Consider the following 144,179-nt stretch of genomic DNA (forward strand, 5'->3'; position numbering starts at 1 on the left):
TACCCCAAATTCAGTTCTAAAATTACCCAGAGCACCCTCTTGGAAATGGGAGTCATAGGTGATTATCAATTAAAACAATGAGAATTATTAAAAAGTGTTAATTATAAGATATTATAATCAGTTTTCCACAGCAAAAATTAACAAGCAAATGTGAATATTGGGCTAAATGAACCCTCTTCCACAGATTTAATATGACCTACTTTCTGTGAATTTTGGCATCCTTATCTAATGAGTATATACAACTTTTTCCCTCTAAGACTCATGGAAAATACGTTTTTCCTTTCATAAATTGCTTACTGAAATATTAGAATCCACCACTTTCCCCACCTGCAATAGATGTAACCCAAGAATTTGCGTCAGTCAACTTCCCAATATGAAGCAAAGACTCCCTTTCCTCCCAGGGATGATTGAGTCATTTTTCTATTAGATAACAGAAGCTATTTAAACACTCCAGCAGAAGCTCATACACTTTTAGTTTGTTGAAGTCCTTGACTGCTACACTCTCTGATTCTTGGCATGAATTTGGAAATGACTTTTGATGACCTCAAAATGAAGCCTAGGAAGGATCAGCCTGACCAGAAGTTAAATGGAGAAAGAGCTAAAGGTACTAGGGGTGGGTAAAAGTGTACAGAGAAAGAATACCGGGGTTAGTTCAGAAATGTAAATTTATTGAAGAAAGGAGTTAAAATCCATTTAATGAAAATTATTACCATTTAAGGAAAACAAATAGTATATAATGATGGTGATGAAAACTTATACTGCATATTTACTACAAACTATTCCCTATGCTATTCATTTTAAATGTTTATTTTTTAGAATGTTCAAATAATACTTTGAGATCCATACTATTATTATCTCCCTTTTACTGAGGGCCTACTGGGATCAGGAGGATTAACAAAATCACCCACATTTATGGAGCTAGTAAGTAGTAAACTAGAATTATATCACAAACTCTCATTTATTAGAATCCAATCCATGAGATGGTTCAGAAAACAAATTCATCCCACTGTGTACAGTCATAATTTTTGTTTATTCTTGAGGCACTTCAAAAATCTGAAATGTTTTATGAATTATGCAAAACAAGTTAAATGATACACACTATGGATTAGAATAAATTATGTTCTATTGTATATAATTGTTTGAAAATTTATACTCTGTTTGACACACAACAGTAAATTAAACTGCTTAGGTATACATTAATTCATAAGTCCAACTCCACAGGCAACCTGGATAAATTGCCTTTTATTTTATATTCATTCTAAAGAAAAAGAAAAAAAGGAGAGGAAGACAGAGAAGTATTGTCAGAAATTTGGATAAAGAAATTCTAAATCGTGTTTCTATAAACAAGATAGAAATGTCTTTCAATGGGTAAAATAATGATGAGCATGGAATGATGTAACCCTTGAGTTGATGAACTAACTTGGTATGAAAACAGTGAAACATTTATTGGTAGACTTACAAGTTAACAATTGACATTTGTTTATTCATTCCTTCACTCAATCATTCATTCAGTATTCATGTAGTAAATATTGAGTACCTGTTTCTTGATATAATTATAAAATTAATTCTGCTTTCAAAATCCTGATTAGATAAGTTACCTACTGAGAAACATCTGATTACTTTCTGATGAGAAAGTCACTAGTAGGAATGGGGAATGAATTAATGGTCTCTGCAGAACAAAGCAGTCCTCTAGATAATAGAAGATGTGCTTTTCTGTTATCTATTATTTCTATTATCTGGTGTTCTATAATTTTTTTCCTTCTAAAAATTCAGAAGTTTCATCATTCAAGAGTGGTAGGCAAATCTGATGTCCTGTAATTTGAAATGAATACTGACCAGAGAGAAAGGTCAGTTGAGACTTACAGAGATACATGCTAGGATTAGGCAATAACTTGCAAGAAATGAAACTACTTTCTACTTCTTCATTGCCAGTTTGTCACACACTTGCAAAGAGCATCTGAATACTGAATCACTGAATGAGCTATCTTCTACCCTGTCAAAATTTTGATTTTTCTTTTGATACATGAGAATTTTGTGAATATTTGATCATCAATTGACTTGTATTGTTACACATTTACACTGGAAATTTTCAAATGTAATATTCCAAGCAGTCTGGCTATTGACAACTGGATTAAAGTCCTATGTTTGGGTTTTATCATCCGTTATATTTTTAAGGTAGTTATTAAACTTTTCTGTTTTCCTCTTAGAGAGGTGAACAATACTGGTGCTTTATTTATTTATTTATTTATTTTATTTCACAAGAAGAGGAAATCAAATTCCTTGTATGGGATTTTTTTTTTTTTTTTTTTTTTTTGCTGAACTGGTAACCTCTGTTTTTTGAGTGGTGGAACTCATAAATAGACCTTTATATGACTGTGAAATTCATGAATTATTTTCATAAAAATAAGAAATTTTTCTCTTGTAGGAACAGGCCTATAGTTGCTGTGACATGATAGACATAAATATATTTGCATAACAGTTGTAATTATAATTATAGGACATACTATTAATATAAGCTAAGTGCATATCAAGATTTCACTCCTATTTTTCTTTGGTCAATAACCCCAGATTCCAGATATAATTTTAGTGGAATAAAAATCAAACAGCATAAAATTATGCATGGGATTCCTTGAGGAAATCCCAGTTGACTCATTGACTAAAGTTTATTTGCTTGATGTCTGATATTTATTTATATTGTGTTACTTGTAAGATAGTGTGTGTGTGTGCGTGTGTGTGTGTACATGTGTACTCATATATGATCTATAATACAACTTCAGGCTCTCTGTGATGTGGATGAAATTGATCCAACCAAGATGGATTGAGAGAGTTCCTTAAAGAGTCATTGTATTGAGAAAGTCAGTTCCTAAGACAACATGATGAAGAGTTGGGCCTGATTTTTCTTTGAATATATGCAGGGTCTCTGGTCTAATGCCTAGGACCATTATCCACTTAGAGTTTTGTACAGGGTGACACATAGGGGTTCAATTTCTACTACATATGGATTTCCAGTTTTCCCAGCACCATGTGTTGAAGAGGCTATATTTTCTCCAATGTATATTTATGGTACCTTTGTCTAGGATGAGATAATTGTGTTTATGTGGGTATATCCCCACCCCCACGTCTGTTCTGTTCCATTGGTTTTCATGTCTATTTTGGTGCCAATCCATATACTAACAAAAGTACTATATACTAACAAAATATACCATATACTAACAAAAATCATGCCATTTTTGTGAGTATAGCTCTGGTAATTTAAGGTTTGATATTGTGATACCTACTGCATCACTTTTCTTGCAAAGGATTGCTTTGGTTATTCTGGGCCTCTTATTTTTCCAAATTAATTTTATGACTGCTTTTTCTATTTATATAAAGAACATCATTGGAATTTTAATAGGAATTGCATTAAATCTGTATAGTGCTTTTGGTAGTATGGTCATTTTGATAATATTAATTCTGCCTATCCAAGAGCAAGGTAGATCTTTCCATCTTCTAAGGTCTTCTTTGATTTCTTTCTTTAGGGTTCTGTAATTTTCATTATATAGATCCTTCATCTCTTTCTTAAGTTGATTCCCAAGTGTTTTTTTTTAGGCTATTGAAAATGGGGTAGTTTTCCTCATTTCCCTTTCTGAGGATTTGTCATTGATATACAAAAATGCCTTTGATTTATGGGTGTTGATTTTATATCCTGCTACTTTGCTGAATTCATTTACTAGTTCTAGAAGTTTTCTGGTGGAACTTTTAGGGACCTAGCTTCCTTAATAAGATTCCTGTGGTTCAAGAATTAAAATCAAGAATCAATAAATGGGATGGGCTCAAACTAAAAAGTTTCTTATCAGCAAAAGAAACAGTCTGTGAGGTGAATAGAGAGCCTGCATCTTGGGAGCAAATATTTACCCCTCACACATCAGATAGAGTGCTATCTCTAGGGTATATAATGAACACAAAAAGCTAAACACCAAAAAAAAAAAAACCCCACAAATAACCCAATCAATAAATGGGCCAAGGTTCTGAAGAGACACTTCCCAGAAGATGATGTACAATCAATCAACAAATGCATGAAAAAATGTTCATCATCACTAGCAATTAGAGAAATGCAAATCAAAACCACTCCAGGATTTCATCTCACTCCAGTCAGAATGGCAGCTATTATACATACACAAAACAATAAGTGTTGGTGAGGATGTGGGGAAAAAGGCACACTCATACACTGCTTGTAGGACTGCAAATTCGTGCAGCCAATATGGAAAGCAGTATGGAGATTTCTTAGAAAATTGGGAATGGAACCACCATATGACCCAGCTATCTCTCTCCTGGGTCTATACCCAAAGGACTTAAAAACAGCATACTACAGGGACACAGCCACATCAGTGTTTATAGCAGCACAATTCACAATAGCTAAACTGTGGAGCCAAAAACCTGGATGCTCTTCAGTGGATGAATGGGTAAAAAAAAATTGCCATATGTACACAATGGAATTTTACTCAGCAATAAACGAGAATAAAATCATGAATGTGCAGGTAAATGGATGGCATTGGAGAAGATAATAACACTAAAACAAACAAACAACAAACTAAGTGAAGTTAGCCAATCCCCAAAAAACAATGCGGAATGTTTTCTCTGATATAAGGAGGCTGACTCATAGTGGGGTAGGGAGGGGAAGCATGGGAGGAATAGATGAATTCCAGATAGGGCAGAGGAGTGGGAGGGAAAGAGAGGAGACAGGGGATTAGCAAGGATGGTGGAATGTGATGGACATCATTAGCCTAAGTACATTTATGAAGACACGAATTGGGTGTCAATATACTTTATATACAAACAGAGATATGAAAAATTGTGGTATATATGTGTAATAAGAATTGTAATGCATTCTGCTGTCATTTTTTCAACCAATAAAAAAAGATTCTAAATGGAATAAGTTACACTTCATGTATTTGTAATGTCAAAATTCACTATCATGTATATCTAAAAAGAACAGATAAAAAGAATATATTTATATCTATATACATATATATGTACTTTTATCCAATTAAAAAAAAAAGAGTCATTTTGCAGAGATTAGACGAAATATCAGCTTCAAAATCAGATAATCAGAGTCAGATATCGGGTTGAATCCCAGCTCTCAAAATTACCAGTTTTGTGACCATGAGTAAATTACTTAAATTCTTTAGTTGTCCATATTTTTCATCATAAGTGTGTGATCAATTATTTGCAGAGCCATTGGGAGTATGAGAGAGAAGAAATCAAGTACAGGCAAGATCCAAAGAATGGTTTGATGACTTGCTTCTATTGTTTCTGAATTTCTGATTCTCTCTTTCCACCTCTAGGTTTTCACTTTCTTACTTCTCGGTGGTGGTGCCCTGCTGCTGTAACTCTGGGGATCCTTTGCACGGGATTATTGGTGACCGTCATAATGCTGGGGATGCAGTGTAAGTACTGAAATAGGTGGGATGAGTCTACATTTATGAATTTATTTCCTAACAATTACAAAACAGCCTTGATTTAGATTTGTTTTAGGCAAAATGTTTTTAAAGTGAGTGGGAAGATGAATGGGTATATTGTGTTAATTCCTAAAATGGATAAAGACATGAAATAAAGAATACACATGGTAAAATATATTTTTTTCATTTTCATAACTTCATAGAGAAAGTCTATATAAATCCAAGAATGATGGAGAGTAAAATTACTTGACATAACTAATCCACAAACTCACTTGAACAAACCCAAGATAAATTTCATTAACTCTTGTTGAGATTTGATGAAGATGATTAAATGTCCTTAAAAATCAGAAATAGTCTAAGTAAAGCATTTTAAACTAAATGTACTTTAAATTTATAACATGGTCATTTAGGAAGAGAGTGTATTAATAGGAAAAGCAGAAGTGAAAATAAGGACAAGAATATCTAAGAAAATTATATCCATCCATCTAATTTGTCTGCATATTTAGATTGTAGATCTAAACTATTTCAAGTGGCTGGGATTCAATGTATTAAGGTTTTTGAAGTGCTATTTGCTTCTGAGTTGTTCAAATTCATAAGATATTCTTTTTTTTCTTTTGGTTCTACAAATTGAACCCAGGGGTGCTATATCACTGAACTATATCCCCAGACCTTTTTAATTTTTGAGACAGGGTGTTGCTAAGTAGCTGAGGCTGGCCTCAAACTTGCAACCCCTCTGCCTCAGCTTCCTTAGAAGCTGGGATTACTGGCCTGCATCACTTGCCCGGCTTTATTTTCAATCTATCAACACTAAAGGCCTTTTCCTAATGGTTGGGAGAAGTGTCTGGTTTCAAGTCAAGGGATCCCCTTGAGATTGCAGCATCAAGCTTCTAGAACTGAGATCTTTTACCCATAACATTCATTGCTGCTTGATTTCACAACCTTAGTTTCAACTCCACCCTTCCTAAAACGCACTATGGCAAAAATAAAAACAAAAAATGTTTTGAGAGTCTAGTGACACAGTAACTTAAAATAATTTTGTGGGTGGCTATTTCAAAATAGGGCTAGTGTTCTGGTTCTTAAATAAAATTAGGAAGTCTGGAAAGTGAGACAAAATGGGAGGGGACAGAGGAGATTTAGCGCAAGAATTAAGACACAAGTAGAATAAACCACTAATGACAATTCCTATTAATAGTCACTGAGTATGGTGAGTGTCTTAGATTGTCTGTATTTTATTTTTTTTTCACTGTGGTGTTACTTATTAATTTTAATTTGTGCACAACTCTAATAAAAATACTGGTAATTTTTTTTATCCTAAGTATCAGAAAAGTTCCTCATATTAAAAAGACACTGCATAATTTCTGATGAAATCTGGATCATCTTCCAGTAGACTTTGAAGTGCTATTTGCTTCTCAGTTATTCAAGTTCATGAAATGTTATTGTGGATACTTACCTGTTGTCAAAATTGATTATTTGGTTTTGTGAAAATTCAGTGGAACTATATTGGGGATTGGATATGGAACCCTGATTCATTTCTACTGTAGTATTTCAGGTGTCTGATCTCCTCAAACAATACCAAGCCAACCTTACACACCAGGAAATCTTATGGGAGGGACAGATTTTAGCTCAGCAGCAGGAAAAAAATGCTTCTCAGAAGTCACAGGAGGAACTCAAGGAAATGATAGAAATCCTTGCCTTGAAGCTGGATGAAAAATCCAGAAAGCAGATGGAGCTTCACCAGCAAAATTTGGATCTCCAAGAAGCTCTGAAGAGAGTGGAAAACTTTTCAGGTATTGTGGGAGGAAAGAGGGGGGGTAGCAGGTTTTGTGTTCAATCTTTATTTTTTATAAGTATTTCTAGGCACAGAATTGTCATACTGACGTATGTGTCATTCATTATTCATTCTTAATGGTCTGCATCTGGAAGTTCTCTATTTTTGTCATCTCCACCCTACCCCATGTCAAATCCTAGAGACATCTGATTTAATGAAGCCCACTATTTGGTGGATTTAAGATTTTCTTCCTTAAAAAAAAAGAGCTTCTTATTTCTTTAAAAATTCTTCTTTTTTAAAAATTTCTCTGGAAGAACCCCCTCTCATCCTCACTGCTTGCCGTAGGTACTTACCTCTTTGCATTCTACTGTATCTTAATCATCAGATTTCTTTTTCTAAGGCGTCTTCTTGTCCTTACAACTATTTGCCTGTACTTCTGCATTAGACTTTATTCTGTGACACTATGTGAATGTTCACTTCATCAATCTAAATAAAATCAATGGAGGTAGACTTGCATGCAAGTGTTAGGTAGTTACTTCAGGTTAGACAAAAATATGAGGGGTCCAAAAAGTCCCTTTATATAAAAAGAATTGAATTGATTTCAGCTTTCCAGGACTCACAATCTAGAAGAGAGAAATAGTAGCATTTACAAGATTATTTTTAACTTTGATATTATTACAAAAGCTATCTGCATTATTTAGTCTTTCTGTGGTGTGTAATCCAAACAAGTGTATGATTTTAGTCTTAGGGAATGTTTGAAAGTGTGACATGGAGTCACTTTCAGATATACATTGCTTTCTGTGAAGTACTTGAGTGCTTTGGTCTTAGGATTAGTAACTAAGTCCACTAATACACAGATTTCTCTCACTTTTTTTTCTTGTACAGCTTATATAAGTTCAAATATGTAACTTCTTAGAATAAATATGACATAATAATTGTTCACAGATATCTATTCCTTCATTTTATACAAAAATGAGACCAAGATAAAGTTAAATAATAAAAATGATAAGTGGTTTTGTGTAAAGTTTTGCAGTTTATAAATCTATTCCTTGTTTACAGAGTAATTTAAATTTCCAAAATAAGCAGAGATTTCTAGATAGGGTGATATTTAGCAAGTGTTATACATATATTTAATCTTTTTTAGGGAGGGAGCTTTCAAAGAAATAAATGAACACAGAGCTCAAAGAAAGCTTGGAGGAGGCTTATATATCAAGGGCAGGAATATTTACATAATCAGACATAGCTATATACCATGGTTGGTATATAGTTTATTTCATAGGCAAGGCTGTGAAACATTTCTGTTTTTATCAGTTGAAAATTGTATGGGATTAAATATATGTCAGGACCATTCAGAACCACCTTCCAGGGATGTCAAGCATGGACAACTAATTAAACTCAATAAATGGTATGTTTGGTGCGGGCAGATACACCAGGTAATGTGTTACACTTCTTGACAGTGTCAGATAAAGGCCAATTAGTAGATATACTAAATAAAGTTTTTCTTTCATCAATTAGCTTTGAGAAGATCATAAATAAATAAATATTAAAATACCACATGAAAAAATATGCAAGTTTTATCTGTCCTATAAACAAGGGTGTGGTCTCAATGCATATATGAAGAGGGAGAGTGATTACTTACCATGTGTTTGCTTACAGTCATTAAGCTAATGAGATGCAGGGGCTTCACAGTAATGGATTTTACACTTAGCACCAGCAATAGCAGTGGTTCTCAGACATTAGTATGCAAGGTACTTGTTAAAATGGAAGATTCCACTTTGACTCCAAGATGCTGCATCAGAAAGACTTGTGAAACTCACTGAGAAATGTGGTCAGAAAGAGTTCAAACTTAGAAATTTGAGAGGTAGTGTGTCACAGTGATTAAAAACATACACTCTAGAGTTGGACTGACTAGGTTCAAATTCCTCTTTTCTCTATTTGAGAAATGAAGAATATTAACGGAGCCTACCTCAATGAGTTGTTATGAGGAATAAATGAGTTCATATATGTGAAGTACTTCCAGTGGTTTCTTGCACATGGTAAATAAGATTTGTGTTTTTTTCAAGTTTATATCTCATAATATTATATGGTAATTATGTACATTTTATATAGTATTATAATGTTAAGTAATATTATATGTAGATTTCAGGCATACACAAGGAAAAAAAGTTGGTTTCAATTCCATATTTTAAGTGTGTTTTTCTTATTTTGTCAAAGTTTGTAAACTTGCCTAAGCTTTCCACCACAAAACTGATATTTTTGACACTTTGGTAACAGTCTAGATCAAAGGGCTCTGTCTTCCTTAAAATGTCATAAACTTAGGCAGAAGACAACACTGAGGATGAGAATGACACTGGTGATAAGATGGCCTGGGGGTGGTTGAAAACATTCATACACTCACTGACCTTGGCACATTTTGCATATTGCTAACTTCCTGAGTTGTGTTTGCTAGTATCTCTGGGAATTTTGCTGCTGAGAACCTTCTTAATATTTGAGATTTTACTGAGGTTGAGGTCTTTATTTTGAATCACCATATTATTCTCCCTAAAACAACTTTGTCCAAAAGAAATATAGTGTGTGACACTATGTAACATTAAACTTTCTAGCAATCATATGTATAAAAAGAAGATTAGTTTTAGTAGCATATTTAGGTTTATCCAAAATATCTGAAATATTTATTCAATATTAGTATAAAAGTTACTAATAGGATATTTTCCATTGTTTCATACAAAGTGTTCAAAATTAGATATGCATTTTATCCTTATAGCAATCTTAATGCACACTAGCAACATATGGTTATTGTTTCTAAAAGTAGAAGACACAGTATTTAGGCCTAATCCATTATTCAAGGATGTGTAGTTTTAAAATTCATAAGCCTAACTTCTTAATAACAGAGTGGCTATTAAATATCCATTTTCCAACTCTCACTTCCATTATTCCATACATAACTTTAAAAAGTAGATTGGGCTCTAAAATCACATTGCAGCTTATCCTATTTTTTAACAGAGCAAGTGAAAATGCTAAATGAGAAGTAAATTTAGTTTTTAAAATCAGAAATCTTTATTTATTTTTCTTCAAACAAATGGAGAAATAAAGACCCTAAGGTTATTTAGGTATTTGTAGAGTATAGATATATTTTAATGAAGAAGAAATGGTATGCATGTGAGGGGACTAAGGCTAAAATTAGTTACATAATTGCAGGAATACTTGTATTCAAACATAACTCACTGATTAAGTATACAACATTTCCCAGGTCCTTGTCCCCAAGATTGGATCTGGCATGAAGAAAGCTGTTACCTATTTCCCTCTGGACTATTTAATTGGGAAAAGAGTCAAGAGAACTGCTTGTCTTTGGGTGCCCAATTGCTGAAAATTAATAACACTGATGATCTGGTGAGTGTTTATGAATAATTATGGGGCTGGAGCATTGATAGCAACACAAATCTAGTTTGGGACCTGGGGGGAGAACCACTTGTTGGAGAGCCAAAATAGCTGTTTTGTAACATCAATTCAATCAAATCAGAAACATTACTCTCCACAGAATTTCATCCAGCAAGCAATCTCCCATTCCAGTTTCCCATTCTGGATGGGATTGTCACTGAGGAAACCCAACTACACATGGCTCTGGGAGGATGGTTCTCCTTTGATGCCCCACTTGTAAGTTTCCTATTCCTTTCGATACCCCTTTTAAATTTTCTGTTTCTTATTGTATCTACTTTTAAAATTATTGCCACATTCTACTATTGACCTCATTTGCCACACTGATCCTTGGGGAATTTGCTAAAGTCTCTTTCTTCACCTCTCTCACAAAGGGCTTTGCCCATTTACCCCTTCAGATCTCTCTTGAGCTTTTCTTCCCATATTTATTGATTTGAAGTTTTAAGACAAAGCTACGTTTCTGACACAAGGTGGCAGTAAATTTAATTATTTTTGTTTTTTTTTTTTTACCTTCTTCAACTGCAGGTTTAGACTCCAAGGTGCCGTTTCCCAGATGTATGCTTCAGGCACCTGTGCATATATACAACGGGGAGCTGTTTTTGCTGAAAACTGCATTTTAGTTGCATACAGTATATGTCAGAAGAAGGCAGTTCTACTGAAAGCACTGTGAATTTGAAGGATCTGGAAAAAAAAGGTCTTTTATCCTGGAAGTTAAGCTACTCTTCATCTTCACTGATGTACAGACCATGAGAGCCCTGAGAACTGCAGTGATGAGCTGGCTACAGAAACTGACTGGGGTTTTTCAGAAACTAAGACTAGGAATCCAGCTGCCTACTGCCTTTAGATCCAGAGTTGTAGATTCACTTTGTTTATCATCTATCTATCTATCTATCTATCTATCTATCTATCTATCTATCTATCTATCTATCATCATTGTCTGACATTTTTCAGCTAGTGTGTCCCAAGCCTCCTTGCTAATTTTCAAACCTTCTTCCATTTTCTATTTTAAAATTTGGCTCCTCTCCAACCTTGGGAACCATCTGCTCAATTTTCTCTGCCTTCCCCCACCTTTCTAATACTGCATAGAAGACAGAACATAGAGAACTTACCCAACTATAGACAGAAGGCAAAAAAAGGGGAAATGGACCTGGTAAACAGTGCCCATGAAGGAGAAGTAGAGAAAGGCCGCACCAAAATCAAGAAGCTCACATTCTCAACTTAAAAGCCATTGTCTTTTTAATTTTTATCTATTTCTAGACTCCACCATTTTTACATGTTCATATTCCCCCCAACCTCTACCACCACACACACACATTTTGGGACAACTGTGGTGCCCCAGGAAATAATTAGTAATTTCATGGTCTTTTCCACGTACTAATTCACAACCCATTATCAGTTTTTGAATCAGTTATTATTTCTTCATCTTTTCTTCCTCCAAAGGACAGTCTAATAGCTTTAACCCCTCAAAATAGCATTTGTTAGAATCTCAGGATATATGACCCAGAGGCAAAATAATAGAATTTACCCCCCCTAAATTACGTTCTTCTCTACAACTCTCTTATGAGATACTATGTTTCAGAAACATAAAGACCAAAAAATCAATACACTCAATTGTAGAACAAACTGAGCCAGATATGTAAATATTGCTGAATAGAAACACATGAAATTAGAAATATCTCTCCTATTTTCAGAGCTTTCCACCCCCTACACAGGCTATTTTCTTTAAAAGAACCTTTCCATTTGCTACATATAATCTATCATCATATATGTAAATATGTTATAATATATATCCAGCATCATTATACACATATATATGTGTGTGTGTGTGTGTGTGTGTGTGTGTGTGTGTGTGTCTGTGTGTCTGTGTGTGTGTGTGTGTGTGTGTGTGTTAGGGTCTGTAAACAAGTCAGGATGGTACCTGGCATTTTGCCAGAGGGAGTGGTTTGTAAGGTGGCGCCAGTGAGGCATTAAGTGTGGAGATTCCTTATTGGTTGACTGCTGTATCTAATTTATGTTAATTAAGATAAGCTGTGTGGAATGTATATATACCCCTCCTGTCCTACAATAAAGGGCTCCTACTCCTGCTGTATCAATCTACACAAGTTGCTCGTCACCCCCCAGTTATTTTGCTGCAGCCAGACTGCGGCATATATGTATGTATGTGTGTATATATATATATATATATATATATATATATATACACACACACACACATATACACACAAACATATATATTTCGTTGGAAAATGAGATGTTTTCTATTGTTAACAGCTTTGTTGCTGTATAATTGACATATAATGAATTGAACTTATTAAATTAGATAATTTGATGTTTTCCCACATCTAAACAATGCTACCTTGTGGTGAGGATGTCAATACAATCAAAATAGTAAACACATTCATCTCCCCCAAAAGATTCATCATGCCTCTCCCAAATGCTTCTACTCCAGACAGGCACCAATCTGTCTTCAGTATGCATTTTGTAGAGTTTGTATAATTCATTGGGGATTCATGCATTTCCATCTTGTTGTTTGTATCAGTTTCATTCTTTAAGGTTGAGTACCCCTGTGTATAAAAATACTACCATCTGTTTGTTATCTGTTTACTTGTTGATGACATTTAGATTTGTCTTCAGTTTTTTGATAATTACAAATTAAGCTGCTATGAACTTTTGTATACTTATGTTTGTGTGAACATCAGATTTCTTCTGTCCTGGGTAAATACCTAGAAGTGGAATGCCAGAATCATGCAGTAGGCATGTGTTTAGCTAGTTAAGAAACTGCTGTTTTCCAAAATATTTTCCTTTCACATTCCTACCAGCGGTGTAAGAGTAATTCAGTTTATGTCATCTGTGCTGGAATTTGGCCTTGTCAATCTTGTAATTTTGGCCATTCTAGTAGATATGTAATTGTATATCAGTGTAGTTTTAATTCACATTTCCCAAATGGTAAATGATATTGTACATTTTGACATGCTTATTTATCATCTGTGTGTTTTTTAAATAAAGAAACTACACAAGTATTTTGAGTGTTTTTAAATTGGGTTATCTATGTACTAATTTTTTAGTTTTGAGATCTGTGTATATTTGAGGCAAAAGCCCTTTATCTGATATGTGACTTGAGAATTTTGGTTGTCTGTCTCTGCCTTCTTTTTCTTCTCAAAACAGTGCACTCACAAACGAGAAGTTTTCAATCTTGATGAAGTGCACTTCCACCTTTCTGTTGTTTAAGAACTCATTGCTTAACTCAAGGCCACGACATTTTTCTCCTATTTTGTTTTTCTGAATTCATGGTTTTAGGATTTACACTGAAGTCTATGACTTATTTTAGAGTAATTTGTGAGTTATGTATTGAAGTTCACTTCTTTGCTTGCAGATATCCAATTGTTGTAGTAACATTTGTTGAGAGGCAATTCTTCTCTGCACTGCTTTTGCATGTTTGTCAGCACTACTGTTCATGCATATGTGAGTTTATTTAAAAACTCTCTACTCTTTTATGGATGTTTTTATTTTTATACCACTACCACCACACTATTTTGAATACTGAACTGTTATAGTAAAGCTTGAAATCACTTAGTGACAATCCTTCAATTTTGTTCTTGTTCAAAGAAGTTGTTTTGGCTGATTTATGTCATTGTATTTCCGTATTCATTTTTGAATTGACTCATCTATTTTTGTAAAAATCTTTTGGAATTTTGATTTTGATTGCATTGAATCTACAGATAAACTTCAGGAGAACTACATCTCGAAAATAATGATTCATCTGATTTCTAAGCAAAGTACATTATTTAGGCATTCTTTAATCTAAGTAAAATTTTACAGTTTTTTCTGTAAAGATATTTTACCCATTTTGTTAGATTATCATTATGTATTTCATAATTTTGAAGTTAAAGCAGATGACATTATCATTTGTAATTTTTCTATACAAATACAGGTTGCTAGTGTATAGAAACACAAGGGATTTTTTTGGTACTAACTCTATCCCAAAATACTGAAAAACTCAGTTCATTCTCCAAATAATATTACACATATAGAGCACAATTTTTCATATTTTTGTGTATAAAGTGTGTTCATGCCAATTCATGTCTTTATACATGTACTTTTTTTTGTTCTGTTGTATTTTCTATATAGGGAATCCTATCATTTGTACATAAATACACTTCTGTTTTTGTTTGTGTTTAGCTTAAAGATAAACCCAGCCCTTGTCACTCCATCCTGGCTTTAAGTAAAATCCAAGATAATTCTTTTGTTATTAGGTACTTTTAGCTTCCCATTGGGAGCTACTTTATCACTGAACAAGAATTTGTGGAGACAAAGCATCTCCCTAAAAAGAGTCTAGTCTAAAACTGGCAGATGAATTTCTCGACTGTTTTGTGTCTGGTAGTTTCTATTTCAAAGTTGACACAGCTATCTTCTTGAGCCATGATAACAGTGCCTGTGAATCCTTTGCATTCATGCTTACTACTCCTTGGTTCTCTAATCTAGGCAGGCACCAGCGCATTGATTCCTAAGTATTAGCTCTTCAGGCGCAAGTTCCCTGATCTCATCTATTCTGGGGACATCTCTTTCTGTATACTGCTTCCTATAGTGGCCAGCTATTTAAATGTTCCCATTCTTGACACAATTTAAATCAGGTCTCCAGCTATCACTCTTTTTTTAAAATTTAATTGATTTTATTTTTTTAAATACACAACAGCGGGATGCATTACAATTCTTATTACACATATAGAGCACATTTTTTCATATTTTTGTGTATAAAGTGTGTTCAGGCCAATTCATGTCTTTATACATGTACTTTTTTTGCATTACAATTCTTATTACTCATATATACCACAATTTTTCATATCTCTGTATATAAAGTATGTTGACACCCAATTCGTGTCTTCATACATGTACTTAGGATAATGATGTCCATCACATTCCACCATCATTATTAATAGCCCCCTGCCCCCTTCCTTACCATCCTATCCCTCTTTGCTATCTAGAATTCATCTATCTATTCCTCCCATTCTCCCCCTCCCTAACCTCACTATGAGTCAGCCTCCTTATATCAGAGAAAACATTCAACATTCGTTTTTGGGGGGATTGGATAACTTCACTTAGCATTATCTTTGCCAACGCCATCTATTTACCTGCAAATGCCATGATTTTCCAGCTATCACACTTGCTCTTCAGACTGTTTATGAATGCCCTGTGAGCTGACTTTTACATTCCTAAAGAGTTTTTAAAACTATAACCTCAATGATTGTTAAGCAACTTGAAAATTTGGAAATATCTGTTCTCTCATTCTTTTCATAAAACTTTCCTGATTGCTGATGTAAATAAGTAATGGATTATGCATGCATTTCCTTAATTAGAAATGAACAAGGGTTCTAAATTTGACCTCTCTGAATTCAAATTCTGGTCAGTTACTAAATTTCTTTCTTTCTTTTTTAAAAAATATCTTTTTTAATTTATTTTTATGTGGTGCTGAGGATGGAACCCAGTGCCTCACCAGTGCAAAGCAAACGCTCTACCACTGAACCACAGCCACAGCCCCCTAAATTTCTTTCTTATCTGAGCAAGTTTCCCTCTTGATGCTTTGATTTCCTAAAATAAAAATGAGATGAATGCTTGTAGCTATCTTTTACATATCTAAGGATTTAAAGGGATAATGTTTATAGAGCATATCATATAGAGCTTAGAATTTCATAACAGTTGAAGAAATCTTAGCTATTTATACTATTTATTATTATTTTTTTAATACCCTAAACATGTTTTGGTTTTTGTTAGTGTATTCTTAACCTACAGTTAAGCCTGAGTTAATAAGTGTTTAGATTTGGTTAAAGATAACCTAAAGACTTATTAACTCAGACTTAATGTATATGTAAAGATTGCTTAGAATTCTTTTTGTTGATTCGTTGAAAAGTGTGCTGTGGAATGTAGTCTGTACTGGTACTTGTTTCTCTAACCATAAAAAGTAGTGGTCCTGGAGAACATAATGCTAAGTGAAATATGCCAGACTCAGGGCAGTATCACATTTTCTCTCATGCAGAATCTGGGTAGGGTGGGAAGAGACGATGAGAGAGGAAGAAGGGAGTCAGAAGAAGGGAGTAGATGTGATCAAAGTATGATATATGAATCTATGACTATGCTACAAACCCCATTATTCTGTACAATTAATAGGCAGTAGTAGAAAAAGAAACGTTAAGGAGTAGTTTTAATCATTTCTTTATTTTTTTTCATTGTAGAGATTTTTCTGAGGTTTGTTTGGGCTTCATAGAACATTCATGTTAGCACAGGAATAGATGTACAAATGAATATAATTTTAAAGATTGGATTAATTAAATGTATTTTGTATAGCAACTTTAGCCTGTTCTGCTTTGGCAGCATGAGCCGAATATGTACATTTTCCTGAGTCTGCTAAATATTTTAAAACATAGCAAGAAAAATGAACAAATATGAAATATTCAGTCTTTCTACCTTAGTAATGTACCTCCTTTATGCCTGCATTTATTTCCTAAATCCTCTGAAACCCTACCCCTCCACAGTAGGCAAAACATTATCCCGTGGAAGAGACTATGAACCAGAGAATTGACAGACCACTGGTTTCCTGGGAGAAAATTTTAAAGAATGAGAGAACAGTGAGGAATTCTAAGCATGGCACAGTTGGGAAACTCAGAATTCTAAGTAGAAGTATTATTCATCACTTGCTCTTGGGCTTCAAGGCAACCTGAGGATTTTCACAATTATTAAATTTTCCCTTGGTTATAACATATCTAAACTTAATTATTCATGTATATTCTAGCCAACTGCCACATATCTCAGCTCTTCCTGAGTTGCCTAATCCATCAGGAGCATACCTGACTGATAATTTATAATTTGACTTTTAGAGAATAAACAAGTCAATACTAATATAAATAATTTAAGTTGAGTAAAACCATGAAACTGACAGCAAGAATTCACTTCAATATATCCATAAATGTAAAATCATCTCTTTACTAAGCTCTTTTCTAAGATAGCTTATGTAGCACTTTTATTACAGCAAATCCCAAACACTGAAAAAAGATCATGTTTTTGTAAATGTCATGCCTATTTTATTAAGCACGTATGTTATATTTTTGAAATGATGTAGACTGTCTAATATGTAATTTTTAAGAACCTGACTATATTTTTTGGTAAATTACATACAAATATTAAAGTCACAGATATTTTTGCTTTCTAAAAATTGTTCTAATTTATTTTGACAAAAGAATGTGGAGTTTCTTCCTTTTTAAGTTCATTTATTCCACTTGACAATTCTCTAGCGAGGATTAGTTCATGGGAAGGCTCTTTCTTTAGTGCTAACAGTGCAGACAGTAATGCACATACATAGACACTATTCTCATGGTATTTACAGTCTAGTATGGAGGAAGAAAATAAAGAAGTAAATTAAAAGAGATATATATATAGCTGGCTGTGGTGGTGCACACCTGTAATTCCAGCTACTTGGGAAGGTTAGGCAGGAGAATTGCAAGTTTTGGGTAAGCCTCAGCACTTTAAGGAAAACTTATCTCAAAAATAAAATAAATGTATGAATAAAAAGTGCTGGGGCTGTACCAGAGCTTAGCGGTAGAGTGCTTGCCCACAGGTACAATGTTCTGGTTTGCATTCCCAGCTGAAAAAACAAAACAAAACAAAAAGCTGAATATGTATAATTTTATTCATTTATTTAATACAGTATAAGAGTAGTCACTAGATTAATACTAAATAGGTCAAGTTACTTTACCTTTGATAACTTGTAATTTGGTAACAGAATTTAAAATTAAAAATAGAATAAGCACATATGATAATTATTGAATTCAGCAGGAGCTTACAACAAAAGCTTACTTATAACAATCATAATTCCTTAGGGAAAAAGAAACATAGATAACTTTAAGCAGAATGAAAGTAGCATTTTTATCATATTCAAATCTTTCCTGCTTAAATTCTTCTTTTCTAATTAATTAATTTATTTTTATTAGGTATATATGACAGCAGAATGCATTTTGATTCGTTGTACACACAATTGCAGCACAACTTTTCATTTCTCTGGTTGTACATGATGTAGATTTGCACCATATGTGCAGTCATACATGTACTTAGGGTAATGATGTCCATCTCATTCCACCATCTTTCCTGCCCCCATGTCCCCTTCCCTCCCTTCCATCCCTTTTGTCCAATCAAAGTACCCCTCCCCCCCATTATGGATCAACATCCACTTATAAGAGAGAACATTCAGCCTTTGTTTTTTGGGGGGATTGGCTTATTTCACCTAGTATGATACTCTCCAACTCCATCCATTTACCTGCAAATGCCATAATTTTATTCTTTTTTAATGCTGAGTAATATTCCATTATGTATATATACCATTGTTTCTTTATCCATTTATCTATTGAAGGGCATCTAGGTTGCTTCCACAGTTTAGCTATTGTGAATTCAGCTGCTATAAACATTGGTGTGGCTGTGTCACTATAGTATGCTGATTTTAAGTCCTTTGGGTATAGACAGAGGAGTGGGAGAGCTGGGTCAAATGGTGGTTCCATTCCAAGTTTGCTATGGAATCTCCATACTGCTTTCCAGAATGTTTGCACCAATTTGCAATCCCACCAGCAATGTATGAGTGTGCCTTTTCCCCCAACATCCTTGCCAACACTGTTTGTATTCTTGATAACTGGAAATCCATATGCAGCAAAATGAAAATAAACCTGTATCTCTCACCTTGCACAAAGCTCAACTCAATGTGGGTCAAGGACCTAGAAATTAGACCAGAGACCCTGTGCCTAATAGAGGAAAAAGTAGGCCCAAATCTTCATTATGTTGGATTTGGCCCTCCAAATTTCTTAACAAGAGTCCTATAGCGCAAGAAATAAAATCAAGAATCAATAAATGGGATAGACTCAAACTAAAAAGCTTCTTCTCAGCAAAAGAAACAATCAATGAGGTAAAGAGAGAGCCTACATTTTGGGAGCAAATTTTTGCCACACACATGTCAGATAGAGCACTAGTCTACAGGATATATAAAGAACTCAAAGAACTTAACAACAACAACAACAACAACAACAACAACAAAAAACCTGATCAACAAATGAGCAAAGAAGCTGAACAGACACTTCTCAGAAGAAGATACATTTTCGATCAACAAATATATGAAAAAAATCAACACTTCTAGTAATTAAAGAAATGCAAATAAAAACTACTCTAAGATTTCATCTCACACCTGCCCGCTTAAATTCTTCAACTTTATTGTCAAATGAAAATACATTAACTTCTTCTAATCTGCCTTGAAATTACCCAAACAGAACAGCAGATGGCACCAGCCCTTCATTCACTCCTGCCTGAGTCTGTTAAACCATTTTGATTAATTCATATTAACTTAGCTCAAATAGCACTCCAGAGGGCATGCATTTCCATTTATTAATTTTCCTGCACCTCTTTTATTCACGTATAAGGGTACCAATAGAGATTTAAAGCCCATCATCATTGAACTGGTGAGGAAGCAAACACAGTAACTAAAATGACACCTCTAAAGTCACTTGGTCACTCAGTGACAGGAGCAATGACAACACCACATGCTATGTTTATCAGGTAGAACATGAACTCTGAATTTAGACAGTGCGCTGGTGACTTAAATTGCAATTCAATTCACTTATCTTGGGCTGTTTTCTCTCTAAAAGTGAATGGGATATGCCTTGTGAGTGACTTCAAATTCTTTTTTCTTAGCCAAATTATTTTTCTTTAAGGAAAATTGTATATTCAATTCCAAAATGCAAAATAAACCACTACAAGGATGCTTTTGTTGAATCAGTAGTGGTAGAGCCAATGAGACTCTCCTATCTGAGTTTTCCTGTCTCACATTCTGCTACATTTTTTTTTAAATATTTATTTATTTTAAGTTATTGGCGGACACAACATCTTTGTTTGTATGTGGTGCTGAGGATCGAACCCGGGCCGCACGCATGCCAGGCGAGTGCGCTACCGCTTGAGCCACATCCCCAGCCCTCTGCTACATTTTTCTAATAAATATGATACAGGGGGAAAAAAAACAGAGTCAACATATTAAAGCCACAAAAAAATTCATAAGAAAAAAAAAAAAAAAGAGCCATTGAGAAGAACAAGGGACGGACGACATGGTGATCACTCAAGGCAAACAAAAAATATGCATACAAATATACATATAAAACCCATTCCACATTCTATACACATATTAAAATATGCATTGTACTCCATGAGTGTGATATAATTATTATTTGTTAATTGAAAAAAATATAGATTTTAAAATAATTAATTACTACTAATTAAAAAATATTTACAATTTTTTAAATTTAAAGACAACTCAGTGGTAATGTGGGACTATAAATTGAAATTACTTGAACAAAAAAAAATAAAATTTCCATCTTACTGAAGCTTATATTTTAATGGAGAGAAATAGAAAGCTGAAAAAAATATGAAAAATATGAGAAAAATTGTTTATGTTAAATTTTATGGAGAAAATAAGGCAGAAAGAGAAAAGAGTTTGTAGGGTGGAGAGATTTAAGACAGGATAATCACTGAACACTTACTGTGAAGATAAATAAACATGGGTAAATCTATCTTTGTTACCTTGGGCCATTCACTGGGTGATTTAGCAACATTGATTCCTCATAGTTTTGGAAGCTGAGATTTCAAGACCAAGGAGCCAACATATCTTTCTGGTGAATGCTCTCTTCCTGTTTGCAAACCACTGTCTTCTGGTTGTCTCCTTATATAGTAGAGAACATAGGGAGACAGGGGTCTTGTGTCTCTACCTCTTTTTTGTTTTTATTGGTATCTCAATACAATACAATGATCTTGACATATCATACATTTGATTCAAATGGGGTATGAATTCTTATTTTTCCACGTGTATGGATTGCAGGGAATATATAAAATAAAAAAAAAAGAAATTGAAATTACTGGTTAAGTGGGAAGACTTTTTTTTTTTTTCCAAATCACCCATTACTCTTCCGTGAGATAAAGGGGTTAATGTCACTTGTATGTAGTGAAGACTTTCAGAAATTATTCATGAAAAGAATGCCGTAGACAGATTACTTTCACATAGCCATCGACCTTGTGCTTCTGAGATGGGAAGGGCCCAAGAGAGACAAGTGAGGACCCTTGACCATCCTGAGCTCTTCTCTCCCTGCCTAGATCAGGGACTCCAGGAGGCTGACCTTCACTGAGTCTGGGAATATTGTCTAAATGCCAAGTCCATAGGGTGCAGAGCTACGGCCTGTTTTTCTGGCTGAAAGTGGTAGCTCAGGAGCCTCTGAATGTCTCTCAAGGCTCTGCAATAGAAGAGCTTAGTCAAATGGTGGCTCCTCTGTTATCAGCACCTTTAATCCTACACAGCATTGGTGAGCAGAGTACTGGGTGCTGGGTGCCACATACCCTCTTTACTGTGCAGATTAGCTTTTTATTTCTTTATTTTTTACTTATATATGACAGCAGAATGCATTACAATTTTTATTACATATATAGAGCACTATTTTTCATATCTCTGGTTGTACACACAGTATATTCACACCAATTTGTGTCTTCCTACATGTACTTTGGATAATAATGATCATCGCATTACACCATCATTAATAACCCCATGCTCTCTCCCTTCCCCTTCAACCCCTCTGCCCTATCTAGAGTTCATCTATTCCTCTCATGCTCCCTCTTCCTATCCCATTATGAATCAACCTCCTTATATAAAAGAAAACATTTGGCATTTGTTTTTTTGGGATTGGCTAACTTCACTTAGCATTATCTTCTCTAACTCCATCCATTTGCCTGCAAATGCCATGATTTTATTCTCTTTCATTGCTGAGTAAAATTCTATTTTGTATATATGCCACATTTTTTAATCCATCATCTATTGAAGGGTAGTGGGATGACTCTCATAAGAAGTAAAATTGCTTGTTTTCTTATCTATTTCTTCCAATAGACAGGAGATGATTAAGACATTGTACTAGACATTGTATTCAGAATATCTGTAAAGTCAGAATGCTTAGCCACCCCTCCTACCCCTTGTTCTAAGTCTTACGGATGAAACCCAGGGACTCATGCATGCCGGGCAAGAGTTCTACCACTGAGCTACATCCTAGCCATTTTTATTTTATTGAGACAGGATCTCACTCAATTGTCCAGTGGCCTCAAACTTGCAATCCTCCTGCCTCAGTCTCCCGAGTGCCTGGGATTAGGAATTATAGACCTATATCATCAGGCCCAGCTATGTGCTTATTATTTTGAAGTTTATAAACTGGAATTGGTTGTAATGAACAATAGATTCCAGGTTATAATATATAGAGACATATATTGCTTATATACTATTTTAATTTTTTTATACCAAATACAGATGATTAACTTTTAATCAGATAATTATCAGCATGAAGAATGATAATTTACTTTTAAAAAGTATTTCAGTAGACACTAGCATTGCTGTATGTATACACATGGACATATAACCAATGTGATCCTGCAACCTGTACACATGGAAAAATGAGAATTCATATCTCATTTGAATCAAACTTATGATATGTCAAGATCATTGTATTGTCATGAGCAACTAATAAAAAAGTATTTCTTTAATATCTATAAAAATGCATATAAATGTAAAAATGCAGTAATTTATACATTGACTCAACATATTATTGATAACCTATGATGAATCAGAAACAATCCTAGACTGTTAGCATGCATCAATGAATAACACAGGCAAGTCTTTTAACTCTCTGCTATCATTATTCTTCATGTTATACTGATTATATAAATTAGATAATTATTATTATTGTTTGGAATTTTGTTGTTCTTGTTCTTGGTTAGGTTGGTTTGTTTTTCATCTGTTGCTGCCGTTAGTGCCCCCCCCCCCCAGTGTTAGGATCCAACCCAGAGCCTCACTTATCTCATGCATGCCTAGAAAAGGTCTTCTACTAAGCCACATCCCCAGTCCCTCTTACATTAGTATTTAATGAAGGGTATTTTTCTCTGAATACATCTTCTCTCCCATACATTATCTTGAATTGCCAAGGTTTTTTTTTTTTTTAGTTTGTAAACCATTTTTACGATTACTCTTGGATTGTTTTATCTTAGACAAAAAAGACCAAAAAGTAAATAAGATAAAATAAAAAGAAGAAAAAGAAAAAATGAGGGAAAAAAGATAAGATGAAAGTTTATGTTCATAGAGTCATTGTGCAGAGAAAGTCTTTCCTTTGGGGGGTCTGAATTGATAGTAAGAAAAAGCTTCTTATTACTGCTTGAAAGGTGGTCTGTCATTACTGTTCTCTGGTTGTATTTAGTAAGCTGGTCCTTCTTCCTTGAGTCAATTTATCCATTGTCTTATTCCTAGTACTCATTGTAGGAGAGGAAAGGTCTTTTTTTTTCCCCCTCGCCCATGACTAAATTTATGGCTGAGGCACCTGTAACAAAAGACTGATTAATAAAGGAAAATCACATACTTCCATTTAATATAAGTTTTATGTGTCAAAAGAGACTTCATAAGAAAAAGAAGATCCAAAGAAGCAAGGAAATCCTTGTATTTTTATGTTTATATTTGTTAAAGAGTAGACAGTCATTGGGAAATACAATTGGTGTCAAGGTCATAACTAAATTATGGAACCCTGGCATACTGAATATTTTAAGCGAGAGGGAAATCAAGAAAACTACAGAAGCAGGCAGGTCTTGCCTGCCTCCCCTCTCCTGGGTTACATAGAAAGTAAAATTCTCCCTTTTTTTCCTACCTGATGCAGCCCATAGATTCTAGACTATCACTTTCTGAACTTCTCCTTCCCCTTCTCCCCTGAAGACCCACAGTTGACAGTGACCTTCCCTATACCCAGAAGTAGACAATGTCATAAAAAGACAGAAAAAAATCTGAACAAACAGGAATTTCTGACCTCTCCTCAGTCTATTACCATTAGCTGCTACCCTCTTGCCTTTCAATCAAACTTCTGCATCACTATCCATAAAAACACAGTTTGCCTGTGTCTGTGGGTCTTCATTTTGGAAGGCTCTCCTGTCATTTAAAACTAGTATGTGGGCTGGGGATGTGGCTCAAGTGGTAACGTGCTCACCTGGCATGTGTGCGGCCCGGGTTCGATCCTCAGCACCACATACAAAGATGTTGTGTCCGCTGAGAACTAAAAAATAAATATTAAAATTCTCTCACTCTTTTTTAAAAAAAAAAAAAACTAGCATGCTTTTCTCTCATTTATTTTGTTGTAAAATGAATTTTTTGATGAGTGAAGAAAAGGTAATATTTTTTTCTCCCCCCACATTGGACAAACGGAACATGATCTAATGATAAAAAACTGGGAGGAGTACTTAGCAAGGACTGTTTGTTTAGAATCTCTTGGTGTTTCTGTCTTCAGAAATAAGGATGTTCCTTTCCTTTGGATTTTGGAAGAGTACCTGTCAAATTTTATGGTCCATATCAAGGAGAAGATCAAAACCAAGTTGAGAGTGATTGTCCTGCTTCTGCTGTTTTCTCAAATGCCAACAAGCCACATTTTGGAGTAGGATGTCCTGAATCACTCTGTCAAAGACTAGGTTACCGACTTGGACAATTGGTGAATATTGACTTACACACTGCTACTTTGCAACAGGTCTGTAAGAAGTTGGCAAGACTTCTGTGGTAGATTGGGCAAGGAGGAGAAATTCATTTATTTATTCTCCAATGAGCTCTCTCAGATTTTGATTAGAGTTTGACAGTGAGAACTACAGAGTCCTGGGTATATCATCTTCCCCCAAACCTCTGCATCAAGAGATGTGAACAGCTTTAGCATGACTTCCAGCCTTGTTCACAAGATGACTCCTTTCAGCTTTCTTGAGGAAGCTCTCTTTATGCTAAGGAGAATTTACTTTTCCTTCTATTTAAAATTTGGTGATAGACAGATAGCCCCTGAATCTATTCTTATGACAGTTATTTTAGAAGACTTGCAATACTAAATTTGTTTTCTGCCCTTTCTGATGTAAATCTACCACACAGAACAGTATTTTCAAGCATCCGTTTCTTTGAAATGTATTCAGTATTCAGGAAGATAATTCTTACTCTCTCTCCCAGTCACTCTGGGAGAATAAGGGCCAATTTAGATGGTGGGCACATTGCTTCAACTTGCACCACTACCTCATATCATAAAGACAGAAGAGACTTTTTTTCTCCTCTGAATAAATGTTAATTAACAAACCCTAGTCACACTGAGTTTCACCCCAATGCCTTTTCCTTAGTACACTTAAGTCATTCAAAAGTCTTCAGATTTATTTTGGGGAAGTTCAGTTCAGTTCCCTCTTCCTTGATGAGATAGTATTACTGAAATCTGTCCTCATCACTCTAAAGTCTGGCTTTGTTGATCTGTAGTCAACTGTCTGTCCCCTACATTTTGCTCATTTCAGTCTGGTGCGTGGGTTGGGTGCTTAAGTTGGCAGCAATGATGAATGTGTTCATTTGATTGATTTTGAGAATTACGATGGAAATTTGGAAAGGGATAAAACATAGAAAATTATGATAATATTTCAATCCCAGAATGCTCCATAAGCAATTACTGGGCAATATTAATGTACTGAATGAGGAAAGAAGGTAGTGCAGGATAGCCAACAAGATCATGAGTTTTGCAGCAAAAGCATCTGGTTCAAGTCTTTGCTCAAATTTTTAAAATTAGCTTCTTAAGCCCCAGCAAAGGACTACATTTTCAATGTCTCATTTTCTTCCTTTGAAAATAGGAATGATAATACTACATAGGGTTTTTGGAATGCTAAGATTGAATAGGAAAGCATATGTGATATTCAGTACTTAGAACATAGTCAGTGCTCACTGAATATTTACTGCTTTGTATTTTTCATCTCTGATGAATCCCAAAGAGAACTCTCTCCTCTCTTGTTACAATAATGCACCTCCCCATGGCATCATTCTTATCCTTATCTATACGTTTTCTCCACTAGGCAATGAACTTCTTCACCATTTTTCCTTTGATCTCCAGCTCCTGCTGAATGGAACCTTGAACATTTAATAAGTGTTTGCTGGGTGAAAAAATACATGGATATGTGCACATATGTACATTTATAACAAAATGATAGTAAATCCAAGGTATCAAATTATTTAATAGTTTACATAGGCCAAGTCAATTAAGGGCATCAAATTCAGTTTTGAGAATCATGAAGGTGGCATAAGCCTTCATGCATTTGTCTTGTGCTTGATCTGAAACAAGGACATAGCTATTACGTGGCTTTTTAATTTCATTGAAGTTTTTAGACCCAGAAATAAAATTTAAAGGTAAAAACGGGAAATTACTACAGCAGAATTTTCATTTCCTGCTTTTGGGTATGTGGAGGAGTAAATCTCAACTTGTTAAACCTCAATAATGCTTACACCACATGATTTGACTTATAGATCCTCTTTTGCCCATGGACAGTCATTTGGAGAGGCAAAAGGAAATAACTATCTAATGCAGTGTCTTTTTAGAGAACATATAAAACAATGGAATTTCGCTCTGATTTAGAAAATTTGGATGAAGATGGGTATACTCAATTAGACTTCACCTCTAGAGGCATCACCAGAAGACCTGTGAAAGGTATTTTAGGTATTTTTTTTTCCTTTTGACTTTAGTACTCTCATTCTCATAGACTAAAATACTAAAAGTAGGGAAAATTTGAGACTCATTGATATGTTTTTAAAGATTTTTAAAAGTCACTGCAAATAACTTGAAAATTCATTAAGGTTCTTTCATGGTAGGTATTCAGGGATTAATTCTTATATCTAAATTAATTTGTTTGATGGAAGAAAATGAAATTTGTTTGTTCTAAACAAAAGACATTTCATCACTGGGGAGTTGAAAGTTAAGTGTGAAGCTATACAAAGCTGAAGGATTTCAATAGATTTACTTGTTCCTGGTTTGATAGAAAAGAATCAATTGTAGGAGGGAGGTCCAGGAATCCTAAAGAAATGCTTATGAACAACATCAGAAAATAGGAGACTAGAAAGAGAAGAATGGAAAGATAGGAGACACATGACAAAACTAAAACTCTTACAATTTTATGGTGAAGACCAGAGGGAAGTTGGAAGTTGTAGGGTTTGAAATTTCAAAACTGATTTTTTTTTTTCTGTGATAAGAGATCGAAGGGAGTTCTTGGAATATCAGGGAAGGAAAACATATATTAGATAAAAAGCTCCTATGGACATGAATCTAAACAAAAATGCAAATGAAAGGAAATATTGAGAAGGACATTAAAGGATCTGTCTTTTTACAAAATGAGTGGCTTTAGTTCCCTAATGAGTCTCCTGTTTGACAATTCTATGAATTGCTCTTACCAGTGAGAAGCAGAGAGATGTTTTTGGTGTGTTGATGTTGATACAAAATCAGTTCCCTGTTATCTTCAAGAAAGACAATTCATGGGTTTTGACATCAGATTTTGTTTTCTTCTGCTTTCTGGTATTCACACTGGTCAGCTATTTTCCTCTCATCGCCACTTATGAAATTCTTTTTTATGCAACTTGTGACAAAGAGCAGAAAATTTGGATGAGGGAAGAGATAGTTAGGCAATATGTTTATGCTTGTATGTGGACAAATAACAAGAGACCTGTATGTGCTTGCTAAAGGAAGTGCTTCTACATATTTTAGGTCATTTATTTCCCACAAGAATCCTGTGAGGTATTATTATCCCAATTTCAAAGATAAATGAAAAATAAAAGGGAAAATAATATGCCTAAGTCATTCATCAAATAAATGAGAAAGAAAGTTATCCTTGGTAATCAGGGCTAGGTTCCGTATATTAAGCTGTTTCCTCTAAGAATGAGTGGGATTTCAGGGACCTGAGCAGTATCAAGACCTATGGACAGTTTCAGTTCCAACAACTGAAGAAGTATCCTAAAGATGGGGACAAATGGAAACTCACTCTAAATGTCTAGATTATGTAGGCATCAGTTAATAAATGATTCTCTTACGAATTGGCCAGGAGTTTAATGAACTGTGGGATTAAAGCATTCTGTCCTCCATCATACTCTTCATTCAATTTCTGCTCCCTCTGGCTCCTTAGGTGATCAGAAGGCTTCTCCTCCTTGGCGGCTGATTGCTATGACAATCAGTGTTATCTGCTTGATAACACTGGTGATAGCTGTAGTCCTGGGTGTCCTGGGTGAGTACTAGGTCGTGAGGTTTGCAATAGTCACAGGCAGTATTTAATGTGTGCTAGGCATTCTTTTAATGACTTGGCTTATACGATCTAATTTAGTCTGCACATCGACCATATTGAGTTGTTGCTATTAATTCCCATTTCACTTATAAGGAAGTAAGAGAATGGGAGATTATTTTACTTTTACAGGATCGTAAGTTAGTTAGTTTGTGGGGTGTTGATTAGAAATTTAGAAGTTCTGTCTAAAAAAAAAATGCATAGTCTTAACTACATTGCTTTACTATCACCCTGGAATAGCTGGTTTGAAAACTGTGAAATTTGAAGGACAAATTTAATGGAAGGAAATCTGTGGAGCTGGAGAATAAAATACAATATGATTTTCTTTCTTTTTTTTTAATTGAATACATTTTTATTGAGCACCCACTATATATACCAGACACTGATCCAGTCACTGGTGATAACAGAAGACAAAACAGACAAAAACCCTGCCCTCATAGAGCTCCTAGACTTTACATTCCAGTGAAATCAAGATGGGAAAACTAATCCTGTCTGGGTGTAATGGAACACACCTGTAGTTCCAACACTTGGGAGGCTGAGAAGGAAGAATCCCTTGAGTCCAGGAGTTTAAGACCAATCTGGCCAACATTGAAAAAAAAAAGTTAATCTGTGGAGAAAATGACCAAGTTATTGGCCAAAGAACAATTATTCTAAAGAATAAATTCTTTTAAATTCAAACGGATTTCCTATTGTTCTTTCTAATGAAAAAAATTCACTAAAGGGATTATATGCTATTTTAATGAGTCTCATGATTGATGGGACTTGTTTTATATCTGATCATTAATATAAACTCCTTTGAATGTACCAGGAATTGCCTGAGGCACTTAATGCATTCTAAGTAGATACCTAGTGATGGATGAATAGATTTTCTTAGATTTTATATCTCAGGAATTCTGTTACCAATAAAGTATTATTATTCCTTCAGAGAGTCTTCATGGTGTTTCTTAATTAGTCAATTCTACTGAGAACATTTTATGTTATAGGTGCTGAGCACGTTCTCCAGGAGCTCTCATTTATCCGTAATAGAAAAAAAATAGAAGATTTACTACTGTTTCAAATCTCTCATGGTTTTAGTTGACACTATGTAATTTGCCTCTAGCTGATCTGTCATCTCTTTCCTCTGCATCTGTTTCATTTTTCTTTCTCACTTCTTCTTTATAGAAGTTATTTGTTTTTTTCCTATTTCATCTATCAATCAAATATATCACTTTACCATTCCACTAACAATAAAGCATCTATTTGTCATCAAAGATCTATCCCTTTATATTCCAATAAAATTTGAGTTTCAGAATTTTAATTTTCAAACATAGCAGAATAACTTGTTTTTTTTTTCTGTTACTATTATTGTTCTTGGAATATAAAGCATTTAGGAGATCCAATTCAGGCAGCGACCCATTGGAAAAAGAGAACTTTACATTAAGAAATAAAGAGAATCACAGTCAACCCACAAAATCATCTTTAGAAGAGAATGTGGCTCCTACCAAGACTCTCAAAACCACAGGCAAGGGCAGAGTTAAAGCTTTAATGAAATCCTTGATTCAAGATGGTTAATTTTTTGGTGCTAAGCCTGGGGTAGGTGGAAGATGAGATAGTACTGATCAGTACTATCTCAGTATAATGAATCACTGTCAGATCTATAATAAAGCAATGAAGTTATTTCATTAATACCCATTTGTATGAACACTTCCATGTTGAACTTTTTTTTTAAATCAGTAACTGATTTATCACTGGCTATATGTTTAGACCTTCAGAAGATTGTATAATTGATGTGAAAGAAAAAATATGTACGCTCCTCCTTAGGGAAATGATATATTTAAAGTGATACCATTAAAAGAGGAAATAGGATATCAGGACAGAAGAATGGCAAGGAAAAGTAAAAGAGCAAAAATGTTGGCAAGAAATAAGGCACTACGTTAAAAAATACAAAAGTATTAGCACTAATAATATATTCCTGAAAACTGATTAAATGTGTTTGCCTTTAACCATATGACTTCATTACAATTTTATACATAGATGCCCTTTATTTTTAATTGCATCATCATCGACGATGAATATATTTTCAGTTCAATTTCCAATCTCTGGACTCATACTTCCTGACTCTCTTATCAAACAGTTGATAATACACAATGTAGATACTCTGAAATGTAAATAATTGCCCTTATGCTTTTCCACTTTGGAAAGCAACAATTTAAAATGGGTTTCACATCATAAAATAACTTAAATCACATGAAATTACTATGAATCCTAGTGATTGACTTTGAGTGCATTTATTATAGGGGGGTTGAAATAGAGAAAGGGAGTTCTGGGCTAAATTTGAATTAAAAGAAGACAAAAGGAAAGGATGGTTAGCTCTCTAAAACAGTGTATATAGTTTTTCAGATAATTTCTAAATTTTAAATGAATGAGAGGATTTGAATGTATTCTATAAAATCATATCCTTATAGGTTTGAATTGAAAATGAAAGATATTAATGGCAATTCATTGATTAAGTATTCATGAGATAAATTGTGTTTGCATTAGAAAAAGGAGTTGGTGTATTATGAGCTTCATGGTACTTACTATCTCTTATTTTCAGGACTCTTTTCTAGCCCATGTCCCCCTGAGTGGATCATACATGAGAAGAGCTGTTATCTATTTAGAATGTCACTAGATTCCTGGCAAAGAAGTAAGATCCGATGCTCTCAGCTGGGCTCTCATCTCCTGAAGATAGACAGCTCAAGTGAATTGGTAAGTGTAGACTTCAGCTGTAATTATCAGTAGTCTTTATGAAACATGAAAACGAGAGAGAATCCAGGTAATAATTCTTTTTCTTATGTGAAACTTACTTTCAGAATTCTTCATAGTTGTAATATTAGCATTCATTAAGCATGTAAATTACATATCATATGCTTTTAAAAAATTAATTACTATAAAACAATCATGTTTCACTTTAAAATAAATCTTTTCAAATACATTCCATGTTTTAATTACTACAACAATCAGTCCTCTATTAATTTTTGTGGGTTTGTATTTCAATTTCTAAATTTAGTGGATGAAAACAGAAAAATTTCCCCATCATCATGATTTTCAAGGAAAATAGCAACAATGATAATATATATTTATAAATCATCTGCTCTTTGCAATATACTAGAAAAGGCAAAAGAGTTTAAAAAGTAATACATGTGTATTACTGAGCTTATTTAATTCATTAAGAAAAAAACAATAGTTGTTAAGAAATCAATATCTGATATCCATAATAAATAATATAGGAGTTTAGAGATATCTTTGTACACATAAGAGATTTTAAAGTAAAAGGGAGACAATCTGTCATGAATGAAAGGTAGAACTCAGATGAGTTATGAAAAGGAATTAATAGGAAACTTTCTACCTTATAAATCTAAAGTTATCCATAACCTCTACACCTATTTTCACTATTTTCCATTTTTTTTGTTTCTGTAATGCCAATCCCAATAGTTGCTAATGAAAGTAGGTACATGGTAAAGTAAGAGCATTGTACTATAAATCTCTGTGGGTATTAGCTCAATCTGTAATTGATGATAAATCATCTTGTATTTATCAGCAATTCATATATTTTCAGTGAACCACAGATTATTTATTCATAAAATCTGAAATGGCACTAAATTAATTTCAAGGCATTATCCAATTCCGAGAAGCATTTCTTTTTTCCCTTTTAAATTAATGTTTATGATTCTAATTGTTAACACATATTAATTATCAAAATTAATGTATTCACTGTGATACTTCCATTTATGGATATGTTGTGATTGATCATTTTCATCCATCATCCTCTTACCCTTGCCATTCTCAGTAATCCCTCTTGTGCTCACAGTCCTTCTTTTCTGTTGGTGTTTCTGTGCATGAGAGGGAATGGACAATATTTGTTTTTCTGTTTGATTTATCCTGCTTAGTATGATGTCTTTTATTTCCTTCCACATGTTGCAAATGACAGGATTTCATTCTTCTGTATAGTTGACTGATACTCCATTGTATATCTATACCATATGTTTTTATCCATTCATCTGTTGATGGGACCTAGGCTAATTCTATATCTTATATAATTGATTATAATTATACCTTATAATCATATATCTTATGAATAATTCTGCAATAAACATGGACATGTAGGTATTTCCTTTGTAAGCTGATTTCATTTCCTTCAGCTATACACCCAGGAGCGGAATAGCTGTTTAATACAGAAGTTTTATTTTTAGCTTTTTGAGGACTCTTCATACTGTTTTTCATAGAAGCTGTAGTAATTTGCATTCCTACCAATAGTGTATAAGGGTTCCTTTTTTCCTATCACTCATCATTACTTGTTATTTTTATTTTTCGATAATAGCCATTCTTACTGGGGTGAGATGTGTCCTTTATAGCCTTTGATTTGCATATCCTGGATGGCTAATGATATTAAGCCTTTTTTTCATATAGTTTGAAGTAATTTGTATTTCTTTTGAGAAGTTTTTGTTCAGATTATCTGTCCAATTTTAAAATAGATAACTTGATTTTTGTTAAGTTTTTGAGTTCTTTGTATATTCCAGATAACCCTCTGTCACATGAATCCATGACAAATATTTTCTCCCATTGTGTAGTCTGTCTCTTAACTATGGATAGTTTTTTGTTGTTGTTGTTGTTGATGTTGTTGTTTTGTTTGTTTTTTTAATTGGCTGTGCAGAAGACTTTTTAGTTGAATGTCATTTTATTTATCACTTTTTTTGCTTTTGTTTTCTGAGCTTTTGGAGTCCTATGTAGAATATCACTACCGCTACTGATATCTTGAAGTAGTTCCTCCATGTTTTCTTCTGGAAGTTTCAGGTCTTACAGTAAGGTCTTTGATCCATTCTGAGTTGATTTTTGTACAGGGTAGAGATAGGGGTTTAGTTTCAATCTTTCACATGTGGATATCCAGTTTTCCCAGTATTGTGTATTAAAGAGGCTGTACTTTCTCCATAGTGTTTCTGGCACTTTTGATGGGAATTAGTGTTTTAGTCAGCTTTCTGCTGTTTTGACTATAGAACCTGACCTGAACAATTTTAAAGGAGGAAAAGTTTATTTAGGTGCTCATGGTTTTAGAGGTCTTAGTCCATGGAGGGCCAGCTTCATTCCTTGAGACTCATGGCAGAAGAGTATGGCAGAGGAAAGCAGCTTACCATCAGAAGCAGATAGAGAGACTCTACTCTCCAGTTACAAAATATATACTCAAAATATATGCCATGCCCCCAGTGACCCATCTCCTCCAGCCATACCCTACCTGCCTTCAGTTACCACTCAATTTATCCCATCAGGGATTAGACCAATGCTATAATCCAATCAATTTTCTCCAAACCTTCTTGTGTTGTCTAACACACGAACTCTGGGGGACACTTCACATCCAAACTGTAACATTTGGCTGTAGGTATGTGGATTAATTTCTGGTGCCATAGCATGCTGCTGTTTTTACTGACTCTGTGGTCTGTCCTGCAATCAGATGTTATAATGCCTCTAGCTTCTCTCCTTATAATCAAGATTGCTTTGGATATGTGGGAGATTTTTTTTTTTTTGCTTCAATATAAATTTTGGAATTTTTTTCTCTAGTTCTGTGAAGAATGTCATTGATAGTTTGATGGATAGTGCACTGAATCTGTAGATTGCTTTCAGTGTTTGACCATTTTGACAATAATAATTCCTCCAATCTATGAACATGAAGTGTCTTTACATTTTTTAGTGTTTTCTTTGATTTCATTCTTAAGTATTTTTTAATTTTCATCATAGTCATCTTTCACTCCTTAGTTAAACTTATTTCTAGGTATTTAGTTTTTGTATGAGAACCATGAATGGAATTTCATGACAATTTTCATAGCAAATTCATTATTGGCATATAGAAAAGCTATTGATTTTTTGTAAGTTGATTTTGTATTCTGCTACCTTATTGAATTCATTTATCTGAGTCTTTTGGGGGAGTCTAGGTTTTTCTGTGTACAGAAATCATATCATCTGCAAACAGGGATTATTTGACTTTCTCCTTTCCTTTGTATGTATTTTCTCTTTTTCTTTTTTTTCTCATTGTTCTGGCTTCAATTTCTAGTACTATATTGAGTAAGAGTGGTCAAGGTGGACTATCCCCTCCTGTTCCTGATCTTAGAGGAAATGCTTTGAGGTTCTCCTCATTCAATATCGTATTGGCTATGTGTTTGTTATGTATAGACTTTATGCCACGGAGGTATGATCTTCCAGTATCTCATGTGTTTAGGTCTTTTATCCTTAAGAAATGTTGAATTTTATCAAATGCTTTTTCAAAATCCACAGTAGTAATCATGGTTTTTATTTTGAATTATTTTTATGTGATATATTACATTTATTTATTTGTATGTGGTGAACCATGCTTGCATCCCAGGAATGAAACTAACTTGATCATGGTGAATGATCTTTTTGATATTCAGTTGAATTCAATCCTGTAGTATTTTGTTGAGAATTTTTTCATGTGTGTTCATCAGCGATATTGGTCTAGATTTGTGTGTGTGTGTGTGTGTGTGTGTGTGTGTGTGTGTGTGACATTGTTAGATTTTAGCCTCTTTAGGGTGAGTTTGGAAGTGTTCTCTTCCTTTTAATTCTATGGAATAGTTTTAAAAGCATTAGTGTTATTCTTTAAAAGTGTGGTTACACTGGGCAAAGCAGAACATGCCTGTAATTCCAGTGACTCAGGAAACTGAGGCAGGAGGATTGCAAGTTTGAAGCCAACTTGGGTCACTTAGTAAGATCCTGCCTCAAAAAAAAAAAAAAAAAAAGACAGGTGATGTAGTTTAGTGGTAGAGTGCCCCTGGATTGAGTCCTCATTACTGTACTGCTAAATAAATATATTAAGTAAGTAAGTTTGGTCAAATTTAGCAGTAAAGACATCCAGTCCTGAGCTTTTATTTGTAGGTAGACTTCTTATTATGCTTATTATGTTGTCGATGGTCTATTCAGATTTTCTATGTTTTGGATTCAATTTTGGTAGGCCACCAATGTCCATAAATTTATTCTAGACTTTCCAATTTGTTAGCATGTAGCTTTTCAAAATAATCTCTAATGATTCTTTGAATTTCTGTAGTATCAGATGTAAAGTCTCCTTTGAAATCTCAAATTTTATTTTATTTATCTGGGTCTTCTGAGAAGCATTTCTTGACAAGATTAGTATCAATTTATGGAAATAATAGGGTCATATCTACCATGAAAATTGCCTACTAAACTTATCATTCTTGGATAAGCTTTGCCTAGTATATTGAATGGATGCAGTTTTCATTGACATTTTGAATCTATTATTTATTGAAATCATGAAGGATGAATGTATTTTTATGGGAAATTAAATGTTAAAGTGACTCTAGATAAACTAAACACTTTGAGATGTTCAATGAAATAAAAATATTGGAATTTCTCTCTAGGTCCTTGTCATCTTATGCATGCATTCTTCACCAAAGGGATTCAATCAGTTCTTTTTTTTCCCCCAAAATCATATTTTCTCTTTCTGTATATTTGCATTTCTGTTTCATTCCAGGATTTTATAGAAAGCCAAGTGTCTTCCCAACCTGCTCATGCATTTTGGATAGGGCTCTCTCGCCATCAGAATGAAGAACCATGGCACTGGGAGGATGGATCCACCTTCTCTTCTAATTTGTAAGTATCTGAAAAGAAAAGGCATCATCCACTTTCTCACAGAGATGAAAGTAAGTCATGCAGTTAACCTGATTTACCGGCCATGTTTTATAAAGAGAAAGGATCACAATGGTGGGGGGAGTGAAAAAGTGAGCCAGAAGAGACAGGAAGAAAAGAGGACTGCAGAATCAAAAAAATAGTTGTCTGGCGCTACCAACTCAGGTGTTTCCTTGGCTCCTCTAGGTAGAGGGTATTCCTTACATTTGTTTTAATTATGTCATTGTATTGTACTTTACCAGGTTTCAAATCAGAAGCACAGCTACCCAAGAAAATTTACTTCACAATTGTGGATGGATTCATGTGTCCACTGTTTATGACCAATACTGTTATGTGACGGCATTCAGTATCTGTGAGAAGAAGCTGTCGAAGTAAGGGGGAGGAGAAGTAATCAAAGGAGATAAGTATATGAGACTGTATGGATGGCAAAAACAGAAGAGTGATATTTGAGGTATAAATAGATGCTGAAAATGTTAAAAGTGCATGGCAAACTTAAATCTCAGCTGAGAAATAGGATATAGAGGCTGTGATTTCTGTACTTGTCAGCTCCATAGGGAGGCCAATCTTATGCTAGTGAACACAGTCCTACTCATGGAGTCAGGGCAGCTAAGCTTGAATTTTTGTTCTACCATTGCTAAGCCACAAGTCCTTGGTGATTTCAAAGAAATATTCATTTTTTGCTCTACCAGAATGTTATTATTATTATTTTTTTATCCTCAAAAAGTTCCAATGAGGGCTGGGGTTGTGGCTCAGTGGTAGAGCACTCAACTAGCACATGTGAGATGCTGGGTTGGATCTTCAGCACTATATAAAAATACATAAATTAAATAAAGGTATTGTGTCCAAATACAACTAAATATATATATATATATATATATATATGCATTTTAAAGTACCAAAGGAGTGTCATTGTGTTTCCTTAATTTGTTCCTCAACTTCTACCAGTATATCATGCTTGGGTAGAAGGTAAAATGTAGTTCTGAATTACTAAATAAAGAAATGGAAGAAATGACAAAATCATGGAATTTGCAGGGAAATGGATGACATTAGAGCAGATTATGCTAAGTGAAGCTAGCCAATCCCTAAAAAACAAATGCCAAATGTCTTCTTTGATATAATAAGAGCAACTAAGAACAGAGCAGGGAGGAAGAGCAGGAGGAAAAGATTAACATTAAATAGAGTCATGAGGTGGGAGGGAAAGGGAGAGAAAAGGTAAATTGCATGGAAATGGAAGGAGACCCTCATTGTTATACAAAATTACATATAAGAGGTTGTGAGGGGAATGGGAAAAAATAAGGAGAGAAATGAATTACAGTAGATGGGGTAGAGGGAGAAGATGGGAGGGTAGGGGAGGGGGATAGTAGAGGATAGGAAAGGTAGCAGAATACAACAGTTACTATTATGGCATTATGTAAAAATGTGGATGTGTAACCGATGTGATTCTGCAATCTTTGTAATGTTTTGAATAACCAATAAAAAAAAGAAAAAAATGGAAAAAAATCTTCACTATAATCAGAGGTATCTTGTTATTTTTCTTAATATGATCATAATTATGATCATCATCACTAAAAACCAGCAACTGCAACTAAATAACCCAGAGAGTATGCCATCCGTAGCTTTGACTAATAGCATCCTGTATAATGTGAAATTGGAGGGAAGATGGTCTTTAGGAAAACTTTCTCCTTTTAAAATATTATAAATAAAAAAATAAATAATATCTGATAACAAATACAAAAGTAACCAATCTTATTGGCAGAAATATTAATACGTTGGAGAAAAGGTACATTATATTATTTTTATAATATACTGTTTTGCAATTTGTACCAATTCTTTATCACTGTAAAATATTATTGGAATGTAATTATATTTCATCATGTGATGATTTATTTATTTTCTTTTAAATTGTCTCATTGATGTTATTTATATTTTCAATGGGGATTTCTGTATTATTGGGGATATACAAAATTATTTGTAGCTTTTTCATGTTGATTAATATGGGAAAAGAAACTGCCAAATTTACTGAATTGTTTATTATACAGTGATTAATTTTATGTAATGTAGATTTCATCTCAACTAAAAAAAATGCTTTGGCTTCTAAATTTTATGCCTCTGTGTAATAATCACTCTCACAAATTGCCTTCTCCTTAAAAGTGATGATAAATTTGATACTAGGCAAAGGGTACTTGTATTAGTATAATAGATACTTCTGTATTAAAGCCTAAGTTTAGATTCTTAAAGAATTAAAAATCTGGGCCTGGGGCTGTGGCTTAGTGGTAGCCCACTTGCCTGCCATGTGTAAGGCTCTGGGTTTGATTCTCAGCACTACGTATAAAGTATAAATACATAAATAAACAAATGTATATCAACAACTTAAAAAAACATTTAAAAAAGAATTAAAAAATCTAAAAGAAGACAGATTATTGTGAAGGTGACTATTGTATTTTACTACGCAAATTTGTATTATCACTATCTGGAAAAAAATAGTAGAGCTATCTAGAGATAATTTAGCCTGAGAGTATAAGAAACATCATTAACTGATTTAAACAGTTAATTAAAGCACAGAATAGATTTGAAGAGAGGTCACATATTTTAATTTCAGTTTTGGTTTGAGTGAATCTTCCTGAGTCCCCAGGATGGGATGGATGAGTTTAAGAAATCATTATAAGCAAGGGAAATGATTCCGGATGCTGAAAATCAAGCTGTACTTACTAGAACAGATAGGCTAGGCAATTACCATGACTTCAAATATGACAAAAGTGATGGCATAAAATAAGATTATTGTAGGTTGTCCAAGGTGCACTATTCCTGACCTGTTAATACACATTTTAAAGTGCAATTTACCTAGAAAAACACATCCAAATGAACAGGAAGCATCTACACTTTTCATGAGACACAGAAGGGGGAATAACTGCTACCTAGACCTAAGTCTGCAGGGTAAATTCAAGCTGAGCAGTGATTGGTTATTCTAGAGGAAACACCCTTTGAAAGGCCACCATCTGAGATTCAAGGTAGCGCAGTAGAGGAAGGCTGCATTTCCAGTTGCTCTGTGATTCAGGATTCATGGATGGAGATTACTACTTCTCAACAAGGTAGGTGAAAGAGGTATTTCACTAAAATTGAATACTGGACAGCCAGAGTATCTTAGAGACTCAAAAATTCAGGTACATTGATCAAAGAATAAGAAAGAATGTTGGGGCTAAGCAGTTGTGACAGCGTTAGTGGGAGCAGCGCAGCACTGGTTCCAGCAGAGAAGAGGGACAGAGAGAAATACAACAGAAATATTTGGACCAGAAAAACCTGTAGATTAGAAAATGAGCCTGAATTTAGGTGATCCAGCAGCTGCGAAGCAAACTGGTATTTGAAAAGGGCTCTGTATTTCTCAACTGGCAAATGGAGCGCTGAGGTAGGAGATGTCTTGAAGAGGCTGTGCTGTAGCTTGCTGCTGTGTGAGCCTGTGAGATCATAGCAAACGTTGCCATCCTGTCCCAGCAAGCACCCAACATGGCCTAGGGGTACCTAGTGGAACAAGAGTCAAACAGGTACAAATAAGATTGTACCCAGGGGGATTCAATTCAGAAAAATGAAGGGGAGTACAACTTGCTTTCCATTTGAGTCAGACCGCTCATGTCATCAGCTTAAGTGGTTTGGAAATCTGAACAAGCGGGTGTGAATAAACTCAGGTACTAAACCTGGGAAAGTTGTGTTCATGGGTAGCAGAGTGTGTAGAGGATTGTCTCCCCTGTCCCAGGAGGAGAATTCTTGCAAGGCTCCTGAGATCCAGGCTCTCAGCTGAGATGGGAATCTGAGTCCTAGGGGTATTTTGATCTAATCTCTCCAGAGCAGACATCACTCAACAAAGCCCCTGAGCCAGTTTAGATTAAGCCCTACTGGGGAACTCTCATAGAACTCTGTAGCAGCCCCACCCCGGGAGTGCATTGACCTGGTCTGTCTGGAAAAAACACTAATCTATAGGACTTCCCGTTACATTCTACCTTAAACGGGTGAGAAGGGAAGCTAAGATCCCTCTTAACCAGCTTCAGTCTTAAACCACTCCACTGGCATCTCAAAAAGAGCAACACAAAAAGAGGAAAAGATTAACAACCCTCAGATCTTTCTCTCTGTCTCTCTGTACATAGTCCCAGAAAAAATGGAAAGAAGGACTGATGGGCATAGGCAATGACTGTCCATTATGTTGACTGTTTTGACCACCTCTCTGGAGGAGAATTTTTTATTTCTCATTAAGAATCTTTTTTTCCGTGTGTGTGTGTGTGTGTGTGTGTGTGTGTGTGTGTGTCTTGCTGTGTGGATTGATTTGTGGAGATATATATCTATATCTATCTATATATAAACAATACATGCATATTTATTTCTTTTTTTCACTCATTTTAGCATTTTAAAAAATATAGTTGCTTTTTCTTGCCTTGTCTTTTGAGGGTTAGAGGTGTTTCTGCTTTTGTTTTAAATTTTTTTTTGTTCCTCTTTCTCTTCTTTCTTCTCCAACTAAAACCCAACTTCTCTTATTCTCTTTCTCTTCCTTTATGTTGTTTTCCCTATTTTTTTCTCCTCCTTGCAATGTGTCTTCTGCATTGTCTGTTTACATTTTGACCACTCAAAATTCATTTCTATCTTCCTGTCATGTTTGCTTTTTTCCATGAACTATATTTTTACCATTTTTAGAACAATTTGGTTTATATAACTCCTGCCCTTACCATTCATATTATTTCAACTATTATTGCTATGGATGACATAGTTGACACCTGCTGTTCACTTTAAGTCAGATCTAGTTCACAGTTAAGGATTGTTTTTGTTTTTGACAATTACTGACCTCACCATTTCTGTTTTTGTGGTAATTAGTGTTGAAGATGTCCTAGTGGGCATTGTTTTCTTTTCTTTTTTTTAAACATTATACATTTTTTGCTTTGGTTATTAATATTGTTTGCTTCCTCCTTTTCTGCAAGGTAGTGAGACACTATAAATTCACAGGGTAGACACTACTACTAAACTAACCTCAGTCAAAAGATAGTGTACCTTGCTCCACACACAAGTTAATGACACTAAACTTTTTGGGTATACTCTAATACAAAGAATAAAAGAGAAAAAAACCCAAACTAATGACCAGGCCCCAAGTAGGTTCCACTCATGGACATTTGTTTCTACAGCAAAAAGAGACAAAATTAATGCAAAGACTATGGATACCATGCCTATGAGGAGGTTTAAATCTAGATGACTGAAGGACAGTTAGGCAAGATAGGATTGTACCCTAAAAAGGCTCACCCATAAGAATGGAAGAGAAATCCATCCTATCATATGCCTTAAAAACAAACACAGTTATAGAAGAAATATGAAAAAAGGTAACATGACACCTCTTAAAGATCATAATTCACAAGAAACTAGATGATATTGAAGTGGTGAAATATCACACAAATAATTCAAAAGAGTGATTATAAAAACGATCAATAAAATTCCAAGAAAATACAGAAAAACAACTGAATAGATTAAGAAAGTCAGTTAAGGATATGAATGAGAAATTCAATAAGGAAATAGAGATATTGTAAAAGAACCAAACAAAAATCTTGGAAATGAAAAACACAATGATTCAAAAAAAATGTTCAGTTAAAAGTCTCTCTAATAGAGTAGACCATGCTGATGGCAGAATCTGAGTTGGAAGATAAAGTGGCCAACCTAGAACATTCAGGGAGTATTAAAAAAAAAATAAGTAACCATGATTTGAATATACAAGAACTCTGGGACAACATTGAGAGACTACATTTAGGAATCATTGGAATTGAAGAAGGCTGTGAGAGTCAGACTAATGGAATGAAAAACCTCTTCAGGGAAATGACAACAACACAGAAAAACTTCTAAACCTTGAGAATGAGATGGACATCCAGATATACAACTCGTTCAGACCCAAAATATATAAGATCAAAAAAGAATCTCTCAACAGCACATTATAATTAAAATGCCTGACAGAACAAGGAGAGAATTTTAAAAGCCCAATGGGAAAAACATCAGGTAATATTTAGAGGCAAGTCAATCAGAACTACTTGTGATTTCTCAGCACAAACTCTAAAAGCTAGGAGGGCTTGGAAGGATATTCCAAATCCTAAAAAAACATAACTGTCAAACAAGATTGCTATATCCAGCAAAACTATTCTTCAAAATCAACTAAGAAATGAAAACCTTCCAAGATTAGTAAAACAAAAAGAATTCATGACTACAAAGTTAAAATTACAGAACTTACTTAAAATAATTCCACACAGAAGAAATCAAAAGTAAACCCCAGAACACACAAATGAACAAATCCCACTTGAAGAGTAGTAAGCAAATGAGAAAACTATAACACATTAAACATTATCAACAAATAAAAATGGCAGGAATTAATAAATATTTCTTTATGGTAACATTGAACATAAAGGGTCTCAACTCTCCAATTAAAAGACATAGACTGTCAGATATATTTTATATATCTGACATATTTTATATATATGACATATTATATATCAGATATATTTTAATATATTAAAAAACAAAATCCAACTATATGTTGTTTGCAAAAGACTCATCTTACAGGCAAAGACAGCCACAGGCTGAAAGTGCAAAGGTGGAAGTTGAGATGTCATGCAACTGGAGCCCCAAAACTAGAAGTAGTAGGTATTCCCATATCTGACAAAGCAGATTTCATATGAAAATTAATCAGAAGAGACAAAGAAGGTCACTTCCTACTGATAAAGGGAACAATCCAACAAGAAGATAAAACTATGGTAAATTTTTATGCCTCAAATATTAGTGTACCTAATTACATAAAGGGGACAATTCTCAAATTAAAGCCTCAAATAGACTCCAGTACAATAACACTGGGTAATTTCAGTACATCTTTATTACCAATAGAATTGTCATCTATACGTAAACTCAGTAAAGACTCTTTAGACCTGAAAAATATTATAAATGAATTGGGCTTCACAGACATCTACAGAATGTTACATACAATACCTAAATACATTGTCTTCTCAGAGATTGATGAAACTTTCTCAAAAATAGACCATATTATAGTCCTCAAAGCAATTCTTAGCAGATACGAATAAATTAATACAATTTGTTGCATCTTAGATAAATATGGAATGAAATTTTAAAAATCAACACATAAAAAACACAAAAAACTATAAAAATTCATGGAGATTGAACAATAGTTAATGAAGAATGGGAGATAGAAGAAATCAGGGAAAAATTAAAGCATTCATAGAATCAGACAAAAATAGTGATGAACATACTGGAGCCACTAGGATGCTACGAAGGTAGTTTAAAGAGGAAAGTTGTAGGTGCCTACATGAGAAAGATACCAAATAAACAACCAAATGATACATCTCAAGGGTCTTGAAAAAGAGGAACAAACCCATTTTAAAACCAGTATAAGGAAGGAAATTATAAAGATCAGAGCTGAAATCAATGAAATTGAGAATTTCTTAAAAATACAAAAGGTCAATAAAATGAAGAGTGGGTTCTTTGAAAAGATAAACAGTATTGATATTCTCTTAGCCAAACTAGCCAAAGGAAAAAGAGAAGATTTAAATTAACAAAACAAGAGATAGAAAAATGGAGAAATCACCATAGATATCACAGAAATCCAGTAAGGACTCTTTTGAAAACTTACATACCAATAAACTTGCAAACCTAGAAGGAAATGGATACAGTTATAGACAACTCTGATCTTCCAAAATTGAATCAAAAGGGCAGAGAAAATTTAAACAGACCAAAAAACTAGCAATGAGAATAATATATCATGACCAAGTTGGTTTTATTGCAGTGATGCAAAGACAGTTTAACACATGTAAATAATTAAATGTAATTCATCACATAAATAGAATGAAGGACAAAAATCACAAAGATCATCTCAACAGATGTAGAGAAAGACTTTAATAAAATTAATCATCCATTCATCATAAAAACACTGAAGAAACTAGGGATATAAGAAACCAATTTCAACATCATAAAGGATATAATAGAAAAAATGACATCCTGCCAAATAAATGGGAAAATCTGAAAGCATTTACGTTAAAATCTGGAACAACAAAAGAATGTCTAATCTTATTACTTCTATTTAATAATAGTACTAGAAATTCTAGCCAAAACAATTAGGCAAGAGAAGAGGAATAAAGGATAAAATAGGAAAGGAAGAAGTCAAATTATCACTGTTTGCTGATATGATCCCATACTTAGAAGATCCAAAGGAATTCACAAGAATACAACTATAGAAAAACAAACAAAAACAAACCAAAAAAAAAAACAGCAAAGTAGCAGGTCAAAAAATCAACATACAAAAAAACTAATATTTTTCATGCATATCAATAATGAATTTGTGAAAAAGAAGTCAGAAAAAACAATCTCATTTACAATAGCCGTTTAAAAAAGTATCTAGCAATAAATCTAATCAGGAGGTGAATTTTTATGATGAAAAACAGAGAACATCGAAGAAATAAATTCAAGAAGACACAAAAAGATGGAAAGACCTCCCATGTCCATGGTTAGACAAAATTAATATTATTAAAATGGCCATACTACCAAAAGCAAAATACAGATTCAATGCCAACCCCAACAAAATACCAATAGCATTTTCCCCAGATCTATAAGAAAACAGTCCTAAAATTCATTTAGAAGAATAAAAGACCCAGAATAACTAAATGTTGGAAGGATCACAATACCTGAGTTCAAATATACTACAGAGCTATAGTAACAAAATCTGCAAGGTGCTAGCATAAAAACAGTCACATAGAACAATGGTACAGAATAGAAGACATAGAGACCAACCCACACAGATACAATCATCTGATCCTTGATAGAGGTGCCAAAAACATGCATTGGAGAAAAGACAACTTTTAAACAAATGGTGCTGGGAAAGCTGGTTATCCATACATAGAAGAATGACTCTAGATCCTTATCTATCATGATGCACAAAAATCAACTCAAAATGGATCAAAGCCCTAAGAGTTAGACCAGAAACTGTGCAATTCCTTGAAGAAAATGTAAAATCAATACTACAGCATACAGTCATGGGCAAATGAATTTCTCAATAGAACCCCTAAAGTTTATGAAATAATGCCAAGAGTTAATAAATGTGATGGAATCAAATTTACAAGCTTCTATATAGCAAAGGAAACAATTAGGAATGTGAAGAAAGAACCTATGAAATGGGAGAAAATCTTCACTAGTGAATCTTCTGGCAGAGAATATTCAGCATATATAAAGAGTTCAAAAAATTTAATATCAAAAAAGCAAATAACCCAGTTAATTAATGGGGGAAAGAATTAAACAGGTACTTCTCAAAAAAAGAAATACAAAATGGCCAACAATTATATGAAAAGATGCTTAATATCTTTACCAATTAGGGAAATGAAAATCAAAATTACACTGAGATTTCATCTGATTTCTATCAGAAAGGCAGTCATCAAGAATACAAATAATAATAAGTGCTAGAGAGGATATGGATAAAAAGGAACACTTTTACACTTTTGGTCAGATCGTAAGTTAATATAACTACTATGGAAATCAGTATCAAGATTCCTCAAAAGACTAGGAATGGAACCACCATATCATCCAGCTTTACCATTCCTAGGTATTTATCCTAAAGATTTAAAGTCATCATACTATAGTAATACAAGCATACCCTTGTGTATGACAGCACAATTCACAACAGACAAACTATAGAACTAGCCTAAGTGTCTATCAACAGAAAAATGGATAAAGAAAATGTGGTAAATATACACAATGAAATTTTATTCAGCCATAAAGAAAGATGAAGTTATAACATTTGCAGGAAAATGAATGGAACTTGAGAACATTATGTTAAGTAAAATAAGCCACTTATAAGTTGCTTATTTTAAATTTAAATTAAGAATTATATGTTTTAATTCATATGTGGAAGGTAGAGAGGAAAAAGGAAAAGAAAAGATGTGGGAGATCTCCTGAATTGAAGGGAGAGTAGAGGAAAAGAACCAGGGGGTAAAAAGGAGGGGAGAGAAAGTGAATATACTGGGGAATAATACTGGTCAACATATGAGTTGTATTGTGTGCATGTATGAATATATAACAACAAATCTCACCGTTGTATGTGACTATAATGCGCCAATAAAATATACAAAAAAAAAAAAAAACAATGACCAATGAACACTATCTTTCTTGCCTGGATTATAGCAATAATTAAAAAAAAAAAAACTTTTGTTTTTCTTTTATGTAGTGCTGAGGATTAAACCCAGGGCCTCACACGTGCTTGACAAGCACTGACCTATATCCCAAGCACACAAAGAAATAATTTTTGAATAGTCACTTACTCTTTTTTTTTTCCCCCAGGGGGACTACTCCACCACTGAGCCACACCCTCAGTCCTTTTTTATTTCTTATTTTGAGACAGTGTCTCACTAATTTGCTCAGGGCCTTGCTGAGTTGCTGAGATTGGCTTTGAACTTGTGATCCTCCTGCATCAGCCTCCTGAGCCACTGGGGTCACAGTCCTGAGCAATGCTCCAGCAGTCTACTATTTATCCTTGTCCTTCTATAGTCCATTTTCAGTCATAGTAGAGGGACTCTATTGAATTTAAGTCAGATTATGTGCCTGGACTTGTCATGTCTCAGAGAAAAGCAAAGTAAAACAAAAGGACAAGATGCCTTTTAAATTGCCTAGAGTAGCATACACACTCTAGCCCCCTTCACTTCTTTGTGCTCTCTCCTACTTCTCCAGTCTTCACTTATTGCACACAGGACTCTGGCTTCTCTATGGTTTCATAACCACATCAGACATACTTCCACCTCGAGGCTTTGTGATTCTACTCCTTTACTGAATGATTCTTACTGAGATGCAGCAGGGTTTTCTTTATCTCTCTTTCAAGTCTCTGTACAAGAATCACCTTCTTAAGGAGGCTTAATGTGCTTACTTTTTAAAAAATCACCACCCTCCTTCCTCTATAGTCTTAATCTCCTTTACCCTCACTCTATATTAGCTGTTTATCATAGTCTAATATTCTCTTACTTATCATTTTTTTACATCATCTGTGTTTCTTCATAGGATGCAGGCTCTAAAAGAACAGAGAACTTTGTTTAACACTATATATGTATCCAAGAACCTGAGAATAGGACCTGTCATGCAGTCGATGTTCAAAAAGTATTTTTGTCATTGTTGAAAATATAAAAGAATTTAAGGGAAGGTAGTGTAAATGTTATGGTTTGTTTGTCAAAATTATCAAGAATCTGCTTGATAACTAAAGCTCACAAAATAGTTCTAATGGCTGTTCATTAGAACACTGATTAGAGGCATCTCTTACATGCATTTTTCGGGTCTGAACTTTTACAATTTTTAATATTCTAAATTTCTTCCTATTTTGTTCTCATACATCCTTCATTTACCTTGAGACTCCACAATTCTTTCTGCCTTCTCTATTAATACCACTCTCAGACATTTAGCTTAAGACAACTAGACAAATAATTTTTTATTTTCTACTTTTTACAAGCTGCTAATCTATACAATGTCTCCAAAGTTTTTTTAAAAAAATTTAAGTAATCTGATGAACAGCATGCAGCTTGAAACACGTTAATTCACAACATACACTTCCTGATATATCTCTTGTAGATACTCACTATCCCATCTCAAGCAATTCCCACACTTGTTTATATAGTTAGCATGCTTGACTTGGCCCACTTGTCACCTAACATCAAGAAAATTGTCAAAGTAATTTCATATAATGGAATATATTGTTTATATGATATTACACGTGTATATGACACACATATAATATGTAAGTTTGGCCGGCGTGACCTTCCACCTCTGCCATGTGCTCCTCCCCTCCAGTGAATGCCAGCCTCACCTGACAATTGAGGCTGCCAGTGTCTTGATCTTGGAACTCCCAGTCTCAGAGCTCTGAGAAATAATTTTATTGCTTATAAATTACACAGTCTCAGGTATTCTGTTGTTGCAGCACAAACAGGTTGACTAGTAATATGATTTTATGTGCTGGTTCAGGAAGAATTATTGGACATCATTGAAAACAATTTTTACATTTCCTAGCTCTGTTTAAGAAATATAGACACAAACTGTCAATTGGCTTCCCATAATCATATTGTGATTAGTAATAGTTCTAAAAATCCTGACTCCCCATCAAATGGACAATTCTTCATGATAATAATGTGGCAAGTGTGCTATAAAATGTTGAATCAAGTCTATATACCATACAAAGAAAGATCATTGAGTTGACAACAGGAGAGCACTTTTAAAGGTAATTCTGCCACTAACCAGCTATGTGACTTTGAACAAATCACTTCACTTAGATGGGCTTCAATTTCCTTTTCTGTAAAATGAAAGAATAGAATGAATCAGATGCTCTCAAGAGGACTCTTCTGTGCTGAAACTCCATGTATATGATGCCTTACGCTGTGCCCTTGGAGACAGGAAGAAGCTAGGTCCAGAGTCTCATCTCTTCCCACAAAGGCACAGAGAGGTAAACATTTAAATGACTCCATGAATGTGTGATGGAGAGAAAAACTAGGAAATATGTGTCCTCCTGACTTTAGGGTCTGAAGAAACCACAGTACTATTGTTGTAAGGTCTCACCATCTTTACACTGCAGTTTCATAAGAAGTGCAAACAGATAAACAAAGGTTTGAGAAGGGCAACCGTTTCAATAACTGTTCTGAGACTGTCCAAACAGAAAACACATGCTATTTCCCCTCAGCCTGACCAACTTGGCATTCAGAGTACAAGCTCATAGGGGAGGGGCTGGGCCTCTCCCGGCAGGAACTGGAGTCAGAGGCTTCCCCTGCTGCTTGCTGGGAGAGGACATTCGGAATGCCTTTCAGTGCCTGGCTTCCTGAGCTATCTCACAGTAGCCAGGCAGCTTGGGGCAATCTGACTGCATCTTCACCTTCAGCCCTGCAGGAATCTGGATGCAGGCCAAATACAGCAGCTCGAGAGACATGCTGGATGAGGATGGGGATACCACCATGAGCCTGTATTCTCAAGCCTCAACTATCACCCGGCAGCTAGAGCCCAGGCAAGCAGGTATTCTCATCTCCTGGAGTTCAAGCAGACAGAGCTTTGGAAAACGTATTTGATGAGGTACCTCTCTTAGGAATATACAAAGTGGAGGGAAGAGGAAATATTTTCAAGATTTGCAGTGCTAAGTAACTCTGCACTTTCCGGAACTGAACGTGCCACATATAAACAACTGAGAAAAAAAAAAAAAAAACTTAGTCTCTTCACAGGTGTTTTGTTTTCTGAAATCCTATTAGCACAGTGGTTTGCAGTTGAGGGGTTGTCAAATTTTCTGAGAAGGAATAGCATACAAAGGTCAAACTGTATGCATATTAAAGCAACATCCCCTCCCCTTTTTCTTCCAATGAAGACCAAATCAAGTGTTGCTTTTTCTTTTTTTATTTTTACCATCTGTGATCTGATTTGGAAATTTAGATAAATGAAAGCTAGTGTTGAACTCATGGCTTTAAAAGGAAGATTTCCAAATGAACCAATTAACCCTGGTATTTTGTAATAATAATTTTGCATTTTGAAGCTGCAAGATCTTGGGAGAGTCATGACAACATCAGGTGTTTGGTTTTACTCTCTGTGAAATGAGGGATGATTAAAATAAATGCTTTCTGAGGCATCCCCTTAGCTCCAAATTCCATGATTTGATAATTTAAATAGTGGCCTCAGATTTCAATTACTCCAATCTCTATTTTCATTCAACTCTATTGATCTTATTGAGAAGGTTTATCAGAGTAAGAAAATATTTCATTTTAGTTGCATATGACTTCTATCTAATCATTTTATTTATAACCATTCATCCTATGATACATTAATACAAATTTTTCAATTCCATTGATTTTCATAGTTCACCTACATTATTCCCTTGACTACTGAGCCATCTAAAGCAGAAGTGACTTAATTCTAGAGAAGAGCTCACATGGTACTGTACATAGAACTAGGTTCTCGGTTCTACTGTGAGCTATGCCATTACCATTTTTGTGATCATGAACACAGTACTTAAGTGTTCTGAGCTTCAAGTGTATTTAAAAAACATCATAGTAGATGGGTATTTAGTGCTTCTGCTGTGTCTGGTATTGTTTTAAGTGTTTTACGCATGTTAGTTCATATTAAATTTAACTAACATTAAACAGAAGTGGCAAAACCTTCCATAAAGTGGCCATGAATACTTAGAGGTAAATGATGTAAAGTACTTGATATATCACAGACACTTCAAAAATGTGAACTTCCTTTTGATATTTAATACTTTGAGAATCCCTAAAGTGTTCTGTTTAACATTTTAGTGTCAGTCTGCATCAGAGAGATCCTTATTTGATGCTTGTATCTTAACATGTCATTTCCCTTCTGACCATATCCAGGTTTTTCTCACATCTGTAAATCAGGACAGACCCTTTTTCACTGTTTTTTTTTTTTTCCTTTTCTCTTTAGTTTTTTTCCCCCTTCCCTACACTAAACCATTACATTCACTTTCTATGCATAAATGACCCTCACCTGAGTCCCACTGATAACGGCTTTTTGTTTTTCAACTAAACTATTCAGTAAGCTGTCAGGGAACATTGGGGGATTTCCAGTCTCCTTGACCTAAAGCTAAGGGGCAACAGGAGAGATGTGGTTTCTGTAGCCACAGGATGTGTGTCATAGGATACTGAATGCTTTTCTTCTACAAATGTTATGAAGAATCAGTTCTTATGGCTTTGGTTTTGAGCAGCTTGTGTTTAACTACATTTTTCACCTCTGACTGGAGCCAGGAACTCTCACAAGGATTAGTGATCAGCATAAGCAGGAACAGTGTGTACAAATAAGTTCTGTTAAGGTTGGAGGATGGAGAGAGGGGTGTAGCAAGATAAAACACAAATGCAGCATTTGGCAGTCTCTTTGTAAGAAATGGAAATCAGAACAGTTAGGAGCAGAGATTACAAAGAAGTATCTTGGAGGCAAACATCTGGAAACAGTTACCTTAGCCTACATAAATGATATCTTGTTTTCATGTTCTTGTGATAATGCAAATATTTGTAAGAAGGTCACTATGAAAGTCTCTTAAGAAAATATATCTGATATAACTTTGTGTTAAAAACAATGGCAATGATAACTCTTGAAATTTTTTTTGGCAACATAGAATATTCAAAGTCAATATAATGCTGTGGCAAAATTGTGAATTGGCACATACATTTATTGTCCAGATTTTGATTTTCTCATTCAAAATCATAAATCTCAATCGTGTTTATGCTAAAAATACCAACAAAATAGAAAGTAAAAATGAAACCCCTTACACATTTTCCATAAACTTATGTTTAGGGTACTGTTATATCAGGCAATTGCAAAGTACTGAGGATACAATGTCAAATGTGGTATAATCTCAGCTTAGTCTAATACCATTCTCAGCTAAGCTACAATTGTAATGGCATGCTGTGGTTGAAGCATGTGCTGGGTACAAATGACTGTCTGACTTCTCTCTGATAGGGATAAAGGAGATCAGGAATGACTTGAGAGAGGGAGTGAGCATTGCACCGAGTTGACATTAGGATGTTCCACGTGATGAGGAATCAGGAGCAGGGGTTCAGGGTTGGGGACCCTACAGGTAAAGATACATGTCAAGTTGGAGGGGGAGACTGGTGAAAGGAAAGTCTGGTAAGTTAGGACTTTTAGGTCATACAAAGGTGTTTAAATTCCATCAATTGTTAAAATGAGATCAATGAAGGATTTAAACAGAGATAAACATAAAATGTGCTGTTAGAAGATCCTGTAGGCTAAAATGAAGAGGACAAACTGAAGGGATATGGAACTGGATAAGCCAGCACCCAGTCTTTTCACTGATCTGGGTACCTAAATTGAGGTAGTAGGTTAAGAAGGAGGAAGAGGAATCAGATATGAGAGATGCTGAGGAGAAAGAGCTTAAAGATTGGTGTTCGGTTGCATGTAAGAAGTCGACCTACAATTGCATCAACTGTAGGTTGGCTAAAGTCTGTCAGATATTCTATGGAGAGGGCCAGAAACTTTAGGAGGAACAGAAAAAGTAATAAATTCAGTCTGGCTTTAAGGTAGTCTGGTTGGAGGCAAGATATGCATTTGTGGTTGTCCAAAGACATTGGTATGTGAAGGATGTGGGCTTGTGGTAAGAATTCTGAGCTACACATATATGTAGAAATTACCGGCATAGTAAATAAATAAACAAGTGCTTAAGCAATGAAGTAAAATAAATAGTACTTAAATTTATGGGAGTGAGTGAGATCACACAGGGAGGGAGGGAATGTAAAATGAAAAGACAATAGAACAGAAGAATAGTGACAAGGAGAGGAGCTTGGGGAATAGCAACAACTGAAGGGCAGGAAGAACAAGAGGATCCAACAGGAGCTTCTAGGACTAAGAAGTAGAGAGGGGTGGAGTATGGAGCTGGGGGAGAGAGAGGCATTGAGGAAGGCAGGAAATAGTAAATTCAAAAGTAATGGGAAAGCCAAGGATACTGAGTAGTAATTGATGAATTATTATAGGAATGAGCGAAGACTTTTTAAAATTACTTTTTTAAGGTGCAAGAGATTCTAACTTAATCATAGATTGAAAAAGAAGCATAGGAGACTAACTTCACATTAACATGGTGACAAGAGAGTGGAGTGATAGATGGACAAAGATTCTAGCTAAAGACTAAAGGTTATCCTAGCAAAAACAGTAAAAAAAAAAAAAAAAAACACTTAATAGTAAATTCAATTTCGACTTTTTTCCTACTCATATTAATTACAATATTATTGCATTTTCCTCCAGCTTTTTACTTTTGTTTCCTTAACTACAGTATAAACCCCTCATGCAGTGGCATGGCACGAGAATCACACCCCATTGATTCAACAAATCTTTGAAGCACATCCACTGAATACTAAACATTATGGTAGGCTCTGGAAAGGCCTTGGTTTTGAGGCACTTAGAAAAGTGGGAGGAATAATTGGAAACAATCATTCTAATACAATGTCATTTAGGGCTACTGAATGCATACCAGAGGCATAGAAGCCACATAGGAATGAATGTGTTACTGTCTGTGTCTAGTTTTGCATCTTCCTAGATAAGGAGACAGGTGCTCTGAATCTGAATCAGTCCAAGTTTTCTAAACAAAGCAAAATGTGGCACTTGGTCACTTTTCCCTAGCAAGGACCACAGTGCAAAGATCCACCAGCAGAGAGACGGGCACTAGCCTGGTGTACATGCCAGAGATACAACCTTTAAGGAGTAAAATTAAGAGGCAAGAGTTCAGAGGAAACGATGAGGTGCCAATTTTGTATTAAATTTTAGATAAGGATAATTTGGGGGAATCACAAAATCTTGTAATGTGGCTTTTTGAAAATTATTGAAATTCTCTGTTTTCCAGCTGTTAAGACCCTTTATAGTTCAGAGACATAGAACATTTTGTGTATTGTCTGCTTAATTTCTTGCAGGCCCTGGGCTTGGAGAAGTGTAAAGGTTTCCCTCTCTGTCACCTGATAAAGGGTAACTGGTCAAATATGACAACTCCCTTTATCCATAAAATTTCATATAATGACAAAGGAGTTTGTACTCAAAACTTGACCCTGAAACTGTAGCCTTTTATAGTATGGTTATAGTAAGAGGATACAGGAAAGGAGTGTTTTTTTTCTATATATATCTTATTATTCCTAGGGATGTTTATATCATTCCTTGGCCTGTCCACACCTTTTTTTTAAACATGCCTCAGGAGACAGTGTAGGGATTCTCTTCCAAAAAATAAAACCACATTAAAGCCAAACCAAACTCATGCACCTCCTGGCTTATTTTTGTGAAAATCTCTCTCTTTATTTTAGGGTGGGAGTGGTTCCCCAGAGAGAGGCTTCAGCATGATTAGGAACACTTGAGATAAAACTCAGGAACATTGGACTAACAGTTAGAAGAAAAACATTAGAGGGGAAAACAGCATTGAAGGAAAAGTGAAACGTTCAAGTTCATGGTCTTTCCATCATGGAAGCTTGGTTTCCTAGGACATGACCATGACTGGTGTAGAAACACCCCAAGGTAAGATTTCTCTGGGTCTTTAGATAAAACAGGGATGTATTATGAATATTGAGGAGGAAAGAAAGATTTCAAATGCAAAACTTGATCAGGTAAAGATGATTCCTTGGAAGGGATTTTTAAAAAACTGGTTCTTAGCAGAAGACATGTTATACTTTATTTTTCTATCCTGGAGGCAATTTCAGGAAGGATCATGTATTTGTTCTTTTCATGGATATATTATTAAATAATGCTCTAATATCTAAAGTCAAGGCTCTGACATTATTGTAAAGATTTAAGTTTACTCTTTTTGGTTCATTAGGCAGAAAATCAACACTTCCCTTGTCCATAATATTATCCAAAGGAACACATAAATAATTTGGTTGATTTTTATAGTTCTTCTCCTTTCCTTTTTTTAAAAATTTCTAGTTTTGTCCAGGGAAATATTATTCATAAAAAGGGATATAATTTTTAATTTTTATGACTTTGAGATATATATTCATAATAAGATTTAGTAGGGGTAACCAGGCATATTATAGAGATACAGAATAGACATTCATTAATTCACTGAACATTATTTGAGCTATTTCAATTATTGGTCTAGTTGCCAGACTGCAATAGTGGCTATTTAAATTTTAATCTTTTCCAAGAAAGAGTTTACTTTAAAAAAAATGTTTACCTTTATTTTATTTATTTATATGGTGCTGAGGATCAAACCCAGTGCCCCATGCAGGTGAGGCAAGCGCTCTACCACAGAGCCATAACTCTAGCCCAAGAGTTTACTTTCTAGTGGCGTAAGATAGATACAAAACAAAAGAAATAAATGAGTCATATATCTTTAAAGGTAATAAGAAATACGAAGGAAAAAAACACGAAGCCCTTGGTACATCTGGAAGCTAGGAACATACATTTATTTTAGGGTGGGAGTGGTCCCCAGAGAGAGGCTCAGCATGATTAGGAACACTTGAGATAAAATAAATTTTCTTGGACTATATTTAACTTAAAATGTTTAGGGTTTTAGAGACATTTGGCCTAAGCTATGTTCTGCTTCTGATCTTGTTTTTTTTTTTTTCTTTTTTCCATTCTTTGAGCTGAAATTCTCTTAAAGTCAATGCCCTGAAGAAAGCATACTTTTCTAGGAAAATGTAGAGTAAACCATAAGGTCAGCTGGTTGAAGGGCACCCAGAGGAAGTGCATCTTTTATATTTGTTCAGGACATAGAATCTCATGCAAGTCACTGTATAGAAACCTATAGGATTGGGACTTATATTTTGCTGACTCTGCCCTCTGCTGACAGAAATATTGCTAAAAAAATCGCTTTTTGAAAATCAACCTGTCAAATTTAACTTTAGATAATACTCTCTTCTTCTGTATACTTACATGGTTTAGGGGCTATTTTTTTTCATTATTTCATTTTTTTTTAATCTAAACACCAAATATTTACTACCTTTATGGGTTATATTATAGTTTCAGTATTGGAAATAATTAGTGAACAAGACAGATGAGATGGTTGTTTTAATGGAATGCATATTTGGAGGAAAGGGAGACAGACAAAAACCAACCTGACATGAAAATGTTACCTAATACTTTTATTAAACACACACACACACACACACCAAGGTGAGTAATGTACTAGAGATGGAGTCAGCCCTTCTTCTAGGGATGTGCCATTTACACTGAAAGCAGAGGAACAGGCAATAGACTGCCAAGAATCAATATGAGGAAGAACTAATGCAGTGGCAGAGGCCAGTGTAGCAGGAGGTACAAGGACAGGGGCAAGCTCATTCAGACCAAGAATAGAAGAGAAGGCTACTGGGAATAGAGCATTTGAGAAAGGGGAGAATGGTTCAGAAAAGAATAAGAGAACTAGGTAGGGTCTCGATGAAAAGACTGTATTGTAGGATTTTTGTTCCAAGTGCAATAAAACTATTGGAAGTTTTTAAGTCAGGAAATATTGTAATAAAGTTGCCATTTTTTTTAAAGGGCAAACTATGAAAAGTGATTTGCATTTTCAAAATATAATTCAAGCTATTTATGAAGAATACAAATATGAAGAGAGAATAAGATTCATGCTTTAAAATACAGCATGTCTTTTCTGTGATGTAAACATTTTCCTTTGTAGATTTTAAGAGATTAGTAATTGTATTTCCTATTTCTACACAGTCTTTACCACTTATCTTTCTCCCTTTGGAAATAATGTTTAGTGCAAATCTTTGTGCCTAGAATGTTTTTTATAGAGGTTCTTGTTAGATGGAAATGAATTTGTGTTTCTTTAGTCTTTCTTAGTTTTAGAACCTGAGTTGAATTCTCAATGAAGTAGAACTCAGAGATCACAAAAGTCAGAGTTTGAGGGTTTCCTTCTCCTTTTGTTTAATTTGACTCAGAATTCCAGATGCCAACTCTCTCTGAGTTGAAGTCCTCCCTGTTAGAGCTGTGGTCAGTCAGACCCACATAGATGACTTCACTAGGTGATAGGTCTACTCAGGACTTACATTGGCACTTCTGTAATTACAAGTCAAACTTCTAGAAATGGAAGCAGGGAATTTTCTCTTCTCCTCCTCCCCCTCTTCCTTCCTCTCCTCCTCCTCCTCCTCTGTTATTACTTAACTCCTGCAAAACTTGAGATAGTTCAGATCTGTCTTTGAGAAATTTGATAATTGTGTTTCTGTATACTCTATTTTTGAGGAAATATAAATGAAATGAATGAATAAAAATCATCCTTGCAAAAGAAGAACCAAGAAACCCCAAAGAAAAAGTGTAAAATGGTCATTTCTCATTACTGATATGTAATTTGCTTTTCAAAGAAAGATACATGTGACATGTGGGGGGTGTCACATATTGCAGAAGTGAAATTAAATTAGTTTCATATGTTCTTTGATGATGTTAAAAATTGTTCTTTAGTAGCTTTAGGTGTCTCAAACTCTGTTTCAGGCATTTTTTTAGGAGAATTTTTCATCATTAAAATTTTGACAAGCAAGAGGTTATAAAAACAACCACATAAAGATAACAGTTGTATACACTGTGATTTGGAGCACAGTAGGACTGGAGGGGAGGATAGGAAAGGGTGGGACTTGTGAACAACTCTAGTTGTGAAAAGTGAGGTTTAACTGAGCCTTGTGACCATGTTTCTGAGGACAAAGGGTAAGTTATCTAGACCTGATGACCAGGTCCTGCATGGTTTTTCCTGTCCAGAACCACCTCCTCCTACTTGCTGGTTTCTGACTTAGATGGAAGAAGAGGAAAAGCTCAACCTTTCTTTCTCTTTTGTTCCCTACAGAGCAAAGGACTCCCTCTTCAGCTTGGCGCCCAGTGGCCCTCACACTACTGACTTTGTGCTTGGTGCTGCTCCTAGGCCTGGCAGCCCTGGGCTTTGTGTGTAAGTATGGGCTCTGCCTTGGGGGAGAATCCTGGTTCCATGATCTGTCTAGGTGAAACACGGAACACTTGTTATGAATTTTTAAACTTTTAATTCTGGAGCTTAGGGGGCAATTCAATGCTCCTTTTCTAATAGCAACCATTTAAAGATCAGTGGGGGAAGAAGTATTAAAATAGAACTATCATTTGCTAACTAGAATTAAACATTCTGTTTCAGTTCAGGATTTTGTATGCTTATATGTCAATATTTAAAACAATGACTACATCTCTCTCCTGTTCCACAAGAGTGGGTTGGCAGTGGCTTTTGCTTTCAGTGTGTATGTCTCAGTGGGCTAGAGCAAAGGAAAGAGATTTTATTTCTATTTATATTCTCAATACAAGGAAAATAGTTAAGGCCCTTAATTACTATATTCTCCACTAAGAAGACATTTTGCAAAAACTTGTGAAAAATCAAACACAGAAGAATGCATGTGTGAAAATCTTTACATTTTAAATGAACAAGGACGAATTCCTTAAAAAAGAAAGTGGATAAATTTGCCTCATCAAGTTAAGATCCTGCAATCATGTTCCCTGAACAGCTGAAGGTGATTCAAAGCAAAGGGTCATAAAAACAAGCAGATGTGTCAAAAAGTTGATTTATAGAGTAAAATTTAAAAATGTTGTTTATCATCTTAAATGTTTTTATTTATATATGACAGCGAATGCATTATGATTCTTATTACACATATATAACACAACTTTTCATATCTCTGGCTGTATACACAGTATATTCACACCAATTCATGTCTTCATACCTGTACTTTGGATAATAATGATCATCACATTCTACCATCATTAATAACCCTATGCCCCCTCCTTCCCCTCCAGCCCCTCTGCCCTATCTAGAGTTTGTCTATTCCTCCCATGCTCCCCTGCTCCCTATCCCACTATGAATCAGCCTCCTTATATCAAAGAAAACATTCATCATTTGGTTTTGGGGGACTGGCTACCTTCACTTAGCATTATATTCTCTAACTACATTTATTTACCTAAAATGCCATGATTTTATTCTCTTTTATTGCTCAATAATATTCCATTGTGCATATATGCCACATTTTTTTCATCCATTCTACTATTGAAGAGTATCTAGGTTGGTTCCATAGTTTAGCTATTGTGAATTGTGCTGTTTTAAACACTGATGTGGCTGTGTCCCTGTAGTATGCTGTTTTTAAGTCCTTTGAGTAGAGACTGAGAAGAGGAATAGCTGGGTCAAATGGTGGTTCTATTCCCAATTTTGCAAGAAATCTCCATACTGCTTTCCATACTGGCTGCACCAATTTACAGTCCCACCAGCAATAAGTGTACCTTTTTCCCCACGTCCTCACCAACACTTATTGTTGTTTGTATGCATAATAGCTGCCATTCTGACTGGAGTGAGATGAAATCCTAGAGTGGTTTTGATTTGCATTTCTTTAATTGCTAGTGATGATGAACATTTTTTCATGCATTTGTTGATTGATTGTACATCATCTTCTGAGAAGTGTCTCTTCAGAACCTTGGCCCATTTATTAACTGGGTTATTTGTGTTTTTTTGGTGTTTAGCTTTTTGTGTTCTTTATATACCCTAGAGATAGCACTCTATCTGATGTGTGAGGGGTAAATATTTGCTCCCAAGATGCAGACTCTCTATTCACCTCACATATTGGTTTTTTTTTGTTTTGTTTTGTTTTTGCTGATAAGAAACTTTTTAGTTTGAGTCCATCCCATTTATTGATTCTTGATTTTAATTCTTGCACCACAGGAGTCTTACTAAGGAAGCTGTGGCCCTAAAAGTTCCACCAGAAAACTTCTAGAACTAGTAAATGAATCCAGCAAAGTAGCAGGGATAAAATCAACACCCATAAATTAAAAGCATTTTTGTATATCAATGACAAATCCTCAGAAAGGGAAATGAGGAAAACCACCCCATTTTCAATAGCCTCAAAAAAAAAAAAACACTTGGGAATCAACTTAATGAAAGAGATGAAAGATCTTTATAATGAAAATTACAGAAACCTAAAGAAAGAAATCAAAGAAGACCTTAGAAGATGGAAAGATCTACCTTGCTCTTGGATTGGCAGAATTAATATTATCAAAATGACCATACTACCAAAAGCACTATACAAATTTAATGCAATTCCAATCAAAATACCAATGGCATTCCTTATAGAAATAAGAAAAGCAATCATGAGATTCATCTGAAAAAAAAAAAAGAGACCCAGAATAGCTAAAGTAATCCTCAGCAGGAAGAATGAAGCAGGTGGCATCACTATACCAGATCTTAAAATATACTACAGAGCAATAGTAACAAAAACAGCATGATATTGGCACCAAAACAGACTGGTAGACCAATGGTACAGAACAGAGGACACAGAGACTAACCCACAAAACTATAGGTGTCTTATATTAGACAAAGGTTCGAAGAGCATGCATTGGAGAAAGATAGCCTATTCAACAAATGATGCTGGGAAAATTGGAAATCCACATGCAACAAAATAAAATTAAACCCCTATCTCTCACCATGCACAAAACTCAACTCAAAATGGATCAAGGATTTGGAATACTACCAGAGACCCTGTGTCTATAGAGAAGAAAGTAGGCCCTAATCTCCATCATGTGGGATTAGGCCCCAACTTCCTTAATAAGACTCCTATGGTGCAAGAATTAAAATCAAGAATCGATAAATGGGATGGACTCAAACTAAAAAGTTTCTTATCAGCAAAAGAAACAATCTTTGAGGTGAATACAGAGCCTACATCTTGGGAGCAAATATTTACCTCTCACACATCTGATAGAGCACTAATCTCTAGGGTATATAAAGAACTCAAAAAGCTAAACACCAAAAAGACAAATAACCCAATCAATAAATGGGCCAGGGTTCTGAAGAGACACTTCTCAGAAGATGATGTACAATCAATCAACAAATATGTGATCTTAAATTTAAAAGTAAAAAAACTTCCTGTTTCTCCCTAACTCCAAAATTTGTATGACATAACTTTTAGTTTGCAATCACCATTACTTTTAGGAATATAAAGCAACTCTCATGATTCATAAGGGATTTCTCTATTTAGATTTAGAAAACCAAAGTTCAAACCTGCATTAAAATTTTATAGTTAAATTTTATTAGGGAAGTTTGTTGATCCCACTGATAATAATCATAAATCAATAAAAATATGGAAATGATAATTGGCCATTTTAATAATCAGACAAACAACAATATATGGAATATTGCCAATATTTAATGTAATGATCTATAGGTAAATGAATCATGGTTTTAGATTGAGTAATCATTTGCATGAACAGAAACATATCTATTCAGTAGTAAAATAGTTTGAAAATTTACTTCTGAAGCTAGGAACTGTTATCATGACTCCACATTTTCAGAAAGACTTAGAGAAATTAATTTGTGCAATGTGATATAATTTGTTATGTATGTACTAGAGTCTCTACTTGGATATATGCAAAGTGAGATCTCAGAACCTAAGATCTTAACTTATATACATTTTTGCCTTCATCTTAAGTGGAAATTAGAAGTAAAAGTGAAGAAATGAACTGTCCAGTCTGACCTAGCCACTTGGGTTAGTTTTTCAGTTCTACCAGCTATCCAGTACTCAGCAAGACAGCATTTCTGAAAAGGAAGAAAGGTTGGCGAATCTCTCTCAACATCTGCAGTCTGTCCAAGCCCGGAATAGGAAGCTTGCAGAAACCCTGCAGCATGTGGCTGAAAAACTCTGTCGTGAGCTTTATAACAAAAGTGGAGGTAAGCAGGTCTTCATCACTCTGCCCCCAGGATATTATCTGTCAATCTAAGTTGAATTTCTTATTAACATAACTGGGAACCAGTATTATTCAATTAGTTTTCTGGAAAACTTGATAAGGAATTTGGATTGCAAGACCATGATCAGTTTAGGGGGTCATGCAGTCCATACATGTTTGTGTTACTGTGTATGAAAGAATTCTTCAAATGCAACACTTAAAACAATAACAAAGCAATTAGTTTGGAATAGCCAACGTAACATTGCAAGTAAATAAAACAGGGAAATGTTTCAATTTACCTTGTCCCATAATTGAAAAATCATCCCTATTATGTCAATAAACTCATAATTTAAGAATCATAGAAGGATCAGATAAAGAAGGCAGATAACCTGAATCAAATCTGTTATTTTAATTCCATATGATTTGACTGATACCAAAAAAAAATGTACATTTTAAAAAGTACCCTAGGAGACATCAATGTCAATGATAGGTGTACCACAGTTGTATAAATAAAAATAGTGTTGGAGAAGTCAGTGAAGGTGTGTGTGTGTGTGTGTGTGTGTGAGGGGGGGGGAGAGAGAGAGAGAGAGAGAGAGAGAGAGAGAGAGAGAGAGAGAGGGAGGGAGGGAGGGAGGGAGGGAGGGAGGGGGAGACTATTTCCTGTCCTATTTGTATTTCATTATCCATTTTATTCAAGTCAGTCCTCTCTTCTGCTCTCTTTTTGTTTGAATTTTTAAATTTATTTTTTATTCTAATTTGTTATATATGACAGCAGAATGCATTACAATTTGTATTATACATGTAGAGCACAATTTTTCATATCTCTGGTTTTATACAAAGTATATTCACACCATTTGTGTCTTCCTACAGGTACTTAGGGTAATGATGTCCATTTCATTCCATCTTTTCTATCCCCATGCCCCCTCCCTTCGTGTCCCACCCCTTTGCCCTAGCTAGAGTTTGTCTAATCCTCCCATATTCCCCCTCCCAAACCCACTATGAATCACCTTCCTTATATCAGAGAAAACATTCTGCATTTGGTTTTTTTGGAATTGGCTAACTTCACTTGACATTATATTCTTCAACTCCATCCATTTATCTGCAAGTGCCATGATTTTGTTCTCTTTTATTGATGAGTAATATTCCATTGTGTATATATAACACATTTTTTAATCCATTCATCTACTTAAGGGCATCTAGGTTGGTTCCACAATTTAGCTATTGTGAATTGTGATGCTATAAACATTGATGTGGCTGTGTCCCTGTAGTATGCCCTGACTTCCTTAATAAGACTCATATAGAGCAAGAATTAAAATCAAGAATCAATAAATGGGATGGATTCAAACTAAAAAGCTTCTTCTCAGCAAAAGAAACAATCAGTGAGGTAAAGATAGAGCCTACAGAATGGGAGCAATTTTTTACCACAAGCACATCAGATAGAACACTAATCTCTATGGTACATAAAAAACTCAAAAAGCGAAACACCAAAAGAACAAAGAACCTAGGATGTGGGGGAAAAGGCACACTCATACATTGCTGGTGGAACTGCAAACTGGTGCAGCCAACATGGAAAGCAGTATGGAGATTCCTTGGAAAACTGGGAATGGAATTACCATTTGACCCAGCTACCCACTCCTCCATCTATATCTTCTGCTCTCTTTAACATATATACCTAAAAAGAAATATGTAAATATATATATTATCAATTCTTCAGTTTTTATTTATCTTTTGGGAACTCTAAAATAGGACAAAATCTCAGACTTCCAGACATACACTACTTCACACCCTAAGCAGACATCTTGATTATATAATCACCCAATAAAATGAATAGGCATAAACAAATATTATGAATAGGCATACTTCCACTTCTCTAAATGATTTTTACTTACATGAATACTGATTTCACTGCTCATGTTTTTCTTTCTTATTTTTCTAACAGCCCAGTAGGCATAGTTCTCTTTGTTTGGTGCCCTATCTCAGCAAAAAGAGAATCCAGGTTTCTCCATAATTTTTATCTAGCTAAATTAAAAAAATAAAAAGAAAAGATAGGAAAATAAACCACATTTAGTTTAAATATAAAATTGACATCCCAAAGTTAGGAACTAGGAATAAATGCTGTCTTGAGAGTTGAATATGTGAAAAATAAAGTTTGGGTCTGGACCACCTATATAAACTTGCATTTCTGGGTCCAAGTCCTAGGAAAAATAAAGGAGAAATGGAAATAAAAAGGACTATAAGGAAAAAAAATGATAAGACTATGTTTGATGATATATTTTTAGGTTTTTATAAAACTGAATGTCCTTCCTAAGAATATTAGCCCTGGTAATATATACATTCTTGCTTCACTGATCATGAACAATGTTAAATTTTTATCACTTTATTTCACACACACACACACACACACTTAATTTACAGATGAGGAGAGTTCACAGAAATCACACACGTTCATCTTAGGAATCCAATGGTGTTTGTAATTTCCCTAGTCATACAGCCATGAACAAAACAGTTGAAAACAATCCATGTTCAGTACACACATTAATTTCTCACTCAAAATGTGCATTTTCTCCTTAAATATATTTTCTTTCTTTCTTTCTTTCTTTCTTTCTTTCTTTCTTTCTTTCTTTCTTTCTTTCTTTCTATCTACCTACCTATCTACCTATCTATCTAGTGTGTGTGTATATATACATATACACACCATACATATGGTGTGCATGTGTGTGTTTGTATGTGTACATGCTCATTATGTATATGCAAGTCCAGGGAAAATTAATTACTTCTGACTTGTTCTATTTTTCTAATTTTTAATGTAATATTAAATAAAACATTAAAGTAGATAAAGTTATCTTGGTAAGGAGGTATCTATTGGTATCACTTCAGCTGCCTATTATTTTTATTTTACATAAGGCACTATATTTGAGTCTTTCTCCCTTCCATCTAATTGTATCTTGCTTTTTTCCTATACACTCATTGAAATTACACTTTCTATCAATTCTCATAGAAATATGGAACTTTACTTGTACAGAGAAAATCACTCACCATATGTGAAGATTAAAGGTATGCAAGAAATCTTAAAACTAGAAAGGGGAGTAAGATATTAATATACTGTATCAACTGTATATCAACTGTATCAGTTACAGTTTATATCTACTGAAGCCAGAGCAGACATTACAATGAGCCAATGTTCTCCTTCGTGTGGAGCTCAGATGCAGCTTCCTAATCTTATTCTACAGAGTGTTCCAAGCAGGCATTACCAATCTAAATTGTCACAGTGACAGTCATGATTAGACTTGAAGCTAACATCCATTCAGCCTGTTGCATGTATAAGCTACTGTGCTAAGGAAACTATTTTCCTATTTACTCTTTACCACATTCCTTTTAGGGCCTGTGACTCTCAGGGCCTAACTCTTAAATATACCATCAGTACCTACTGTTCCATCTAAGAACACTCAACTTGTGTACTTACTTCTTTGGCATGGATGCCAATCTTAATTTTTGATACATAGAAATTTACCATTCTAACTTCAAGGCTTGTCTCAGCATTTTTTTCCCTAAAATTTTATTTTTGTTTACAGTAAGAGCCCATTTCACATTGGTATACATTGTATTTTTTTAAAACCCCTTTGTCATAAGAATATGATTTTGAGAAAGAAAATTGTGATCCTTTGTTTATTGAATATAATGCATTGTGCGTTTCTGAGCATACGAGCAGCTTCATGAATTGAATTTACTCTCCATGTGCTACATTGCATAGCCAAGAGACAAGAAAGTTTCCATCTAGACAAGGAAGTTTTCATTACTAGATTCTACACTCCATTAAGCAGTGTCTGTTTTAATTTCCACTGTATAATCAGCACCAATTATAATTCCTGGCATATTGTGGCCACTCAATACAGATTTGTATTTATCATTGCCTGGGAAATTTAAATATCTGAGAGAAGGGAAATCGATTCTTATTTGGGACATAAACACTCTATAATTTCATGAGAAGAAATATAGCAAACATGAGTAGAAAACTTACAAATATTTTTCTTCTCTCAAGGACACAAGTGCAACCCATGCCCAGAAAAATGGAGGTGGCATGGGGACCAATGCTACCAATTCTATAAAGAGAGTAAAAGTTGGCAGGGCTGTGAATATTTCTGCACTGGTGAGAATGCCACCATGCTGAAGATAGACACACAAGAAGTGCTGGTAAGGGCCTGGATCTTTTCAATGTTTGAAGAATTCTTAAGAAGAGGCCTTGAAAGAGCTGGCCAAGAAAATTCAGAAGAGGGAATGATATTGGCTCACAAATGTTCCCACTTACTCTGATCAAGGACTCTGTCTTATTCCTATTGCTTTGCATGATTCCCTCAACTACATAAAAAGGAGTTCCATTCTTCATAAATGCTTACTCCACAGAAACCACCCCTGAGCCAGGGAATAGATGGAGAATGCCTTAATTTTTTTTAACCTCTTTTAGTTTGGGTAAGAAGAGTGTTTACACAGTATCAGAAAGATGAAAATACCACTGACTGTATTTGATTTATGAGTGGCAAATATTTAATTAAATCACTACCATGATCCACAAATATATATCTTGCTTTCCAGAAGATTGGTCAAGACAAATATGAAAATAACCCTACAAATTGACACATTTAGAATAAGTGCACTTTTAAAATGATGTAATTATTCCCCTCCCCTACTTCTTTCCACATTCATTATTGCTTTTGGATTGAATTCGTTCATCAATGTGATCATGTGATAACTTATTTATCTTTCTCTATAATTGAGCAGTGGTCTTGATGCAGAGCAGATTGTCAACATATGGCTTTTTAATTAAATGTCCAGCTTTATATACAAAGTTTTAACATCCTTCCAGTCACATATTAATTTCTGTCCACTTCCTGAAATCTGTATGAATGAACCTTTGTAATATCTTTATTTAATATCTTTTACCCTCTATGGCTCCATTTATGCATAGAGGAAGGCAATTTCTTTCTGTATTTTTTTGGGGGGGTGGTAACTAGGAATTGAATGTACCAAGAGGCACTTAACCCCTAAGCCACAACCCCAGCCCTTTTTATTTTTTTGAGACAGGGTATCCCTAAGTTGCCTAGGGCCTCACTAAATTGCTGAGACTTTGAACTTGTGATCCTCCTGCCTCAGCCTCCTGAACCGCTGGGATTATAGGTGTGTGCCTCTGCACCCGGCCCAATTTCTTTTACTGACATAATATGTCCTGGCAAAAACATTTTCTTATTATATTTGTTTGCTTTACCTCCAGCCCATACTGAAGACTCAGTTATATAATTAAACTGTACTATATGGAATGGTAGGAAATTTTGCTATGAAAGTTACAAAATTATTTTCTTTTATGCACTTTATAAATTTGTATATGTTTAAATCTCTTATACATGATTTATTTTCAGAAGTTTTAATTTAAAGTGATACCATTTAATTTGGAGAAAATATGTTCAAATACAGTTCTTTTCACATGACTACTGTGTGACCATCACTTTGCAATAGTTTCCCTGATATTTCCTATGATCTCTTGTTGAATCAGCATGTACCACTAATTATCTGAGGCATTGACAGTAGAACAATTGCTAAAACTAAGTATTTATCCCTAAAGAGTTTATAATATGTTGGAAAGGAAAGACATAAATGGATGATCATAATAATTATACTATATAATCATAATAATTATATATAATTCCAATGTTAAATATATATGAATATAGAGTGAGAGTAGATGAAAGAAAGTAAATAACTTTTTGAAATTTCAATATACATATTAGAAATATGGACATACATATGACTGTGTGTGTGTATGTAAAATTTTAAATTTCTTTGTCCCCTATAGTTTGAGACATAGGTCATCCTTCCAAGTCCATTTTTCACTTCTTTGTGCATTGAAGTATATTCACATTTATTTTCTCATACCCAGTTATTTTTTTCCCAGGTGTTTATAAAGGTTTCTTTTCCATTCCTGAACTTTTCCTTTTAAAATTTTCCATTTCCCTCTGTCATTCCATATCTCTTTGTAAATCTTCTTTCCACTATGTTATATCACTCTTGATGTTTCATTTTGTGTCTTAAAAACAATGGATTATGTATAAATTTTGACTGATAAAATGCTTGGTTTCAAAATATCAATATATAAAATTGCATACTTCAACTAAAGCAAAACAGGTTCTTTAACCTGGATGAATTTCTAATGGATCTCATGACAGATACTTTTATCTCCTAATCACACCCTCATCTATGTGAGGTAGGAATTCTTGATCTCCCATGAACAGTGTTGGCTGCCCCCACACTTATTTGAAAATAAATTACAACTTCTTTAAAGCTAAAGATTTTCTTGTATGTCTTTCACAGGAGTTTGCCATGCCTCAAAGCTACTCTGAGTTTTTCTACTCTTATTGGATAGGGCTCTCCCGCAACAGCAGTGGCAAAGCCTGGCTGTGGATGGATGGAGCACCTTACTCCTTTGAACTGTAAGATTTCAGAACATATTACAGGGAAGGCATCTAACAGAAAGAGTGATGGAGTTAGCAGTTTGGTTCAACAAACATTAATAAAACATTTGTTTTCTACTGGATGCTGTGTTCACAAGATGTCCAAAGATGTGTAGAATAGGCTTGCTTGCTTTTGAATGGCTTATAAAACAGGGAGACAGATCTGAAGTGCTAGTAAAATATCAGGAGACAGTTCCTGGGCTGTTTTCAACACTGGGTGTCTAGGAGTAACTGTGAATTAGATAATTAGAATGTGAGGGAAAGAAATAGAAAATCTTTTATGTCTGTGTATACTGAAGTCCAGGAGTCCAAGTTCTAAAAGTGGGTGTGTAAGACCACAACTTGTCATACTTAGAAAAAGGACAAAACCTCAGATTTCTTTTCTTTTCCTTTCCTTCCTCCCTCCTTCCTTTCCTTCTTTTTCTCTCTCTCTTTCTCTCTCTCTTTCCTTCTTAGTATAGTGAAATAGGGAGCACATCTTTAAAAAAATAAGCTCACTGAGAGTAGATTTGCTGACAATATAAACAGACTATTATAAAACACTAGCTCTATTTATGATGAGAACATTTAGAAAGAAGAATGAATGAAAGTATTTGAATAGGAAAATGCAACCCTTATACCAAAATATATTACACTTAAAGCTATATCTGTTTTTCTTTCCTAAAGCTTCTCTAAAACATTTATTCTCTCAGGAGATAGAATTGATTAATATGATCATTTGTATTTTACAGTTAAGTAAATGGATTAAAGAGACAGTAAATAAGTTTTTAAGTAGCAGTAGAATCATATGATAAATTCAAATTAGAAACAGTTTTTGTTGTTCTGGGTTTCCTGCTGCATTGAAGAACAAGAATCAAATTGATGGGCTGAAAATAAAGAAATAGGTGACCCCATCTTCTCAGTGAACTCATTCTGGGTGTATATTCTATAATTTTATCACCAGAGGAAGACTTTTAGGGACTTTATGGATACTTAATATTTTACTTGAAAAATAAACTAATTAACTCTTTCTTTCTTTTTTTTTTTAAGGTTTGAGATTATAATAGATGTTAGCAGCCTAAGAAGTAGGGACTGTGTGACCATCCTCAATGGAAAGGCTTTCTCAAAGGACTGTAGAGAGCTGAGACGATGTGCATGTCAGAGGATGGCAGCAAGAGTGGAGCCCGAAAATCTTCACTAGCCCCCTTGAACCAGCAGATGAAAGGGACTGACCGTTCTGCTTCAGCTACCAACAAAAGAACTGAGCCAAGGGAGGCCAATGCAAGGCATATTTGAGACACTGGGAAATGGAAAATAATCAGGAAAGGCAAACTCTTCAACTGGTACAATCAGGATTCCCATTTTTCTTGTTTGGGATCACTAGCATTTCTGAATTTGGGGGTCATGCACATATTTACCAGTCACAAGAAGTCTTCATCTGTGGACCACCAACCAGTCCCAGAAAACCTTACAGTTTTTATCCACTTTCTTGACTTAGAAATAACCTTCTGGTTTTCTTCCTTCTCAACATCTAACATCTCCCTATTTCCATGTCTTCCTCATATGTAGAGAAGGGGCACACTCACTAAAAGAGAGGAATTAAATGGAAGTCACATCCTTTGCTCCAGAGGCAGGTGGTCCAGGGGAAATTAACAGACCTTCCCATCCTGTGCTTCTAAGTGCATGACTAATTCTTTTTGTTCTTCTTCGGTTTACACTTTTCCTTTTCCAATCTGTCGATAAAGACTGCATCTGAAACAGCTGAAACAACTCCTTTTGTGAGAATCTTAACTTCTTATAAACATACCTCTGCATACCCATTAATACTCCAATAGTTGTTTCTTTTTCCTAAGAATTTCTCAAATCCCATTTACATAGAATCACTGCCCTTGATACCCGCTTCAGAGAGACTGAAGACCAGGAAGAGAAAAAAAGAAAAAGAAAAAGAAAACAACCTCTCTTATGTGCACCAGAAATAATTCGGTATCAGTTATTATTTTCTCCCATTTGATCCATTTTTATACCATTCAGGTACTGAAGAATTAATAATAATAAATATAAATAATGTAAAGTGTGTGTGATTTTAGAATGGATTTGTGATTTGGGGGAAAATTAAGCATGAGAATTCTTTCAGAGTATGATAATAATCATTGTTTTGATTGTGCCTTACTGAGAGTTTATGAGGACTCTGCTTATGTGATTATTTATGGAAAAATCCAAGCCTTTGAAATACATATTATCTTCAAGGAGAAGGTTTTAATATTTTCCTAAAATGAGATATTGAAGCAAAATTATGACATCAACACATGACTGGTGAGTAAACTGCTTTGCAATAGACCACATGATTTCCAGTCAGGTCATGGAAAGTGAAAGAGACTGACAAACTGCAGAGCTGAATTTTAGACTAGATAGAGTCTTTCTCAAGATGGCTGTTATGCACAACCATAACAGGGGTCTCTGTGAATAAAACTGTCATGACTACTGACTTTATTGGTTATAGATTCATCAGTTTTAGGGGTTTAATATTAGAAAGGATCATCCATGAAAGATTATAAATCTTCATTTTTCAACAGTGAAAACCAGGGTGCTTTGCTTTTATTTTCAGTAAACATGTATTTCATGGGGAAATTACATTCAGTTAGCAATCATGTGATGAAAAAACTCTTGCAGTGTTCCTTTTTGTAAGACTGTATTTGGTAAGATTGTTACTTTATCTGTACTACTTGCAGATTCTTCCTTGAGGACTCTTTTAATTTTCTTCTGGTTAGCTAGCTAGGAAATGTCTTCAGTGCTGCACAAATTTTGTGTTGATATCCTGTGTCATACAGAGAGAACTGCATTTGTGGTTAGAAAATGAGAGTTTTAGACTTATTATTCTGAATTATCTTATGGGCTAATCATTTTACTTCATGGAGCTGATTTCATTAAGTTTAAAGTAGAAATATTTGTAAGTTCCTCATGATGCTACTGTTTGTTAAAATAAGGTAACTGTGAAATTAATTTCACAACCTAAATTGTAATATAAAATGGAAAAAAAAACTTACAAAATATTTTAAAAGACTTAGTAATTCATTTTTAAGCATAAGAGAGCACAAACATGCAGAAACAACTTTCTTTGGTGAACTATATTCATAAACAAAAAGTAGAGATAACTACTTTGAGGATATTATCAAATATTTTATATGATAAATGCAATGTTCAATGAAAGTGGCTAATATAATATGTATAGAAGAAGAAATGAGGGGCTAAGTTTGTAGCTCAGTGGTAGAGCATTTCCCTAGCATGTGTGAGGCCCTGAGTTCAATCCTCAGCACCACATAAAGATATAGAAATAAAATACAGATATTGTGTCCATCTACAACTACCAAAAAAAAATTTAAAAAAAGAAATGAGAATTAGGTGTGTTGTTAAGCAACCATTATTTAAATCTTACTGCTGCAAAGAAAATCCAGTTAAAATGAAAAAGTCAAATAAATTTATGGACTAAATTATAAAGTAGGGATATAATACTCATTTAAGTATCGACTCCTGGCATTCTGTGCTCAGGGATGAATGATAATGTCTCTTTAACTGCCATTTTTTTTAAGAGTCTAGCTGCCTGAAGAGTGAAAGGTGACCAGTGTCTTCACTACCAATATTGGACCTAACGGAGAGGTCTTTGTAGATAGTGAGGAGGAAAAAGAGAATTCTTTTGACATACTTTCTTTCCCTGAACTATTCTTCTTCATCTTTGCCCTCAATCCCCTGGTCTAACAAAAAACACAATATTGATTGCATTATGAACGAACATTTCAGAACAAAAACATTATGGCACAATGTTTTCTCCACACACTTAAAATTTTTTTAAGAGTAGAAAATAATCACAAGATGAATTTGAAAATATGATTTGCAGAGAACAACTTTCAGTTGATTGTCAGATTGGGACCTCATCTTAATTGGTTTTTCAGCATAAGATGTTTTTCCTTCTAGGTTGTGAGTATGTAATTCTGAAGAAATTGCAGGAAAAGTCAAACAAGAACACAGCCTTTCCTGGTAGAGCTGAGTTCCCTAGGGTACACAATGAGTTATTCCTTTTCCTGAGGATATTGAACCAGTACTTAGAACTTATCAACAGGAAACAGGTCAGGAGCCCTGGAATAGCAGGAAGTTCAAGAAGGATGATGGGCAGATTTTATTTGGGGGATCCAAGAAGATTGTGAACCAAGCACAAGGGTTTAACAGGTTGTCTCAGGAGCAGTCTTAAAATTTGGGAGTTACTTCCTCTGTAGAGAGATTCTTGTGGTTTCCAAAAGGTACAAAAAGCAGAAAAATCTTACTTAAATGGTATATGACTTTTGTACAAGGCTCATTTTATTAAGAGATTTTCTCAGATTCTAGGTGCACCTATTATTATTCTACTAATTATTTCAATGTGTTTTAAAAATATATTTAGTACACTTTATTAATACCTCGTGACAAAGCCTGTTTACATTTGTAGAACAGATCTTTTTTCCTAAAAACAAAAACAAAACAAACAAACAAACAAAAAACTCCATGAGATGAATCAGAGACCCAATTCATCACTGGTGAACTAGGATATAAAATTGGTTATCTCTGTGCTAACATCTTTAAGAAGCCTTGGTATCCTGGACAAAAAGCAACCTGCAGGGAAAACTCTTCCACATTGCCATCTGTGTGGAGGCAGGGTTGCTACTGAGGAGACGTTTAGGAGCGTACGTCAACTGCAGTGTAGATAAAATTCTAACTTGTAAATACAGCATCATATACTAGCTGGATAACATCAGCTGGAGGATGTTTGCCTTTTGTTTCACTGTACTTTTTCTAAGGAGAATTGTAAATGCTTCCTATCCTTTCTCTAAACATAGCTCTGTGACAATACTTTGAAGATTCTTTAAGACAAACAGTCTTTACCACTGAAAATCGCTATTGTTTCTCCTTTATTCCAGGTTATTATATTTAGCGGCCAGCTGCCAGTTGTGATAACCAAACACAGGAGAAAACTTATATGGTTCTGGGGCATCAGCAGAAAACTAGAGAAAATTCCTTTTGTTGATACTTCCACCATTAAACTCCAGGTCAAAGGTAAATAAAACAAACAAAAAACAAAACCAAAAAATGAGGACATGTTCTTCCAATTCTTCCAAGGTTTTCCCATTATAAAAAGACCTTTAAGTATCAGAAATTTTATTTTTATTTAAATGATTTCCACTGCCTCAGTGAATTAGGGTTTATTTTTACTTTATTTAAATAATGCCTTTATTTTAAGGAGAAAATATGAAAATTAAATGTATCTTGGCTACTTCTTATGAAAAATGAAGGATTAGAAATTATATTGAATTTAGCAAATATTTAGTGAAAACCTCCTATGTGCCAAGGTGCTATTCTAGGGATGGCGAGTGGGAGAAAGATAATATACAAATAATTAATATTTCCTTCCTGAAGATGATGAGGTATTTATATATCAACAGTCTCTTGAAAATAAGACAGATGTTTCAGGGAGCCCACGTTCCTAGCACAGTGGTTCAGATTGAATATAAGGGGAATTTTATTTGAAGAGGATTAATTGACTTTAAAACAGATATTCTTTCCAAGTAGTTACTGACAATTTACAGACAAATTTTATTTTCTCAATGGCCCTGCAACATTAGCAGGAAAATAGACTGTTTTGCCCAGCATACACATAGAGGTTGATATCTAGAAGTGGCTGGTGGCTTTCTCCAGATAACAATAGCAAGCACTGATACAGTGTCCAACTCTATAGGACACCATTCACAACAATTTACATATATTTATGATTTAGTCTTCCAACAATTTTAAAAGTAAATCCAATTATTATTTTTTGATGGAGAATTTGGGGCATTGAGAAATACAGTTAAAAGTACCGGTATGTTAATCTGGGGGGTGCAGACATGAGCCCTTCGATTTGTGAGTGGTGGGACTGTACTCAGAGGGAGTCAGGAAGCTCACAGCTTTCCTTCACTGGGTAACCGATGCTGGCAAGTTCTAGGGGTTCACTTCTCCATGGAACTCTGCAGTCCTGAAAAAGAGTACAGTGATACTGCAGAGAAAAGCCTTTTCCCCTCAATTCCAATTTGGAAATCCATATGTCTTTCCCTTTACTCTGTCAATCCAACAACATAATGCCTGAAGCTTAGAAAATGCATAGGAAGATTTGGCAGGCTGCAAGCTTTAAATTTATTTATTTATTTTAAAAAATCAATCAGTTATAACTGGACCATCTCCTCCAATCACATATTGATTTCTGTGTGATATTTATACTGTCTCTGGACGAAAGAAGAGAGAGAGAGAGAGAGAGAGAGAGAGAGAGAGAGAGAGAGAGAGAGAGACACTGAGACTCTCCTAGTTCTATCTGAGAGAGAGAGAGAGAGAGAGAGAGAGAGAGAGAGAGAGAGAGACTGAGACTCTCCTAGTTCTATCTGAAAGAGAGAGAGAGAGAAAGAGAGAGAGAGAAGAGGAAAGGAGAGGAGAGGAGATTGAATATAGAGGAGAATTTTATTTGAAGAGGATTAATTGACTTTCAAACATATCCTCTCCAAGTAGTCACTGACAATTTACAGACAAATTTTATTTTCTCAATGTCCCTGAGAGGAGAGGAGAGGAGAGGAGAGGAGAGGAGAGGAGAGGAGAGGAGAGGAGAGGAGAGGAGGAGAGGAGAGGAGAGGAGAGGAAAAGAGAGGAGAAGGGAAGGGAAGGGAAGAAAGAAAAGAGAAAGAGGGAGGGAGGGAAGGAAATTATGTTCTTGTTTGTTCACAGAGCATCAGTGTCTGGTCCTCTGTGGTTCCAATCAATTTATTGGCAATTTGAACAATGTCAACTGAAATCTTCAAATTGTTGAAGACATTTCCAAGTGAAAATATGAAAGGAAGGGTTGATTTCCAGGAAGCTGATTTCAAAGGCCATACACTGGTTTACTTCTGTATTTGCTCTTAGTCTTTTTGTGGCAGGTTTTTCAATGGCCTGTTTCAAATACCAGCATTATAGATCTTTTTGAGCAATTTCTTTCAGATAGAGCATCTTAATGAGCACTTCTCACAGATAAAATATTTCCATTTGTTACAGTTATCTGACAAAAGGACATTGTCTTTGAGGAATCTGCAGAGCTGGTTGGTTGACTGGGGTCTCTTTGTTGGTAACCTGGAAAGGCAAGTCAGCATATCTGAGGTTAGATGGGAGTGTGACAAGGATGCTTTCGAGGTTAGCACATGAGAGAGGCCTTTTTGTTTTAATATGGCACCCTCCTGTGGTGGTTTTATCCTCCTCCTTCAACAGCAGCAGTTTTGTCTCCATAAAAATATGTTAATGCAATTTTAACAGTTTATGAAGAAAAGGAAGCCATGTATACACAAAGATAGGTGGTAGATAGTATATGTCTCCTGACTCTTAATTCTCAAGGTAGTAGGGTACTTGATTCTGCTCACCAGTCTCTCTAGTTCTATCTGAAAAGTTCAATATGATAATTGCTTAATAATTATTACAATCTGTTTCCCTTAGTGCTCTCTAAACATTAAGTGATACAGAGAAAATGCACTTGATAATTATGTTATATTGCTCATTTAGACACTCATATTTTGGTTTATTTTCGTAGGATAATGTTCGGAGGGCTGAGAAGATGATTTAGAAGCTGTGAAACTACCTCTTCATGACATTAGCTTTAATTTCAATCAGGAGCCTGTGATGTTGAAATGCTGATATGTCTCCTGAAGGGAATCCAGTGTGCACAATAAAATTAACCTTTGAATTGCCTCATCTTTCTAGTTATTCTCACAACATTTTCCTCTGAGACTTACAGGTCAGGGGAAGGAGAGGAGTCATCTTGCCAAAGCAAAGGTGCCTGAAGTCCATCCTGAGATATTTCCACCCAGTACGCATAGCCTACTTTGAGCTTCTGCAAGTTTTTGGTGATAAAAACCTATGAGAGACAAGATCTGAACGTGAACCAAGAAAAAAGTAAACCACGAATAAAACTATCATGAAGTATGAATTCTGATATTTTGCCTAGCTGGAAATAAATGGTAACTTTAGTGCTGAAGAAAAAGAGAGGGGGTTATTTAAAAAAACAAAACAAACAAAAAGTGGGGATACATCTTATAGATTTTTCTTCTGTTTCTGTATGGCCAATGTAGTATTAAAGACAATGGGAAAAAGGCATTTGATATTAAAGTAATTTTAATGAATGGATTCAGAGTCTGACAATAGATGTCAACAAAAAAAAGGAAGGGGGTAGGTTATACTGACCTCTCATAAGCAGATATAAAAATATTTTTTATATCATATGACACGTGGATCACTCTTTTCTAGTATACTTCAATATTACCAATAGTTTAGGAGATTCCAGAAGCAATGTAACTGCAAATATATTTTGTTAAAAAAACATTTATAACTTTCATCATCAAATTTACACAGAAAATAATTTTGTATACCCATAATTATAATAGTTCAAGCCTTCCTACCTTACCATATATCCTTAACACATTGTTTTCTCACTATTCTTATAGAAATGAGCTTCAACTAATTACTGAATATAGTCAGAATACGTTTTTAATGTAGTAAAAGATATGTTGTAATTATGCATTCTGTTTCATATATATTTATATGTAGAATGATTTTAGAGAAATATCTTGTTCACTTGTTAAAATATTACTGAACTATGTTTAATACCAATTTAACATTTCATTTACCAAATACTTGGTTTAATTAGACCTATTCATTTCATGACATCACCTCAGTTTTTTATACTTCTGGTTTTCCAAATTATTCTATTTATCTATAGCATGGAAAAATACATTGGAAAATATATGCAATAATCATGTATGTGTATGTTGAAGTGGGCTACATGTCAAGGAAGACTGTTTTTCTTATGCTCTAGTCTTTTCCTTTTCTTTTTCATTAACCAAAGACATAGAACTAATATACTCTCCTTGACTTCTGGAAAAGCAACCTGATTTTTGCTTTTCCCATTAAAAGGAAAATAAAACATAGTAATTCCTACTTTATATCTTTTAAGTATTTATTTTTATAAATTTATTTTTATAAGTACTTATTTTTATACATTTTATAAACTATTATAAATATTAAAGAATTCTATCTTAGGAGAATCTTCTTTCTTTTAATAAGTAACATAGTATTTTCAGAGTGACATGTAACCATAAAGCTGAATTTACCATTTCTTCTTTGCTGTCTATTTGTAGAAGACTGGAGCCCTCTTTCAAACAAGCCTCTTTGCTGGCTGGCCAACTTTTCCAAATATCATAGACATAGTAACAACTCTTTCCATTCTGAATCCAGTTGTCCGAACAAGGACTGCAGTTACAGGCTTTGAATAGAAACATTTCACATTATTGTCACCACTGTAAAAATTAGTAGAATATCTCCCCGGACTAACCCTCTGTCACCTCCAGGAAAACCAAACACTATAACCATGTGCAGCACTTAGCCATTCCCATGTGTAGCACTTAGCAATTCCAGTTTTTCTGATACTGAGAACCGTAAGATTTATATAATACTTTTGACCTACAATAGGTCTCTAAGAGTTGGTTTATTTAAGAGTAATTTGGAGACATTTTTACCCAAATATTTCCTCTTCTATAAAAATTGATATGATTTTCTCAGTTTTATCAATCTTTTCCTTTCTTTGATTTTACAATATTTACAATCTTTTCTTGTTCACTTATTATCTCAGGCCTGTTAATCTTACTGCTCAAATTTAACCTGAAGTGTACTGAATAACTAGATGAATTGAATAGTAAGCCTTGAGTTCATGTTCAGATTCTGAGAGTTAAGCAAGAAATATTTCATGTCTAACAGACAGAACAAACAGTACAACTTCAGGAATTATTTGAAAACATGTAGGTGAAGAAAATGGAAGAAGGATGTAAATGAACAATATGCTTATTTTAGGACTTCGACGTAACTAAAAGGTAAGCATTAGTATTCAACGTTTGAAGGAATTTGTTTTAAGAAAGAATGTATTCACAAAAAGAAGATCAACTGCATAAAGTAGAACAAAGAGCAAAAATTTGACCAAGAGATCTGGCACAGTTTTACAGGAGAAAAGATACTTAAACTTCCAGAACTCTTGTTTAGCTGCATTTTCTTTTTGAAACCTTAGTGTTTTCCGTATACTATTGAAGTAGATAAGAGTAAAAGGCATCAAAATCATGTCCCCCTACTATAAAATTCTGAAGAACAATTTTGCAGAGAATAAAATATATCATTGTTTTTTTTCTGAGGAGTTAGTGCATGCATTTGGATTTCTACTGAAAATAACTGATCTTATATCAATTACCCAAACTGAAAGAATTTTGCATCAAGGTTTGACAACATTTCATCTGAAGGTCATGGTTTCTCTTCCATTGCGTAAAGTTCAACAATGCTCTTTCCTGGTGGATGAGTTTTTCTTGCTGCTGCATTGAGATGGTAGATACCTGGAAAACTACAGACAAGAATACTCATTCCTACCAAAATACTGAAATCTTATAACCAAGTAATCCTTCAACACAGACTAAAGAAAGCTCTAAATTACTGATAAGTTTTGAGACTTGAATATGCATTATTTTAGATTTCTGAAAAATTTAAAATTCACATTTTTCAAGAATCAAATGTTAAAATTAGCTAGACACACAAAGATTAAGTATACCATGTTTTCTCTCATATGTAGAAATGAACAAAAATGACAAGAAAATAGAAGATGGATTATTGAAGAAGTGGAGAAATAAGGTAAAATGGAAAAGAAGGAAGGAAAAGAAAGAGTAGTAGGGAGGGTGAATATAATCAAAGCATAATATGTGTACTCATGGAAATGCCACAGTGAAACCCATTAATTACTACACTTACTATGATTAAGTAATTACTATAAAAAGAATCAAATGTTTCAAGGGATGCAGAGCAAAAAGCTATATTGCTATCCATGTTTTTTTTTCAAACTACCCAGTTTCACTAAGAGCAGATGAGTTTATCAATTTCTTCTTTATTTTTCTGAAGATATTTTTAATTTGACAAACCAATGAATATAAAATACTCTTCTCCCCTTTATACAAACGGTGACAATCTATTTACATGATGTTGTACTTTTTATTACTTTAAATATATATTTTTAAAATTTATTTATTTTAATTAGGTACATATACATATGACAACAGAATGCATTTTGATTCATCGTACACAATTGCAGCACAACTTTTCATTTCTTTGATTGTACACGATGTAGCAGCATCGCACTATATGTGCACTCATATATGTACCTAAGGTAAGAACTTATATACTTTGGTTCTAGTTCTATAATGACACATCAAGAACTTTCTGTTACTCTTTCATCATACCTGTAAGATTTCATCATGTGAATATCCCATATTTTTCTATTGCCTTTTAGGTGATTTGTAATTTTTCTTGTATGGCAAAAAGCATTATTGCATAAAGAATCTTAGTCTTACATCACTTTACATGTGCAAGTGTATTTTTAAGATAAGGTCAAAATTTGTGGACATTTAAATTGTATTAGATATTTCCAAATTACCATCCATATTATGAATTTACACATGTATAGAAATATGTAAATGTGTAGTTATCTCTTTATGTTTGAAGTTAAAGTTCTTTTTACATGCATAAAGTCAGATGTATTTTCCTTTGTATGAAATGTATGATTATATCCTTTGTGATTTTTTCCCTGTTGAGTTTCTAGTCTTTTATTTTTTTATTGTGCTTTGAGAAATAGTTCCAGGAAGCCCCAAATCAGCCTGAGCAGTGTTTTATAAGTTCACAATGGCACTGACCTTCAGAAAAGGCATGAAACATACTGATTACTAGTGTACTTTTATAACCAAGAGTCCAGGAATTAGGGGACCAGATTATACTATCTTGTCAGCATTGTTTATTGATGACAGTATAATATGTGATTTGTCCTTGGTTATAATGAGACCATGAAAGAATTGTGGTGCTGAGCCAGGTTACTTAGCCTCAGCAAAGTTTTGCCTTTGTGATCAGCAAAATATAATAATCCCCAAGTGAGGCTCCATTTTGAGTTCCGTAGGACCAACATACCCTATATACATGTCAGTGATTCAGATCCAGGAGGGAAACTGTGTCCTCACAGGACACTTTCAGAGTCAGGAAAAGGTGCCACCTCTCCAGGATCCTTCTGATGAGACAGACTTTGGCTAATATATATGTTTACTTTTGTGATATTGTTGTGTCCTTACCTTATAATAAACTAGATTTATGAACGCTCTCATTCTGAGTCAGGCGAGTCTCTTTTAGCAACCGACCCTGTTATCTGATACTGTGTGCACAAACATGATGTGGAGGCAGATTCTGTATGATATGAGCTACAGTTATGTGTTTCTAGTTTGCATTTTGGGTTTGTGGTAGTTTATGCCACATAGATTCAGTATTTTTGAGTAATTTTTAGTAAAAGAGTTTTATATGTGAGATTATACTTCTGTATTTTAATTTATATTTTGATTATGTGGAATATATTTGATTGTAAATTGTAAGGTATAACTTCAGTGTTTCCCCCAGGTATCTACAGAGTTGTCTTAGTCATTTGTTGAATATCTTCCACCCCCATAACTCTTCTAGTTTCTGCATTTAAATCACTGTAAATATCTAATAAACTACTCGGATTTAGTTTCATTTTAATTATATTCAACTCATCTATTTATTTATTTATTCATATGTCAGCATATCAGGACCTTAATTACTTTAACTTTGTAATTGTTTTACTATCTGATACTTTAATACTGTATTAGTTTTTTCCCCCCTTACTATTCTGACTAGCTTACTAAGCCCATTTCTTTAAAAAAAAACACTTTATAAAGTAGCTACCTATTCCTATTACAGCAAACCCTTCTCTTAGCATGCCTTGAGTATTTATCTTATTTGGCTGTAATAGAATTTCTTGAACTTGTAGTTTAGTGTTTTTAATAAATTTTGGAAAATTTTTATTCAAAAGCCTTATAATAGTACTTTTGTCTAACACTTCCTTTTCCACTTTTGGCTCTACCATAACACATATTGTAGTGTTTCTTGTGTTTTGTGTCTCTCTCTCACTTTTGTATATTTTGCTCTTTTTTCACAACTCCTTTTTTATTCTCTAAATTATTTATGCTTTATTTTCTAATCTATCAATTTGCCCTTCAGCTCAGGGGATATATTAAACTTTTTTGCAGGGGAAGGGGCCAATGTTAGAGCAGATCATTGCTGTTGAAATTGTTAATGTATTATTAAGATATGATTGAACAGTTGATACATTTTCATGCATATATTCCTGCAACAGACTATCTTTACAATGGAAATAATGAACTTAACTATCACATAAAAGTTTCATCTTTATAACTCAAATTTTATTTTGAGGCAATTGTGAATTCATATGCAGCTACAAAAAATAATAAAGATTTCAGGTACCCCTTGCCCACTTTCCACCAAAGAGTAACATCTTGCAAAATTATAGGTCAATGACAATACCAGGATATAGAAATAAATACATTCAAGATGCACAGCTTCTCCATCACCATGTATGGCCATCATATTTCCTTTTATAAATAAGCATACCCATTCCACTCTTGCCCCATCTCTCCCAACACTAATCTATGTTCTAGTTCTATAGTTTTGTCATTTCAGTGATGTCATAAGTGGGATCTTACAGTATGTAACACTTTGTAATTGGCCTTTTCCATTCACAATAATTTCTTGGTGATTCACTGGATTGTTGTCATAAGTAGATAGATAATTCATTTTTTATTGTTGATATGGATTACCACATCTGTTTAACCATTTGCCTATTAAAGAAGATCTGTATAGTTTTCTGGCTTTGCTCATTTCAAATAAATGAGCAAACCTGCCTGTACAGCTTTTAGTAAATATAAGCTCCATTTCTCTGAGAGAAATGCTATGTTCTGTTGGGGTAATAAGTTTAGATTTTTAAAAGAAATCACTGTGAGATTTTCCAGAGTGATTGTTCCATTTTACTGAAGTGAGTAAGACAGCTTCTCTTTACTCTCATGAGCACTTGATGTTGTGATTACTTTTTATTTTTAGCTCTCTGAGAGATATATAGTAATATCTCACTGTGGCTTTAATTGCTTTTCCTGAATGTTAATCACATTGATCATCTTTTCTTATGCTTACTTAATATCTGTATATCTTCTTTGAAGAGATGTATTTTGATTTGTTTTTTTTATTTTCTAGTTGAGTAGTTTGATCTTTCACTGTTGAGTTTGGAAGTTTTTATGTTCTTTTTATATTCTAGTCCATTATTGGATGTGAGGTTTGCAAGTATTTAGTTCATCTGTAAATGGTTTTTAATAATGTCTTTTGTAAGGACAACATTTTTAATTTTGAGGAACATGCAGCTTACCAGTGTTTTCTTTTTATTAATTATTCTTTTGATATCAATTCCAATATCTCTGCCTACTCTTAGATATCGAAAAAAATTTGTTCATATTTTCTAAGAGTTTTAGTTTTATCAACTATAAACTATTTTATAGTTGATACTGTGACACAGTTTGAGTTGATTTTTGATATTTGTATAAGATGTGAGACTTAAACTTTTTTTGCCAATGGATATACAATTTATACAACAGTATTTGTTGAAAATGTTATTCTGCTTCATAGAGTTGATTTTGTATCTATATAAAAAAATCAGCTGAGCATATTTGTGTGACACTATTACCAGGTTCTCTTGTATTTTATTGCTGTATTATTCAGTAATACACATAGTCCTCATTAATACTGCTATATGATATGTTTCAAAATCAGGTAGATTGTTTCCTCCCTCATTATTCTTGCTTTAACTACTCTAGTTCTTTTGCTGCTGCATATGAACTTTAGAATCACATTATCTACATCCACAAGAAATCTTGCTCATATCTTGAAAAGGATTGCATTAAATCTGCATATTCAGCAACTCAGGAGGCTGAGGCAGGAGGGTTGCAAGTTTCAGGCCAGCCTCAGCAGTTTAGAGAAGCCCTGACCAACTTAGTGACATCCTGTCTCAAAATAAAAAATAAAAAAGACTGGGGATGAGGCTCAGTGATTGAACACCCTGGATTCACTCTCTAGTACTTCAAATAAAACAAAACAGTAACAACAATCCCCCCCCCAAAAAAAGAAGGAGGCTCCAGAAAACCATAAAAAAGAATTTGTAATGGTGAACATATAAATAAGAACTATTGAATATGCAGGAAAATGTCACACTTGAATATTAAAGATATACAATTTATACATCAGTATTTATTGAAAAGTTTTTCTTTTTTTCTTTTCCTTTTTTTTTTTTTGGTTTTTGTGTGTGATTGTTATTTCCCCCAGGGGGAGCAGTAATCTGCGTATGAATTTGAGCAAAACTGACATTTTTCCTGTGTTGAGTCTTACAATTCATGAACATGGCCTGTATTTCCACTTAGGTTTTTTATTTCTTTCATCTAGTAGTTTTCAACATATACGCTCTGAACATGTTTTGTTAAGCATTTCATTGTTTGGAGTAAATACAATTAGTACTACATTTTTAATTTTGATGTTCATGTTCATTACTAAAGTATAAATATAAAATTGATTTTTGTGTATTTACTTTGTATCCTGACTTTGCTAAATAAACTTGTTAGTTCTGAGTAGAAGAGCTATGCCAACGCCATTTACTCTGTAGAGGTAGTTTAATAGAGAGCTACAGAATTAGCTTCAAATAAGTTCATGACATATTAATAATTATTAACTGGCAGTCATTAAGTGCCTATGTTGTTATATAGGAGAGAGAATGGCAATCTCTTAGTAAATTAATTAGTTATTAATTGGTAAATTACTAATTAATTGGCAATCATTAGTAAATTAAAAATAATAAACTATACATGTCAGCCAAATCTAAAGGAGTAAAACTCAGATCTTCTAGAGAAAAAAAGGGAAAAAGGAAGAAAGTGAATAGAACTGTAAAATGATTTCTATATTTTTAACAAGAAAAAGGAGGTAAACAAGATCAAAAAAGGAATCTGATAAAGATAGGTTGATCTTACTTGTAATAAATAAAGTGGCCAAACTCTACTCTTCCTAGCTGCCATTTAGGTTCATGGATTATTAGAAAAATGAAAACAAAGTAAATATTAATTAAGATTGGCCCACTTAAGATCTAGTTAACTCTGCCTTTTGGGGAAACAAGAACACAATTTGGCTATACTCCTAATAGTGAATATTATCATGAAGGGGAAGATTATAATTTGTAAAATAAAGCAATTTGCATCATCATTACTTTGCCCATCTCCCCCTTACTGGCCAAGCCAGGACACACAATAGGACATCAAATCATATATTTCGTTGCTGAGTTGTTCTAAAAAAAAAATCACATATTTCACATTCTGATTTGTTTTACTCACCAACATTGCTGCTTAAAAGAAAATATTGGAAATCAATAACCAGGAACTAGAGAAAGCAGGTGTTCATGCCCTGCTTCTCTGTAGATCAAGAAACTCTGGCTCAGTTGATTGGATTAGTTTTTCTCTTAGCAAAGTTTGGACCTAAGCAGAGTGGGGGAATAGGACAATGGTGTTCTTTATTTTATCTTGTTAGCTATTTGGCAAACTTAGTGAAATGTAATAATTTAATTTTTAGGAACTTGAAATATAAGATGCTTTTTTTCAGATTAGCTGTATTTTAGAAGCGATTGTTGCTCTGTTTATTACTCTCTGATTAGCTTGTACAATACAAAACTATTAAAACTGGAGAAAGGGAAATGAGACTTCTCTTTTTTATCATAAATGGGAAGCAAAATGCTTCAGCTTTATTGGTGTTGAGGTTGGAATTAATTTCCAACAAGTAAAGTTAACATTGTAATTACCAGGGGAAACATAACAAAATACTTCTAAAACACCCCAAATAAAAATATGTGCTATACAATTTAAATCAAATTATAGCATAACATACAGTATTTTGAATGTTGCCCTTTTTTTAACCTAACAGTGTACCATGGAGATAGTTCTATAGCAGTGCATAAAAAGATTGCTTTTCTCTCTCTCTCTCTCTCTCTCTCTCTCTCTCTCTCTCTCTCTCTCTCTCTCTTCCCCCACCCCACCTTCATGGTACTCTATTGTATAGATGCATTATTAAGTTATTTAAATGGTCTCTTATTGATGTACCATTTGGATTTTTCCAGTTTTTAAAATTTCCTCCTGCTGTGTGTACAAGTTTATCTATAAGAGAAATTTATAATGTGGTATTACTAGGACAAAATTAATTAGTATCATTTACAATAACTAACAATTCTTAGAAATATGATTGTCATAGTTTATCTAAACACATCTCATGCACTAGACAGAGAATAAGACAAAATTATATATATATACTGACAGCAAGTATTATTGAAGACATTTAAAATGTCCAATGTACTTTTATAGACATGTATTATATGATTTTTTTATCATCTGATTGTTGTAGTTGGACACTCTAGATTTTATTTTTATATATAACCAAATTTTATATTCCATTCCCTTGACAATACTGCTATAAGGTGTTGACAATACTGCTATAAGGTGTTATCTATTCAGTTAATTTTGTTCTTAACCAGATACAGCTTTTTAAATTTTTAAGTTTATTTTATTCCCTTAAAATTTATAAAAGCAACATTGAAATTTATTTTATAGAATTAATATTTAAACTACATCTGCAATGAGTTCAATATGGATTTTTGTGTTGTAAAGTTAGAAAAGAGGTTGGAAATATCTCATTAAACATCCCAAGTTTTGAAAGGGACCAAATTATATTCTATGCTTGTATGATTATGTCAAAATGTACTACAATATTAAGTGTAACTATAATAAACAAATAAAAATAATAAAAAGGTCCTCAGTTTTTAATGAAGAATATCAAGATGTTTATTGACTTACCATTAGTTCTATTTAAATGAATTTTTTCTAGTGTGTTTGATAAACAGATACTTAACATATGAACATCTTAATAGATGAACTAGAATTTGCTAAAAATATTAAAAACAAATCAGAAGGAGGGTAGATGGAGACAGGAAGCTTCCTGGAGTTTCTAACATTTGTGTTGGGCTGTGTTATTTCATCTGAGGAGATACACAGGGTAACAAGAATGATTTGAGTTTTAAAGTATTTCTCTAAGAATCATTAGAAAATGAATCTTCTAGCTCTACGTGAGCAAGATCAAGCTTGTCAAAGAAAATCTAAAACTTTCCTTTAGCCTTCTCAGAGCTCACTGTGCTTCCTGTTCAGCATATGCCTCTGAGATACAGAAATGATTTGCCAAGGTCATCACAAAAATTATCCAAATATAACCTCCAGCATTATCTTTCTAAGCATATTTTCTCAGTGCTAGCAGAAGCAATAGTAGAGGTTCTTATTCTTTTTATGGATTTGGAAACTCCATAATTGTTCTATTTTATAAAAATTTCATTTGCTAGACATGGAAACATTTCTCTAATATGAATAAAAGGAATAAACCAGTGTGTTTAAGTATGGCTCAAATATAGCTCTCAGATTTGCTTTAAACATTTGAAATTGTACCTTGCTTAATGTGCAGTAAAACACATTAAAATAATCTGAAAAAGTCATTTGGAATAACTGTATATTAGAAGAGAATATCTGAAGAGTATATCTGAAATCTTTCAATCCTTTGGCATGCTAATGTGACTCACAAATAGAAACAGAGTAATAGTAATGAGAGGGAGGTTGTAGCTCAGTAGTAGAGTGTGCCTAGTGTATGTACAAGGCCCTGGGTTTGATCCCTTGCACCATGAATTAAATGAAAGAAAGAAAGATGAAAGAAAAAAAGAAACAAAGAAACAAAGAGAAAGAAACTATTCTCATTGTTTTTTTTCTCAAGGAAATATATAAGATTAGATTTGAGTTAAACCAGATGAAAGCCATTATTGATGCTATCAGTAATATCCAAGTGCACATAGATACATAATAAATAACTATCCTATAATTTGAATCAGAAAACTTTTATTTATATCATTTAGATACATTCAAATAGAATTTAACTGGTTTTTCATTCACTTGGAAATCATGAAGTTTTTATGTAATGACATATAATTATATGAAAGTGTAATTCATAACTTATATATGTTAATAGACTTTTAAAAAATATTCTTTTGTACTTACATTTGATGCCAAAGAAAATGGATGTTGTTAACAAGCCTATGCAGAAAATCCATGAAATCGCCATCACAACACAGCATGTTCCTAAACATGAAATTGGGACAATGAAATTGAATTAGAGAAAGTACTAGAAATGGATGGGTCAGAGATAAGATGAGGCTGAGCAAAATAAGGAATTTATATTAGGCGTTCTCACTGGAAAATTACAGAGGCCTGGAATTTGTAATTATGTGTAATAGGAAAAAGAAAGCCTTTTTAAAAACTTTTTGAAATGAAAGTGATAATTTGGAATGCATCTGATTTGGAAAATATCCAATAGATTTAATAGTACACCTCTCGGTCTTTATGCATAGTATCACAACCTTACTAATTAATTATATGTTTTCTTTTTCAACAATCTTTAGGAATTGTCACAAGCCAGGGAGCTGCCTTGAATTTTTGAGAGCAAGAATGCAGTTGTATCTCCCATACCTCTTTTAAGTATCACTTAAATATGACTGATTAAAATACATTTCTTTATTAGTTATATAATTTTGGATGAAGAATAAATTTTTCCAGCTAATTTTATAATTCTTAGGAAGGAAAATTTAAGAATGTGTGATTTATTATATTAACACTACTCAAAGAAAAATAAATAAAATTTATCTTTAGATAGTGTGGTAGGGTTCCTTATCCTTGGTACCTGTAAATAGTATTTTATGTGGCAATAGACACTTTGAAGATGTTACTAAATTAAGGATTTGGAATGGGAGGTTTACACTGACTTATTTGGATTCTTATAAGCAAGAATCAGATGATTCGAGACACAAAATGTGATGAAATGATAGAAGCAAAGAGCGTTAAGGTGTTATGCTGTTGGATTTGCAGATGAAGGAAGAGAGCCTAGAGCCAAAGAAAGCAATAAATGCAAGTCTAGAAACTAGAAATGACAAGGGGATAGATTCTCCTGTATAACCCTACCAACATCTTGGTTTTGGCACAGTAAAATCCATTTCAAATTTTGATCTCTAAAATTTTAAAATGATAAATTTGTGTTGCTAAATCTATGATGACTTGTTGCATCAACAGAAACACACTAATACAAATATTAAATAAGAAGATATAACTGACTACTATAGCAGGCAGCTCCAGGATGATATTTTTTCACTTTTCCCATTTTTTTATTTCTTAGTATTTATCAAATAATTTAGAGAGTGTTTGATACAAGAATTAAAATAATTAAAATGATATAATTTATTTTACTTATTTTCTAAATATTAAAATGCATTTTTTCTCTTTCTTTCTTTTCAAAGAGAGAAGGAGGCATATTTGTTAAGTCTCTCATTCTTTTCCTTTTTCACCTTTATTTACTCCACTTCATCTCATTTAGTATGTCAGGCATATGAAAATATTATAAGTAGGTTATCTCAGATTAGAAAAAATAAATCTTAGACTCATCATAGAACAAGAAACAAAGCATAAACTCAAGTCTTACCCTAAAAAATTAGAACTCATTACCTGAAAGTTTGGTGGAAGTCAGACATTTCTGAGAAGTTTCTGATGTTGGATTATCCCACTGAAGAGAGGTGTATATTTCTTCTTCGTGCATGGCTGAGAGGCTTTGATAGGTAAAGCAGCCAGTCCATGCAGGAGGCTGATACAAACAGCTCCACTTGTGGTTAGGAGCAAGTTGGTGAATGAAGTGAAACTGGCTACTTTTTTCACAGTAGTGGGAAAATATGTTTGGGTTTAAGGAATAGAGCTGATGCATCTTCATTCGAAAGTGGAAGTTTTTGAAGTGTTATTGGTAAAGAAGGAAATGAGATCGTATTGAACTTGATATGGCCAATGGTAGAACATGGTTCTGCTCTGGTTTCCAAAGTGTCACAAATACAGAAGGTCATGGCCCTGGGTTAGTTTAGAAAGGATATATGTGCAAACAATGTCCTTCTATTTGGCACAAGACATGAAGCAGAGATGGCTTAGACAATATAGATACAAGGCAGATCACAATGGGCAAACCAGGATGTGGATCATCACTATGTGTCCTTAAGAAAGTTAGGAAGGGATTTCATTCCTAAAATAAATTTACATGCTGTATGTTAATTTGGGTAATACTAACAGCTGTGATAAGTAAACCTCAAATATCGGTTAACACTATAAAAGTTTTTTTTTTTTTTCTCACAAAACACCTTAGCTCCAGTAATCTTGATTGGTGGACAGCTTTTCTCCCAACGGGACCTGGATTTCTGGCACATTGTGAGACATTGATCCTCTACTTCTATCCACTGGAAAGGAAAAAGAGATAGTGATAGATTCACACTTCTTGAAAGCCAAAACCTAGAATTAAAATGTATCACAGCCACATCTACCAAGGGCATATCCATATATGGATATAAAGGTTAGGTTTAAAAAGTATATATATATATTTTTTTTCTTTTTTTTTGCCTAGACAGCAAGCTTTCAATACTAATTTGTCTTTAGAAGGGAGGCACAAATTATTTAGAGCACAGATGGCCATTTGTGTTAATCCTGTGACTATGGCATCAGTATTGAAAAATTCATTCCTTTAATCATTATTCATTTTTTAGCCACTTGTTCTTATGGCCAAAGGTCATGCCTCAGTAACTTCAGTGTTTCACTGTGTCACTGTTGTTTCAGTGTCTCACTAGATCGGTTGTTGCTCTCATAATAGGCTCCCAGAAGCAAACAAACAGCACATGTAAGGGACCAGGTAAGGGAATTCACTAAAAGGACTAAAGTTTTTGCAAAGGTTCAGAGAAGAAAAGCAGGATGGTGAGATACACACTGGGAAGCTGTTATCAGTCCTAGGCTTATGGAGGGTGTTTATTGGAACTTTGTGGTTTCCTTCTTTACCAATTACACTTCATATAGAACAAACAGACTTTGCTAAACCAAGGCCCTGAAGGGAGAGAGTCAGTGGAATCAATATTCTACTTTTGATCATTGCCAGTGCCTCCCATTGGCTGGGGTAACTGGAAGCCAGAGGCCAAGCTTGTCTAGATAATATGTTCATTTTTTGAGTTCAGCTTCCCAAGACACATGATGGGGCCGAGAGGGTCTCCAGGGACAAATGAAAAATATCCAGTACATTCTCTAAACATTTCATGTAACATTTTTGTGACTTGAGATGCTAATCTGAATAAACCAGGTGACTAAAATCTATGTAACCTTTAAAATGTCCCAAGTTCTGTTTAGAGGAGAAAAGAGGAAGAAGCCATAATCATACCAAATATGAACTGACATGAATGACATGAACGAAGGTCCTATTAGCTATTATTCATTTCCAGTTTCTCTTCAGATTTTATTAGCACTAAGCATTGAGTTCAGAAAGACCTGATTTTATCAAATACACTGTATTCTTTGATAAATTTCTTTGGAAGGGCCATTGGTTTTCTCCAGTAAAAAATTAATATGCTTCTCATATTATATTTGATTATTTTAATCATATTTCCCATTATTTGCTGTTCATTGTGTAATGTACTATTTTTAATATCTTTCACATGAATTATTTTGATTCTTACAATAGATCCATGCAATAGGTACTACTATTAGTACAGTGTAGCTTAATTGTAAATTAAAGCACAGTGAAGTCAAATTTTCTGAAATTCACTTAGTAAGTTTCACATTTAGTGGCCTGATCATAGCATAAGTTTTATTAATGTCTGTGTTAAGCTGGTTTCATGTATAAGATGATTTAGCTGTGAGTACCAGAAAAAAAAAAGAATATTTGTAGGGATAATTCAATTAGTTTACATATTTTATTTGTGTTTTAGCTATAAACTAAGATATAATTCTTCTAAATTTGAATGTGCTATAGCTGTGTATAAATATATGCTTTTCCATATTGGAAATAAGAACCAGTAAAGTTCAGAGATATGGCTAATTTGGGAGAAGTTTTCTGAATTATTATTTCCAATTTATTTTATCTAAATAAACAATTAAAAATAATTTACCACATCCTCATCAGATAGAGAACTAATCTCAAGGATATATAAAGAACTAAAAAATATTAACACCAAAATCCCCAAATAACCCAATAAGTAAATGGGCCAAGGAACTGAATGGACACTTCCCAGAAGATGATATACAATCAATAAATATATAAAAAAATATTCAACTTCTCTAGCAATTAGAGAAATACAAATCAAAATTACTCTAAGATGTCATCTCACTCCAGTCAGAATGGCAGCTATTAAGAATATGAACAACAATAAGTGTTGGCGAGGATGTGGGGAAAAAGGCACACTCATACTTTGTTGGTGGGACTGCAAATTGGTGCAGCCAATATGGAAAGCAGTATGGAGATTCCTTGAAAAACTGGGAAGAGAACCACCATTTGACCCAGCTATCTCTCTCCTTAGTCTATACCCAAAGGACTTAAAAACAGCATACTACAGGGACACAGCCACATCAATGTTTATAGCAGCACAATTCACAATAGCTAAACTGTGGAAGCAACCTAGATGCCCTTCAGTAGATGAATGGATGAAGAAAATTTGGCATATATACACAATGGACTATTACTCAGCAATAAAAGTGAATAAAATTATGCCATTTGCAGGTAAATTAATGGAGTTGGAAAATATAATGCTAAGTGAAGTTAGCTAATCCCAAAAAACCAAATGCTGAATGTTTTCTCTGATATGAGGACGCTGATCCATTATGGCGATGGCGGGGTGGGGCATGAGAGGAATCGATGAACTCTAGATAGGGCAAAGGGGAGGGAGAGGTGTGGAGGGGGAATGGGGTAGGAAAGGCAGTAGAATGAGATGGATATCATTACCCTAATTACATATATGAAGACACGAATGGTGTGACTCTACATTGTGTACAACCAGAGATATAAAAAATTCTGCTATATATGTGTAATATGAATTGATATGTACTCTGCTGTCATATACAACAAATTAGAATAAATTTAAAAAAGAGAAAACAGAAAAAAATTAAAAACAAGACACATGAGGTGTTCAACAAACTCCACTCAAAACCCAAACCACACAAACAAGCAACAATAATAAAACACACACACACACACCAAAAAAACAAAAAAACAAAAAAAACAAAAACAAAAACAGGTTAAAGTGAAATAAAGAAGAAAGGAAAGAAAATAATACCCCACTCTACCAAATCCAATATATCTAGACATTTGAAATGACAAGCATAATCTGGAGAATTTGTGATATTTTTCTTCAGTTTCCTAACACATTCTTGTTTATTGACAGTAAGATAGAGATTTGAGAATGCTTGGGAGTTAATGCATGAAGCTATAAATGTAACCTATATTTATTGAGTAAGTATTACATGCTTAAAACTCTTACCATTACTTTATATCATTATACTAACTAATCCACACAATTACCTTCTGGGTAAGAAAATAACATTGAACCCATTTCATAGATAGAAAACCGAATTGTAAAGAGACTAAATTACTTACCCAAAGCCACATAAGCTTTAAAGCAATGTTTTTTGGAATGTATTAAAGACTATTCATATCAGAATCATGTAGAGGTGTTTGTTAAAAACAGGGCTATGTCTCCTCAGCCTTCAAACCAAGAACCATCAGTATTTGTGATGTAATACCTCCATGTTTTAACAAACAAACTCATTTGGAAGGTGGAGAATTATGTTCATAAATTGTATGCCCACTAGTTAGAGAAAGGAAACTGTGGGAAAGAAGGGCAATTTTTACTTGTTATCCTGTTAAATGGTACCTGACCACATACTCCATAAATACTTCCTGAGTTATTCAGCAAAAACCAAACATAGGCCTCTTATGGAGGGGGGCGGGGATAGATAAAACACTTTCACGTGTTTCTTTTGCCTTCTAATCTCTGGGCCTTGTTAAGAAGCATTTCCTCATTTATGAACACCAGGGGATTTTGTGTCAACTTTGTTTTTTTGCATTGAGTCTGATCAGGAGTGGACTTAAAATAGTAACGATATTTGTACACTTGTTGTACTGATTAAAGAGTTTTCTAAATATCTATGTCACATAATGCAAAGCATACAGTTTCTTGTGAACTCTATTAAGTGAGATCCAGACTTCCCTGTTCACTGTATTTGGTACTAATTATAGAACAGTGAACAGGGAAATCATGGTCTCTGCTTCATAGAGTTTCTGTTATAGTTAACACTATTAAGTTCATCTTAGGTTGTAGAATGGTGAGGTATATTAGCTGGGTAATATCTCATTTTAAATATGAAAAAATGGAAATTAAGGAGGTTGCATGACTAGTTCATGGCTATACTTTAGTTAAGGGACCACATTATCTAAATTTTCTCCTTATTCCACATTTAGTATTATTTCTAATACCTTATGCTGTATTTCTAACGTAGATATTTTGTACAGCTTAAGTCAACTAAGAGCTAATTTTTCTTGTCCAAATTTCAATTAATACGTGTGTATCTGAAGATGCAGTGAGTCATGGTATGTTCAGATAATTAGGAATGCAATACAGGAAGAGAAAATTAGTGGAAAATAGAGCAACTGATATGCAGATGATCAACTCACATGTTGGCTTCTGCATATGCAAAGAAGGGACTAGGCAAGTGGTGTTGGAAGTAAAAATAATATAAAAATGACTCCAAGGGGAAGAAAAGGAGAAATGAGCAATTTTGTGGCTATAGATTCTTCATCCAAATCTTTTATTATACAACCACCACTTCTCTGATATCTGTCCATCATTTTACATTAAAGCAGTTGTTCCACCTTTGCCAAGCCAGCCTTCTTCTCACACATTAAATAATGTCTGTCCTTACAGAAGGCAGGGCGGATTTTCCCATTGTGAAAATAAGCACAATTCATGTTTTCTGTTTCATCTCCAGAAAGATCAAGCCTGTGAATAAAAAAGGGTAGAGTGCATGCCTTTGAAAAATGAATTAATAATCAAGAGTCAAACCCTGGGTGCAAAACACTGTTGCACAAACTGGAGATGACAGGAAAAATGTAAAAACAAAAGCAGCAGCAGCAACAAAGCCCCCAACATTCTCACCATTGAGAAACTTCACCTCTGCTTGAGAATACAAGGTATGTACATTTGAAAAGCCCAGTAGAAATTTTATAATGCATAAGATAAAGAAGAAGTGAACACTGACTACAATGGCAGTGCAGAAAAAGGATGGATATGGTTCTGATATGATGATCCTACCAGATCAGTACTGAAGGAAGGCTAGGATTCAGATAAGCAAGGAGGACATGGGAGATCCTAGAGTGCAAGCTGCACAAGATGGGAATAGGCTCAGGGAAAAGAAAGTTGATTGAATATTTTTGAACTGAGGACTTAGTTATTGAGAATTAGATGTACAAGAGCACACTGCATTAACTTGTCCTTTAACTTGTCTATACCCCTTGCTAGACTGCTTATTATGAGGAGATGAGGAATATATATTTACTAGTTTATTTGCCAAATATCTGTGGATGTGTCAGGTGTCAAAGTTGTTCAAGATACTGAGGACAGAGTGGTAAATAAAAAACCTCTCTTCTCTTGGGGCTCTTATATAACACAATGGAACATTGGTAAAAAGCCTACAAACAGGTAGACAAGACAATTGAACAGTGACAAGAATTATGAAGATACACAACAATGAAGGTATGATGGACCATGTAGACATGGGTTGGAGGGAGACTAAATTAGTTCAGGTAATTAGAATTGATTTCACCAAACAAGTTATGCTGAGTCGACTCAAAAGGGGGACCCAAATCTGAACTTGTGGAGGAAGAGCATTCTAGAAGAAAAACCAGCAGATATAATGGCCTTCAGTCATTTCCTCAAATAAATCAAACTAACAAAACAAAAAAAAACTAAAACAAAACCAAGTTTGACTTGTTGGAAGAATAGAGAGAATGCTACTTTGCCTATGATATTGTGACTGAGGCAGCCAGTGACAGGAGATAAAACCCAAGGTCTAGAAGAGGCTTGTTGTAGTTATGATGTTCTGGTCTCCTTCCCAAAGTAAAGACTTAATAAATATATGTTAAAAACTTGATTAATAATTTAAATAATGATCAGATTGCAAAAGCTTTTGTTATCAGTTTAAATTTGAATTGGAGAGAGACTTCAATATGTATACACAGAATGAACAAAATGTGCTGAAATTAGAAATTGGAGAACCAAGATGTTCACTCATCTTTCAATGTAATTAGGCCATTTGCCTGGATTTTCTGTGGAAGGATGGCACCTCATTACATGAACATGAGAATTGCTTGTGACCTACAGTGTACCAGATTCTTGCAGGCTCCTAGGATACAGACTAGGCGAAATGACACTGAAAATCAACAGAATCATCAAGTTAATAACTGTCAACTATAAAATAATGAGAGTAATTATTTGGGTCTAAAAATATGTGAAGAGAATCAGATCAAGCTTAACACACACACACACAGACACACACACACACACACACACACACACACACACACTGTTCCAAAGGTAAAGTCAGACAGAAATAAATGAGGAAAATACTGAGAATACAGGTGAACTATGGCTTAGATAAAAATAGAATGAGAGGGAAGGAAAAATAGAATTGTCTTATTATCAGTGTTCTCTGGTTAAGAGTAAGTAGGTTATCAATGACTCAGCTGCTGCTTAGAAAACTCATAGTAGGGTATAGAGACATATCTCAATTTTCAATAACTTGTATTCAAGAGGAAATGGTTTCTCAGAATGAATGTTTCTAGTAGTGCCTTCTGTTCAAGTGTCTAGTGACTTACATATTTTTGGAGAATATAGAACCATCTTCCCACATCCAGACCTTGTTAGAATTCTGATTGGATAATCCAACCCAACGAATTAAAACGGTCCTGGCTTTGATGTACTCCTATTGAAAACACAAATAAATATAAAATGTTCAGAATATGTCCACAACTCTTCATAATAACAGACACAAAGCTTAATAATAAGACCTTGCACAAAATGTTAGATTATATGTCTGTGTTAGTATGAATGGATTCTATTTAGCATTTAGAATTGTACCAAATTGAGTTGTTTCATAATATGAAAAAAACTTCTAGGACATAGGAAAACTAGTCACTGAATAGCTGATGTTCTAGTCTTCCTATGTCTTTATAATCTATGGTTATATTTTCCATCAATTGAAGATTGGAGTTCCAAATGGACTAGAACATATGATTCAAATGTGAAGAATGGCAAACAACTAGAGGAAGAACACAAAAAGAAATGCATTGTTGATGAGATTTTTAGTACCAAGGATTCAACTCTACCTGCTTTGGTTTTACCACTTATCATACATAAAGAATTTTAATTTGTTTTAGTTGGCTGGGAGAATCAAATGTTTATGACATCTTTCTAAAAGGGATTTATAAATTGCATGCATCAAACCTTTCCTGATTTACTTTTTTATACTCAATAATTTTTACTATCATTCTATATACTGAATATATTTGTTTTATTCACTTTCTATTGTTCCAACTAGAATACATACTCTTGGAGATTAGGGATTTTTTTTGTCTCTTTTTAAAAAATGCATGGGTCAAGGTCCTGGAACAGTTCCAGCATATATTTGTTGAACCAATGGATGAATGGGCAGTCAATCAATTGAACCAAATTAAAAGGTGAATACTCTCATGCCTCCCAGAATATCAGGTGGGAATTCATTTTTAGAAAAAAGAAAGTAATTTGAATTTCTTGAAAGATATGTGACTCATTTTGACATTCCATAGAGATATTGTGTAAATGTCCCTTCTTATTGTTTATTTCTGAAAATATGAGTCATCCATAAACTTTCTGCTGATACCTGTTTTTTTTTCTTTAAAATATATCCACAGTAGCTGCTTCACTATAGGACCTGATGGATAATTCTACTTCAAATTCAGTATTTCTTTTTTTTCATAAATTATATTACTTCTTTTAGGTATAAATATTCACCCTCACATCACCCTAGAGTAATAAGATTCAGTACACATATATCTCCAATTAATCTCTTTAGAAGTTGAGATTTGGGGGCATTCTCCTATTTTGCCTGAATGGAAGTAAAAGCTTATTTAGTTGGTTATATTCTCTGTGAGTCTGAACAGTAAGTAGATGGTGCAACAAGTTAGAGTAACAGGGAACACTAGTGGTGGGGAACATCCCTGGCTGACTCTTCTAGTTAGATCCACTGTGCACTTTAGTCCTCAGGAAGGTACAAGTCAATTTTAAATGACCAGCTATAGTGATTCTGAGGAACATGACTAGATTGAATATTTGAACTCTGTAACTTTTACTGAGCTTGACAAGTTTCTTTGATTATTACAAACATGAGAAAATGTTAAAAAGAAAGAAAAAGGTCATATATTACAGTTTTTTCCCCTTTATGCTTCCAACGTATTTAACATCAGAATTTTCTTACCAGAATGTTCTGGCCGGCAATCTTCACAAGAGTTGCATTCATATCCTTGCAGTACTGTTTACTCTCTTCCCACGTCAAGTTTTGCCTGAAGAATCCATAGCAGCTATTTCCGTAATACCTCCATTTTGTGTCACAAGGGCTGCATTTATGGTCTGAAGGAGAAACCAAGTATAGGGACCTCATCATTCTACATGTGGCTTACATTTTCCCCATGTTCATGGTTTACTGTCTATCTCATGACTCCCTTTGGTTACCATCACAGATACGTTCTAGGAGTTGGGGAGAGGAAGAGGTTTTCAAATCATACTTACAGAAACTGCCCTTTTGCTTTTGTTCTAATTGTTTTATTAAATTTTGACAGAAGTTCTTGGCTAATTGTTGTAGAGTTCCTGAGAGATTTTCTTTCTCAGCTTGTAGGTACTTTTGCTGCGTGACAGCTAGATTTAAAAAAAAAATTACATAAAATTATAACTTGTAGTCAGGATCATAAAGGTGATGCAAGGATCTCTCCATTCATTTCCACTTCTATAGAATGACCAGTATATGAAGAGATTATTTGATACATATGAATATATGAAAAAGGATAAGAGTAAAGGAGAATATAAAGAACCAAGTAAGAAATATACAAAAGATATGTCAGTGCTATCCAGAAGAATAAGTGAATTATTTGAAGGAGATAGTCACAAAGAAGAAAATCCCATGACCAGATAATGCGTCAAAGCAGTTGTCTTGAATACAAATTTCAGAGCAGACATCATAGAGGTGAGTGACCCCATTTATTTTCTGTTCTTCATGTAATACCAAAATATTAACTTATTTAAGGATGTATATTTATTTATTATTATGCTTAAAATAACTGTGGGTATTCACATAGATAAAACATGATAAATGAAAACTTCTAAAACCACTTATAAAAATAAATATACAAACAAGTAATAACTACACAACCTACAATGTGACATTGTAGGGCCATTAGATTTACAGGAAGAGAAAGCCAATTATTTCAGTAAGTGAAATAGCAAGGAAGATATTTCAGGAAGCGGGAATAGATAGAACAAACTTTCAAACAGGGAGAATTCAGGTTTATTTATGAAATTAAGAAAACTCTGGGTTGGCTGGGTCCTAGGATATGTATGATAGGAAAGCTGAAAGTTTCAAAAGATAGTTTGGTTCCACACTAAGGAAGATCTTAAGGACCAGTTTTGAATTCTGAAAGTAATTATGATTAATGGAAGAATTTTAAAAAGTGATTTTAATCAGAAGTAAAAGTCAAAGTTCTCCTACATTTGGAATATAGTGGCAGCTACATATAGGCTGATTGGAGTGCAACAAATAGACAATAGTGACAAGAAGCTGAGCAGCATAAGCCAGAAAAAACCTTAGGTATTGCCTTTCTCAGATCAGATCTTTGGCAAAATTCAATACTTACACATAATCCCCAAAGCCACCAGCCCAACAACCATCCCCACGGACAAGATCATCAGAACCAAAGCCATCACACGCCACCAAGGAGAGGAAGTGGGGTCAGCTGTAGGCAAACAACAAAGACATCAGGGAGCAGATGGTCCTTCCACCCTCACATGCCTTCTCAGGATTTTCCAGTCTCACAAAGGGCCAAGACAGAACTTGCCTTTGTTCCTTTCGTGATCATGGATAATAAGCACAACCCACTCCACACCACACATCCATCTGCATTCCCAATGGATTCTCTCTTTCTAAGCCAAAACATATCTGGCTGTTAAGATCTCATGTAGTTTGTCTTGTTGTTGTTGTTGTTGTTGTTGTGTGTGCCACCCACATAAATAGTTACTTTAATAAGCAACAACCATACTGACATTCAGAAAATGGAATTTTCAAATTTTCTTTATCTCCTTGGAATACTGGAAGGCACAGTACTAAATTCTAGAGCCTTAAAATAATATTCCCTGCTTGTATCTTTGCTGTTTATATTCTAAATATGTCCATATAAGCCTTTGTAGACATTGTTCAAACACTTCAGAGAAAGAACATCATTCAGAAAAAGATGAAGTACAACTATACATACTATCACAGGTAGCAAAGAGAAAATAGGATTGACCTGTTTCACTAATTAATTTCCTTGTGGAGGGCTCCCTACATTCTTACCTGAGGAGAGAGGTGGCTTTCTAGATTTAATATTCAAAGTGATGTAGCCGTCTTCATCCTGCATGGTTGCCCCTGGACTGCAAGTGAGCTCAGAGTTTCAATGACTTTGTGAAATGCAGCGTTCCCTTTTTTTACAATCCCAGAGTCTGCAGGCTGTGATCCTCCTCTCTCCGTGGTCGGGTAGAACCATGTGAGTTGGGACACATGGTTTTTGTTTTGGTTTGGTTTGTTTTCCAGGAAGCCCTTTCATGGCTGTTCTGAGATACATGGACCTTGAACATAAAAACACAAAAATAATAACAACTGTGGTAAAGGAGTAGATGGAGTATTTGTTTCCTGTTTCCTTATCTTCAATCCTGAATGAAGAGAGATTCCCTCATGTGTATCCTTTTAAAGAACAAAAGTTTATGTTTCATCTTAACGCTATGCAATCTTAAATCATATTGCTTAAATGAACCAATTTTTGATGAAAATTCATAGGTAAAAATATCCCCAGATATATAGTCTATCCCACTGTGGGAAGCAAGTCTAATATTATTTGAAATTATATGGAGCTAAATTAGATGTTCATAGTCTTATGTTGGAAGGAAGCCTGACTAATTATGACTAAAATTCATCTAAATTATTGCATCTTTTATAAATAGGTTTTTCAAAAATTTGAGGACTCTGTAGGCCTCATATTACTTAGATTTAGACATTGAAGGAAAATAACAAAGTGAAATAACACAAAGTTAGTGACTTGATATAATTCCCTTTACTAATGTTTTATACTTTAAAGTGAATTTCCTGGAATAAAATAATCTGAATTCAATGACATCATTTCATTTCTATCATGGTAGTGCTTAGATAAACACATTTAGGAAAGTATGGTTTCCTAATGCCCTTTACATCATAATATAATATTCATTCTTCACATTTAACTTCATAGATAGACTTTTAAATGATTATTTAGATTATATTGAAAGTAGTTATAAGAACAAATATACAAAATTGGCTGATATATTGCAGGAATATTCTTGAGAATGTTGTCTGTTTTGCCATTAGGATAGCTCTTACATAATTTTAAAACTGATGCTTTTGTTAACTCCACTGCCAGTAAAGTGTTCCTTTAGAGTTGACTAGTAGCATTTATCTTATAAATAATCTTATTTGTATTTTTCTCCTTAGACTTTATTTTTTTAGTGCAATAATGACATGGGATCTTGTGGCAGGTAAAATTTTGATTGCTAATGTTACCTTTAATATATCTTGGTATCCACTTCACTTTGAAATCTTCACCAATTCACTTAAAATACTCATATTTTAACATTTATCTCCCTATACACCTCAAATTATTTTAAGAATGATGTGAAGACTACACAAAAACAAATATGAAAGGCATTGCCTGATTTTGGAAAATCAAATTTAGTATAATCCAATATTTTTACCATAAACCAATCCTTCATTAAAAAACCCTCATTTACTTTAATTAAATGTGAAATTTGATAAAAGTACTATAAATTGAATTTCTTATATCCCCAATCTGGTGTTTGTTAATGAGTTCTTAGTTAAAATATTCAACGATTTCCAACCGTAAGAAGGATAAATTCAGACTGTCATCTCAGCAAACACCTACAGCTATTTCTGTTTGTGTAACTTTTGTTTCACCTAAAGTGGCTCCTCCTCTTCCTCACAGTGCCTGGTGAGCTGGACTCCCAGAAAAGCCTAAGAAGAGCTGGACCCTTCTGGTTTCTTCTGCCCACATGTACTAATGCACCAATGCTCAAAGCTGCTTTTATTTTGTTTCACTTTTTAAAAAATATAAACCTCCTTTTGTGCTCTTTATCTTATTGCCTTACTTTTAGTGTTTTTTCTTAACTATGTAGAGAAATATTAAAAAAATTTGAATAAATAATTCTGACTTAAGAGAATAAAATGTGGATGGAGGTAATAATTCAAAGGATACATTTTCAGTAAAGTTTTACATGTTCTCTTAGTAACCAAATAGGTAACTTCTAAAGATTTAATCATTTTAATTTAATTGAATGCATAACTGTGACATAAGAGGATATTTAGGAAACATTTTAGATTGTTATACACATTTTCTTCTTCATTAATATAAACTTTAAGAAGGAATTAAACATAAATTGTTTGCTTTGTTGAAATTTCTTATTTTCTGAGTCCTGGGCAGTTGGTTTAATGTGAAAGTGACTAATTTATTCTTGGCAACCACCAGGACTGTATCAGTCTTACTTCTTACTTTTTGATCCATTAGTGTATGGAACTATATATTTAGCATCAGAAGAAGGTATATCTGAAATAGATTAACAGATTATAATAAAGTTTCTTTCTTTTTTGCTCTGAATTTCCTTTTTTTCTTTCTTTCTCATTGTAATTTGTCTTTTTTTTTTGCCTTTGATAATTCCAGCTGTGGTCTGATAATCTTCTGTCTAGATCTAATGTTCTATAAAATAAATATGTCTTTATTTGCAATCTCCTCCCCCTCACCATCATGACTCTGGGTGTTAGAAACACAGAACATAATTACAGGGTCAAAAAAGCCTCTGATAACATTTAGTCTTAATTTTGCTCTACCCTGCCACATATCCTATAAGTAGAAGCTGAGTTACTCAGCAAAATTAAGCAGAGACATGCAGGAAAAAGAGATAGATATGACAAAATTTTCTTCTTCCTTTTACAAGTCCAGAGGCTTTGGTAGATATCTCTTAACCATCCTACAAAGTCTTTTCTTAGTATATCTTATTTCGGCTTGAATATTTATCTCTTTTCTATTTTCTTTGTTTAGAAGACAGTACCTTTAAAAAAAGTGTTCTTTATTCCAAATTTCCTGATGAATCTTAAATTTGGAAGAACATGTTTTAATCTATTTTACGTAGTTTAGAGATTGAGGCACTTTAGCATGAATTATCCTTTATATTTAAATCAAATATTTAATTAATATTGATTAGGTTCCTGACACTGAAACAGGTGCTTAATAGTTATGGGAAAAAGCCATGATATTAATCATGGAGCACAGACTTGAAATTTAAATATGTAATCTTCATTTTTTAACATTTAGAACATCTTCCTCCAGCCCAATACACACAAGCTCATATTCTTTTACCTCTTTTTTAAAACACTGTCACACACACAGTAATCTTAAATATTTAATTATTTTTATTTTTATTTTTGCAGTGCTCTGGATTGAATTCATGGTATGTGCATGCCAGGAAAGTACTCTACCACTGACTTACATCCCCACTCACATATTTAAATTGTTTTTTAAATCCCTGGAATGATATATACTCTATAGCTCTAAACTAGTAACTGACATTCAATTACCACCCAATAAATGCTTATTAAGACACTGGGATCAGAACAAGGAGATATTGGTATAATAACAAAGTGAAATATTTGAATGGATAGCATTGTGGATAGGACTAATCAATATTCAAGGAAGGCTAGTGGATGTGGAAAAGACACAGTCAAGAAAATGATGTTGATTACTGTAAGAGTTGTTAATTGTCTCTAAAATGAAAAATAAAAGGAACACTCTACAATTGGTTCTCTCTATGTATAGACTTTTTCGTGTATACCCCTTTTAAGCTGAGTTTTGAGTCCTTTTATCAGTGATATCCTGTTTCCTCTCTCAGACCTCTGCATTACATTTGTTTTTCTTTGTGTGTGTGGGTACTGGGAATTGAACCTAAGGGTGCTCTACCACTGAGCTACATCCCCAGTCCTGTTTATTCTGAGAAAGCATTTGGCTAAGTTGCTCAAGTAGCCTTGAACTTGTGATCCTCTTAAAAAATGGAATGAGCTTCATTAAAAATTATTGAATTGAATAGTAACTAATAGACAACTATGGCAGAGTGTTTTGTTAGACATAGTTGAGAAAATGAAATGTATTAGACTGCATCCATATCACTAAACTTGTGATGCATATGCATAGAAAACATACATAAGTAAAAAGTTAAATGACAATCAAATGGAATAAAGTGTATATAAGGAAAGGTAAAGATTTGCAAACAAAAAAAGGAGAGGGGAATGTTTATCAAGCAAGGAAAATAGCTGAGTAAAAAAGTTGGGAAATTTGAGTAAACATGGTGTAATTGATGAAAAGCATATCTGAACTGAGGATTCATATCCCAGTATATTGAGATAACATTGCACTTTGCTATGAAAATTGCTATAAAACTTAAGTGGCAGGGAAAATTGGTCAATTATTTGAACATAAATTTTTTCATCACTTTGGATGTCTCAGGCACTGCTGTTTTCAGAGGATCAAGTGGTCACTGATACATTATTTGTGCTCTTCTTAAAGGGTAATGGTACAGACAGTTAAAAAGTAAAGAAAGCAAAGAGCAAAATAATGTGACATCATGCTAAGTGCTATGCTTTGAAGGAAAATCAATTGAGCTAATAGAGCTTGACTGGTAAGGCTGCAGGAAGACCCTGGTTGGGCTTACTTGGAGGGTTCATTTGGGAAATTACACAGGTTTCTTCCATTTTAAAAGTCATCCAGAATAAACCAGATTTGCTTCTGTTATAATAATTAGATAGATACTTCTAGAAGCAAAGTATGTGTATTAAACAATTACCTTTGCAGGTATTTATTTAAATTTCACTAATAAGAAAAATAAACACAGAGGATAAATAATTTGGCTTTAGTCACAGAGCAAGTATTGATTAGGATTTGAATCAATCAGTGCATTTTTATAGACCTTTGTTTGAATCAGGACATCTTTTCCTATTTGGTAAAGATGCATTTCCATAAAAATTCCATCTTGTGTTCATCCTCTGTCTCCTCCTTGTGGCCACTTTTTATCTTTCTGCTTTTAATTTATTTTTTGTTTTCTTTGGGTTTTAACATCTCTGCCTTTCATTTCTCCCAATCCTTTTTCATCAATACTTATGAATTACTTCCAATTCTAGCTATTCTCTGGGTACTGACCAATGTAGGCCATTCTTTTTAAAAGTTTTCTCTGAAACAGGCATAACACGTGGGAATGGGAGACTGTTAAAGAACAAAGTGAGGATACAACTTCCCATGGTATAAACTCAGTATTTTTAATGTATTCTGAATCAGCAATACTTTTATATTTTACATCTGTGTTCTGTTCTTCAGTGAACAGTATTCTGATGGATTTAATTCAAGTGAGAGCATCAAAAAAAGTCAAAGGTGATTCCAAGCTTTTGGGTGAGGGACCAAAAGCATGGAGTTCTCATTTACCAAGACGAAATATATTGAGAGGGGTCATTCACTTTTTGATGTACTAAACTTAAAATTCTATAAAAATATCTAAGCAGACATGCAAAGAATACAGGGAGATATGGGGTCCTAAAGATCAAGCACAGACTTGGAGATAAACATTTAGATATCATCAAGATATGGCTGTTTCATCAAGCCATGCCCCGAGATGGGCTCATCTAGGTGAGCATAACCAAGTGTTGAGATACAATATTTTGAAATCAGTTAAGGAGGAGTCAGTGAATCTAAAGAAGAAAATAAGGAAATGGTGTCCTGGGGTATAAAATGGTTTAGAGAAGACAGTGTTTTGAGAAAATTCAATAAAATTGTTATGTCAAATACTGCTTACAGGGTGAGTAAGATAACTGCCAAGAAATACCCATTGGATAGTAACAGGGAGGTTAATCCTGACTTTAACAGGACAGTTTTACAGAAATAGTGAGAGGGGAATCCTCATTAGAAAGAGTTCAGGATAGCAGAATAAAATAGACATTATTGCTGTGGGTATATACGTGACTGCATGACCAATGTGATTCTGCAACCTGTACACTCAGAAAGATGAGAAATTATATCCCATCTGATTCAAATGTATGATAAGTCAAGATCATTGTACTGTCATGTATAACTAATTAAAACAAAACAAAAAATAAAATAAAAATTATGTTAAGGGATTCAAAAAGAAAAAAAAGTGTTCAGGAAAAATAGGAAGAGAAAGCAGAAAAGTAGGAAGAGAAAGCAGGGCCAGAACCCTTTTGTTGTTAAAAGCATTAGAGAAATGGGGTGGTAGTGTGTGTTGAGGGAGGATATACTTGAGGGTTTGTTTGCTTTTTGTTTTTAAAATGGGAGATATTTTATTATATATGTACATTAAAATGAGTGAACCAGTAGAAATGAAAAAATCAATGATTCCAGAGAGGGAAAGACAGAGAATTATAAATTCAAAATTTCTAAATAGGCAGATAGGATGAATTTTAAAATACAGCTGAAGACAGATGGTAAATAAGAGGTGGTTCAACTTAACCATTGTTGAAAGGGATAATGTCTTACACGCAGACATAAGACAGTTTTTGTGCATTTGGTTGGCAGAGCAAAGGAAACTCTTCTAATTATTTTTTCCCCCAAGATAATATTACAGCAGGTCAGAGAGTTGAATACCTAAAATTGAGATAATGGAGAAGGAGTTCTTATGGGAAATGAAATTTTCTAGATTCAGTGCAGCTCTATTCAATAGGACCTTCTTAATGATGAAGACCTTATATATCTGTCCTGTGTGATTTAAAAATAAATAGCATCTGTGGTTACTGAGCACTCAACATATGACTAATGTGACTAGGAAAAATAATTTATAAGTTTTAAAAATTTTGATAAATTTAAATTTAAATAGTCATCTGTGCCTAGTGATTATAGTATTGGACAGTGTAGCTCTAGAGTATAATCAACTGTAGGTAGTTGATTTGTGGATATGGATGAGGTTATTGGAGGTAAGTACAAGAACTAAGAACCCATAGTATTGAATTATCATCTACATGGATATTAAAATTACTAAGATCATGAGAGCCATAGAGGTGAGTAGGAGATTTAAGATGGTTGGAAAAATAATAAGGGGATAAGGAAGATTGAGCATTTGATAGATGATTATATCAAGGTGTTTTTTTTTTTTGAGAATATAACTGATGAAATGAGCTATTGAGATGCTTAAAATACATACAGTGATTTTCAAAATAATAAAATCATAAGCTAATAATAGATTATTTACCCTTTTAGTACCACAATAGTAGAAAGTATGTAGGAGGTATGACTCATTTTTTTTTCCTTTTAGAAATAGTCATGAGTCAGGTGCAATTATATATCACTCTTTTATCCAAGCATCATTTCCTGTACCATAGCAGGAGGTTGCATACATTCTCAGGGAAATTTAAGGTACATGAAAAATCAGGAAAAATTAGAACAAAATAGTTTGCAAAATTTGGTGAAAATGGAGGAGCAGAGCAGAGACAGATGAACAACTTTCATTTGTTATTTTTATAATCATCTACTTGGTTTAACTTTCTCTCATGTTAATTTTCTCTGTCATTATTTAATTTACCTACACTGGTAAATAAGAGGATAGATTTATTATTCATTTTCATATATTCTGACAGCAAAGTTCAGTTAATGTATAACATAGAGCCTCCAAACACCTTTTGATTCAACACTCCATTGGTTAAAAAAAATGAACAAGAGCAAGATATGTAATACATTAATACCATTGGAGATCATGTACAAATGTTCCTGTATCTCTTTCCCACATTGGTAGTGGTTGCTCCTCATTCTGGAGATCTTTTGAGATCATCTCACACAGATATGAACCCTGTGGGGACCACATCACACAGATATAGACCTGGAACATCTTGAATCACTCCCTAGGTATCTGAAAACACAAAACCAATGCCAAATCCTCCCTGAAACATAGCTATTTAATCTTCTCTTGCTTCGTCCAAAGGAAAACTTTAAAGGAGATACCCTTGCTCTTGTGTAACTCCTAAATATTTTCTGGGATTTTGTAATTAGTTTCCTATTTGTGCTATGACAAATTATCACAAACTTAGCCACTTAAACAGCACAAGTTTATAATCTTACAGCTTTGTAGGTTAAAAATCTGATACGAGTCTCACTAGACTAAAATGAAGGCTGTTGGCAGGGACAAGCTCCTTTCCGAAGGCTGTGTGGGAGAATCTGCTTCCTTACCTTTCCATCTTCTAGTCAAGATTCTGTGGTTCTTAGCTTTCTTCCTTCACCATCACTCAAAGAAGCTTTATCTCTCTAACTCTTCTTTGTTGTCACACAACTCTGACCACCCTAGAGGTCATCTCCAATTTTTAGGACTGATGTAATCAAATTACATACACTTACGTAATACAGGGTAATTTCTTCCTCTTTAAGGTCCATAACCTTATTCACATCTGCAATGATAGTTTTGCCATTTGAACTATATTATATTTATAGTGCCTGGGGATGAAACCATAGACATCCTTAGGAGTTCTTATTCTACCTATCAAAGATTCTAAACAATTTATTTTCTTATATATGTTAATAGATTTGTATGAAAAATTGTGGTGAGATTAGAAATAGATGCAGTAATTCAAAAAGACCCCTGTGAGTCTTATGGCTGTTGTGATTAAATAACCCAAGGCATGTCCATTGTACTCTTTTCTTGCCTTCTTCCAAATTATAGTCACAACACCTTCTATAAAATTTCTCAACTCATTATCATTCATGTCATGTTGTTGAAATGTTTAGTATTGCAGTATAAATTCTTATGTAGAGATTTTAATTCAATTTTACTGGAAACATGCTTTTCAGCAATTTTAGACTTAAGAAATAGAAAATAGAAGTAGGTTATTTTATCAAATATTTTAAAATGAAATATAGATAAATCGTAGCTCAATAGGCTTCAAGGCCCAAAACACTCTTGACATTTCCCATAGTAAGTGTTCCATATGGGTATCCAGTTATTCTAGCAGTATTTACGGGTGTAGTTGCCCCAAGCTCCATCTTCTGATATTTCAAATCCAAAAGACAGAATGTATTTTATAAGAGTTTTAGCTGCAGACTGCCATCGTACTGAAAAAAAATCATACTGAATGAAATAAGTCAGACTCAGAAAGTCCAAAATCAAATGCTTTCTCCCATATTTGGAAACTAGAAAAAAATAAGAAGAGTGGGAAGGAAAACAAGGGAGATCTGTAGAGTAGAGGAAGGAGATTGACAGGGAGTGAGGAGGGATGGGACAAGAAAGGAACCATGGAATGAAACTGACCAAATTTTACAAGGTACATTATATGAATATATCACAGTGAATAAAGCAACAGTTAAAAAAAAAACAATAACTAAATAGAAGGAAGACCAGTAGAGGAAGAGGAATAGGGGGAGGGAGGCAAGAGGAAAAGGGGAACCCCTGGGGACTGAATTGGAGCAAATTGTATTTCATGCATGCATAATTGTGTCAAAAGGAACTCCATTATTATGTGTAGAACTATAATGCACTAATAAAAATATTAAGAAAAGACAATAGAACAAATTAAAAAATAAAAACACTTTACCATGTATCAGTCTGTCTTTCTGGAACCTGCCAGCTTTTTTCACTCTCCTGAAACTTCAGGTAGTTATTTCAACAATCTTGTTCCAGTGTATTGGTTACCTGCAGGAAGATTTTTCTAGATTATACTGTTAAAGATTTTAATCATTCCAGAAGGAATAATTAATTTTAAGAATATGCACTCCATATTTTATTCATGTCCAATTTTAATAGCTATTAATTTCACATATATAATATATATTATACATAATTGACACATTAATTATACAGGTTAATGAATTACACTGTGACATTTCCATACACGTATATTTTGTGCCTTGATCATGTTCACCAATAGCTATTAATCTCCTTCTATGTCACATAACCCCTATTACCGAAACCATCTCTCTCTCCCTCCCTCTTTTCTTTGTCTCCCATGTGAGCAGGCGTGTGCGCACGTGTGGGACACACACACACACACACACACACACACACACGTTTGGATTACTTATAACAGTAGATAGGTATGCATGTGACATGGCCCTTCTGGTTTAGTATGTGTACCTTTGCTTGCTATGTTATATGGTCTCTATACAGGATGAGCTAGCATTAGATGTCTGTAAACTAGAAAACTTAGATATTTTTTCAAATATTCAGAGCAGCCTCAGGATGAAACCACCATTCCTGCTCTGCCTCCAGGCACCCCCTTTTGGGTTCCCAACAAAGAACAATGGTGCTACAGTTTGCAATCTGTAACATTTCAATATCTAAGGAGAATATTTGACTTCTCTCAATTTTACTGCAGAGAAACTGTTATTCTGTTCTAACAAAGGGCCAGTAGGGTCAGTTGAGTGTCTATGGAGAAGTTTCCAGCTTTGAAAAGAACACTCTGTCACAGACCTGAAGATATTGAAACATTAGTTACAGAATTTGTGGTAGTGTTTTCTTCTATAATGTCCGACGAAGTGACCTACGCGACACTCGCATTTCAGGATTCTTCTGGAGCAAGAAATAATCAAGATGGAAATAACCTGAGAAAAAGAGGTAGGAGTTTAAGAGAAAGCAAGCTGAGACCGTGGTTAAAAGCTTTGAGGTGCTGGTTTTGACATGGGCAGTGGCATCTTCAGGATGGAAATAGTCATGGAATCGATTCATGGAGTGAGTGTTCCTAATGTTGAAGAGAAAATATGTGCCTTTAGGGACCTGTTTTAGGTTGTGTGATAACTGTATGTGTCAAGAAGCTGTACCTCTTAGTGAGACGTTTTTGTTGGATGTTTCAGAGATGGATATTGGAAACTGAGATGTTTCTATTTTATAAATGTCCTTGATAATTAGACTTTATAAAGTTGCTGGAAGAATATTCTTTTATAAGTCAAATTGGAGGCTTCTAAACAGAGAACATGGCATTTTTCTTACATGGTGTAAGTAACTGAAGGCAAAAAGTAGAGGATGGGCAGGTCAGGCATGAGCAAGTGTTAGTTTCACATTTATAAGTTTTTTTTCAATTAAGATAGTTGAAATTCCAAGTATAATTAGTATTATTAATTAATAGCAATACTTGTATAGTATTATATATTCATCATCATATTTTTATTGAGATATAATTATAAAGTAAACAAAATGATATTACTGTTTCAGAGAGGAGGAAACTGAGACTGAAATAAATTAAATGTCTGAACTAAGTCCATACAATTGCTATGGGGGAAGCCCAGTCTCAGTTCTAGTCTTCAGCTTATTCCCTTGTACCCAACTGGAGGAAATGGAAGTTTCTGGTTAACGTATAAGGCGACATCCCTATCCCTTAACTTCAGAAGGTCTGCTCACTGTTCAGGCCATTGTCTTAAATCATTTGAATCTTATGAATTACTTTCTCATGCACTAATTTAGACTTATTTTTAGTTTATGAATATGTGTACGTGTGTGAGTGAGGTTTGAGGGGAGGATATACCAAAAAGATGATTAGAATGGGCTTTTTACATGTGTCAGATGAAGGTGATTATATGTTTTTGGCTTTTTTGATTTACGCTTGAGGGAAAAGGAGGTCTGGATATAGTGCATGTGATAGTGCATCTGGAGATTGTATCAATCTATCAAAACATTGGACTTGACACCTTAGGACCTGAATCAAAGAGAAGGTGAGAGAAATAGGAGAACATTTTCATTAAAAAATAAAGATAAGATGCTGAAATTTGAAGAACTAGACACAGACTTCCTGGCCTATTCTGCTTTAAACTGTGCACTATTTTTTCTATATTAATTGATTATTTACTGGGTGATAAATATCATGGATAATATGTAAACATTATATTTTAGTAGATAACAGTTGCTTTTAAAAGTAGAATTCACTTTTATGCGAAGTATAGAATAACCTGCCTTTTGGAGATTTGTAATCGTAATGGAGACAATAGGTCTCTCCTATTGTCAGCATCAGTCCAGGGAAAGTTTTCATAGCATGTTATTTGTGAAATCAGTGAACTTGAAGATTAAAGGTGGGTGATGATATTAAAACAAAAACTAAAAATTAGGAGGCATTTACTCTTGAAGGAAAGATAGTGGTGAAATAATGGAGGAGAACTGGTGATGGACTCTTATTAGGCTTCATGGTAGAAATTTTCTAAATAATGTCATTGAAGAAATGAGAGAGAAATTTTAGTACCTGGAAGATTCCTAAGTCGGAAGAATAAACAACCCGAAGTGTACAACCCACCTAGCAGTTCTGCTTGCTCACGCCTCTGTTGACTTTACAGGGCATCCAGCTCCATCCCCCATATGGCGTCAGGCTGCCCAAGGTCTGCTAACTCTTTGCCTGATGCTGTTGATTGGGCTGGTGACCTTGGGGATTATGTGTAAGTATATTTGCACAAAACACAATAAAGGCAATTAAGTATAACTTGTAAACTATGTAAATTCAATTTGTGGACAGATGCCAGCATTCTGAATCCTTTAATAACTTTCCCATCTCATAAGTGTCCCATCTTCATGTTGTCAAAACAGATCATTTTGGGACATACTTTAATATGGAGGTTTAGTCCCAGCTCATTATTTTCTCTTGATTAGCAAAATAGACTTATTTTTATAATTGTTAGAGCAAGGAGCCCTTGTTTCCAGATACACATCCACTTACTATGCCAGTGGTAACAAAAAGGAATCAGGGGATTGTGTTTAAGAAATGTCATGCTGTTCATTTACCTTGAAGACTAGCTCCCTCTGTTTACCCAAGACCTTTCTAGGGTAGAGAAAACATCTAAGTGACAGTACAAGCAAGGAGGGAGTGCCCTGCTACACCGCACCCAGCAGACAGAATTGAGCCATCTCTGCAAGACAGTGGAAGCTCTGCTCCCCAGCACCAGAGCCAAAAAGGAATATTTTCTTGATTCTGACCTATTATTGTAATCTTAGAAAGTTGGGGTCACTTTTATCCTCCATTGGTAGTGGGAATTCAGGACTAACAAAGTGGAAAAACATCCTGAGAATATGTATTTTATAGAATGTTGTTCAGCACGTGGAATAAAGTAGTGATTTGGTACAGCACTGAGATTCAGGGAACTTAAAGTAAAAAACTGTTATTTGTTGAATGATACTAACATCTCTATTTTTAAAATTTCTATCTATATATTTAAAATCTAATGGATAATTAGGATTTCTACACATCTATTTGGACAAACAAATAAAGGATAATTATGTAGCTTGCTCTTTTGTAAAGAAATGTTCTAGCAGAGATAACATATTCAGTAGCTCAGTATTGTGAGAATTAGAAGCTAATCTTCTGCAATGATGTACTCTTTGAAAATGAATAAACTTGCCATGATACATGCTCAATTATTTACCATAAAAGGGCAGTTAGCATACTATACTTTGAGATATTCCTTGTCTCAAAGAATTTCATTTCTATTAAACTATAATTCTATCCAAAAACTCCAATTAGAAAAAAAATACCAAAATAAGGGGCAAAATTACTGACACCAATTTTGGTGAAATAACAGATATATAATCATTAATTAATTATTTTAACACAAGTACTATAATACTTAATTCATTATTTAACACAAGTACAATAGTGAAAACATGAATAAAATTATAAAGGTAAACTCTAAACAATTTGGGGTTGAAAAGTATCTGGTATGTTTCTTTCATGAAATCTCAATTATTAGGAGTTACTAATAAATATTAAGCAATAAGAAATATTTATGAATCAAGAGAATTATGGATGGCTATTATGAGAATGGAAGGATATTTGAGTTTGTCTCCTGTCATGTTATTCTTGGAGTTTTGCAGATGTCTAACAAAATTAACTCAGATTCAGAGACATTGAATCGACTTCAGAAAATTATCCACCACCAGCAGGAAAATTTATCCCAGCAACTGAGCAACCACAGGAACTTACCCATGGAAGAAGAATTTCTCAAATCACAGATATCTAATCTACTAAAGAGACAGGGGCAAATAGCTATCAAACTCTGCAGAGAGCTAATCATTCACACTTCAGGTAATTAGGTCTGCTGACCAGTCACAGTATATCAGTTGCTCTGATTTAAGCTGACCATGTGTGGCACCTCAGAGTATGAGACAGTTGTCATTCAATGATGTTTTGAGGATGTCACTCTAAATTTAGGAAAAGATATAGATTTATTTAATAATTTTGAAGATGCAGAAGCAAGTATGGGAATCATTTTAGAATATCAATTGGAAACTTCATCTCCTTGTTTTATTAACTATTTGTAAGGGATCCCATTATTATATGAAGTTAAAAGCATAGCTATAAATTCTGAGGTCAGAACACCAAACCCTGAAAAGAGTATCTCCAGTGTTGCAAACCATAACCAGAGTGACTTCATTTTCAAAGGCTTCTAAAACAGCATGTTTTCAGGGTGCTGGACCTCACATTCTATTGTCCAATGTAGTTTTCATTGTTCATGTTGTTGAGTATAATTTCCTTTTTCAGATCATAAATGTAATCCTTGTCCTAAGACATGGCAGTGGTACCAAGAAAGTTGCTATTATTTCACAATAAATAAAGAGAAAACCTGGAGTAACAGTAGAGAGGACTGCATAGAAAAGAACTCCACATTGCTGAAGATTGACAGCTTGGAAGAAAAGGTATGATTGAATCTCCTTCCTTGGTTATAGAAATTATCCCATACAATGAAAGGTATATGAATGAAATTTCTGATTCACATGATAGAAATTCAGTGGATTCTGAATAAGAACCAGCAGATGAATTTAGTAAATTTTTCTGTCTTATTTCTATAACCTAGAATGTGACTTTCTCTTAAAGATTTCCCTCTGTTTTTTTCCCTCAGAATTTTCTAACGTCACAGCCATTACCCATGATTTCTTTTTTTTGGCTGGGATTATCATGGCACCCATCTGATGGAAATTGGCTATGGGAAGATGGCTCAGTTCCCTCTCCATACTTGTAAGTCTATTGGGAATGGAAAACCAAGATTTCCTTAGAATCCTGAGAGTTAATTATGAGAATTATAAATCTAGATTTTAAAAAGGAGTGCAAAGTACAAAGAAAAGAGTAGCAAATATTGTTTGGTGGTATATCTAATTTCATCTGTATGATCAAGTCAGGGCAAGTCACTAGACTTTGCCTATTAAACTTTTTTTTAAATTTAACATATAAATATAATGCTTAGTATCTTCAGAGAACTCTATATAAATACAAACCCTTGAATGGAGCATTGTTATATTCCCATTTTATAGATAAACATTGTCAAAAAGAGACTAAATTAAAGATGACTCAGCTCAAAGGTGATCAGGACTTTAGTGCTTTAGTGTGTTTAGTCACTTAGCTATTCTGCTCTCCAGCACTTAGAATCCAGGATTGTGTTTGTCACAAGAACACAAATTAACATATCTATTTGGATCAAATAATAGTCAGTCACTTTCTAACAGAAAGTAACTTTGAAATAATTTCATGATGAAGACTTTCCAATTAGGTTATATGGCAAATGTCTTTCATAAACTAAACTGAGCTAAATCTGCCATTGCAAAATTTTGATGAAAATATTTAAAGTACATTTAGGATACAGCAATTGAAAATTGCATTTTTCCAACTATCTAAAGTTATGGAAAAAATAGGTGTCTGCCACTTTCTGTATCTACTGTAAGAAAACCTTGGAAAGAGACTCCATCTCCTAGTACCTGGAAGTCCAGGTGCTGCTTCTGATCATCAGTCTGGGGCCAAAAATAGGCAGCCACTTGGAAGCAGGGGTGTGCTGGTAAGTGTTTGTTCTATCTGTAGGACATGTCACAGATGAAAGTTTCTTCAGAAAAACATTTTTTAAAAAATGTCTGTGTAAGGCCAGTTGGTGCATGCCTGTAATCCCAGTGGCTCCGGAGGCTGAGATAGGAGGATTATGCGTTCAAAACCAGCCTCAGCAATGGCGAAGTGTTAAGCAACTCAGTGAGACCCTATCTCTAAATAAAATACAAAATAGGGCTGGAGATGTGGCTCATCGTTGAGTGCCCCTGAGTTCGATCCAGAGTACCAAAAAAAAAAAAAAATGTGTAAGGGAGCACATAGCTTTGAAAGATTCTTTTAAAGAATACAAAACCAAAAATTTTGGTGAACATTTCATTCATAATTATGTTTAAATGGCATAATGTTTTTCATATTTTAAATGTAATATATAGTATTTTTGTATCAGATGAAATTGAAGATCATTGGCATCAGTTTGGGTATAGTTTTTTCTCCACAGCCCTCTCCCAACAAGTACCTAATGCATCTAACCTACTCCTATTTTACTCATTGAAGCATGTTGTCAAAGTTTTCTTAAACTGACTTATGCTATTCATTTTTTGTCAAAGATGTGGTGCTTCAGCTCTTATACATCAAACTCCTTGAACAACAATATGTCTATTGTTTTCTTCCCAGAGACACTTTATTTTCATTCATTCCCTCAAGTTTTGCCATGGCTATTTCTACTCAAATACCAATCTCTAATACTCTCTAATCACCATTACTAGTCATATTAAATTGATTAGTCTGGTTTCACATAAGCAATAATGGCAAAAAGCATGTGCTGAATAACATATTAGCAAACAAAATTACAGCAACTTTTTGATACCTGGAGTAATATTGGTCACGCACTGATTAAAATTAATCTGAGGCACGTATTGCTACTAGACTAAGAATTTCTAAGAGGTGGTGCCACAACCTCATGTAAATGCAATTCAGCTTTCATTTTGGAATCTAAGATGTTTCCCCTCACCCAAAGGGATTTTAATCATCCGGTGTCCCTCCTTTAACTCCTAATCAAAATATGGAAGAGGGTGCCAGAGCAGGGTTCAGAGCCTGCAGACACTGACCCCAGAGAACATGCAGCTTCAGGTAAACCACTCATCATACTCAAGTTAGAGTAATCTTCGGGATTACATAGCCATTTCCTTGGCTCCTGAGGCCTTAACTGCTGATCGAGTGTTTAACTAAGACTAAGATTTAAGAAGCCTATCCTGAAGCAAGAAAAGAACATGGTAGTAGTAATGCAGGTCATTTGAACAAGAGCAATACTGATCACATAGAGAATTTAGTTGTCAAGCTTAATTTTATAATGACATTATTTGGGAGTTATCATCAATTTCCTAGAAGAGAAATTGAGAACTATTATCAGAACCACATCTATATTTTAATTCATTTCTTCTCTTAACCTTTAATTCATTTGTTCTCTTGTTAACCCCACATATAAGTAAACACAAGTAAAATTAGGCTTTTGCATAGTAGAATGTAATGAAATTTTATAGAGAATGTGATTCATTTTTTCTACTTTTCTTTTTACAGACCCAAAGTACAATTATTCTAGCACTTCTAATTTAATCTGGACCAAGGGAATTCCATTAATGGAATCCCATACTAGAGAAGGAAATACAAATTCTCGGCATAGAACTTAAGTTTTCTTAAATAATAATTCTATGTAGAAAAACAATTAACTAGAAATAAAGGATTTAGATGTGTCCGGTTAAGGATTTTGATACTATAAGGCAAAAGTATCAGAATATTCCAGTTGTTGACTGCAAAGGTACCTAGGAATACTGAATGGTGATCAAATTCCAAATACAGTATTTATTACTAATTTTAAATCAATTAATTTTCAGATTTAGTAATGATGAACTTTCCCAGATCAATGGATCCAAAGGATGTGCTTATTTTCAAAGAGGAAATATTTATGTTTCCCGCTGTAGTGCTGAAATTTCTTGGATATGTGAGAAGACAGCTAAACTAGTGAAGATTGAAGATTTATATTAATATGTTTCTTTCAAATTCACCAAGAAAGAAGGGACTTGAGATTGCAAGCCCATGTGATGAAGAAAAAAGCTACAGTCGTAGAGTCAAAAACAGATTAAAAAGTGACTGTATCTAAACTCTCAGGCAAATGAACTTGCTTCACAGAACAGTCTCCACTTCTTGTCTGATGCCTTCTGATCTGATGTTCTAATTATTCAGGTCTTAAAATTATCCTTTGGACCCAGGAGAATACTTGTTCTATGCTTCTATCTCAGCATCATCTCACTGATTTTTTTCTCTCTCAAATAAAAGACTCTTTTCTTGCTTTATTATAACATATTTAGATATGCACTCTGGTGATATTTAAATATGAATAATCAGAAGGGACAAAGGTCAGGACTGGAACAAGTTTAAGGAAACTCCTGTTGTGAAGGTTACTAGATCACATGAAGGTCTGAGGGATCCCAAGGTGAGGGTCCTGGTAGGTAGAGCAGTAGCAATGTACCAGCTTAGCAAATGTTTGTCTGTACTACTGTCTACCATAGCCTTCATGTGCATAACCACTCTTCCTCCATTTTCTTATGAAAATATATTCTTATTAATCTTTAAAATTTAGACAATTCATAATCTAGTGATATAGCATAATAACTTCACCTTTACAACTTTATCATTGATTCAAATTAATAATATTGAAGTTATTGTTTTGGTAATCTGGGCATTAGTATATTTAGAAAACTTTAGTCTTTTAAAATTCATATTTTATTTCCTTCAGAAACATTCTAATAAATTGTTTGAAGATATTAAGATATAAGAATCCTTACTTTTCACACCTTTCTTAAAATAGTTTGTCAGTATTGGCACACTCAAAGCTTAAAGCAAATGATTTCAAGACCTTTTCCAGAACAAAATTGCTGATTGCAGAATTTTTTCAAAAGATAAAGATTTCATCTTCTCCCTCATATAACTGCATTGTTATGTATAGTCTAAAAACTAAAGTAACCTGTGATATTAATTTTACTAGGACAGTGATCTATAATTTACTGGAAAATTGATATGATTCAAGTTCAAAGCCAGTTGCATTGTGGAATACTTTAATAGTTCTTTGAAACAACTTTATATATAATCTAGTAGTTTATTATTCTTTAAAGATTTAAAACTATCAGCTAATTGATTTTCCTCTATATATGGAAAGAAACTTTAGAACTAAAGAATAATGTTCAACATAAATATTTAGTAAGATTTATAAATAAAACATATTTAAACACACATTTTTAAATGTAGATCATTTTTTAAATCATAGCATAGGTGAACAGAGTTTACTGGTTCTCATCCAGGATTGAAACACAAGTTACATATACATGGATTAAAAGAGAAATTTTATTCTTTCATTTCTCTTTAGTTGTTTATTGTAACTTCCACTCTCACATAGATAAATTTATTTATTAAAAATTAAAAACTCTGCACCAGACTCCCACACATTTGGTTTTCTGTTCCCAAAGGAAAGATAATCTCTTCTATTATTTATTTATTTCTAACCAAAGAATGATGTACTATTTGTAACTTAACTGTCTTTGTTATCTTTTTCCTGTAAAGAGGTTACAGTTTTTCTTCCCCTGGTACCCTGTATTCTTTTGTTCTTATCTTTTACTCTCATTAGAAGGGATTTCTGCATCTGACCTTGACCTCATTGTGGCTCTGGGTTTGGATCAGCTACTATTGTTCATAGCCCCCTCCCTGCTGTCCTGCTGTCATCACAGCTTCATGCTGTTCCCAGCAGCCTCTGCAGTTGGCAAGGAAATCCAAAGTTCTTTTGTTTGTCAAAAAACTTCATTCTTTGTGGCTTTCTCCTATCTTGGCTTATGTGACCAGGTTAGATCCCAGAACTTCAGTTTTCTTTTCTCTCTCTTTCCCAATTTCTCCAATCAAAATTCCTGGAAGACATTTTATACTTAGATGGATATATGGATAAAATGAACTTTAAGAAAAGCTGAGTCTCTAAGAAGGGCCCCAAGTAAAATCTGGTAGCCAGTTGCTGAGTTGGGGGTCACACATGTACTCTTCCTGGAAGAACCATAAATTAAAATTTTGTGGCCCTTGCCCAAACCTGTTCCTGTTCTAGCTGCCAAGATAAATAGCTCCCAGAAAGCCCCATTTTGCCACTTGGCTTGATCAATAAATTCTAACCTGCAATGCATCAGGACTGAGCTGGTTGCAGGCTGGCATCTTTTTTTTTTTTTTTTTTGTATAAAAGAACAGAGTGGGAACCTGGACCTGCATTTTTTTCTGACTCCTCAGTTCCCTAAGGGTACATTTTCATTTTTTACTGAAGATTACAACCCTCCACTTTGAAAAATGCTGTTTGTTTTTTAAATAAAGCCTTCCATTTATCTTAAATCCTTTCCTAGTGAATTTGAACTGATGATAGACAGTAGACACATAGATAGATTCATAGATCGATAGATTCATAGATAGATAGATATTATACACACACACTACATATACTTTCAACATTCCTGGGGAAAGATCACTGTTATGGTTTGAATGTGAGGTATCCCCCCAAAAGCTCATGTGTAGAGACAATGAAAGAATGTTTGGAGGAGAAATGATTGGATTATAGCTTCGACCTAACCTGTTAATTAATCCCTGATGGGATTAACTGAGTTACGGTAACTGGAGGCAGGTGGATGTGGCTGAAGGAAGAGGCTCATTTGGGGGTATGGCTATGGGGTATATATTTGTATCTTGTGATAGAGGCCTCTTTCTCTGCTTCCATCATCATGTGAGCTGTTTCCCCTCTGCCACACTCTTCTGCCATGATATCCTACCTCACCTGGAACCCTGAGGAATGGAGTCATCTGTCTATGGATTGAGATCTCTAAAACCAAAAGCCCCTAAATAAACCTTTCCTCCTCTACAGTTGTTCTGGTCAGGTTTTTTTAGTCACAGCAGTGAAAAAGCTGACTAAAACAACCTTGTTTAATGTTTATTTTAGATAACTTTTTTTCCATCAAGGGTGGTTTCCAAACCTGTATTCACAACAGATTTAAAGCACAGAGTTTGGGGCTATGTCTAAGATGCACATAATCAGAATAATTTAAGGGCAAAACTGGAAATTCTCAAGTTTCAAAAACTCTGCAGTGATTTTTAGTAACTTAGTGTAAGTATTTGGCAATATTTGGAAAATGATCTTAATACCAGCTTCCTGAGCAAATAGGCCCAGAGACAAATGTGCTAGAAGCAATCTCCAGATGGACAAATTCCTATTGTAACACTAGCAAAAAAATAGTTTGGGTTTTTGTAGGGATGTAGTGTGACATGAAAACAGCTACCTTAGTCATAACCAGCATCTTGGCTGCCATGTGACCCTTGCATTACAATCCCTAAAGTGCTAAACAAAGTCTTTGAGATAAGAAGCCAAACTTTTCCTGCTGGCCACTAACGCCCAGACTGTTTCTTAACTGATGTTTAATATATTAATAGTTTATGAACAGTCACAGGTATATTCTAGTTGGTTAAGACCTATCTTGGTCTATCTTACCATAAATCCCTTCCTTCTGCCTTGGGGTACAGAGATTCTCCTATCTTGCTGTAGCCTAAGATGTATCCATAAGTCCCAAATAAATTGTACTTTGTGCAAACCTGGGTCTGTTAGCTTCTGTCTCTGATTTCATGGCACTCTCCAACTTTAGCGGTGGATTCTTGTATAATGGACTTTTCCCTGAATCAGTCCAAGTTAGGTCAGGGCAAGTAAAAATTAGGACAGAAACAATGACAATGCTCAGAAATTTCTTTGCTGTAAACTTGGACAGCAATGCCTGACTTACGAAAGTTATTGAAATGGTCAGGATAGACAGGTAATTGGATCTATGTCACTTTTTGAAAATAATTTTGTGAAACTTTGAAATTTTATTGGGGAGCTGTGAATAAATTCTGATGTCTGAGATTGTTTCATATGTTAAGATTATGAATTAATTGATCTGAATATGACTGGATTGTTAAAAAAATTAGTTTCCCCATGTGATGATAATATGCAGCTAAGATTAAAAAATCATGGTACTGAGGTCACTCCAGTGCCAATTTTATCAGTAAAATAACCAAACCTCTGTTACATATCAAGAAAGCAGGTAAACTAGTTCCATTGGTAAGAATTCCATGTGATTGACAGGGTTAGAAGACTGACTATTATCTGAATCTAGGGCTAATTGTATATCCCAGACTGCATATAAGCGTGTTCATTTGTGTTTGTACATATTTGTGTGGGCATATAGAAAAGTATGATACATCACTGTTTACTTGGGGTAAGTTTGATGGTAGAAAAACTGGACAAGAAAAGGAGATAATAAACTTTTTGAGTTGAGAATCCATTTTGAATCTAAAAATTGAAAGTGAGAGTCAGATGATCAGAATTAACAAGGTGGTCCTGAACAAACAAATATAAACTTCTTAGTTATGTTCATTTTACTAAACACTTAAAAAAAGTGTGTGTGTGTGTGTGTGTATATATATATATATATATGTATATATATATATATATATATATATATATATATATGTATATACATATATATATATAATGTTTCAAGCATTCAGAAATGCCTCAGCCTTTTTTTTGGTAGTGGTATAAATTGATACTTAAGACAATTAATGTGTGTGTGTGTGTGTGTGTGTGTGTGTGTGTTGCTGGGGATCATACTTAGGGCCTGTGTATGCTAGGTAAATGTTTTTCTATTGTGTTACACCCTAACCATAATTTTTTTTTAAAGAGAGAGAGAGAGAGAGAGAGAGAGAGAGAGAGAGAGAATTTTAATATTTATTTTTTAGTTTTCAGCGGACACAACATCCTTGTTTGTATGTGCTGCTGAGAGAGAGAGAGAGAGAGAGAGAGAGAGAGAGAGAGAGAGAGAGAGAGGGAATTTTAATATTTATTTTTTAGTTTTCAGCGGACACAACATCCTTGTTTGTATGTGCTGCTGAGGATTGAACCGGGGCAGAATGCATGCCAGGCAAGCACACTACCGCTTGAGCCACATCCCCAGCTCACCTAACCATAATTTTTTGAGTTAAGACAGCCATGGGTTAAGAGCTGTGTGTTTTAGATAATGTCTCATCCATTCTGTGTTGTTAAAACAGAATATGGAGACTGAATAATTTATCAGAAGAATTGTATTTGCTCACATTCTGGAGGCTGGAAAGCTTAATGTGGTAACTGGAAGGTTTGGTGACTGGTGAAGTCAATCTCTTTTTTCGAGATGGCAACTCATGTGCTATGTCCTTTTTAAGAAGGAAGGCTGGATATTCTAACATGGCAGAAGACAGCGGGGCCAAGAGGCAAACAAGGACTAAATTTGCTCTTTTATGATAACATTAATCCCACTCAGAGCCCTCAGGGACTGATCATATCTTTTTTTAAAAAAAATTTAATTGTATACTACTCAATGCCTTTATTTGTTTTTATGTGGTGCTAGGATTGAACCCAATGCCTTACACTTTCGAGACAAGTGCTCTCCCACTGAGCTACAACTCCAGCCCCTTGATCATATTTTAAAGATCATGATGCTTTATGCTGCTATACTTGTAATTAAATTTCAACATGAATCTTAAATAAACAGTGAAATCATTGCAGACAGTATTCTTAAAATTATTCATCTCTAAGATATCTAGGAAAAATATTTAACATAGAAGGTAAATGATATATGAAATAAAAATTATAAAACACTGATGTAGGAAATTAAAGAGGACAGACACAAAGAAGCAAAAGAGGGGCGCGGAGTATGAGAGACATGCCCTGTTTATGAATTGGAAGAATCAATTATTAGAATGTCCATGCTACTCAAAACTATCTTCATATTTAATGCAACTTCTATCAAAATACCAAAGACATTTTTCACAGAACTAGAAAGAAAAAAGACTCTTAATATTTTATAGAATCATAAAAGACTTCCAATAGTCAAAGCAATCCCTGACAAGAAAACAAAGGTGGTGCCATTAACAATATGTTCTATGAAGCTCCACTAACCAAAACAGCATGGTACTGGCATAAAGACATACATATAGATAAAGGTAACAGAAAAGAGAACCAAGAAATAAATCTACATAATACCAGACAATTTATTTTTGACAAAGACAGTGAAAGAAGACAATGAGAAAACAGGGCTAGGAAAACTGGATATGCATATGCAGAAGAATAAAACAAGACCTCTATTTCTCATCATATTAAAAATCAACCAAAAATAAATGAAAGATGTAAAAATAAAAATGGAAACTGTGAAATTACTAGAAGAAAACATAAGGAAATACTACGGACTTTGTAAAAAAACGTTTTAGGTATGACCTCAAAAACATAGTCAACAAAACCAAACATTGACAAATGGGTTTATGACAAATTTTTTTTTAAAAAAGTTAATAGAATGGAGAGTGGAATAGGAGACAATATTTGCAAACTATTCATTTGACAAAGGATTAGTATTGAGAATATATAAAGAACTCAACTCAACATAAAAACAAACAAATTATCTGATTAAAAAATGGACAAACGACCTTGATGGATATTTCTGGAAAGAACATATACAAATGGCAACAAGTTTATGAAAAAATAATCAACTTCATTAGCCATCAGGGAAGCACAAGTTTAAAGCACAATGAGATATCATCCCACTCCACTAAAAATGACAATTATGAAAACAACAATAACAAATGTTGATGAGAACACAGAGAAAGGAGAAATAGGCTGTTAAGTGGAGATGTAAATTAGTATAACCATTATGAAAAACAGAATAGAAGTATCCCCTAAAAAGAGAAATAGAGCTACTATATGATCCAGCAGTTCTGTTCTTGGATATATATCCAAAGGAAAGGTATCAACGTTTTGAAGATTGTACTGTACTGAAGATCACTTGTACTCCTATGTTTATTGTAGCACTATTCACAATAGTCAACATATAGAATAGACCGTGGTATTTATTTACAGATGGATATATTAAAATATACAAAAAAATACACACACTCATGCACACAATGAAATATTATTCATCCATAAAATAGGAATATAATTTTGTCATTTGCAGTAGCATGCATGACAATCATGTTCAATGGAGAAGAGGAAATCATGTTCAATGTTCTCTACCTACAGAGAAGACAGATCCCACACGTTTTATATGTGTGAGCTTAAAAGTTGATCTGATAGACTCTAACGAGTAGAATAGTGATTACCTACACCTGGGGAGAACATGGGGAGAAAGAATAGAAAAAGGATAATTAAAGTATACAGAAATACAGTTGAATAGGAGGAACATTTTAATATTCAATAGTATATTGGGATAGCTATGGCTGACAACAATTAATTATATATTTTAAAAGAGCCAGCAGAGAGGATCATAAAAATTCCCAATACAAATAAATGATAACTGTCTAAGGGAATTAATATGCCAGTTACTCTGATTGGATCATTATATATTATACAATGTATTGAAATGTCACATGGTGCCCCATAACCATATATAATTACAATGATGCCGATTACAAATAAAAAGCAGCATTTAAGTTTGCTTCATAAACAATAGGAGGTAACAAAAAATAACATCTATGCCCTGAGATATTTGTGAAGGAAAAAATATATATAGGGGCAGCAGGTAAGATGCACGTGCTACTGCAAATGCCCAATTAGATTTAGTCATCATTTCTATCTTTATCTCCTGCTTCCTCTTGAGCAACAGATTCCTAAGGTCTATGCACACTGCTGCATGGAATGCTCCCTTGCTTCTCACCACCAATATTCTTGTTCTTGCACAGAGACGCTGAATGTCAACTTCTATATTGACCATTTATCTTAGGAAAATTATCTCAGCATAACTGAAAGGCAGCATTTTTCATACAAATATAAATGAAAGTGGTTTCATGCAGCCAAGTGCCAGTACATCAAGGAAGAAAGAGCAGGGAGCATCAGTGGAGATAGTAGGTGAATGTTCACTCTAGGTATCTACCTGAGATGGGCACTATTGCCTATGGATTATTTTAATGATTTCTGTGCCTCCCATGATATGGAAACCAAACACAAGGTAGAAAAGTATAGGGTACAGGCCTTTTCCTCTTTTTGGTTCTTTATCAATCAGCACTGGAAATTATAGAGAATCAATAACTTTTGGAGTTACCAAATAAAAAGGCCATCATTTTTAATTTACCAGATTTCTGTGTTTTTAGACAGAATTTGTTTCTAAGAAAATTTGTTCTTTATGGATGAACTAAATATTGGAAATCCCTTCTACCTTTTAGTTCTTTTTTTAAATTTTTTTTTTTTAGTCATCAATGGACCTTTATTTTATTTATTTATATATGGTGCCTAGAATCAAACCAAGTGTCTCACACATGCTAGGCAAGTGCTCTGCCACAACACCAGCCACAATCCTTTAGGTCTTGATTCAGTTTTTCAATCTTCTTATGTTTTCCTAAGTACAGGCCATGAGCATCCTTAATTAGCTCTGTATATATTAGCTCTGTATATATTCACACACACACATTCTCTCTCTCTCTCTCTCTCTCTCTCTCTCTCTCTCTCTCTCTCTCTCTCTCCATCTCTCTCCATCTCTCTCCCTCACTCAGAAACAGGTGTATTATTTTTTTTTTATTATTGAACCACCCCTATATTCTTGTATCTATTCTCTGCTATCAGCTCTTAGGCATAACTTAATGGTCCAATTATTTAAATGGCAGTTTACCTTGAAGAAAAGAAAATAGGAAAAATAATGTTTACTAGAGTGAACATAAGCAGAATATTAGACACAAAGTTTTTAAGGTTTTTAAGAACATAGCAGGACTTGCTGGAGGTGTGTTGTAAAACAAAGGTAGTGTTGTGAAGTGGAAAAAAAAATTAGTTTGTGTCCAATTGGTTTGGTTCCCATTTCTTCTAGAGAATAGCTTTGTGGAGGCGACAAATAATCCTACTCTTTTAAATCTTAATGAGTGTGGTGTTCATTAGCATACCAGGTTTTTGTGTATAAGGTAGATTTGTGAAGTAAACCGTAGCTGAAATATGGTAGAACTTGAAAAGGATTTTCCATATAACTGGTAGCAAGAACTTTATTTTTGAAAGTGTAGAATTTTATTCACTTGGGGTTAAAGAATATCAATCTCCAAAATAGCAAGAGTACTACTAGTTTCACTTCAAACATTCATTTCCTCTTTCTTTTAACTATGCTGAACTCTTTCATTTTTGCTTCCTTTGGTGATTTCAATACAGTTTCCCATTTTTACATAAATCTGTAAAGATCTACTCTTTATTTTTTAAACAACATTTTTAGAATTATAGCCAAAGATAAAGTAAAAATACATTAAAACCCATTTTAGATATGTGAGTACATGATGTTTTTATATGCATATTTTCACAGATATCAAAATTCCCCTAATCTTTTAGGCTGTTTTAAAATAAAAAGAATGTATGTTTGTTTTTGGGACTCAAGAATCAGAGATTGAATAAGTGATTTAATATTTTTTCTTTTTTACTTTCTCTTTTTTCTTCATTCACTTATTTTTGGTACCATCATTTCAACTGAATAAATTTAAATTGAATAAATAATAATTAGAATTATTAAATAAGCTGGGGAAATTGGAATAATTTATTAATTTGTAAACTGAGCATTATTTTCAATAACCTAAAAAGACCACTTTGGAGTTGAACCATATTTGTACATATGGTAAGCCATTTTCACTGGCCAAGCAGATAGTTTCTTGTATTCATTAACTTATGATCCTAAACCACTTTTCAGAATAATAGGGCCTATTTACCTTTAATTAATTTAGGTACATTGAGCGGCCAATTCTAACTTAATCTCTTCTAGTAGCTGCCCAAGGACACAGGGTAACATGTTATATGAAAATATACTTTGACTGAAGTATCAGAAAAATATCTTGGTCAGGATTTCTGTAGCATTGATATCCACATTGCATCCTCTTCTGTGCATGTTAACTCCTTTTGCCTCACTTTTAAGAATGCATGTGGTTAGATGAAAGGCCAACCTGGATTATTCAGGATAATCTTCCCTTGTCAAAACCCTCTACTGAATTGCATCTGCAAAGACCCTCTTTTCCTTGTAAATTAATTTGTATAAGTTCCAGGAATTGGGCATTGATATCTTTGGGTTGTCATTTTCATTCTACTGCAATCAGGAAGGAGAAAAATTCCAAGTAGCCATGTTCATCAGACCTTCAAATTGAGACTAGAAAGAAGGACCATTTGGAGAGGGCTGTGGAATCCACCCCTTTTGGTAGAAACCAGTCTCTACATGGAAACTTTTTCCTCTGTGGAAGCAATTGCCTCTGTGGAGCACTACTTCTCTTCATCAATCATTGTCTTTATGGAATCGTTGCTTCTGTGTAAAGAGCTCCTTTGCAGAACTACTACTGTGTATCTGTTGATAGAGCCAGGATTACTGCCCACTGACAGGCAAGAAGTCAGCAAGATGAGCTGGATGTGAAGGAGAAGGATGTAGATGATGCTCTAAGGCCTAACAGGTACAACAGCATCTACCTGTCATCCTGCTTGACTGCAGCACTCTTTTGAGAATAAAGACCTCTCCTTTAATTTTGTCTTCCAGTTATTTCAAGAGTTCCCTTCATTGGCCAAATATGATTAGAAATCAAACAAGAAAAAGGATTCTAGGAAATATATTTAATTTAAGCCATTCTGACCAAATCAGTGTAAACAACATCGATAGCCTAAACATTTATCACTTCTCGTTAGAAGGAATAAGTTCTAGTGATTTACAGGACAGTAGTGTGGCTACAATTTTTTTATAACCTATACTTTCTATGATTTATTTTCATTTATAATAATATGTAGTGAAGAACTAGAACAACCAGAAACCCCATTCACTGTATTTTGACTTTTTTTTTTCTTCTAGTAAACTACAATGTTAAGTACCTTTCTTATACTTTCTCATGAATTTCCTCTGTAGGTCTTTTTGCCTGCTTTTTAATTAGAATATTTTATTATTGATTAGTAGGGGTTAATTATATATTGTGACAATAATGCCTATATAAATGTGCATATGAATATGTTATATTAGTACAAACCCAGCAGACATCCTTTCTAAGACCTGGTTGCATTTTTCATCTGTTAGTGGTGCTCTTATTTTTAATGAAGTCTAATTTTCCTGTCTTTATTATTGATGTTTGTGAAGTCTTGTTGATGAACTCTTAGTTCACCATAAAACCACAAAAATATCCCCCATGTTTTCTACTAGAAACTATATTTTGTATTTTTGTGCTTAATTGTATAATGCATTTTCAACAAACATTTATGTATATGGTAGATAGCAAGCTCCTCTTTATTCTATGCAGATATCCAATTGATTTGGCTCCATTTATTTAAAAGACCACTATTTTCCACTACAAGTTGCTTTTTCAAAGAATAAATCAGGCTATTTTATATGTGAGTCTCTTTGTGGACTCTTGATTCTGTTCTCTTAATGTACATCTAAATGTACAACCCAAACTATTTCTTATTCAAAGGGGAAATCCTAAGAAAAGTTTAAAATATTTTGAACTGGATGAAAATGAGAATACAACTTATCAAAATATGTGGGATGGATAGAAAGCAGTGCTTAGAGGAAAATTTATAACAATGAAAGTGCATATTGAAAATAAGACAGATCCCAAATAAATAATCTATTCTTCGCCTTAGGAAACTAGAATAGGAAAAGCAAAATAAATTCAAAATAAGCAGAAGAAGATAAATAAAAATTTAAACAAATAAATAAAATTGAAAGTAGGAAATAAATAGAAAAAAATCCATAAAACCCAAAATTATTTGAAAAGGTAAATAAAATCAATAAGCCTTTAGCCAGACTAAGAAAAAAGAGGTCTCAAATTACTAATTTGATAACTGAGATAAAAATGAATCAATTTGGATCAATCCTTTAAAAGACAGAATCAGTCAACATAAACAAGAAAAATAGACAACCTAAATAGGCCTACATCAATTTTTAAAAATGAACACATTTTATAAGCTTCTGGAGCATAAACCACCAAGATCAGATGGATTTACAAATCATATCAATTTTCTATAATCTCTTTCAAAAGAGAAACTATTCTATTCAAATTCATCCTAGCATTACCCTAATGGTAAATCCTAATGAAGTTATGACAAGAGAACTGTAAAACAATATATCTCATATGCATAGATGAAAAGTCCTTAACAAAATATTAGCTAACAAAATCCAATAATTACAAAGAGAATTAAACATCATGGCCAAGTGAGATTACCTGAGGTTTTTAAGGCTGGTTCAATGTTCTAAAATCAATTAGTGTAATCCAGAACATCAACAGGCTAAAGAAGACAAATCACATGATTATATCAGTAGATGTAAAGGAATTTTACAAAATTCAACACCCATTCATGATAAAAATATCCAATAAACTAGAAATGGGGGGGGGCTTTTCCAATTTAATGGAGAATATCTACAGATAACATCATAGTTAATTATGAGATACTAAAAACTTTTCCACAAAGATGTTCCTTCTAATTATTCCTTTGCAACATTATACTGCAAATACTAGATAATAAATAAGACAAGAAAAATGAATAAAAGATATATTTATTGGGAAAGAACAAATGAAAATGTTTGCAGATCACTTAATTGTTTACATACAAAATCCAAAGAGAATCAATAAAAGGAAACAAACAAATACAAAATAACTCATGGAACACATAAGCAACAGTATTAAGGTTGCACAACACAAGGTTAATATACAAAAGTTAATTCCTTTCTAATATATCAGTAATGAACAAGTAGAAGAGTGCAATTTGAAACTGAGCACAACATCATTTATATGAGCATCCTCAAACCAAAAAAATAGATATTAATTAAATGTAATAAAATACATACAATATCTATAATGAGGAAAACAATGTTTCTGATGAATAAAATGAAAATCTTATTAGTACAGCCTTATTAGTGTGATGTCATAGACTAGATGAACAATGATCTGCACTCTACAGTTTCAGTGTACTATCAACAACTTTACTATCAATTAACTCAGTTATGTAATTACTTTGATTGTTACCATCACTGACAATCAAAGGAATCACTGGTGAACTTCTTAAGGATATTGTGACCCTCTTACCAGCATATATATTATTGCTTCCTAAGGAATATTGTCCTTTGATTGGCTGATGAAAACTATTATTTTATGATAGTACCCACTCTAATGTTCCCACATCTTTGAAATTTTTATTCTCTTTTTTTCCTGCCAAAGCAAATATGGTACTTCTTCTTAATTTGGTGTGGGCCATTTATTTCTCTACATTTTTTGAAAGCTTCCTGTCAGAGTGTTTGCACCATTTATTAAAGTCCTTTTTGGGTTACTAAATTCACTATCCCAAGAGAGTGGTCCTAGATTAATAAACTTCCCTTATTCAATTTTGTGTCACTTTCCCCACCAACCTGGTCTAGCATTTAGAAAGTCTCATCAGATGTATGCTCTCTATCTTGCTGGGACATAATAGATAGGTGCAAAAATCTCTTTTTTTTATGAGACAAGTCATGCGTTTAGCCAGGTTATCTTTTTATTTGCCCTCCTGGACAGGAGAATGGGTGAATGAAGCTCATGCAATTTGACTTATAACTGGAAACCTATACCATATTTTAATCAAAGAGAGTGTGTTAGCCATTAATTGGGAGAAGTGAGTCACTTCTGAGGTCTCAGAAAAATATGTGAATCAAGATTTGGGGAGTTATCATCCAAAGATGTCTTCCTTTTATGCTTTCTCAATCAGGACCCTGATTCTGGCAAAACAGGCTTTCCCAGTTTAAAATCATAACTTTCTTTGGATTTCTGTCCCCTCTGTCTTATTACAAATTCCTAAGACTAGTCCCTATTTTTTCTGCCTTCAAATTGAATGAAATGAGAACCTTTCCATTTAATACCTATCAGTATTCACACTTAGCTTTTTTTCCTTGATTATTCACTTTCAGATTTCCCTGTTATTTTTCGGAAGAGTCAATTGAGATTGCCAACAAATGCCTAATTCCATCATCCTTATTGTTTTTATTCTTCCCATGTTTCTCAAATATCTGATACATTTTCCTAGAGTAATCTTGACTCCACTAGTTTGTCATTCCAGGTCTTCACCACTTGTGAAGATTTTAACAATGATACCATGTTTGTGCCTTTGTGATCTTTTCTTTTTAACAGCAATGATTTATTTCTCATTGATAGTGGGCAGCTGGTGATTCAAGCCCCAGATTCCATCTTAGCATCTGTTTTCTTGGATAATTCTTGCTACCTATTGTTGCAGGTTTGGTTCTCTCCAAAACACCCCTTGACAGAAGTTAGCTTGCAGGTTTAATATGGAACATATGTGTCTGGGCCCTACCTGGGCAGAAGGAAAAGAAGCAAAGTTGGACAAAGGAAGAAATTGATCAGTGATGTATTCTTAATAAAATAATTGACTGTAAACTTCTGAAACTGAAATGGACCATGTTGGAGAAAGTGTACAAGGTTACTGTGCTGGAATGTTTATCAGTCATTAGATATAGAGATCCCTAGGAAAGGGAGACAAAGGGGGAAATTGCACAAAATTTTTGCATATGAAGGTTTTCTACATTTTTACTAGATAATTATTTTATATTTTGTGTGCCATTATAAGTGTTATTAAATTTAAAATTTTATCACTACTTGTTCAATGATAATACATAATACATACAAATACAAACATAGAATACATAATACATAAAATATGGTTGATTTTTATATGGTAAGATTTTATCCACTGACCTTGATACATTATTTACTCTAATAGCTTATAAATCATTGTTTTTATGTGCATAATTTTATTATTTACAAATAAAAATGTTTTATTTCTCTCTCTTCCATTATTTTATACTTCTTTTTCTTGCTTTATTCCACTGAGGACCTCTAATAGACAATAGGGTTTAAATGAAATGGTTGATAAAGATCATCCTCATCTTGTTCCATAGCACTCAAAAGAAAAACTTTCATTTTCTTATTAGAAGTATGATGTTAACTGTTAATTGAAACTTGAGAGTTTTTTTTGTTTGTTCAAAGTTTGGTTTTATTTCAACTCTCTTTATCATGTTACAGAAATATTCTTCTAGTTTTCTGAGAAGATTGTCTATAATTGCATATTGTATATCAACAAATACTTTTTGTACACATATTAAAACTATATGGTTTTTTCTCTATCATTTTACATGCTTAATTAATCTACATTACTAGAATAAATCAAAATTTTCTTATTGTATTGTTATATTTATTCCTATATTAATTTTCTCTGATTTTCTAGAAGACAGAAATTTCCCTTGTTTATTTCTGGAAAAGCAGGAAAATATTAGTTTCAGATTCCTATATTACCAGAAACACTGTCTTTATGCTGAACAATATCTGGACTGTATGTACCTGAGAAGATAGGATTTTAGATTCCTTACACTCAGCAAATGAGTCAAAAGAAGAAAGTCTGATGACATAAATACTAGGAGAGAGGCAGCAATTTAGTTACATCATCTTTATCTAACTTGTGTTATCTAGGTGATGCATCCTGCCCAAAGATCCTATCAATTTCAGGAAATTAGCTGAAGCAAAATAATTGCACTGACTACATTCTTCCATCTAGATCTTCACTCATTAATACACTTTCAGTCTTCACTGAATTGGCCATCTTCTCACACATAAAGTTTTTCATAGAAGAGCAGGAAAAATAATAAACATAGGAATCATATATAGATCCACAATATTTATTATTTAAGTCACTTATGTTATTTTTAAACCTGAAAAAAGGAAAAGAAAAGGAAATTACACTTGGCAAGTCAAATATTTAAAACACTTTCACAGAAAAAAATGATTTTTACAATATAACATTATTACCAGTAGGTCAGCTTTATCTCAGGTAAATCTATGTTAAAGTCCAGAATATCAAGTTAATCATTTAATTGACACATACACAATATGAAATATTGTTTTATTTCTCTCTGCCTTCTCTACTTTCCCACATCTGGAATATTTACTGTAATTTAATTCCAGACTTAGCACCTCTTCACATCTAATATGATTTAAAAATAATGCTCTTCCATAAGATTCTCTAGTCTAACTAGCCCAGTAGTAAATCTTGTCTCAAGTGTTCTTTGTAATCATCAAACCCAGAAATTAATCTAACATACAATACCTGAATATCAACATCATCTCCAAGTGACAGTTTTAGAGATTTTACTCTGAAATCCCAACTAATTAACAATTCATAAACACTGGATTAGTGATTGAGGATGATACATGAAAAACAAATTTGTAAATTAAAACATTATATTTTGAATAGATATAAGCATCAGTCCCTTGGTCAATAAATAATGACCATCAAATAAGTTTATTGATTAATTTTTCAAGAACAAAATTTGGTGACAAATTACAGATGCTAATCAGCACCCCTTCCAAATACAAGCCCCCAAATAGCACCAAGAACAAAAATAAGAGAGAAAAATGGCAGATTAGAGAAAGGGTGCACTTCCCAGCAGTTTCTCAGCTCCAGAATTACAAAGTGGGAAGACTATTGCTCAGCAAGGTGGGTAACTAAGGGCACTCATTGAAATTCAACCCTGGATGGTCAAAGAAACCATTAGAGACACTGAAAGCAGAAACTTTGAAGATAATATAAGAAACAATATGTTAGAATCATGCCAGCTTGCTGGTGCCAGTGGTGGTGGTAATGGCTGGGGTGGCTGAGAGGAGGGAGAGCACAGGCAGACAGAGAGGAAGCACAGTTAAGAGAGAGAGAGAGAGAGAGAGAGAGAGAGAGAGAGAGAGAGACTGGGGAAACCTATAGAATGGAGAGGGAGGCTGATCCTAATGGACCCAGAGTTGGTGGGTGAAGTTGTTGAGTGAAAATCAACCAAAATTTTTGGAACAATGGGCAGAGAGTCTGGGAGGAACCTAGGTAACCAGCCAGAAAGAACCATTAATAAATGGCTAAGTGGCAGCAGACAGAATTGGGAAATCTGGAACTCAAAAGAAGTTGCCAGCCTGACTGAGAAATTGCCTACTGTGGGGCCCCAGTGACTAATATAGGCACAAAGAAATTTGAGCCTAAGGCAATTCAGGCTTGGAGGATACCAAGGAGAGAGAGAGAGAGTTGTCTTGGTTCCTAGTGTCTCATATGAGCTGTTGGGAAGACACCAATAACTGATCAAAAATGACCATCTGCACTCCTGGTCTGATCCTGGGTAACTCACATCCATAGTGGTGAATGTAAGACCTATGGATGTTTAGACTCCACACCTTAAAAATGTAATATACGGGGCTGGGGATGTGGCTCAAGAGGTAGCCCACTCGCCTGGCATGCGTGTGGCCCGGGTTCGATCCTCAGCACCACATACAAACAAAGATGTTGTGTCCACCGAAAACTAAAAAATAAATATTAAAAACTCTCTCTCTCTCTCTCTCTCTCTCTCTCTCTCTCTCTCTCTCTCTCTCTCTCTCTCTCTCAAAATAAATGTAATATACGGAGGCCTCTGAGACCTAGATGCCCAGCACAGATAACTGTCTTCAGCAACAGAGGGTGTGGATCAAATCTCAAATACTCATGGCTCAGTTCCAAAGGTCAGCCAAGACTAAGTCCCAACTACTGGAACTTCCAATAGAACTGTACTAACCCTGAAACTAGTGGACACCCCTTGTTGGGACTCCCCAGTGTATCCAATCCAATGCTGGGAGATGGGAAGCTGATAGCTACACACCAGCTTTGGCTCCTGGTCATAATGACTGGAAGCTTGGTGAACACAAAGACATTGGACTATACAACCCCAAGCCATTGACCCAAAGGTTACAGAGCCCAAAAATAAATGCAAAGAATGGCACAACAGCCTAGACAATGAAAAATCCATCCTTGCTAACACTTTTGATCACCACAATGGGAAATAGACCTTTTTTTCTCATTAAGAATTTTTATCCTTTTTTTTCTATCACACATTTAAATTCTTTTTTTTAAGATTTTATTATTTTTTAAATTTTAATCTCATTTTATTTTTTTATTTTTTACTTTTTTAGTTCTGCATGATTCTGTGTGCATATGTGGGTGTGTATGTGTTTGTATTCCCACTGCACAGAGGTGTGTGTATGTGTGTGTGTGCGTGTGTGTATGTGTGCTCCTACTGCACAAAGGTGTTTTTGTGTGTATTCACATCATTTTACTTTCATTTTAATCACTTTCCTTTTTTACCTGATTATTATTTAGCTTCAGATTGACTTTGATGAGGTAAAATTTTATGTGGGTTTGAGTTGTTTTCATCTTTCAATTTTTTTGTGTGTGTATACCTTGGTTTTTATTCCTGTTATTCCTCCTTCTGCACTCTCTTCCCCTACTAATAGTCAAATCTTCCTGTTCCCTCTTCCTCTCTTTCATTAATTTTTTACTTTAATTATTTTTTATTCCTCTATGTTTATAGCCATCATCTGCTACTCATCTCCTGCTTCTCTTCTGTTCACTTTTTAAATATTTTAAAATTCTCTTGCCATCCTACCCTATTTTTTCTTTACTTAAGAAACTATAATTCCACTCTTTGACTGAATTATAAAGTTTATGTAATTCCTACCCTATAAAAGAGTGGATGACATAGTAGACATTAACTGTTTAATATATGGTCTAGTTCATGGTTGTTTATTGTTGATGCTGGTGTTAAATGCTGATCCCATCATATGGGATGGTAATTAGTGTCATAGATGTTAAAGTAGACACAGGCATTTATTTTAAGTCTTGTACATCTGTTGCTAACATTATTGCTATTCTAGGTTCCCCCTTCTTCTAAGACTGACTGGAAAGTGATTGTGCCACTCCGAGTTCACAGAGGATCCCGCTGCTGAACACTGCTCACAACTCAGGCAAGTAATAGCGAAACTCACCCCAAACATGAGCTGCCCTCACTCAAGCCTCAATAATACTCAAACATGTAGAATAGGGGAGACAAAAATCCCAAATCAATAACCAGGCCCCAAGTAGGAACACCTAGAGGAGGACTCCAGTTCCTACTCTTGGACATCACCTTGTACATAAAAAATAGAGAAGTCCCTAGAACAAAAAACTAACACAAAAGGACACATGTATAAAAGTAATAGATGGATGGATGCATGGATGTATGTATGGATTGATAAATCAATGGATGAGGAAAATGAAGACCTCTGAAAACATGAGGAAATAGGCAAACAAATTTCCTCCCCCAATTCACAACCCCCTAACAAAGGAATTTATAGTTATGGAAATGGACAAAATTCCAGAGAAAGACTTATAAAAACTCATCAATTAAATGTTTACTGAATTAAGGAATGAATTAAGAGAACAATTACAGATGAAATACCATTTCAATAAAAAAATAAAGATACTGCAAAGAAATCAAACTTCTGCACAGCAAAGGAAACAAGAATGTGAAAAGACAGCCTAAGAATTGGGAGAAAATCTTTGCCAGCTCCTCCTCTGACAGGAGATTAATATCCAGAATATATAAAGAACTCAGAAAAGTTAACATCAAGAAAATAAATAACACATCAGGAAATGAGAATGAGAACTAACCAGATATTTCTCAAAAGAAAAAACACAAATGGCCAGCAAATATATGAAAAATGTGCAATGTCTCTAGCAATTGGGGAAATGCAAATAAAAACTGCATTGAGTTTTTATCTCACTCCAGTCAGAATGGCAGCTATCAAAAAATACAAAAACATAATAAATGCTGGTGAAGAGGTGAGAAAAAAGTATACTCAGACATTGTTGGTGGGACTGAAAATTAGTCACCACCCTGGAAAGATTTTTTGGAAATTCCACAAAAATCTAGGAATGAAATTTCCCTATAATCCAGCTATCCCACTCCTTGGTGTTTATACAAAAGAACCCAGTACAGCAGCAGAAAGAAAATAAGATGAGGGAGAAGAGAAGGGAAAGAGGGCAACCAGGGACTAAAATGAGGTACTTTAAATTGCATGCATGTATGATTTTGTCAAAACGAACCCAATTATTATGTATAATATAATGCACTAATAAAAGAAAAAGAACAAAACAAAAAATAACATGTACATATATGAATCATATATATGATGATTATATACATTTTATTTCAGTGTTATTTCTTGATAATTTTAAATGTCTACCATGTATGCTATTCCATTGTAAATACCTTTCCATTTGCAAAATTGCAAGCACACATATATTCTGCTTTTTCAAAACAAGATTCCACCTCTCCTAACACCCATATTACCTTCACCTCTAGGCCTTCAATGCTAAATGAGACCTTTCAGATATATATTTGTCTCCCTTTCATTTATGCAGATCTTATCCCCTATTCTTCCTGTCATTGCCAGCCACCAAAGAGAGTCATCTCATCTTTCTGAGCCACACTCCTATAGTTACTATTTATAATTAAAGGGAAAAAAACAAGGGCATAAAACAAAACAAAAATCTCTATTTGCTATGTGGCTGAGCTGATGAGTATTCAGAAATCTCAGTATTGAGTCAGTGGGAGCATTCCAGTGCAATTGCTTGAACTGCCCCCACTTGAACTGCCCCCACTTAGTCCTCAGCTAAGAATTTGGGATAAATGCTTGCCTCCCAACAGTGTTCAGCAGGTTAACACTCTGATTTCTTTCTTTAATGTGGCCAGTTTCCAAATTTTAGACATTATACAATACAAATTGTATTTTGACACATTTTTATGTAAAGCCTTAATGTTTTCCCCATTACAAGCAGAACAAATACAATGTATAATCCCATTTATAGTAGTGTAACTACTTTCTTAAATAGATTATGCAATTAATTATTTCATATACATATATGTGCATTACATATTACATTATACACACAATTATACACATATACAGTATACCATGCTAAAGTCATATTATTCTTTACAATGAAATGTTCTTCTGGTTAGTTTTTCCCTAAAATTTTCTAATTTATGTGTCAATTATAACTAAAAATCCAAAAATATTTTTGGATAATCTGTTTTTCTAACTGAAACATTTATCACATTATGGTCTTTTTAATCCCTAGAATTATTTAGTTGGTCTTCACATATGATTGATAAAGTAAATTGAGGACTATATCGATGTTTCATACATCTACAAATCCCAGAATTTAGCATATCATTAAGTATTTGTTAGGGTCCAGTGAATTTTGTTGGCTTTCATAATTTCCTTAGATAAAATAATTATTTATAGACACTTCCCTAAATTTGGCTACTATGACTTTATTAGTGATTTGTCAATATAATGAGAATACATTTGTGGTTATTTTCTGTATGACCAAACACATCAAGTAAATATGACAGAACAGGGATCTTCAAGGATGCAATCACAATGAAAGCTTGCCAGTTGCTACTTACAGTGCTCCTGGTAAAAATATCTAAACTTAAACCCAACTATAAAAATACAACAAGAATAGAGACTTACCAAGCAGAAGAAGCAATCATGTCATCCAGCCTTACACGGTTCATGTGATAATTTCCAGGAGATAATCCCAGCCAAAAGTTATATAATTGAAGGGATTTTATGAATTCCTATAGGGAATAGAAATGATCTGTTTTAAAAAATATATGTTCTTTCCTTACAATGTAATTTCTGACATATTACTTTCTTAGAATTTTTGATATTGTACTACTAATTTTCAATGCCATTTAAAAGAAGCTGAAAGTGATTTTAACCTTAAAATTTCAGCAGTTTTACAGTATCACTTTCTGTCTCACAAGAGTGAGGCAGTTCATGGTATAATTAACAAGGTTGAATATTTGAGCAGTTAATATTCAGTCAAGGGCAATGGAGATAGTTATTGAATGTAACGGAGCATTAACAGAAAAAGCAAAGTAGGAAAACGGTGCAGCAGAATTGGAGAAAAGTAGTCATAGAATAGAATTCAGGACCAGTCCAAAATTTTGTAGTCAAAACAATGTGTCCTTTCATATTCCTGACTTTAAATTTTTTCCTTGAGTAAAAAACTATGAATGGGTTATCTAAGAATAATTTAATGAGAAAGAAATTATGATTGATATCCCCTCTTCTGTAAAGAATGCCAAATTGCCTTACAGTAAAGAAGCTGATATGCTTAGAAAATGTAATTTTGCTGAGAAACATATGATTACTGAGGGACCAGAAATAGTAAGAAATGTGGAAAAAATTTTAGACTTGGAAAAAAAAGGAAAAAAGTAAATCAGAAAATAAATAAAGCACAGAGAAAACACTTATTCTGCATCCCATAACTCAGTTCAGCAGATTTGCTTGGTACTTGCCCTTGTCATACCATTCAATTTCTACTTATCTATATATGTTTTGTGATAGCATAGTTAACCAAACTTTTTCCTTTAATGAAAAAATACAATAAGGTAGAAACAAGAAATATCCTCTTACATACTTTTTATGAAATTGGTAATTCTCAGGAATGATCTCTAGGTCCTGTGTTTTCAGATAAATGTTCAGATAAATATACTGAGGCCTGATTCCAGAGTACCAACTTGGTAATGGTCATAGGCCTGAAGATTCTGGGTACCCCTGATCTATTCTTCTACCCATAAATTTCTAAGATTCTATTGATTCTAAGATCCTAAGCTAAGGTTTTGTGTGTTTTATCTTGGCTGTGATTCCCTGAGAAAAATATACAAAGTCTCAATTACCTTGCACTTTGACTAAAATAAGCAAGAATCATGAATGGGTTGATACAGATCTTTCCCAACATACCCCACTCCTATTTTATAATAGGAGAAGAGATTTCCTTTCTCACAGGCTGAGAGACTTGGGGAGTCTTACCAATTTTTTTTTGTTCCTAACTTGCAGCAGACTGGCATTCTGAGCAGAACAGAAAATTTCGCTGTTTTGCCATGTTTCAAAATGATTGAGTCTGATGTAACAGCTATCCCCATACCACATCCATTCCTTTGGACAAGGTTTACATTTGTGCTCTGGAAGAAGAAATAGTTTTATTTGTTGTTTTTTTTTTTTTTGTGTGTGTGTGTGAATACTCTTTGTTATTATGTCCTTACTTTATGTGACAATGAAAAAATTTACAGTGTTTCTTCTTTTTAGGTGAAAGGAAGAGAAACAAAATGAATCTTGTATGTTACATTCCTACATATCACAAAAAATGTATCTGACACATAATTTGAACAAAAATTTTAAAGTAAGAACTTAGATTCAAGTGTGTCTTACTATATCAGGAGACCTGGATAATTTTCATCATTTCTCGTATTTACTTATGGCAATAAAAACTAACCACAGGAAATATTCTGTATGGTCAGAATCAGTTTCACACATACACACCTGTAGAAATCCTCCCTTCTCCAACTAGTGTACCTGTAGCTCTCTGACTTGTTCACTATTGGAGGACTACTCAGAGGCACAAAGAACTAAAACAAACAAACAAAAAAAAAAAAACCTATACAAATTTATAGAAATGTTATAACACCAATTTCCCAAGGTAACACTAATAGTGCTTCTCTTTTCTATGGCCTTTCATCATTTACTGCAATTTGGAATGAGGTAATTCAAAAAGATGTACTTCCTTTCCTGTTGTCTAATGACCACAGAGCCTAAAATAATAGTAATAGCATATTACAGAAATTACATATTGTCTGTTTTATTACATAAATGTCATTCCTTAATAATTTGGCAGCTTATAGTTATGATTATTTTTTTCTTCTAACTGCATGAAGATATTGATGAGAATTTCATCAACTAAATTTAATTCCTTTCTTTAAACAATGGTTAGTGATAAAATTATTCTTAAGTGACTTTAAGGTTTATTCTATTTATTTATTAAGGTTTATTCTAATTGTTCTTAAGTGACTTTAATGGCTAGTAACTCTGAGAGCAACACAAGGTTACCTGGTTCTTTTCTATATAGCTCACGACACAATTTGGTGGCTACTATTTGCAGTGTGATAGAGAGGCTCCTGATATTTTCTGAGCTTCTGTTGTTATCCATGAGTTGGAGGGAAACATTTCTCTGAAGTTCTTCTTTGATATTTTGCAGTTTATTCAGTTTTTCCATTTCTAACTTCAAAGTTTTATAAACTCCAGTTGAAAAAAAAAAAGGAGAAAGGAGCGAGAGATGATAAAAAATTGTAAACCCTTGATAGAATTATCACCTTTATAAATTCTTGTTTGTTTTGTTTTGCTTTGATTTTTTTTACCGTCTTTTGTTTTGCAGAAGTAATATTAAAAAGTCTATAAACCACGTTAAGGTTCATTTGTGGGCACACACCTCTTATTATTACAAGCCCTTAATTCAAAGAATAAACTTAGGCTGTAAAATTCATAACATTTTAGATGCTTTTCCTTTTAGTCAGGACAGTGTTAATACATACATACGCCTCCCAAGGCTCCCAGTCCAATGAGCAGCAGAAGGCAGAGGAGAGTCAGGATCAAGGCTGATTGACGCCACAGAGGGGAAGGAACAGAAGGTGCTGTAGAAAACAACATTAGCAAAATTTGATTCATTCATTTGTTAATTCATTCTGCCTTTATTTGTTTCCTAATATGTACCTTGAAAAGGAATGTGATTTGCTAAAAACTCATGGACTTTAAAACATTTTTTTTTCAATTGTAAATCAAGAATAAGTCAGAAGAGTTAGTTTGCTGTTTGTCATGCAAAATGGTTCTCATAAGTGAAGAGGTAAACTTTTAGAGTGATTCAAGAAACCAAAAGGCAAAGACAAAGTTTATAAAAGAAAGAAGAAAAAGCAGTTAATCTTGACACTGTGCATCTTGTGTATAAATTTGGGGAAAATGAGTAGCTGGCAAATAGCAGAGAAGTCAGTCTGAGTAACCTTTCTTTAAGGCATAGTTTGCAGCTTATCAAAGGAAATACTTTTAGTTGTTTATGTATTCCCCATGTAACCCCTAGTTTGGTTGCAGAACATAACAAGGTAGGCTGTTTCTTTGTAATATGTCCAGGTATTCCCTTATGAGAAATAGAAATCCCAGTGGTCCATTTTTAAAATGCAGTATTTAGGTTTTTTTTTTTTAATTTTTAAACTTGTTTTAATTAGTTACACATGACAGTGCAATGATCTTGACATGTCATACATTTGAATCAGATGGGGTATAATTTCTCATGTTTCTGAGTGTACAGATTGCAGAATCACATTAGTCATACAGTCACACGTATTTAATTTTAAATGTAAAATGACTTGAGTTCTAAAAAAGGCAGCTAGAGGGGAGAGCAGAATGGAAAGTTACAAGCAGTTAACAGGTGAATGTGAAATTCACAGACCCTTGACAAAAGGTGGTGAGAAGGAAGGGACCCACTAGACCAACAGAGATAAACTTTGCAGGTGCCAAAGCACTCAACCCAGGGGGACTTTCCCACAACAAGGGAACAAAGGGAGGTGGGGGACAACTAAAAGATACATCTCTTTAAATATCCCAGTAGGAGATAGTGAATTCAGCTGACCAATGAGTAGCTGTCAAGAACTCACTTTCCTTAATGGCTGTCCAAGCCAAAGATTGTGTGGTTAGCCCTGACTAATGGGCAACAACCCAGTTCCCTTGCATCAGGGATAAAAGCCTAGCAGACTGCCTATTCATTGCACCTGCCTTTCAGTTTTGATTGTTGTGTACCCATCTGTACCATGAAAGTAAAATTCTTGCCTTCTCAACAGAGCTAATCAATCTCCGAATGTTTATTTTAGCTCCTAGGGTACCCAGGACCCCCAATATTTTCAACATACTTATTGGCTCCATGTCTTCCTTAGTTTAGATCTATACCATTTACTGATCAGAATTTTCAATTTTTTAAATTTTTTTTTTAGCAAAAAACTTTTATCTAATGCTTCTTTTTCTTTCTTTACTGAGTAGTAAAGCCCAGAATAGATCATTTCCCTACAAAAATCATAAAATTTATATTGTAAATTATCATTAAATAGCTATGTTATTTAAATTTGTCATCATATGTATATGTGAAGACTAGATATTTAAAGAAAATACAATTCAAGGATAATGTCATAATCTTACTGTGTTTGTGAAATATACCTTAACATCCCACAGTTGATAGTGCAAAAATGTGAAATCCAGAGAGAATTGAAAATAAAATGTAAAACTTAATTCCTTTAGACATTAGAAAATTGTTATTATAAAAAGAACTACATGGTCCAGGATCATACCTAAAGTTAGAATTACAAATTTAAGTGCTAACTTTTGTAAAAATTATTTTCTAATTTGTCTATGCATTCCATTATTTGAAAGCTATCATTGAGTACATTCTATTTGCTAGACACTATTGTGATTGCCACTGATACAGAAGTGACAAGACTTGCAAGTCTCTGTTCTCATGGAAACATATTTTATTATGAGAGGAACCAAATGAATAGATGGATAGATAAATCTCACATTGGACTATAGTGTACAGAAATTTGAAGATGAGTTATGAGTTAGAAAGTAAGTAGTTTAGAACTTGTGGAAAGTGGGAATCAGCATACAAAGTTAGTGGGAATAGAACTGCATACAGCAAAAATATCTAGTTCAACAACCCTAATTTGGGGGAAAGCTTTCTATTTGAAAAACAGAAATAGAGTGGCTGTAGCGTTCTGGTCAATGTGAAAAATGATATTTATTCAAGGAAGTAAAAATAAATAAATAAATAAATAAAAGAACTTCATATAAAATTGAGAAGCAGTCTTGAGATTTTCTAGTCTTGAGATCTTGGGGAAAGTCCTAAGAATATATTTGGAAGTCATTGTTTTTGAAACCAAATGACAGAATGAAGCAACTTACAAGAACATATTGAGTGACATAAGAAAAGGGGACCCAGAACACAGCCCTGGGGTACTCCATCGAATAAACATTGATCCAGAGGGTGGGGGGGGAAGCAGAAACAGCAGTGCCTGTGACATCAGAAACCACGTCCAGAAGAATGTGCAGAGAAAATGTTTGCAAAAGAAGGAATGTTCAGCTCTGTAAATGATGCAGGGAAGTGAAGCAACAAATA

The 144,179-nt window shown here is 34.1% G+C and overlaps 7 protein-coding genes across 9 annotated transcripts in view; 4 read left to right on the forward strand and 3 right to left on the reverse strand.

Moving 5' to 3' along the window:
• The first annotated feature begins 516 nt into the window (after positions 1-516).
• Positions 517-11,311, forward strand: Olr1 (oxidized low density lipoprotein receptor 1). The gene is made up of 6 exons (XM_026410872.1): positions 517-604; positions 5,325-5,426; positions 6,980-7,225; positions 10,457-10,596; positions 10,745-10,860; positions 11,167-11,311. The coding sequence occupies exons 1-6, from the start codon at positions 517-519 to the stop codon at positions 11,309-11,311; spliced, it is 837 nt and encodes a 278-aa protein (XP_026266657.1).
• A 15,798-nt stretch (positions 11,312-27,109) lies between these two features.
• Clec7a (C-type lectin domain containing 7A) lies at positions 27,110-36,803 on the forward strand. 2 transcript variants are annotated; one of them, XM_026410895.2, is made up of 5 exons: positions 27,110-27,212; positions 28,666-28,764; positions 30,182-30,319; positions 31,394-31,545; positions 36,726-36,803. In XM_026410895.2, exons 1-5 carry the CDS (start codon positions 27,110-27,112, stop codon positions 36,801-36,803), a joined length of 570 nt encoding a protein of 189 aa, XP_026266680.2. The 2 variants fall into 2 exon arrangements, with proteins under 2 accessions (XP_026266680.2, XP_026266681.2); XM_026410896.2 differs by lacking the exon at positions 30,182-30,319.
• A 12,507-nt stretch (positions 36,804-49,310) lies between these two features.
• Positions 49,311-70,123, forward strand: Clec1a (C-type lectin domain family 1 member A). Its single transcript, XM_026410877.2, has 6 exons — positions 49,311-49,524; positions 57,767-57,865; positions 61,466-61,642; positions 65,678-65,829; positions 67,999-68,117; positions 69,168-70,123. The coding sequence occupies exons 1-6, from the start codon at positions 49,410-49,412 to the stop codon at positions 69,316-69,318; spliced, it is 813 nt and encodes a 270-aa protein (XP_026266662.2). The 5' UTR covers positions 49,311-49,409; the 3' UTR covers positions 69,319-70,123.
• A 4,738-nt stretch (positions 70,124-74,861) lies between these two features.
• Clec9a (C-type lectin domain containing 9A) lies at positions 74,862-88,820 on the reverse strand. Its single transcript, XM_026410878.2, has 6 exons — positions 88,730-88,820; positions 87,236-87,316; positions 78,424-78,570; positions 77,300-77,451; positions 75,926-76,047; positions 74,862-75,272 (listed from the first exon to the last, which is right to left on the reverse strand). Exons 1-6 carry the CDS (start codon positions 88,818-88,820, stop codon positions 75,140-75,142), a joined length of 726 nt encoding a protein of 241 aa, XP_026266663.1. The 3' UTR covers positions 74,862-75,139.
• Positions 88,821-93,926: 5,106 nt separating this feature from the next.
• On the reverse strand, positions 93,927-99,770 carry Clec1b (C-type lectin domain family 1 member B). Of its 2 annotated transcripts, XM_026410891.2 has the most exons (6): positions 99,707-99,770; positions 99,012-99,110; positions 97,894-98,019; positions 97,583-97,734; positions 95,946-96,052; positions 93,927-94,071 (listed from the first exon to the last, which is right to left on the reverse strand). In XM_026410891.2, exons 1-6 carry the CDS (start codon positions 99,768-99,770, stop codon positions 93,927-93,929), a joined length of 693 nt encoding a protein of 230 aa, XP_026266676.2. The 2 variants fall into 2 exon arrangements, with proteins under 2 accessions (XP_026266676.2, XP_026266677.2); XM_026410892.2 differs by lacking the exon at positions 99,012-99,110.
• Positions 99,771-109,946: 10,176 nt separating this feature from the next.
• On the forward strand, positions 109,947-117,244 carry Clec12b (C-type lectin domain family 12 member B). Its single transcript, XM_026410897.2, has 6 exons — positions 109,947-110,037; positions 111,741-111,839; positions 113,261-113,479; positions 113,936-114,090; positions 114,294-114,409; positions 117,094-117,244. Exons 1-6 carry the CDS (start codon positions 109,947-109,949, stop codon positions 117,242-117,244), a joined length of 831 nt encoding a protein of 276 aa, XP_026266682.2.
• Positions 117,245-131,744: 14,500 nt separating this feature from the next.
• Positions 131,745-144,179, reverse strand: part of Clec12a (C-type lectin domain family 12 member A) — a 13,201-nt gene continuing 766 nt past the window's right edge. Inside the window, exons 2-6 of the mRNA XM_077799077.1 lie at positions 141,559-141,657; positions 141,077-141,265; positions 140,003-140,154; positions 138,656-138,762; positions 131,745-131,760 (exon numbers count right to left, since the gene is read on the reverse strand). Coding sequence (XP_077655203.1) covers positions 131,745-131,760; positions 138,656-138,762; positions 140,003-140,154; positions 141,077-141,265; positions 141,559-141,657 — 563 coding nt within the window. The remainder of the gene's footprint in view (positions 131,761-138,655; positions 138,763-140,002; positions 140,155-141,076; positions 141,266-141,558; positions 141,658-144,179) is intronic.

This window comes from Urocitellus parryii, chromosome 5, assembly GCF_045843805.1.
Source record: "Urocitellus parryii isolate mUroPar1 chromosome 5, mUroPar1.hap1, whole genome shotgun sequence".
NCBI lineage: Eukaryota > Metazoa > Chordata > Mammalia > Rodentia > Sciuridae > Urocitellus > Urocitellus parryii.

Bases quoted from the DNA above. Each gene is read 5' to 3' on its own strand.
- Olr1 (XM_026410872.1), top strand. From the start codon at position 517: ATGAATTTGGAAATGACTTTTGATGACCTCAAAATGAAGCCTAGGAAG. The intron at 7,226-10,456 runs GTATTGTGGGAG...AACATTTCCCAG, and splicing joins GAGAGTGGAAAACTTTTCAG to GTCCTTGTCCCCAAGATTGG. The intron at 10,861-11,166 runs GTAAGTTTCCTA...CTTCAACTGCAG, and splicing joins TCTCCTTTGATGCCCCACTT to GTTTAGACTCCAAGGTGCCG.
- Clec7a (XM_026410895.2), top strand. From the start codon at position 27,110: ATGGAATTTCGCTCTGATTTAGAAAATTTGGATGAAGATGGGTATACT. The intron at 27,213-28,665 runs GTATTTTTTTTT...CTGGCTCCTTAG, and splicing joins ACCTGTGAAAGGTATTTTAG to GTGATCAGAAGGCTTCTCCT. The intron at 31,546-36,725 runs GTAAGTGTAGAC...GTACTTTACCAG, and splicing joins TAGACAGCTCAAGTGAATTG to GTTTCAAATCAGAAGCACAG.
- Clec1a (XM_026410877.2), top strand. From the start codon at position 49,410: ATGCAGGCCAAATACAGCAGCTCGAGAGACATGCTGGATGAGGATGGG. The intron at 49,525-57,766 runs GTATTCTCATCT...TGTTCCCTACAG, and splicing joins GCTAGAGCCCAGGCAAGCAG to AGCAAAGGACTCCCTCTTCA. The intron at 57,866-61,465 runs GTAAGTATGGGC...CACTTGGGTTAG, and splicing joins GGCAGCCCTGGGCTTTGTGT to TTTTTCAGTTCTACCAGCTA.
- Clec9a (XM_026410878.2), bottom strand. From the start codon at position 88,820: ATGCACGAAGAAGAAATATACACCTCTCTTCAGTGGGATAATCCAACA. The intron at 78,571-87,235 runs GTAAGTACAAAA...TCTTGTCTGTAG, and splicing joins CATTTTCTTTGGCATCAAAT to TTTTCCAGGTATCTACCATC. The intron at 76,048-77,299 runs GTAAATTCAGCT...TGTCTCTCATAG, and splicing joins TAGACAGCAAAGAAGAAATG to GTTTTTATCACCAAAAACTT.
- Clec1b (XM_026410891.2), bottom strand. From the start codon at position 99,770: ATGCAGGATGAAGACGGCTACATCACTTTGAATATTAAATCTAGAAAG. The intron at 99,111-99,706 runs GTAAGAATGTAG...GTTTGCCTACAG, and splicing joins AAAGCCACCTCTCTCCTCAG to CTGACCCCACTTCCTCTCCT. The intron at 97,735-97,893 runs GTAAGTATGATT...TTTCTCCTTCAG, and splicing joins AAAGCAAAAGGGCAGTTTCT to ACCATAAATGCAGCCCTTGT.
- Clec12b (XM_026410897.2), top strand. From the start codon at position 109,947: ATGTCCGACGAAGTGACCTACGCGACACTCGCATTTCAGGATTCTTCT. The intron at 113,480-113,935 runs GTAATTAGGTCT...TTCCTTTTTCAG, and splicing joins GCTAATCATTCACACTTCAG to ATCATAAATGTAATCCTTGT. The intron at 114,410-117,093 runs GTAAGTCTATTG...ATTAATTTTCAG, and splicing joins TCAGTTCCCTCTCCATACTT to ATTTAGTAATGATGAACTTT.